Here is a 117,716-nt window from a genome sequence, read left to right on the forward strand (position 1 = left end):
GTAGAGACACCAAGTAAGATTATCATGAAAAAGGCTAGGAAAATGTATAAAAGCATAATTAAATTTGTTTCTTATTTATTTTTACTTTCTTTTGTTCAACAGGTTGTTGCATTGCTATATATTTACAGTAAAGAGTAAAAGCTAAGTTATAATTTTATTTTTATTTTAAAAATACTTTATATTTTGCTTTCAGTTTATTAAGAAGTATATTATAGGCAGAAATTTCTAAATATTCCATCTACCTGATATGTATTTTATTGCTATCAAATATTTGTCGTTCAAGAAAATCTGGTATATAAAGAAATTACTCAGCAGGCAGGAGAGAAAGGGCAATGAAACTTAATTGAGGAAACCTTGGCTATGCACAGAGAGTCAGTGTGCCTGTAGCAGAAGCCCTCTTCTATGGCAATGTTGTATGGTTTAGAGATTGCAATGTTCTAGACACACAACACTTACCCATGGTGTCTCATTTGCCTGCAAGCACTCTGATGTGATAGTGAAAGAATTCCAATATCTCTAGCTGATGAGATTTCAGGTATGTTGCTGCACCAGCTTATTGAATTTCTTAAGATTTTAATGTAACTCTACAACTTCTGTATGCCCCTGCCTGGTGTGATGTGACAGCATCTGCAAAGCATGGGAATAGATATTCAGTATTTAGCAGCTACTGTCAGTATCGCCTGTTGGCAGGGAAGACATTACTTTTGCAAACCATATGTGTCCCACAAGCTGCCCTTTCACCTTCATGGGGTTCTCACAGTTGTCCTGCTATGTTTTACTTGGGAAAGAGGCGGCAGAGGTAATTAATTTGGCAATGATTGATTTGCCAGAGGGGTTGTTCCAGGTGTTGAGGAATTGTTGCTCACACCCTTTGAGTGTCAATACTGATATACTTTAACAAGATTCTTGCACTTTGACTTTGCTTCTGAGGTTAAGAGCTTTTCCAAATTATCAAGACTCTGGTTTGACTGTGAGAGAGATGCATTCATGGCACCTCAGCATCTTAGGTTTATTGACTGTCACAATTGTTCACCACTGTTTTGCCACTCATACTATATAGTTATTACTACAGAGAGAGTTGAGTTGTAAGTACTCTGAAAAAGGCTGTTGCAGGAAATTTTACATTCTCACTCTACACAGTCAGATTTCCCTCTGTCAGATGGCTCCAGAGGGATACAGTCCTTCCTCCACCTGTGTTTGTGCCTGTCCTGTGCAGTTGCTCTTGTGCAGAGCACTACCACTCCACTCCTTCTGTACACAGATTAACCAGTCCTCTCTGCAGAAATAATCCTGCATCATCAAATTATCTTTGCTAAATTATCTATGCTTTTATATTTCTTATGGAGACTACTGAAAATCCCTAAGACTTATAAAGACAAAACAGGGATGGTGAAACCTAGCTTTATTCTGTGAATCACAACAGGTATGTCTTCCAAACACAGATGGAACCTCTCTGCTGCACAGAAGTACCTTTCTGGCCTTTAAACACAAAGCACTTACAGGGCTGGATGTTCTTCCCTGTTTTCCTGTACATCAGCATGTTGACATTTCATCGGTGACATGAATTTTCCGTGTGACTTCTGTTTAGTCCCTAAAACCTGCCTGCGCATAACTGTGTCAACGTTATCTACTCTCAGAATCATTATTGTGCTTTAAAAAGCTTGCAACTGTGAAAACCCATGGACAGATGTTTCCTAGTGAACTGTGTGTGCCATGGCTACTTGCATGTGAACAGCAGAAATACGAGCTTTTCAAAAACAATACACATTTTATGGTCGGGTTTCTCCAACCACAAATTTCTCTTTTAGTGTCCCCACCAAAAGCAGTTTCCTGGCAGAACATAAGGGTACATACAGCAGCTGTTTGAGCAAAAAATAAGCCATCCTGTTGCTGGGGTGGTTTTGTATATCCTCAATAGATTTTTTTTTTAAACTATACAAATTCATATCGCAAATTCACCAGCAGCATGCAGAAAAGGATCCTTCACATGCTCTGGGCATGGGATATCACTGCATTTTTGGTGTCATTATTTCTGAACACCAGGCTTCTTGTTTGGAAAGCTGAGTGAAAAGTTACCTGTCTATAAGTCAGATACATGAACTTTAAAATTAATTTCACCCACCATTAATTATGTTCTTTGTCCATGTGTTTGTCTTAGTGCCTGTGTTTATCTCACAAGATTAACAAAGTCAGTGTACTACATGGAACACTTCACTGACCACCAGCATTTTCCTATCATTAATTAATTTTCTTTTCTTATGGTAAACATGGGAAGACATACACCATGTTGGTACTATGATGTTCTAAGATGCTGGCAGAAGGCAACCCTTTGCATATATCAGAATTTTTTGTATTTATTTGGTTCTGCTTAGAATAGAGAGACTTTGGAATTTATGTTTTTCATGAGAAGTGAAAAATATGTATTTGTCTTCTGTATTCTAGGAGGCACATAATAAGGAAAAGAGGTTTTAAAAAATCATTGTGCTTCCAGGTATATTTAATATGTGTGCACTTGGATGCATGTTATTCAGTTTTATATTTTGTTTTATTACTTGCTTTCCAGAACAAAGAAAGTCAGAAAAATCCAAGCCAAAGAAATAGCGTGTGAGAGTGTGCATCTGCATACAATAATTTATATACTAACTACATTACGTAATAACACAGACCATCTAGCCAGCAATGCTCCCCTGCTTCATTACACTGTGCACAGAAAAATTGAGCTTTATGCTAGAGATCTTTTGTATTCACTGCCACCTGAATCTTATGGCTCTTTCATTGTTCTGCTCATCTCAATTTAAAATGGAGTTCCGATTTTGATCTCAGAGCGTTATAAATCCAAAATAAGTCTAACAGCTTCAAAGAAGTTTATTTCTGCTTTACATAGTTATAACTAAGATAAAAATCTGGCCCATAGGCACATTCATTTTATAGCAAGTTAAAACATGTGCCCTTACTCTTGGCAAATCCTCAAGATTAACAGACATACATGTGTTGCTAGAATAGCAGTTAGGGAGCTGCTTTTCTTTTTTTTCTTTGCATCCAGTGCTATTTTTGGTTCCTTCCCCTTTGACACACATTCCTGGTAACAATTAAAAGCAGCTTTTCTTAGTACAAAATTAAAGCTGATAGCTGAACACTTTATGCACCAAATACATTTTCTGTATTATGTATCAAATACATAAGATGCTGATTATCATCCGTGGCATAGAAATGGGAGGTAAGATTGTCCTATGTAAACCAGCATAGTGAAAGATGGATGGAAAAAATACTCTGGAGATCTATTGAAGTTTGGTGCTTGACTGTCAAAAGAAGCAAGTGATGCTGAAATAAGGATTGCTTGTGCTCTTGTGGGCTCTGAATGATCCTCATCTCTGCCTATGGAAAGTCTTCTTGGAATGAAAAGCAATGCTTAAGGCCATTCACATCTTCCCCCTCTTGAAGGAGCCAGAGCTGGCGCTGCAGGACATTACACTAGTGGGTATAATTGCTACTTGCCAGGGCACTGCTCCTGTTGTTACACTGAGGTTACAGGCCCTGTCTCCCCTTTGACACTGCTCTTGTCCTTGCAGGTCGAGATGGACTTGGTGTCTGCTCTGTCTGTGGACAGACTCTGCATCAGAGGTGTGAAGGATAAGTGGTTGACCTTGTCCATCACAAATTCCCACAGCCTTAATTCCCATGTACTCTTGCTGACATAAACTACTGACTGTCCCTGCATCTAACGGATTTCCTCCAGAAAAGTATTCCAATATTTTTAGAGTAGTCCTGGGGCCTCAGGGCTCTTCTCTTTTCATATGACTGGGACTGGCTCATGATATTTCCCGGCATGGTTTTAGGCTTACTCCCCAGATTTCAATTCCAGGTGCTGCAACAGAATGTTCTTAGTGGAAAGTCCCTGGGATACTAACTCATTTCCTCTTTTTTTACTGTTGAGGTTCAAATTTTCTGACTTCCAGAGTGCACAGCCAGAAACACTTACTTAATTTAGCATTCCTTATGCCAGCATTCCTGGAAAAATTCCAGGAATTTATTTATCTGGCGTGAGCAGATGGTGGCACAGGACAGGGTTTTTACCACTTTTCTTTACCTGTGCACTTTACCTACACTTGGCATTATGATAATAGGGGCAAATAGCTATGAATAGTGATGAAAGGGGTCAGTTTCTAAGAAGATCTCCGCTATGATTAAAGGGTGTTGAACTCACAGTCTGTGGTCACCTGCAGGGACTGCATGCAGCCTATTACCCCAGTGACCACTGCAAGTTGGGTAAAATATCAAACCCGTGCTCAGGAAAGCTTTCCCTTCCAGTGTAGTATGAAGGCTTTAAGTCAGTGAGATTTAAGCATATGCTTATTTCCTGAAGCAAGACTTTGCTAAGTTTATTCCTTCTAGCTAAACCACAGCATTGCTGTCTAGTCCTCAGAAAGAACAGGCAACCAGGTTACCTGAGACTTGCACCCAGAGCCACTGGGTTTCCAAGAAGACATTTGGAAATGGACAAAAGTATGGGGAAAGGGTCCTGTTTCCAAGACAGTTGCTGTGATAAATGCTGACAGTGTGATCACCAAAGAATGAAGAAGATTTGCTGTCAACTTGTGATGTTTTGCCAAACTTGTACATAAGAGCATAGATACTATATAGTAAAGAATATAAGAATTATTTATTTATTTATTTATTTATTTACATGGCTTTTTTCTCCTGAGTGTTGCAGGAGCTGTGACCATAATTCCTAAATACTCCAGCTCACAAACACTCAGTATGGTGTGTAAACAGCACTGTCTGGTGAAGCTGAACCTTGTGCTTGCCTCATGGTAGTTGGATTCATTCCTTCTATTTTGAAGACAAGCCATCTGGTTAAGTTGTATCTCTCATTACAGATGCTGTTTAAATGAATCCTGTGATGCCCCATATCATACAGTCAGGTGACGGCTGCATTGCATCACTGGAGATGTTGTAAAACCACAATGTCCAGTGTAGCCCTAAGACAGTGAAGTGCTTAGTCTAGAGCTCATAGGAGGCTATCTGCCATTGAAAAGAAAACCAATTTAGCTAACTCAGTTAAAATCAAACATCTCAAGTCAACAACAGAAATCCCTATTTTCCCCAGAAAATTGCATTTAAATATAATGCTTCTCTGGAAAACAAATGGCTTTATGGGAACTGCATTTTCTGTTGGAAAGCTATTGGAGTGAGAGATCCTTGATCAACTTCAATAATTTAAGCACTGTAGCTTTATGGGGTGTTATTATTGACTCTGGCAAATAAGAAAATATGTCCTTTGCTCCTTTTTTTTTTTACCTGCAGTGCCCTTTCTCTACTTCCATTGCAATTGGCCCCAAACCGCTGACTAGACAAACAGATCATCTGACCTCACCCATATAGTTATTTTTCAGGTAATTACTTTGTGCTCCCAACCCCCAAGCAATTTTCATGTAAACATATTTCAGGAAATATGTTTCATTGTGGGTAATTCCCTTGCCACCCTCAAGTTCAGGCAGGTGTTTTATTTGTTTTTCTACAGGTTCTTATTCTCTCTCATTAGACTTTGCAAGTGATTATTCTTGTTTTAACTGCTTTGATCTATTCTCTAATTTCAAACTAGTTTAAGTAAAAGTTGACTCCTGTATGTTTTCAATGATTGATTTTCATATTATAATAATGTTCCTAAACACCATTTAGCTCCATACAGCTTTTCATCTGTGCTGGAATAAATGAGAGTTCTGCCACAAATAGGACCTGCAGACCTTTCTTTCCCACAAGAAGAAATGAAGATAATCACATGGCATCAGCCCCTGGGTAAAACCCCAGCCTACATCTCACTGGGGATACATGAACTGTATGGAGAGCTCCTGTGGCTCTGCAGGATGTTCAGCTGCAGCAGGTCACACTGCAGGAGTCCAGATGTTTTAGAGGAACATCTAAGATGTCTAGAGTGGCAGCCCTACTCCCAATGGCAACCTTCAGCTTCCACAAAGGAGAGAAATGAGCTTAGGTGAAGCCTATTTATGTCCCGAAATCTTTCTTACCTCCAACTTCTACCGTTCATCTCTCATCTCCAGCCGTGATTAAGCTTGGCTTATCTTTAAAAGAGGTGATGTTACTTGATGATTATATTAATTCATATAATTATCTCTCAGTATTCTCCAGAAGATGCAGTAGGTCATGTTCCTGTTTTTTATGAGTACTTCCAAAAATGACACAATCCTAGAGAACAGGCAGGGCCTTTTTTATACATATTTTATGAAGACAAGAGGGTAAATACACCATCTAAATTGTGGATTAGCAGATATCAAATCAAATGACACAATAGACCACAGGGCACTAGTTTGTTGAGGTAGGCACCAGTGAACATCGAGTCTTCTCTTTCAACAAGCTGAAAGAGAGATGTGTCAAAACATTTATGAATTACAGTAATTTCAAGATTATAAGCCGCAACTGATTATAAGACTCACTTCCGGGTGTTGGTAACTGTCTGGGGTTACAATACAGGATGTGATAAAAGGTATCTATTCTATCACCATCTGTTGAGGGTGGGGGCAGTGATCCTTATCCCTGTGGGAGATATTCTGCTAATGGGCCATCCATTGAAACCAGGTGGGACATTGTTCTTTATCTTTTCACAACTCACCCTTCCTCCAGCGAGTCATTTTCTGCTAATGGCCCATTGAGTCCCACTGTGTGACTGATAAAATTACTGCATTCCATTGGAAGTTGGTCCAGCCAGGGGGAAGAGCCCAACATTTCTTACCAAGATAAAAACAGAGGTTTTGGGACACCAAGGGAGCCCCTTTCTCTACTGGACTCCAGAGGAAAACTGGATTTCTCCACATCACTACTGGACCTCCGGAGGGAAACTGCACCTTCTACAGGAGCACTGCTCCAACTGAATCACATCTGTCACTGCAGGAGGATGTAACCACCATTTAATGGGACTGCTGCCAACACCCTGCCTGACAGGGTGTCAGGTTGTACTCTGACTTTGTCAGGGTTTGGAGTTTGTTTCTTTGTAGTACTGTATTTCTATTTTAATTTCCCTAGTAAAGAACTGTTATTCCTAATTCCCATATCTTTGCCTGAAAGCCCCTTGATTTCAAAATTATAATAATTTGGAGGGAGCGAGTTTACATTCTTCATTTCAAAGAGAAGCCCCTGCCTTTCTCATCAGACACCTGTCCTCCAAACTAAAACAGCAACTTTTTGTTCTTTGTCCATATATAAGCCGCACCTGATTACAAGCCGCACTTTGGGTTCGGACCAAAATTTTAGTCAATATGGTGCGGCTTATAATCATGAAATTACTGTAATCGGATTTTTGTGTTTATTTACCCAAAGTCCCTTTAAAACCAGAAATAAAAAAATGTTAATTTCTCTAAAACTTCTCAAGAGAAGGTCTTCAGCTAAAATATTGCCAAATTTTATTGCATTTAGTGAGGAAGATGAAGAAAGGATATAAAAATCAGTGAGGGAAAGAATAGTATCTGTCTAAAGCCTCTCATATCTGCACCTGGCCTGGTCAGGTATACACGAGCCTGTATCAATGCCATTGTGCTTGTTCTTCCTGGAATGAGCTAGGTGGGGTTTTTCCTGTTTGTAAAACAAAGCATAAGAGAATGCTTAGGATGGGAATTCTCCATCATAACTAGTAGCATCTTCATGGACCTCTGGTGGGAAATCCCTTCAATCCTTTATAGAAATCCTGTTGGCTTCAGCTGGGCGAGCACCAGACACTGAAGGTTTCCAAAACTCAGCTGCCAAATACAGTTAGTAGAAAGCTATAATTTAGAATTTCCTCTCTAGGGTTTCCTGGTAAAGAATCTAAATGCAGAGTGTGTCTTAGGAAACCCACATTTTCCCCAGGGAAATAAAACAAACACACCCAACAGTCAGAAAAATAATCTGTTCTCATAGTATTTCTAGTTTGTTTTCCAGCCAGCTGGGATTTCCACACTGGGAAACACAGATCCATATGAAAATGATGGCACTCTGCTCTGACCCTAATTTTACTTTCAAATTTTAGAGCTTTGTCCACCTCAGGGAATAGTGCAAAATGGGATCAGGATGGACCTGGAGGAATAAACAAATTTGTGCAACACATTTGCCTTCACTGTTAGGCATTCTTGCTGCTAAACTCAGTCAGCAAGTCATTCATGGTTTTCATGGGAACTTATGCCTCTCAGTGAAAAGATAAATGAATGCAAATATTTCTTCCTTCCCAGAAAGAGAAGTTATGTGGGCATGATTTGGCTTGGCAGTAAAAATAGTGTTGACCTAGCTGTACAACCAGGGTCTAATGGGCTAAAATTTTAATTCATTAAGCCACCATGTCAGCTTGGCTTTCCTTTCCAGCTGTTGTGAAGACAGAACTACTCATCTAGTTTCTTATGCCAGCCTGGTCAATGTGCCCTTTGTATGAACATGGTAGACTCCAAAGTGGATCAGTATATTTTGTTATGATTTTGTAATTAACCTGCCTTCAGGTTAGTTCAAAAATGGAACTTTGATGTCTTCTGTTCGTTTGACTTGATTCTATATAGGTTGTTAGGGTAGGTTCTGACTTTATTTTTATAGGATGCAGGTGGATCTTCCACAGCATAATAACTGTCTTCTCAAAGCACCATATCATGTATTGCCAACTCTGTAAGCACAGGAATAGTAGCAGCAATAGATTTCTGTAGCTATGATAGTTGCAGATATGAGAGGGTACTTTTTTGAGTGCTTTGGGAATAGGTCTTTCACCTACAACACACAAACTGATCTTTTCATGCAATGCTTATTCCTGTTTGCTAGTAACCAGAGAAAAATGTCTACATAAATTCATCTCTATCTAGGATTATAGTTTACTCCCTTCCCTAGGTTTCTGAAACTAATTAGAACATAAATAATTGTTAGAAAAGGGGACCATTTACTTTCTCCTCAACTTGCCAGTCTGGCAACAGAGTGGAAACAGACTTGGCTCAATGTAATCTGTAATATTACTTTAATTATCTCTTTTTTCCCCTTGAAATCTAGCTCCCCAGGGCTTGCAAATCTGGAGCAAATTGTCTGGTGATATTTTTCAATTATTTGTTGATGGAAATGAGTACAAATGGTCCATGTAACTGAGTAAGTTTTAAAATTAGTCTTCTATGACATACAAAGCCCTGCTTTATCTTCACAGAATTAGCTTGTTCTTGTAAACAGGCAGTGCATAGGAGAACATGAAGATTTTTTAAAGTGTGTTTCATTAGGATTATATTGTAGGGTTGTAATGGCATATTATTAGAGAGTTGCTTCAATTTACTCCACATTACTATAAAAAAACCAAGAAAAAACAACTGAAAAGCTACTGATTTTTTTGGCAGATGGTTGAAAATGAAATATAGACTAAGAGAAATAAGTATGATTGAAAATGCAATTCTGTGTTATAAACTTCTTATCAAGGTGTGAAGTTATTTAGTACAGTATAGGAAAATTTGTGCCCCTATTGAGAGAAGTTTCTATAAATGAGCTCAGCTGTTATAAGAGCCACTAGAAAATGCCACATGGGAGACAGATGATGGAAATTCAAAAACATTCTGATCAGACACTACATTTGGTTACAAAGGAAATAAATCACATGTCAGTACAGAGACATAAGAAACTGACCTTCACAGCTCCCACTACCAGTTAGTCTCTTTGATTTACATGAACTCTGTGCATACATCACTGTTCAATATTATTTCGGTAAAAACAGAAAAAAACTGAATGCTTTACACCGAAGTTTAAAACAAGGTAATTGTATAGAATGCTAGATATCCAGAACACTGTCTAGCCTGCCTTTTACAGATTTTTTTAACAGTATGAAATCTATAGAATATCTCGTCAGGCACTTCTGGGACTCACACTATGACTAGTTTCCAGGTGTCCAATCTTCACTTGAGGCTCTGCCCAGTGCCTTGCACTGAATGAATCTGTTTCCCCTTCTGTGTCCCCCCACCAGCTGTCACTGTACCTTTCTGTTGGAGCTCATCTAATGTGCTTCTGAGCTGCTGTGTAGCCTCACTGCTTTAGCCTGGGCTGTCCCAGCATGCACTAATAAACAAGGCTTCAACTAGGGCTGAGGTGAATTTCAATGTCCTAATTTAAACCATTTCACCTACAGTCATCAGCAGATGGTGGCCACTCTCATTAAATCAGCTTTGGTCTTCTTTGGTCTCTTGTAGCCATGATTGTGTTTGGATGAGGCCAGAGACTGAGCTTTTTGTGTTTGCTTATTGAATGGGTGCAGAAGTTCATTGCAGTGCAAGGTTCACTAAGTCTCCTAGCAAACAAAGTTAGGTCATGATTCAGAAATGAGCTTAGGTATTTTCTCTACTTTGAGCACCTGAGTAGTGCTGAGGTGCTCAAAATGAACCTTCATGCTCAAGTCAGGCATAATCTCAGCATGCCCATGAATCAGTAGCATGACTGTTGCTGCAGTCAGAAAATGTGAGCTCTGGGCCTTTCTCTGCTAGTGATTTTTGAATTACTGTGCATAAATCAGTCAATGTTTAACACTTTCTGTATTCTCTGAGACTCACGTAGTCATTTGTGCACTTCCTTGAACTCCTTGGATGGAAGCCTATGCAAGGACAAACAAGTCAAAATACAGTATCATGACATAATTCAGTGAAAGGACATGGTCCTTCTACCATGCAGATATTTGTGAACCTCCTTGAACTCCTCAGATGAAAGTTTATGTGAGGACAAATCAAAATGTATCATCATGACGTAATTCAGTGAAAGGAACATATTCCTTCTGCTTATCTTTGTCTCATAATGACATCACTATATTTTTTCCTTTCCTTTACAAACCAGATCTTTGGTCTCACTGAGGTCCAAGTGCCTTTTGCAGTAATGTTTTTGCAATATAATTTAGCAATAAAAATTAAGTTGATGCTCTGCTAAAAGGCTTGGTTTCAGCAGATGATCCTCATGCATGTAATAGCATGATAAAACTAATGAATAAGAGTGCCCTTTTCACTTTATTAAAATACTTGTGACATTGAAACACATATGAATCTTCTTTCTTCTCTGCTAATATGCATGTGATGCAGATGTCCATCTCAACTTCTTGTATAAGAATTTTCTCACAGTTTCCACTAGCACAAGGAATTCCTTGTGTTTATTTGGCAGCACAGATTTTTGATCTATGTCAACACTGCTGAAACATTTTGAAGAAAAAAATGGATAAAAGCCATTATCTTTCTATTTAAACTTGGACTATGTTCTGTTTTACATTGACTGGCAAAGATAATTATATTTCCTGGGATTGCTGAGCCCAGGATGAGAAAATGACTTTTAAGAAAAAATGAATATAGACAAATGGCCAAAGATCATGAATAGCACCTAAATTCTACTATCTGCTTGGTCAAGAAGCAAATTGTCCCTTTGATTTCTCTGATCTCCTTTCTTTGTCTGTAGAAATACCTTTTTCACACATTTTCAGCATTATGGGTTGTAATCAAATGGCTGTGTTTCTCACTCCTCATATGCATTACTCACATACATGAGTGGGGTCTTTCTAGGGACTAACTTTTACATTACCTTTTTCCTCGGGATCTGGATGGCAACAGGTGGCTATTGAGAGACACAGAAGTTTAAGTTGCCAAAAAGACAACTTAAGTAGGCATTTCAGGCTGACTTGCCCAGTTGCCCTGCTAGGTATTACTAGTTTACTCTGCAATATTTCTGGTTTTCTTTATGTGCTTTGCTTTTTTATATTGGGCCTGGAAGCTCTTTTCCCTAGAGTTTCTCCATTCCTCCATGCTGGTGTCCTTGGCAGCCAGAATGCCCTCCTGCCATGATCAGTGACCCCTTGAGCCTTCACTTCCTTCTCCAAAACACATGAATGTTGCAAGGTCAGTACCAGCTCCAGTGTACTACTAACCTAAACTGAGCAATCCTGCCTTCTTTGTGCACCTCCACACCCAGGAAAACCTGACTTCTCCACTGCAATGCCAGGCAGGTTCTTGCAGTTTGGGGTTTTCTTGGTCTGGTTAGGAGACAAATTCCTCGAGGCACAGGTGAACCTTAGGCTATCATCTGTATCAGCCCGTGCACTACTGGCACACAGTTCCATGGTATAAACACAAGACCAGCCCACAAAAACCAGGAACTGCTGTGGTGTTAAAATCTTTTCAAGCTGTGAGTTTTGAAAGTAAAGTGCTAAAGGAATTGTGAGTTATATTGAAGGAAAAAGAATAAATCAAGTCTAATAGATTATTAACACCTATGGAGGAAATATGTTAAAAATTAATATAAATTCATTCAATTTCTCAGAGCTGGGTGCAAATTGAATATTTCCTGCTCTGATTGATTCATTGAAACACTTTGCTACTTCAAGCTCTTTCTTTTTCCTCCTCAGAAGTGTGCAAATAGCCAGATATTTAGGCAAATAAAAACAGATAAATCCTTTATAGTCATTTGAATAAGCTGAATCTACCAGGACTGCACAAGAACAGTCTGGATAGAGATGCTGTCACTTGTAAAGTCCTAAGAAGGATCTGCCACATCACTGCTGAAGCCACCAAGAAGAAGTGATTATTCAGCCTCCTGTTTTAAGCAAATTCTGTAGCACAGTTAAAACCACAAAAGCAATACATAACATGCAAAGTGAACCCAAAATCTCAATAGATTTGGAAGATCTTAATATCAGCTATTAGCCAATTTGCAGTAGACTGAGGACTTAAATGGGGAATCAACAGTTGCTAAAGATTCCCAAAATATTCCATTTAGTTAAATTTATAATTTGGTTATTTGGCCATAACTACCAATTGGAGCGCTGAAAGTGCTCAACCTGATTTTATTTATATTGAAATCAGTGAGAGATCCTTCACGATCTTTCCATACAAAACATTCTTTTGTGTCAACAGAGCCTACCATGAAATATCCTCACTTAAACATTTGAAAAACGGATGCATACATTGCCACAAGTTGTGACAGCAAGTGTCACAATCACTACTTACAACTTCGAGTTTCATGAAACTTTTGAGTTTCATCAGCTTTTGGCAAATAAGAAGACCAACATGGGATGTCTGAGATTAGCACCAAACATGGCTTAATTTGTTTAAAAATATTCAATGGATATTCTGACTTTAGAAATACTGGTTGCTTAGGATTTTAGCGAGGGTCTTTTGTTTGGTTTGGGTTTTTTGTCTGTTTGGTTGGTTTTTACGATTATTGTTGATGTTGTTCACTTGCACTTTTTGATCCTGCAGCTACAGTGTTTGAAAGAGCTGCCTGTTGTAAATGGCATTCATGGAAAAAGCATATGGACTGACAGACCTGAGAATGCCTTACTGTTTGTGTTTCTGAAATATTTTGTATAGAAAGCTAAATAATAAGAGAAAAATATCCACTTGAGCCTTATAAATTTTGTAAACATTCTTAAATGCAGTGTTAATGATTGCTCACACAAGTCATGCCAGCTGCTTAATCGTTAAAGACTTTACCTTCACATTGAAGCAGCAATGAAGACAACACATAGAGGAGGAACTTGCAGACAGGAGCAGCATAATAAATCATCTAAAGACAGACTGGAAAATTTGCTTGCTGATGGAGAAACTGCTCATGAAGGTTTCAGGATGTTTAGCACTTAACACCCAACACTACACTATGGTTACAGAAATCATGGACTTAAGGGTAAATTATCAGTCATCAGTACTTTCTGCTTGGGCTTCTTTTCATTTAAAGCCACAGACCTACATTTTCAGAATTGTTTGTTCACTTGAAGTTAGCTAAATTCATTAATCAACCATGTTTCACATTAAAGAGATTTTACATAAGAAGTTAATAAGTAAATAATCTCTCATTTACATTTCTATTTCTGCTTGTGAAGTTGCATCTCCTTACATCTCATATTAATGATATTACTGAAGTCTGAGCTTCTTGACTCACAATGGTAGAGTCAACTAGGAGAAACTCATCTCTGGAATTTTAACAAGAAGCTATTTTACAACTTACCAGGAAATGGCAGTATTTTTGCACATAATATGATATTTTCCCTTAAATGAATCATCTCAGTTTAACCCACAGAATCAAGGTTTGATTCCACAAAGCACTTAAACACAAGTGCAGTTTTAAACATATGACTAGTGGTACTGTTTCAAAAATAGCTCCATCTGTCATGCCCCCAAATTTGCAAATTCTGAAAGACCTTGTTGAATCAACAAATCCAGATTTGTGTCTGGATCACACTTAGTTTTCTTGGGGTTTTGTTTTTGTTGGTGTTTTTTTTAATAGCATAAGTCTTCAAAACAAGAAAAGCAGTGGGAAAACCCCATGATTTAACTGACAGCAAACAGAAAGTAAAGTCATAAACAGTCAAATATACAGCACTGTGAAACTGTCTATTAGTAGATGATTACACACAGAAGTAGAAAAACACTCAAGCCTCACCAGGCAAGTAGCCCATTTCTAAACCTCTTCTGTTCAAAAACAATCAGCAGCCTTAACCAAAGATTGAGATACCAAACATATAATTAAAACCAGAGCAAATGGTCACGATAAAGCTAGAATTTTGTCAAAAGATAGTAAAATATGGCTACATAAAAGAATTTTTCAGTGCAGTAAAATGGAATGAAAAGGGAGTCACGAAGCCTTTGGGACATGTATTTCATTTTTCCATCGAATTTGGCTCCTTTCAGAGCACAGACAAAGGATGCACAGGGCTGCCTAGCTCTTCCCTACTTTTTCAGGGAGAAAGGTTTCTTTTGATTGCTTTCATGTGCAGCATATGTGTTCGCCTTTTTGAGAAGAGGTTCAGGTTCTGACGCAAACAGTGCAGAGGAAATTGCCAAGGATCCAAAGAAGGCTGGCTTCATATAAACCTGCTCCAGGCAGTGAATTAAGAATCCATTCCTGTTAGTGTCAATTAGGCCTTTATAGGGCAAATCCTGACCACAAAAAGGGTCATTGAGGAGAGAAGCTGCTCCTGTGGCTTTCAGAGCTGAGATCTACCCCAGAAAGCTGATGGGAATCCTTCGTGGAAATGTGCCTTTTCCACTTCTGGTATTTAATTCTTGTAGCATCTTTTTTTGGTCATGGTTAAAGTTCCATCTGATTTGGTCCCATGGGACCTGAAGGTCTTCACCTTTGAGATTTCTGCCCACTTTTTCTGTTTTCAACCATGGAGGGCAAAATAAACAAATAAAAATAAACACAACAGCTTACAGATCACTCTTCTTGCACAAATTTTTATCAAAATCTCTTTAGTCCTCCTTTGAAATCATCAGACAATGTTCCAAATCAAGTCCTAAATTAAAAGACAAGTATTTCAAGAATACTGGATGGTCTTAAGTGAATAAATCTTGCTAATGGTAGACAAGAACTTCACATATAAACCAGTGGAAGAGGAATTCATTCCACTCCCTTCTCAACAGAGCACATTTGCATTCTGGTGACCTCTCCTCTTGACTTCAGAAAGGGAGGAAAACCATGAAGAAAGGCTGAGCATAAGTGAGACCTGTCCTCCTCTTGCACTTCTTTTGAATACTGATGTTCAGATGCTCACATGGAATTTAGTATTAAAACAAGCATCTCGCAGTGGTTGGGCCGATTCCCTTCTGTTTCTTGTAAAGGTACATCATTTGGGGAAAACAAAAGCAGAGGTCCTTACAAATAATTGTCTATACATAGCAGAACTGCTGTGCTTTGGCCAGGCTGTGTAGTGAAAACAGCTTTGACACAAACTTGCACCAAAGGCCACTGCTGCTAATGTGCTCAGCACACCACACCTTTCTGTGCTTTGCTCAGTTAGAGTTTTTGGTCTGCACATCTTCCCATGAAAAATAGACAGTTTCATAAAATAAACCGAAATCACAGTTAAAAAACAGTAGGCCCCAAACAAGTCTGTTGCAAGTGTATCTCTGTCTGTGTGGTAGGGATAGATAATCGAGAGCCAAATGAGGATTTTTAACTCCCACCAGATCCTTGTATTGCTGTTTCTCTCAAGGAACATGTGAGAGGTGCCAGCCTTCCAACAAAACACTAAATATTTAAAAACAACTCCACTCGTCTGGTGGTTGGATTTGAAGAACAAACATCAGCCCATTGTCTGGTTTCTGCCGTCATCTTGTACACACAGAAAGCCAAAGACTCCAAATAATTTTGTGGCCTCAGGCATCAACAACAAACTGTGTATATTTGATGTATTGGCCTAATTTCTGCCCACTGAGTATGCTGTTTTGGGGCTGTTTATGTGACTTTTTTTTTTTAAATTTATGTTCAAGTCTTTATATTCCCTGGTTTGTTTGTTTTTTTACCTTTCTCAAATTTTTATGCTTCACGTTTACAATGCTGTTACTGAAGAAGAGGTGACAAAAGTGCTATTTTACTAAAAGCATGGTTCTTGCAGAAACTTGCTGTTCCAGTCTGATAAACTTCTTGCCTGTTGCTACACTTTCTAATTAAATTATCAAAAATTGAGGAAACAATCCTGAAAGAAGGGGGAAAGAAAATATAATTATCCATGCAGTGGAGGCAAGGAATACTTACTGAATGCAGTTTCTAATGCTTTTTGCCAGACTTCTGCTATGAAAATTATTGTCCAGAAGGGAGGCTGTAAACCTGTTTTTGAAGATCAGTATGTTTCAAAAAGGACTATTGTACTTCAGATAATTGTTTTAACCTTTCTCATATGATTTACAAGGTCTTCCAGCACTTGTGGTACCAACATTTGTTTGCGATTTTTATTGCTCTCAGAGTAGTCATTGATTCAAAGGACAGACCTAGTCTTTGGTCTCTGCAAAACCATATTTTCAGGGGATTAAATGACCACTTTTTCCTCTCCATTCCTCAGAGTTTCTCTTCCCTGGGACTTCACTTTGCATCCCAGGCTCGACACAACCAATGAGTCAACTCTTTACAGAAACAAGAATAATATACAATCTAAGGAAGCATTATGCATACTGTAGTAACTTATAAAAGGAAAAAAGCTTGTGGTGAATGTACAGGAAATATTCCAATGCTGCTCATCGAAGAAAGGAATGACAGGTATACACTTCTCAGCAATGATGATAAAAATACTGTAATTTTCCAAGTAAAATGGTGAGTGTGATTTAAAATTTAATTTTCAAGCTGTGTTTTATAATAATGGTATTTTGCCAGTACCAGCAGCACTTGCTATTGGGGCGAGGGCCACAGAGATGTGTGCTTTCTCCTCGGATTGCACAGACAACATGTGAGGAAAGCTGGCCACATAAAGGGTATAAACCACAAAATCTAAAAGGCTTTGGAAGAACTAGCTGAGCCAGTCTGTTAAGAAATATTGCTAGGGCTGGACTAGGGAGTGAAACTTACACCTGTACACAGCCCCAGGAAGCAAATCGAAATCCTGTGGGGCAGAGAGGGGAGCTGAACTGAGGTGCCCCACAGCCTGCGGCTCACCCAGGTGGTGGATGAAGCCCCAATGTTTTCACCCAACTGGTTTGATCAGGCCTACTCTGAATATGCTTATTATTTCAGGATCCCCACGTGCCACAGAGAAGTGAACAAAGTTAGCACCTGAACCCAGAAGAGCCCTTGGTCCAAAAATTGTCATAGCTCTATAGCCGAGCCTGGACCAAGATGGGCAGATATGTGACAGGACAGCTGCAGCAGTAGTTAAAAAATTGTGTTTTATTATATCATTGCTTTTCCTCCTACCCCTGCTCTATTTCTTAGAGCAGACTCTCAGCCACAGATCCTCCCTTTTCAAGGGAGTATGTGGGATTATTTTTGGAATCTCCTCAGGTGCTCCAATGGACAGTCAGAGGTGAGGCTATTAGCAGCTGCAGGACAGCTGTTTGGACTTGGAACCCAAAGATATCCTTAAATGCCCTTAATATGAAAACATTTAGGCACATTCTTCTCACTAAATTTAACAGATTTATTCTCATCCCTAATCATAAAGCATTTCAGGATCAGTCTTAGTCTTATATGAGCTGGGCTGTGACAGAGCAAGGCTTTGAACATCTTCCTTTGAAACTGTGTTGGGCTGTTTTAACCACAAGACCACAGGTATTTTGAGAGACTGCTCATTAATGTTTGCAGCATGTTTGAAGATCCAAAGATTTGAGAATTCTATAGAAGATACTACAATAGCAGTTGGCTTTCTAGCTTTCTAGAGAAATTGCTGCATAAGTTACTGGGGATTTTCACTCCTGATTAGGTGGATTTCTAAAATAACCAGTTGTGATAGTGCTGCCAATTCTACTTAAAAGCTTTAAATATATGAAAATTAGTGGAAAAAAATTTTAAAAATCAAACCTTCTTCTCTGATTTTAGGTATTATTTTTAAAGCTAAACAGATATTCAAATGAATTGTTTGAATTTCTATTACTCTTTTTGCCTTCCAGAAAATAACTTCCATTTGCAATAAAAGCTTTAGCAGGTAGAGTTAATGTACTTTTCTTGCATTTCAGAGTCTGCAGATAAATTTAGGCTGTTAAGAAAAATGGGTGAATTAAAATACTTGTATATCTAACTGCCTTTAAAAAGGAGGAGCAAGAAGACTAAAAAAGTGAACAAAAAACTTTCTTGTCAAGATCACACAGCTTTTTAAAAGAAATGTTTCTAGCTCGTGGTTCAACTGTTACATGTGCACATTTAGGCAGCCTGGCCTTAAATCCCTTTGGCTGTTTGTTTCTGATGTCTGAAGGCTTAAGTAAAAGGGGGAGGAAGAGTTAGTATGATTTAGGCAGAACACAGGCTTCTTGAATCAAGGTCTTCAAATACAAATATGCAATATTCCTACATGCTCCATGAAGGAATAACTCTGGCTTTCCTTCCATCAATTCATCTTTCTTAGACCTTATTTTGAGCAAGTTTCCAGGCAAACATGGCCCAGGCTGCACAGACAGTACCACTGATATATGAGAGATGGTCTTCTCTACCCTGGCCCACAAGTATCCCTTTAGCAGGAGGAGGCAGGAGGAGGTTACCACCATGTGTGTGTGGCTTTGGGGGTGGTGGGGACATCCTGACTGCTCCAGCACCCCTTTCCTCCTGCACCAGCTGCCCATTGCACTCTCACTCTTCACATCACACTTCCTCAGCCCAGAGCAGCGTGGTGTTTGAAGGGAGCCACATGGTACCTCAGCCCTCTCCTCTGGTCCTGAGCCAGGAATGGGGCTGTGCCACATCTGCTTCACCTGCACTGAGCCACATCTCGCTCCCTCCAGCCCTCCAGGCACCAGCCAGGACTGGGTCCCACTCTGCTTCCATGTGCCTGTGATAAATGACTGCTGGACAAACATCCACAGCTGGTGGAGCAGACTCTGCTTCTGGTAATTTTGCAAAGTGGTTTCCCTGCTCTAGTGGCATAAATGTCTCCCTGCTAGTGCTAAACTCCCAGAAGTTGTTTGTTTTCCATTTGGGAACGTAAATCTGCAGCCGACCAAACTCACTGATAAAGTATGTTCAAGACAAATCTTTCCTTTTGCGTGCCTTTTGGGCAGGGAAATGAAGACCAGATAAAATAATTTTTCCATTTCTCGATACAAAAGTGCTGTCATTTGACTTTAAGTTTTACTTTATAGGTTGATATTGATGAATTTTGTAATTTTCCACACACCCCTTTTGTGCTTTGTTAAACTAAGAGTCAGATAGTTTCATAGCCAGGTAAAGGGACCTGAGAGTTTCTTAGTCAGGTAAAGGGACCTAAGATAGACCAAAATAAATTAATAAACTAATTTCTAATAATTATGAAATAAATTTTTAATACATTTATATTTTGCGCAACAGGTTTGTGATCCTCTTCTTAAAGCTGCTACCTTAGCACAAGGTGCAGTGGAGGAAATTATTTCTATGCAGGGATTTGAGATCTGCTTAGGAAAACCACTTAGGGAATTAAAAAGGGTAGTAAATGGCAATTCATATCTTATATCTGCATTCTTGAAGGAAAAAAATATACTTGTTAAAGTTTATAGGATTATGTGAGAAAAAACTTCAGGAGGAAATCTTTTTTCTTATGGGCTATGTCAGTTTTGTGCAGAGCCATCAGTGTACTTATACACATACATGTTTACATGCAGACATATACATATATATACATACACATATATACACACCTATAGCAGCAGGCAGTGGCAACTTTGTTTAGGTAGTTTTACTACTAGCAACTTTAAAAATAGGTAGTTTTAAAACTAGGAACTTTGTGTAGGTAGTTTTAAAGCTGAATGGAAGATTACAAGGACAATCCAAATACAGGACTCCTATCCTTAGAAAATAAGTAGTGCAGAAACTTTATTATGGGGAAAAAATAATAAATCTGATAGACCCATTAAAAATACAGCCATATATGTAGGTCTTCCTAACCTAACTTTGGTTACTGGCAAACCAGGTATAACCTTGTGTTCAAAACACCACTAAGCAGACTATTTCTCTCATCAGGCTACACCAATATCTCCCACATTGTCATGTACAGAAGAGCTCCATCATCAACAGTACTGGTATCAAAGTGAGAAATAGGATGTTGATTATTGTGCAACAACAGTTTCCCACTAGTATGAGTTTTTTAAATTGCATGCTCATAAAACCAAACCCAGTTCTGAACTTGACTCACTCTGACTCAGTTAAGTTACCTGTTGCAATTTCCAAAAGAACTTTAATACTCACTGACCTTACCAAGAAGTTCTCAGCTCCAGTTACATAGTGTAAAATTTTCTTGTGCAAAAAATCCTACTGACTTCTGTGGCCTGTGTGTGTGATTAACGTAAACTTGAAAAGGTAGATTCTAAATTTTTTCTTTTTTTTTTTGTAGTGACAGTAGTTGAGGTGGTCTCTGAAGCATTATGACTAACAAAAGGTCAGGGATGAGCACCTAATTGCTCATCTGTGGATTGTCAATAGAGGCAAGAGGGGAATTTTCTACCCATATACTGGCTTTTGTTCTGCATACTTTAATTTTGTCAGTTTTCACAGCTTTCAACTATGAATATGAAATAAATACATCTTGAGCCTTTCATGAATAATGTAATTAAAATGTAGTGTAATGTAAAACTTGCTTAGACAGTGCTTTGCCAAACATAAACATGCCTTCCACTCAAAAATACAAACTGCAATATGCTGATGGCCCTAAAAATTGATCCTGTAAGAAAATTAACTTTTTGTGGCACTGAACAAACCCACACTTTTTGAACTTGGTATGTGACTTCTGGCTAAGCAGTTGTTTATTCATCCCCCTAGAGATGAGTAGCAGTACTTACCTCTCTTAGAGAAAGGAATTGCTGTCTGTGCAAATCTGCACAACACCAAGGAACACGAGGCATAGCTCTGGTGGGTGGTAGTAAGTCTGGCAACAGACAGACTGTGATGTAGCAGTCAGGGGACAAAAGCAGCAGTGTGATGTGAAGAGGTAACCTAGTCCAAATTCATTTAACTCGCAAATGTTCAAGGAAGTTTGGTGTGTTCTCTGTGTATCAGCAGGTGCTTGTGCTAATCATCTATTGCCTCTCACCCTCGTGCTAGTAAAAAACTTGAATGTCATCCTTGTTGTCCACTCTGGTTACTTTGTGAAGAATGTGACCATCAATATGTTAAAAAAAAAATCGGGTCCGGGCAGGTAACCTGGTAGCTCACAGATTTGGTAGGGAAAACTAAGGCCTGAGAGGCAGGGTCAACCAGATTGTGTTTAGTGATAAAATGATAAATGCACTGTTAAGCCAGAGTACAGCCAATATAGCTGATGAAAAGATGCTAAGCTTTTTCAATTATCTAAATACACTTTTTTTTTTCCTTGAAAGGACAACTTATTCCCACAGATTTTCTGTTATAGAGGGTCATCTGCCCTCCTCTTGCTGATCAGCTGCCAGGAGAGAAACCTGAAAGTGACAAACACGGTGTGGCTTCTTCTGCCATCTTGGCAGGGTGTGGCTGTGGGTTTAGACAAAAGATTCTTTTGTCTTTCCTCTGGGGTGATGGGAGGGTGCATACTACTGTGCCTGACTGTGAAACCCAGGTCATGGTCCATACTGAGCTCTGTGTTGTCAGGCAAACTGGCCTGAGAGCCCTTTGAAAACCTGGCCTGCGAGAGGAAATAGAAAGGAAGAAATCAAACAAAACAGGGCAACAGCAAACAATTGGTCTGAATCATCTTCTCAAATCAAATCACTTTTACCACTGGAAATGGTAATAAAAGAAAAACCATGCTCTTCTGGAGAGGTGGTAACCAGGTCCTTGGCAGAGCAATGAATTCCATGCAAGGCTGCAAGGAGAAAAAAAGGAATGGACATTTTTCCTAATAATTGATACGGGCTAAACGCTCATAGACTAACCTAGAGAGCATCTGAAAACATTCAAAGGACAAGTGTCATTTTTTAAACTGCCATTGCTAGAAATCAGACAGAGGGTTTTTTTTAAGATTTAAAAAATTATTATTATTTCTTTTGGCATTGAGCATTTTTTGAAAAAAAATACCTTACTCTATAGACAGAACTTCAAATTGCATCATGCCAGTGGACCACTAGTTAATCTCATCTCAAATACAGATCAGATTAAGGTGATGCAATCATGAGAAAGATCAAATCAAAGGCAGCTGCAATCTGGCTTGAAAAGAGCAGCACAGGCAAGCAATGTGGCTAGGATCCTTTTGAGAAACAGGAGACACCCACCTTGTCCTGTCAGCCCCATTTCATTTGTCCAGAGCAGGCTGTAAAGGAGTTGATATTGGGGGACATCATGCAGTAAAAGAACAGAGTCACTGCAATGTTGTCCTGCTTGAAAAATAGATTAATAGATTTGTCACTTTGAAAATGACAAAAAATACTAAGTGTTAATAATGGATTTGTTGGATTGGCGATCGCCTAGCAAGTGACCATCTCTGCATGCCTTCCTCACAAAATATGCTGCTCATCTGGCCCAAATCAGGCAGAGGGACTGGCCCAAGACCTGTGACAGAGAAGGATGACAGCAGATGAGTGTTCCAAACACCAAGGGTGAGAGACATTTGCTATCCTGCCTGCAACCTAGGGAAGCATCTGTGTAGTTAAAACAAGCACTGTTACATTAACCCACGTGAAACCATTAGCAGGGTACATAGCGAGGTCCATCTGTTTACTCAGGCCTCTGCCAGGGGAGAGAGATGCTGTTTTGTTGTTTTTTAAGCATGAATGGCACATGATTCAATGGGGAATCAGGAAACTTTTGGCTGTTGCACCAATATTAAAACTGTGAGGAACTGCATTTTAACCTTTCAAATAGGCAGAAAGGTTAACTGGCAGCTGTTATATTTCACAAACCAGAAAACAAACAGAGAAATCAGAAAGAATGAGTTAACCTCATAATAAAGAACTAAAAATATACCTTCAACCACCATGTAACAACAACAACAAAAAAGAACAAATTATACTTTTTAGGTATAGATGCACACCATTTTTATTTTTTATTATTTTATTTTATTTTAACTACTGGTTCCCCAAACCGGAACTAAACCTCTTCCCAATTCCAATAGGGGTCTGCAGCAGTGCGTGCCAGAAGGCAGCTGTTTGTGCCGCGGTGGGAAAGCTGGGCACAAGCACAGCTGGGCGCTGCACAGCCCTGCACGGAACTGACAGCCCCTGTCCCGAAGAGCTTCCATTTCAGCTGTGTGACTGGGGATAACAGATGGGTCGAGATGGGAGACGATGAAAACAGTGGGATACCGGACAGTCTCAAATCCCAGCTGCCTAACCACTCTTTAATCCTGCCAAGTTAAAATTTCACACTCTTACTGTCGCAGCAGAGTTTACTCTGTTTCTTCCTCACTGAGGAAGAGGAGCAGTGGGACATTTGTGCTTGCTACAAAAGAGCTTCAGGCTGGAAGACAATACCAGATAGTATTGTGATAGACACGATAAAAACTCCTGTTTTCTTCATGTTTCCTTGCTGCATGGGAAAGAGTTTGCTAGGCCGAGTTTTGTGCTCAGTGCTACGGAATGGCAGAGGCCAGTGTGCTGGGCACGCAGTTCTGGAGATCGGCCCTTAAACCTCTGAGAAGAGACTGACACACTCAGTAGGGGTTTCGGGAGGCGGCCAGGACACCAGCGACACGTTTCCCGTGAGGAAAGCGAGTCTGAGATGCAGCTGGTGCCTTAATGCAGCTCCCAAGAGAAAGCAGCAAAAGAAAAGCAAACTCTTCTGGTGAAACAGCCTCCACGCCCAAGGACGCTTTTAAGCGAGCGATTCAGAAACAAAAACCCCAAAAGCCAATACGGGGACAAGCGTGGTTCAAGGCACTCTGCAGTGGCTGCTAAAATTGCCCCAAGGCTGTGACTCACGCTGAGCCACCGCCGGAGCGGGGCGCAGTGCCTGGCCGCCCTCCACCCCACTCCCGGGGAAGGATGCCGGCCGACTCCTGGATCGCTGTCTCTCCGGACCTGCCGGAGCGGGAACCCCAGGAACTTTTTTCTCGGCACTTTCCAAGCACGCGGCCGGCCCGGCCCGGGCGGGACACGGCACCTGGGGGCGGAGCGGCAGCGGGGCGGGCCCGCGGCCGGCGGGAGGAGCCGGGCCGGGGAGGGGGCGGCCCGGAGCGGCGCTGCCGGGATGGGAGCGTGAGAGGGGGCGAGTCCGCAGCCGGAGGAGCTGCGGTCTGTCGCGGGGGCTGGTGCCGACGGGTTCGGACCCGCCATGGAGCCGGTGACCAAGTGGAGCCCGAAGCAAGTGGTGGACTGGACTAAGGGTAAGAGGGGGCCGGCCGTGCCGTCTGGGCTCCAGGGGAACTTTCCGGCGGCGCGCTGCGGGTGCCCTGCTGCCGCCGCGGCTGCTCTGCCCGGCGGGGCGGCTGCGTGGGCGGCGCGGGGAGCGCGGCCTTGGCCAGCGCCGGCCCCGCCGAGCCCCGGGGCTCCCAGGCGTGCGGCTCGGCTGCTCCTGCCGGCGTCCTCCGCGCCTGCTTGTGCGGGGTTTTCGGTGTTTTGTGGTTTTCTTTTTCTGACACTGGGAAAGAGAAAGTTTTGCAGCGGGAGGGGCTGACTCGTGATCCGTGTATGTACACATACGTACGTATATATCTGCAGTGGGGTTTCTACCCATGGCTCGGTCCTCCTCTCCCTGTGTTCGTCCTGGCCAGCCTGCTCGCATGGAGAGGGGGGGTTACTGTGCTCCTCCAGGCAGGTGGGATCGTGGAATCACAGAGTCGTTCAGGTCGGAAAAGTCCCGCGAAAGTTAACTTTCAGCTTCTCAAGCGAAATCTGTTCACGGTTCGAAAAAACTTCGGGTTTGTAAGTTAAGCGAGAAGTTTTCAAACTAGCTCAACTGAGCCAGAACTCTCTGTGCTGTTGAGCGGTGATGGGACCGGAGCGCTGGGCTCCCGCTCGGAGAGGTGAATAGCGGCCCCTTCGTCCGCCAGTCTGTCCGTCCATCCCTCCCATCCCTCATCTCCCGGCGTGTGCTTGTGTCTCTCCCGCCAGTAAAAACATCCTCCTCTGCTTCGAGGTTTGCTCGCAGTGCTGACATAGCAGCGAACGCCTGTCCCGGGGGGCTCGGGGGGCGGGATGGCTGCGGGAGCGCCGCTCCTGCCGGGGCAGTTCGGTGTTACCGGGGCTTCCTCCGAGGGCAGCTTCAGCCTCGAGCGTCACGCTCCGCTGGGACCTGCGAGTGCTTTCCGAATGCCCACCCGGGTGCTGCTGCTGGTGTTCCCGCTCTACGGGGAATGAATCAAAAGGGAAGCGGAGCTATGAGTTAGGTGAGGGATTTATGACTTCTGGAGTGTACGTCTCTCTTCTTTTTTTTTTTTTCCTATCTTTTTTTTTTTTTTTTTTTTCTCGGAGCATTACGTTTTAGCGTGATCCTCTTTGGTTACATAAAGTATTTCCCCAGGCTTATCCGGAGTCTGGGCTGGTGGGAAGTTGGGAATGCTTTGGGAGGCGCGGGCTTTCCCGGGTGCGAGCGGCCTCGCTCGCAGCAGCCATGACTGGCGCGCTGCGCTCGCCCCGCGCTCAGCGCTCGGCAGCCGCGCCGCTCCAGCCGCGCACATTCGGAAAGCAGGCTCGTGTTTTCACACGGCGGGAGATGGATACTCCCAGCCCTCCTGAGCGTGAGCATGTGCCCGAAGGGGCCGGTGCCAGTGCGGGACTGTCCAAGCAGCCTTTGTGAGGAGAGGATTCCACACGAACGTGCTGTGAAGTTATGCGTTAACATATAGATCACTTCCCTCGGAAGATCTCTCTTTTTTTAATGCTTGGTGTTGGTTTAAACAGGAGTGCATTGTTCCCATGAAATAAGCCTTTTGCTTTGGCATGTGGAATATTTATAGAAAGCTTTTCCCTCATTGTGTTTTTTCTCCTGGGTGCTGAAAGTTTGCTGCCTTGCCAGACTAAAGAGTAAACCTGCTAATCATTTTAAAAGCCTTTATTATTCTTAAGCATGCTTGGCTTCCTTTCTTGCATAATTTATTTTACTTGCAGGTTCCTTGAAAAAGTAACTCTACAGCTGGACCCTCAATTAGTGTTATGCAGAATAATTTGAGGGCTGGCTGTAGTTGGGAGGTGGATCTTCCGACTAATGCAAACACGTGTACTTTGAAATGTAAGGGAATAAATTAAAGACTGCTGGTGACTTTTGTTTGTGCTGTTGTTTTTCAGTTTCTAGGTAAGCGTTTGACTTGTTCAGTATACAGAGTCATTTTATGTCACTCCCTGTATGACAAGACTGTAATAAAGAAATGACATGTGGAAAATTTTTCTTTATGGTTGTACTTTCATCTCTGCACATGAAAATAGACACTTTAATAGCTAGCTAACAGCCTTATTAGCACAATGTTTCATAGTTTATTTAGTCTGAAATAGTTATTTACTGTGTAGTTCACAACCACTGGGTTTCGTGTTTGACCAAGACCAATTTAATTTTACCTTATGAATATTACATTTAATTCTCAAAGTTAGTTTTATGAAAGAAGTGATTGGAGGGGAGCTTATGCTCTTTGTTTTCTTGCACGTGCCTTCTGTGTAAAGTGGTGCCATGATCTCAACTGAACTGGTTGAACTCTGGGAAAAATTATTTGGCTGGCAATATCTGCTGCCAGTAGTTAGTGCTGTGGTGCCATGGAATTGTATTTTAGGAGCATGATGTAAAAAACTGCTGTGAGATGCCAACTCTCAGTGGGGAGATTGGTTTTGCAGATAATGATTCTTACTTATCATACAATGATAAAAAATATCTTGGCAAAATGTAGAGAATGGTGAAAATTAGTGGTCTGACTCAGTCCATTTTAATGTTCAATGGGAAACTGAGAATACTTGTGCAGGAACATTTCCCCTTCTCCCTCCCTCCTTTGAATCAAACTTTGATAGATTAATTTTTTAAAAATAACTTTTCCAAACCAAAAGGAATAATGGAAACTTACCCTTTTCCATTAGACAAACCCCTAAAAGCAAATTCCTAAAGTGGGCTGTATGACCACTGCTGGGCAGCTTATTTGCTTTTGGCCAACTTTTTTTTTTTTAATTGTTTTAAAGTAACTTTTTTAACACGGTAACTCTTGTTCTGAAGAGTTTTGCTCTGAGTTTTTCATTTGTTCAGTCCTTGGTAAATACTGTAAGAATCCTTTATCTAGAATTTAAAATAGAACCTACCAAGAAGTTATAAGATGAACATAAATATTTTTAGATATTTTTAGTCAAGTTTTAAATAAAAAGTGCTCTGTTCATTGTTACCAACAACAGCTGATACAAAACACAGTTGCTTGTCTTCTCTTGCTAATTCAGACTAGAATGCTGCTATTTTTTGTGAACAAGGGTGTTTTTTCTGGCACAGGGTGCTGTACTGGCAATAGCAGGCTATGAAGTTAATAAGAGCTGGTCTAGTTAAACTGAAGCTGCAGAGGAAGACTTGTACTTTTATTGCTAGCAGTTTTCTGTGTACATGAAGCATTTCTCAAGCTTTGACCAAAGATGTAATAACTTTTTAGCTACAGCTTCAATGTTTGAAAATGATCTGATTTTTTTTTTTTTTTAATAGTATTTAGGGGCCATATTCAGCCATGAAAAGGTATGTATTTGCCTAGTATGCTGTGTTGATTTACTCGTGCCTGGGCTGGCATGGAGTTTATGCTCTTTGAACAATATTGTCCACACTGTTTCCTAACTCAGCTGACAAGATGTGTTTGGGGTTTGTTTCCCTGGGTTGTTTTGACTTGATCCTTCTTGTGGGACAGACTAACATCTGGACAGTGTTGTAGTTGACCTGTGATCTTGCTTTTGTGCAGTGTAAGAGGCTTGGGGGCTCAAAGTCCTCACCTGTATATCACAGCACTCTCTTGTGTGCCTGAATTTCTTGAAAGTTCCTCAAGATTTTCCTAGAGTTATTCAGTTTGTTGCACATCAGGTGGGTGGCCATAGAAGTTGCAGCACATTTGCAGTGCACTCTATAAAAGTCACTTAATTTTGCTGGCATAATGACAATTCGTGGTATGGCCCCTGGCTACTGGAAGCCCCTCAGCTAAGGTCATCCTTCAGAAGATGTGAGGAAGAGGAAAGCAGCATTTGGCATAGAGCTCCTGTGTGAGAAATGTCACTGTCATCTTAGAGAACATCGCTGTGCCTCCTCTTTGTTTGCTGTAGCCTGATCTGTCTCTTCCCCCCTTTCCCCAGGCTTCACATGCTTGTGTGAGTTGTGACTTCAAGCAAAATTTTACATGGTAAAGACAGCTTGACATACTTGTGGTTAGAAGCCTCTGCTGTTGTGAGGCTCCATTACAGTCTGGCCTTTGTCACTGGAGCTGTAGGCTCAGCTGGCTGGGGATCACACGTCTGCTTTGGGCTCATCATCGCACTCCAGGTTCAGTTATTCCCTTTCTCAGTAGTTCATGGACATTACTTATTCCTGCCTATGTCATGAAATACTCAGATTTCCATTCCTGGTAAAGCTGTTGGGCAGTTACATTTATAGGTATGTCTGGGAGAAGAGGGAGAAATATTCTAATTTATTAATAGTTAGCAATTAATCGTGAGGGCCTGGCGTTCTTTTTTTAGAGCTATCTTGCTTACCCAGAGAGATTTCAACAAGGTCAGTCCTGTTAACTCTGTATGCAGGGAGCTGCAAACCAGAGCGGGATTTTAGAACAAATTGAGTGTTGCTTAGAACTGGAGTTATTTTTTAGCTTTTCTTTTTGGGCAGTCTCAAGTGAACGCCGTTGTTTTAAAGTTTTTTGGGAAAATCTAACACTAAGAAACCCCTGGTTATTTTGTAAGACAGGAGTATTTTGCTTTTAGTGAAGAATAGCAGGGAGAGCTGCTCATGCCTGGGATACAGAACAATCTCTTTCCTTCCTAACCTTTTCTTGATTACCTAAAAAATACTCTGTATGAGTATTTGTTGATTAGATCAAGGAATGGTATTGAATAACTGCTCTTTGCACATCCAAGCTTGCCGATAATGTTTTACTAGCAAAAGGTGGAATTTACTAAATATATCTATTTATATTTATTTGTGGGCTGAAACAAAGTAAAAACTTGCACTACAAGTTTGTTCTACTGCAGTTCTAAAGCTATTCATGTGTTATAGCTGAGTGAATACATATGAAAACATAAATCAAAGTTGGACTTTGTGTTCATGTGTTTAGATCACGTTTTCATAGTTTTTGCTGTGTTGCACTTTCTTGAGCTGCTTGTGGGTTGTGATTTTTTCCCTCTTGATCTTTTCATATTCAGTCAGCTCTGTTGATTTGACATTAAATTGCTGTTCAAACTACTGTAACCAAACATCAGAAGGTCTAAAAGTTGAATGCTGTTAGCATAATGTGTGGAAAAGCAACATTTTAAAAGCTGAAATCACCATAGGTATTAGTAGGAAGTTGATTGTAACTTTATAGAATGTAGTGAAACTGCCTAATTAAAGGTGCAGAGATTGGCCACTGTGCAGGCTGCTTTTCTCTTTCTTTCTTTAAAACTTGAGGGTCAGGAAGTAATTTGTATCTGTTGTTGGAGACTTCTATAGGAAAAGCCTCATTTTTGATGAAATATTGCTTGGGCTCCAGGTTTTCAGAACTCTTATGTGTTCCTTCCTTGCACTTTTTCCTGTTTTCAGCATGCAAAACTTCTTGAACGAGAATCATGCCTCTCCTTGTTTTTACACTCATTAGCACATTGCAAGAGCTACAGGAAGACAAAGTACAGGGCACTGGATAAAATTGTATGTTGAAATTTGCCATGGTGATTTGTTTTCTTTATTAAAAGACCCCAACAAAAAGCTGTTGCTCAACATATGCCACAGGATGAATTGCAGTATGAGTGATGTGTGAATGCAGCATATTATCAAGTACTCAAAAGTATGTGGGGTTTTTGGGTGATGTTTGTTCTTTTTTGTCTCTTAAATAAAAATTTCTGAATTGCCTGGTTTAAGTAATGGAGCTCCTTCCAGGAATGTCTAACAGATGATGACTGGTCATGGTTAGGGAATTGCAGAAGAGATGGCAAGACTGCCCAGTTTTTGCTTTGCTTTGTCATATTAGGACAAGATTTCCACTGATGCTTCACACATAAGTCTAGACAGTGCCTCTGTGAATTAAGTGGAAGACATTGGTTTCCATTGTATATTTCCCATTGGTTTCCATTGTATATTTCCCATAGAAGCGATGATATTGTTCTGAATTTGCACCTTGCCTTTGCCTAATGGTATCACACAGTCAAGTCTTGCCTTCCTAGAGGAATGGTGTATCTGCAATATTTCTCCTTGCTCTGTCCTCCACACACCCCAAATAAGTCCTGTCAAAAGGAGGAGGTAGTGAGGTACTGATGATGGCAAGGCACATTCGAGTAGAGCAAAGAAAGGGTGGACAGAAGTTAATTGAACTGGGGTCACTATAGCAACCTTTCACACATTTATGGGAGTTCTTTGGGCCCCAGCTGCTTGTGGTGGTGGGGTGGCTCAAGATTTTAGTGTGTTCGTTCACAGTAAGAGATAGGAGATCCAAATAAAAATGCTGTTAGACCTGGTATAGACTCCTTGTGTCATTTGGGCTCATTACCAGAGTGGGATAGCTTTGGAGTCTGAGTCTATCATTCAAATCCCTGGGCCATGCTTCCTTTGCATGAGGAAATTGCTTGTGGCTTTTTATATGCCTGCCTCCATCTTTTCAGAGTACAAGCAATAACATTTCACAGCTTGGAGGATCTGCAGGAGGTACACTGAATCAGCCTGATCTGTTTTGCTGGCTCCCAACACTCATTACCTATTAAAATAGATATTTATGGTATTATGAAATGTAGCTAATTTTCATCAGACATCACATATGCTGGACAAAACCAAGCATCTGTGTTTGATTTGGTGAGATCAGATCACTGACCTCTGTAACTCTGGTCTACAGTCATGTGTTCAGCACCTGGCTGAATTCTGCTATAATACTGTATCAGTGCTGTGCTAAAGTAGTTTCTTATATGTGCTTTTCTGTACACACCTGTAATGAAGAATATTCTTTGTCACTGTAATGACAAAATACTTTTTTGGGCTGTTTCTTACACTAGTAGTTAGGTATAGGTAAGCAAAGTGTATGGTGTGCTGTTGCAATCAAAGCTTTATGGCATAAATGGGTTCTTATCTTGCTTCTTGATCAAAGGAAAGAACTTAATTGGTGCTCATCAAGGGCTAAGGCTTCTGCTAAGCAAGTGTTGGTACACGCTTCTGGGCTAATCATCCTGATGTCTCTGTCTTGGGTGTGCAAAGTGAATGTTGCTTAGGTTGCCTTGCTTTTATCATTGTGTTTATTTATCTCACAGTCTCGTTTTAGCAAAATGAAGTTGGTTGGGTGAGTGCTTTATTAAAAATAAAGCTGCAATAAGCCCATTTTGTCATTAAATCAAAGAGACCATCTCTGGTACAGGTGCCTTTCAAGCCAGAAGAGAAGGACTCAAAGTTTTGCAGGAGGCAGAGCACTGAGTTCTGGTACCTGAGCAGGTATCTTAGCACTGCACTGCTGAGGTGTGTGGTTGGCCATGCAGGTGGGGAGGGAGAAGGGAACAAAAAGGGGTGGATGCTTATTTCCCCTCCTCTCCCCACCCCTTAATAGGACTTGCCCTAAGTAGAGGCCTCTAAGGACAAGTTCAGACATGACTGAAGAATGTGGCCTGAAAAACATGCATAGTGGATGGAGATGTGCCCAGAGTATTGCAGAGAAAAAATGGAAACTTAGTGAAATACAGATACCTGCTCTGACATGAAACTCCTTTTTTCTTCCTTCCCTGACTGGTTCTGGTCAAGATATGTATTCCCTGCTTTACTTGCATCCTTTGCAAGGTGCTGGATTGTTTGTGTTCTGTCAATTTTACCAAATGGAATTATAAAAGTATTATGGCAAAAGTTACACTTAGTAATTGTTGGCATTCCTAAGGTGAGCTGCAATGGAAACTTTGGAAGAAATGAGACAAAACATAAATATGCTATGAATTCTGTCTGTCTGTAGTCTTTTTGGTCAAAATTTTTAGTATTTCTTGTGGTATTTGGACTTTGTTTTTACCAGAGGGTGTAACGTTATACTTCTTGTGAAATATAATCCCTGTGTCAACATAAAAGCATTGTAGTAGTTTCCTTGTATTTAAAAACAGGTCATCTTAGCTATACGTACTTCACACTATTTCAGACAATAACATTGGATAAATAAGTCTATATGTAGTTGAAACAAGGACTTGGAAATCAAACCTGCCAATAACATTTCTGTGTCTTGCTGGTTTTGGTTTTATCTCCTCAGAACACGTCTTTTTAGAGCATAACATGGTGTATAAGTTCCAAACTAATTAGCATCTTTGTATAAAATGGTCTCTTCAAACAAGACAATTGGACAATCACATTGGATGTGGCCATGGTACCAGCAGCAACAATATGTGCCGTTTTTTGCTGTAGTAAGATTATTACTGTCTTTGGAGAGGAATTCCAGCTCCCAGTAGAGTCAGTCATGACTCTAGGCATGTCTGGAGGCTTTTATTGAGCTGCCTTCCATGGAAATGGTAATTTCCAGGATTGTCAGGTAGTATGCATGCTTGCAGGTTTACTCAAATTAACATGGCTTGCTTGCTGCAGAGTACTGAAAGGACTGTGTGGTTTCTAACACATATATATAATTGAGCATAATGCATGTAAATTTTATTCTCCAATATCATCCTCAATTTTCCAGGGGTTAAGAGAGCATTGAAATGATAGTTGGAAACTTAATTATCTTTTGTGGCTTTACTGAATTATATTTTGCTCTTTATTATTCTGCCCTGTCATTGGGTGTTCTCAAAAATATGTTAGCTTTTGAAAACTAATTTTCTTTAAAGATTTAAACTGTTTTCATTCTGCCCATTATCCTCCAGCAGCAGCAGCTTTGTTAGCCATGTATGCATGGGCCTTCCTTTGAGATGCTTTTTGCACCTAGGAATTAAGCACTGTCTGGAACTTGCACCAAAAAAAATTGTATTCTGTAACAGACTTTAAAAAAAAAAAAAAAAGGCAAATAGCCATCAGTCAAATTGCCTGACTTCCTGACAAATATCTGATGATCTGATGATGCTTTGCTGTGGCTTAAAAGTCAAGAGAGACTTGTCTGGAGATTCAGCAGAGGTTCAGAAATATCTTGACACCACCCGAGTAGGAGGTAGAATACCTGCTCACACTCTTGCCTCTTCATCATCACTGAAAATGAGGATGTCAGATGGACTGGCTGAGGTACTTGCAGGACTCTTCCCTGCCCTCTCCTGTCCTGCTTTTCGTTTAGGAAGGTGGTGGGTCTCCTGGTCAGTTTAATGGTATTTTAGACTTGTCTATGATTCAGACAGAGCCCTCAGCTTTGCCATTGATGATCTTAAGATACCTTTGCCTTTGTTATGGTTGGGATGTTGCACTTGAACTCTGAGGTCTTTGCTATTTTAGGAAGTAGCATCATAACTAGGCCTGAAAGATATGAAATAATGAAAATGGGTTAGGCAGCTAATAGTTTCAAGCAATTGCTTTAGATGTTTAAAGTGATTATAAAATTATGGAGAAGCTCAAAGATTTGGTATTAGACTACTCTGTTGATATACCTTGTTTTTTGACCCAGTTGTGACATGCTTTAAAATGCCTGTTGTATTGAGTGCCTCAAGACAGTATGTCCTGGTTCATGGAAAGCACTTTGAGGGCTGGGTAAAATAATGCAAGAAGTAACTTTCAAGAAGATGGAATTCCTGATGGAAATGTTGTGAGGCTTTTTAAAATGAAGTAATTTATGCGTCCTAGTAATGACAGCAGCTCCTGGGAGACTGCAGTAGTGACTCCTGGGGATCAGTCCATGATGGAAAGGTATATGCACCATCAGCATCTTTCTGTTAATGTCGTGTCATTCAGCTTGCTACTGTCATTCAGCTTGCTATTGTCGTTCATCAGCAGGTGCTGATGGCTGGCGATTCTCATGTGGCTGCACTTATTCCTCCCTGGTGACTGTCAGAGTGTAAGGTGCTAGGCATCCGTGTTTCATAACCGAGTGGGAGGCTGTCATCCCAAAGCTGGCTATCTGGCACTGCATCAGCTGTTGCCTTGCAGCAGGCTGCTCCCTGACTTGCTCATGGGTGGAACAGTAATCACAGTGTTTGCAAGGGTGCACACACAAAGGAGAGGCAGATGTGAGTAATGAACCTTGCTGCAATCAGCCAAAACAGTTCCACATGGTGCTGCGAGAAGGCAGCCAAACCAGATTAAAGGAATCACCCCATTTCTTCTCGGGAGACAAGAGGCAAGCAGTTTTGCAATGCTTTTTTGTTTCCACTGTGGGAACAGGCAACAGAGTGTTAATTGCCTGAATTCAAGAAAAGGAGTTCTTGTGACTAATGAACTACTCCTTCAGCCACAAAAACCTTGTAACTTTTAAAAGGCAAGCTCTTAATTGTGTGGTGGCTGTAGGACGGGAAGGGTTGCTTGTATTAAGCACATAAAGCTATCATGCACACAAGGTTCATGTGCTCGACACACAAAGTTCATGTGCTCGACACACAAACAAGCTATGTAGAGTGCACTGTTACTGCTTTTGGAAAATGAAATAACTTTGTGCTTGACCCGTTGTATTTATTTCTAGGTTCAGCAAAGACCGAGAATGAGTATAAAATTTATTCTTGCTGCAAAGATGCCGACTTATTTTCTTCATGTCAGGGCCATAAGCTCTTACAGCTGACAAGGCATGGAAGAAGTCACCTTAGGAGGCATGCTTTGGAGGGGACACTGCTTTTGTTACCTGCAGTCATTGTGTAAATACTTGATTAACATTAATATTGCATGTGATTGAATTCTGTGTGTGTACTTTCATTTTTATTCCTTTGAAAGTGTACTTCTCTATGCTGCTGTGAAGTTCTTTGCAACAATAAACTAGATGACCAGAGGCTTGGTGATGAGATGTATGTGTGAGCTGATAGAAGCCAACTCCAGATAAAATGGACTCAAGGTTGATTTTTTGCCTGCAATCGCGATGGGTTGTTTGTTTTTCAGTTTGAGTTTTGCTTTGCCAGGAAGTTTTGCTGTGCAGTTATCTCTAAAGGCCCCCCTTACTAGGGGTTTTGGAAATGGAGGAGGGTGGGGGTCTGGCCTGTCCCCTGTATTCCTAAGCTCTCCAGGCCTGAGCAGTTTACCATGTAGGAACAGGGACTGAGGAGCTGCTGTTAGCTCAAATACATGCTTTTGGTTCCCATGGCTGTCATTGCAGCGTCTTTTCAGCAGGATTAGCATGTGTGCATGAGATGGGTAACAGTTGAAGTTAGTGTCTGCAGACCAGGAGGTTGATGACAATTTTAGGTCTCTTAGAATTGAAAACATTGGGCTAAAATAAATGTTTTTCATATTTCAAATGAGTGGGATGGGATATCTAGAGTAACTTTGGGCTAACTTTTATATTGCCCTGTTTATAATATGCTTGTAATGTTCTCCTGTGGATTGCTTGCTTTTGAGATACTGCTACTTTTGTCGGTTTGAAATAAACATTAAGAGGAAAATAATGCAAAGAAATCTTTTGTGCTTGCTGCAGTTGAAGTAGTGTGGGTGTCTAAAGGTCTGTTAAATGGTTACTTTGGGGTGAATGTCTACAATGAAAACTTTCTGTAGCAGTTTTTTATCAACTTTACTCTTCTGGGTGTTCTTCCCTTTATTCCTTGTATTTTCCCGTTAATGTGATCTTTCCTAGATTATATCCTGTCATGTTGGTCTTACTTGGGTAACTTGTCACTTACTTGACATAACTTACTTGTCTCCTGGCTGTTTTACAACAATTTTCAGAGGCGTTTGGATCTTTTTTCCCCCCTACTGTAAAGAAGATGCTTACAGATGTGACAAAAGGCAGCAAGCATATATATATGTGTGTATATATATGTGTGTCTATATGTATATATATATATGTGTATATATATATATAATATAATTGTTTTAGCCCTTATATGGAGAGCTCTCATTCTTTTCTAGTTAGTGGTAAGCAGAAGACAGGAGTGCTTGATGGCTTCTATGATGACAGCTAGCAAATGAGTTGTTCACAGTTTTCTGCTTACGGGTCACTATTGCTGGTGCAGAGGGCACTGCTGGAGTTGGTGGGTTTCCTGGAAGTTTTGGTAGAGAGAATGCGGGGAAGGTGTCACTCTCAGTAGCAGTCTCGGTTCAGGGATGTGGAGCCAAGTCTGCATAAACAGAGATTAATGTGTAAGACACTTTTTTTGCTGTTTCAATAACTTCTGAATATCACAAATGCCTTTAATTTAGAAAATAAACCCTCCTCCTTCCACCTCTGCCCCACCTTCCCCCACCATTCCCCACCTCGTGTAAGGACCTAATGATTAACTCGGGTGTAAAGAAGGTCACTACAGTGCCTGTAAGAGAAGAATAAAGAGTGATCAAACAAGTTTCCATAAATCACCATCTTAAAAGTCCATTTCCATAAAGTTAACAAATAGGGCCACTCTCAGGGGTTAAAGAACTTCAACCTGACTGCAGGTTCTAGCTTCCGCTGCAAAGTACTGCACTCAACTATTACTTCTGAATTTGTGTTTCCAAGTACTTTAGGCTCGGTGAGCAATTTATTGTGATTTGGAAGTTTGAATCACTGGCTGGAGTGTCAGTCACTGACTGGAGATTGCTACACAGTACTGACCACGTGGCAGATTGACTTGCAGAGGAGGTTATTTGATCTCTTTATGTAGCTTGGAAATGAGGCTCTGTATTATGTGAGATACAGCATGCATCCAGGAGAGAGGCTGCTCACACAACTAGAATTGGTCAAAACAAACAACCACATTTAAATAAAACTGTTGATATTTCTAAATTGGATGTAATATCTGTTTATTAGTGGGCAAACATCTGCTGCTAAATTTTTGCACCTTCCACTTTGAAACAACCCTTATACCCAACAGATGACATTTTTAAAAATCAATATAAATGTTAGAATAAGTGTCCTGGCTTTTTGCATGCAATCTTACACACACACACACACACACACACGTAGGGTGCTCCCAAATGACTAAATTGTGTCACACATTACAAATGCAAACCATTTATGGGATTTTCATCCTTTCATGCATCTGTTTTGCGAATACAGAACTCAAAGCTTTAAGGGGAGATTGTCCACTTAATGATCTCATGGAAGAGAGGCTGTTAAGTGGTTATGTACCACTTTCATAAATGTTACCTGATCCACCCAGCCTTATTTAAATCCAGTTTAGAAAATCCTTCCCCTTGGTTACTATGCAGCAGTAAAGTGGCTGATGTGAAGTTTGGCATAACTGAAATAGAAAATAGCTGTTTTCAGAATGCAGGAGAAACATGGTGCTTACAAGGTGGATCAGCCACTGGGGTAGCACATTTTCTCCATGAATGACTTGAGGGTTTTAGGAGGTATCTGCTACTTTGTGCCTCTTGTAAGGGTTTCCTTTATCTACCAGATCATGTTCTTTCAGCTATTGAGTTTGTGTTAACTGACACAGGCATGGGAATGAATTTTTTTTGAAACTTGATTAATTGGTTTGGTATGCAAGACTTCCCTAGTAAAGAAAGGTAACCTACAGAGAAAATGATATTTTGCTAAAACAAGCTCTAAATGTAACATTGTTCTTGAAATAAGAAAAACCAAACAAAAAACTCACACAAAATCATACAAAACAAACAAAAAACCCCTGCCCAACTGTATAATGGTACAGAAATATCTCAGTATGAGGAAAAATTGATTATTCATAAGAATTCAGTGATTCCATGTAGACAAAGAGAATAGTTAAATGCATGAAAATAATGAACTGAAGAAGCACTGCTTTGAAGTGTCAGTAGGTGAAAGATAATACAGGGGGAAATATAGGTGACTGTTCTACTGAGGTTATCTCTCTGTGAAGCAGAAACACTTCCTCTTTCAGACACCTTTGAATTTTTGACATCTTGAAGTTTCTCTTGTGATGGTGCTGGTGTAAACAGTGTGTTACTGTGAATGCATTACCATTGCAATTGAAATTCCAACACCCTATAAGGAAAAAGGCTCATTAATTTGTCCACGAGTGTTCCTATGTTTGCTCTTGTGAAAACTGTATAAATTAGATTGTCAATTACTTTATAGTAATAATGAAGTTAGGCAAACTGGAAAAGTGCAATGGTAGGGAGCTGCTTTTTGGTAAGAATAACTTCATATGTCTACTGCTTGGAAAACTGGATTAAGGAGATGTGAGGGTTGGAGTGAAACCTGCCAAAGGTCATACTCTTTTGTAAGGAGTGAAATGCTTTTTTTAAATTTTTCTTTTTGCAAGCAGTGCAACCTATACCACACCTCATTGTCTTCTCTTTTGTAGCATTCATTGTCTGTTGTCCAATGTCCTATCAATTATTAGAGCCTTGTATTTCTTAAATCCGTGGTGCCAAGTGCAGTCGTGCAATTGGTTCCCCTCTGTGGTGCTTATGGCACCTGTAATTTCCCAAAGCAGTGCCTAAACCTGGGCCTTGCATGGTGTCGTTTGCTGCCAGGTGGTTCTCTAGTGTGCCAGGGATGGGGAGTACTGGTCCAGCCCGCTTTTTGAAGCGTTTCTCTGGTGCCCTGGCATGCCTCCAGAATATTCTCAGATACAGCCAGAGCACATGGTGACACCTCCTCATTGTCTGTAGTTTTCCTTGCTTTTGCTGTGGACCTGGAAGGTTTTTTGGCAAGCGGCAGGTAGTACAGTGCAGGTGCAGGGAGGTTGGATCAGGAGACCTCACTGTGGTGCCTTCCATCTTTACCTGTTCTGTGATTCAGAGGTGAGAAAGAAGGGATCCAGGGGTGTTGGAGAGAGGAGTGAGATGGACAGTGGGAAGAATAAGACTAAAGAGGTGGTCTTCAGCCATATATATCATGAACTACAGACTGAGTCCAAATTCCATAATTTCCACAGCTTCTAGAGTTTTTGCCTCTGGAGGCTGAAACAATTTCCTATTCCTGCTATGGATTAAGCTACAGTATGTATTTCAATTGAACAATAAAACAAAATTAAATCGTTCCCCTTAAACAAAACAAAACAAAAAAAATCTGGTTCTTGTAGTTTTGCGGATGACTCCATAACTAACATTGTACTATTTTATGTTCAGTGCTATTATACTTCTGTAAGCAAAATGGTAGTGTTTTAAAGACTTGTTTTGAGTAAAAATTATGTAAAATATGTGTTAGAGTGTATTATAAAGAAACCACACAACAAATTCAGCATAGTTGTGTGAGCTGGAAAATTCCGGGAAATGTATTTCCTCTGCGGTTGCACTGATTTAGTGAAAACATCTGTATCTGTTAGTAGTGGCAGTAAGATTTCTTCTGGGCTTCTCTCTGGAGCTGTTAATGGGTGTGAGGAAATAGATGTCTCTAAGTGGGGTCTGCAGCCAGTCTGGTGGGGAGATGTGGGGGGTCTCACAGTGCACCAGTCAGGTCTCAGAAGAGCTCTCCTGGTCATAGCTGTGCCATTTTCTGCTGTCTGTCCCCCAACCCTGCATCTTTCTGCCCTCGTGTTTTGCAGTAACTCTGCAGCAGAGATGGCAGACTGGGTCGTGCCCTCCTATGTGTTTTTCAGATTTGCAGCCCATTATACTGGCTGAGGCTGCTGCTGAGCTTCTAAAGTCCTATTGCAGTGGTTGAGGCACAGGCATCCTCATGGCTTGCCTTCTACTTGCAAGATGTTGATGTTCCGTGTCTGGGACAAGTCTCTCAGGTGTGGGGTATGGGGGAGCTTTACCTCAGTTTTTGGTAAAAGTGAGTTGGCGATAACCAACTGTACATCTCTCTGTGCTATCTGGGATCCAGTGGATCTTTTGTGTCGTGTTGTCCTTCTACTAAGAGAGTGAGCCAGGGTGCTGGACCAACCTGAAGCTGAAATGGCAATTGTTCTCCCACCCCTGTTCCTGTTGCCACCTAGCTGCAGAAGGGGACAAATGCTGTGGTGTGCCCATGGGTGCTTTGTTTCTGCAGCACACCCTGTGCACTCTGTACAGGACGGAGGAACACATGGTGAAGGGGATTGATTCCCTATAAAGCCAAGCATTGTATGGAGGGAGGGACAAAGGCCTTGTTTGTAGATTTTTCTCAACTGCAGCTTTCAATGATCAGATACCACTGTGCTTTCATTCTTGCCAAAACCCTACTGAGCCTAGGCAAAGCTGTTATTTGCATCAAACAAAACAAGTTTTTGGTGAACAGATCAACCGTGACTATAGAAGTTGCAAACTTCTTTTTGAGTACAACTTACAATGTCTTGTCCAGCATGTCTTAAAGTATACTTAGTGTGAAAAAAAACCTTAGTGGGCTGAGAAAAATGAATACTGGAATCATCTGGTTTTCTCCACTTTTTGGTTTTGATTTTACCACTTGCTTTTTTTTTTTTTTTTTTTTTTTTTCTCCTGCTGGAGAAAGACTTAGTGGTTTTTTGAGTTGTTGGGAAATAACTTGTGGGTATCCAAGAGGAGTGTGGTTTTCAAACCCAGGGTGGAACAGATTTCCCACATTGAAACTTTCACCAAGGTTTCATTGTCAGAGTTTTGGCACAGTACATGAGGATGATATGTTGTGTCACTAACAGCCCATAGGACATATTAATATATTCTCGTGTATAATGAACATCAGTGTGTGAGTGAAATTAATGAAGCTGCTGTATGCTGATGTAATAAAGTAACTCACTTCTGGTGATACCCTGTTTAGGCAACATCTTTCATTTAGTCACCATATCAGTTGCAAACCACTAAAGAAGAGAATTCTTTGGGGTGTAGGAAGAAGCTGGAAGTATTTAAAGTCCTGTTGCATCTCTCTCAGCACAGATACTTGGTTCTCTTTTTTGCCTTATGTAATGTATGCAACTGTAAAATCACACCGAGTGATTGTCTTTCTACTGTGCTACAAGCTCTGTATTTGCTGACACAGTCTGTCACGTTTTCACCAGTAAATGATTTTGTTAGGTTGTGACAAACACTAGGTCTGATTCTCTGGGCATGATGGCTATCAAAAGTTTGCATTAATCAGTTCAAGAGCAATCCTTTTGGTTTAAAAACCCTTATTTTTTTATTAAAACGTGCATTGTTTCTGCCATTCCAGAATATGCTGTGCCAATCTCTATTGGTTTAAGATAATTTTTGGGGTGTATAAGTTGGTTGCTAGATGTAATGGTAGAGAATTAGGGTGAGAAAGAATAACAAGATCTGGGTCGTGCTGGCTGAAGTGCTTGTGTGTCAGTTGAGAGCCACTCTAAACCCATTTAACTACCACTGTTTAATGCAACCAAGACAAATAGGCACGCATTTACACGTATTAGTATATTGCGAAAAAAAGATGTGTTCTTGTTTGTTTGGAGTTTATAGTAGTTCTTAAGTGATATTGGAGCAACAAATGTTGCCTAAGTAAAAGGGCCTCATTACAGCTACGACATACTGCCATTATATTTGTTCATATTGCCTTGCTTGTGCTGCATCCAGCAGATGAATACAAGTTGCACCTTGCCACAAGCAGGATATTGTTTTTACTGTGAAGTGGAGGAGGATGTTGTCAGAAGTGTCCCTGAAGACATCCTGTGGCATTAGCTGGGAAGTTATTGGGGCTTGTCTGCCTAAAGCAGGTGTGTTCTCTGTTTTAATGATGTGTTTGCATGCATTTCTGAGTGTTGGCTTTCATTGCATGCTCTGTTGAAACTAAGAGTGCCAGGTCTGTCTGTACAGAACATATGGATATGCTCTGCTTCAATCTCATTCATGTAATGTGCCAAACAAAATCTGTTACAGCATGGCAAGATTGATTTTGCAAAACGTAGCTGGTCAGTGAGTGATGCAGTTGATTCTAAAAAGAGAAAACCAAAGCGTGAGTGTTGCTCTCTGTGAAGCTGCTGCATCCTATGGAACTCAATCCCTGCTGTGTTTGACCTACTGTCTTCATGCTTGTATCTCTTCTTAAAAAAGACTTTTTTGGTTAAACCTGTATGTTATTCTGTATTCCAGTTATGTTTTTCCTCTTCCTTTTTTCTTTTTAGATTCGTGACATACCATCACAACTCTCTTTTCTGTAACATTACATGTCAATTTTGCCTTTAATTTGAAGTCTTAAAGCTATGTCACAATAAGAACCCCCCTATGGAAAAGGTTAGAAATAAGTTTCTCTTTCCTCACCCCATCTTTTTTCATTAATTATCTGAAAAGGAGGTATTAAAATGGAAAGTCAACTGTATTTTGAATTTTAGTTGAAATTTGGGAATTAAATACCATTACCTTCTCAACTGTTACTGAATTTCCTTTATCATCATTTGTTGTACACTACCAATCTCTTTTTGGAGTTCTGATGCAAGTTGACTCATTGTCAACCAAAGGTACGATTTATGAATTAATTCACTCTAGCAATTTTCTGCTTGATGTCAACATCTCAAGCTGGATTACTAAACCCATGAGAGCAGCTGTGTGATTCACGTGATTCACTATGATCTATTTCCTAGAATTACAGGGTACTATTTTGCTGGTTTTTTTACCGGTTTGTGAAAGCTTTGGTTTTATCTTTGGCTTAAATTGATATCACAAGTCAATATTAGTGTATAGTTTTTTCATCTTCCCCTCTACCCCCCCAACTCTAATTGCTCTGTATATAGTTTTACTGTTTTGGGAAAATCTTGTGTCACTCTTAGAGAAAATATTAAAACCAGGAGTAGCTTTTATGAGTTAAGAGGGACAGTTTTTTTTAAGCCCTAGATTAGGAACTCATCCTTACTTTGAGAATGGTGAGGCACTGGAACAAAATGCCCAGAGAAACTGTGGGTACCCCATCCTTGGAAATGTTCACTGTCAGGCTGGATGTGACTTGGAGCCACTACTGTAAGATGTCCCTGCCATACCCGAGGGGTGGAGGAAGGGATGTGGAAATAGATGATCTTTAAGATCCCTTCCAACCCTAACTATTCTGTGATCCTAAAAGTAATTAAAGGGGAAGCTACCACCTATATTTGTGCTGTGTATGGCACAGCTGTGATAGTCCTGTGCTCTGTGCTGCCTAGCTAAGTGTCCTGTCCAGAATGTTTGCCAAAAAGGGGTAAATTAAGCAATGCAAGAGGAAAGAAGACACATTGTATTTCCTCTTGTAGGCTTCCTCAAGCCTTAAACCATCTCTGTTTGTTTGTCAGGGTCAGACTTGACTTCTGTGTCACTTTTTTTCATGAACCTGTTCACCTTTCCCTGAACCTGTGTATGGATGTTGAACATTCATTGCATACTGCTGTGTGAAGAATCACTCCTTTATTACTTGTTTGGACCTGTTACATGCTTGCTTCACTCTCTGACTCCTTCGTTGGACGAGATGGTGAGCAATCGCTACTCTTTCTGGTCAATTCTGGCTTTACAGGTGTTTATCATGTCCTCCCCAAAATATTTCTGTAAAACTTATTCCATGTCTGCTTAATTTCCTGAAAGTATTTTTGAGGGAAATTTGAGTAAATTTTTCTGGCTTTTGTAGAGAGAAGTCTTGCCTTATAAAACTTCTAGAGTATTGGAAGGGTTCACTTCTCAAGTATTTTCACTTTTTCTGAATGCACTTCATGATTGTGAAGTGCTAAAGCTTAGAGTTGTCCTCAGATTTGCTGTCTGGACCAAGGTAATAGGCTCTGCCAGAATGGTTTCAGTCAGTGGTGCTTTGCAGGGAGGACTGATAAAAGCGGTGGCATAACACAAGGGCTGTCAGTCTGAGATTGTATCTATACTGAGCAGCTAAAGGTTAAATGTAGTCTGTGTTTCCCTTCTGGTCAGGATAGCTTACAACCCAAATTTACCCACGAGTTCTTTTATTACAAGGCAAAGCTTTCAGTTTTGTGTTTAAAAAAAAAAAAAGCTGGGGGATTTATGGGTGGATTTGAATGGAATGAATGGATTTATTTTGAGGTAACGTGAATGCATGAGTATGGAGCCTGTTTTTCCAGGCTAAATATATTAGTTGAAAATACTGAAAATAGAAAGACATTGCAAAAGCCTTTCTGTGCCGCTGTCAGTCAGGAGGGATTACAGAGGGGACAGTAAAGCACTCATCGAGGTTGAAGTCTTCACCATTTCCCTCTGTCCTGCTGTGACCTTAATGAGAGAGCTGCCCTTTGCATCCCGGCTGGCAGGAGAGCCCAGCAATTTGTTGGGTACCATCCCTGTGTGATGGGGGAGACTGGCAAGAAACTTCTGTGCCCTTCTGGCTGCTCTTGGCAATGCCTGTCCTCAACAAACCTGTACCCATCAGGATGCAGGTGCTCAGACAAAACCATAGAAGCTTTGCTTACAATTGACTACATGAGAAGAGCTTATTTTACAAACAATCTGGTTAGGCAGGACACATTTTTCCATGGTGATAAGCAGCTCTTTCTCTTTGGCTCTGTGTTGTTTTGTTTTTCAAGTGATTGATACTTCAGATGGTAACAGTGTTATGACTAATTGTGAAATTGCATTACAGTAAAAAGTAGAATGAGGAAGTTTTTTCACATTTTTGCTAGACAATAATACAAATATCTTTTGAAAGTGTTTTCTTGGAAAACAAAGACCTTTCATCTCTTTCCTGGTCCCCAAAAGTGGCTTACACTAGTTGATAACTAAGATTTTGTTTCAGAAACTTTTGGAAAGATTAATGTGAAAACATTGATGATAGCTAGCAGTCAGACATGTGGATCCTAGGAAGTTAGTTCTTACCTAGGCTCAAATTATTAGTGAAATAAGTTTCTACTGACTGCTATAGATTTAATTTTTTTATCCTCCTTTTACAGAATCTTGAATTCCTCTGTTAAAGTAATCCCTGGTTCTGTTTGTAATACTGCAGGAGAATGGCATCTGTGATGTTACTGTGTAAAACCTTCCCACTGTGTTCTATATTAAAGAAAACAGCATATTATTGTTTTATTCTCCTTGAACTTTTCTCTTTTCTTTTCACCCTGTATTTGTCCTGCTGATCTGTTTCAGCTTTCGGCTGCCTTGCAGATCCCTTTTCTTTATTTTCATTTGCCTTCTCACGGGTTAGTTCATCTGCTTATGAAGTAGTTATTTTCTCTTTCTAGTGTTCATTTGCTGCCTCGATTCCCTCCTGCTTTGTCTTTGATTAATTTCTTCCAGTCCTGGAAATAGAGGAAACGATGGGAGGAAGCTATTACAGTAACTGTTATAAAATGATGTGGAATGTAAATGACAGTATTATGGCACATACTGTGGGGTGTGCCAAAGATTCTCACACAACTGATTATCTTTCAAGGCTTGGGAGGGATGAATTTGATGTGTGCAGGGAATCTTTGGGTACTAAAAATGTCAACTATATAGACCCTGAGGAGGAGACTGTATTAATAGTGACTTTTTTAGGTGGAAAGGTCAGTTTTAAGGTGATGAGGCCAAGATGACTTTGGCAGTTCTATCCTAACCAGCTATTCAAGGTCCCAGGGAGCCCTTAATGGGATGAGGGTTGGACCTTGGTTCTGCCTTGAGATGCCAGGTGCTGCCTGCTCCTTAGAGTCACCCAACAGAGAGAATATGATCGTAATAATGCTTGGTTTCCTTTTGGACAGTGAGCAATGCTTTCCTCAGCCACTTGCCTTATTTCTCTCCTCTTCCTTGCTCCCTGCCCTGCTAGGTTGGGGTATATGGACTCTGTGATCACTGTGGTATCCCAAGAAGATAGGGAGGGAGGAAAAAAGGGGTGGTGAGTCAACTGTGCCTGTAATAGGTTAGTTAATTGTTGCTTTTTGGTAGGTGAATTCTTTGGTAGTGTCCAAGGAAGAAGTTGAGCAAAAAGCGTGAAACTGCTTAACTCTTCTCACAAAACACACCTCTAGTTTTTGGGAAGTCAGGTATGCCACAGCTCGATGGCCCGACATCTCTCAACTATAGAAATGTTAATTCTCTCTGAATAGAAAGCCGATAGTTATGGCTTGCACCCAAGCCTCTCACCCTCAACTCCCTCAAAGTTGTTTCTTTCTTCCTCAATTCTCATACAAAATAACTTTCTTAATTGTGGAAACAGACTGAGATTGGTATCAGTGCAAATCCTTAAGTGTAAGCTCTGTCCTAATGTTTTTGCATGAATGCAAGGTATTGAATGTCTTCAGGGGTGCTTTGCGTGGTGGTTATTTTAGACAGAAAAGTCTAGACAGGTCTTAGGATCTATTGCACATCTCTACACCTGCCAAAATTTGGGAGGGAGTTTTGTTCAAATTACACTGCTGTTCTTCACAAAGGTTTTCACAACATGCATGACCCTAACTGAATTAGTCTCTCTCTCTCCCCCAAAAAATATCTGCTACTAGTGTTCTAAAACTTGAATAATATTCTGCAATTGCTTTTTTAATTTCTACCTTTTCTCATTCTCTGACAATTATGTAATTAGAAAGGACATTATTTTGTGCATGGCTATGTGGTATGTGCAAGAAATAATGTAAAGATTTCACACACATGATTTAGACAAATGCTTGTATTAAACACATTTTGAGCCTAAAATGAATAGATCAGCTAATGTCAGTCTTAACTGTATTTTTTCCAGAATTATAGAAAACTATTTTCTTGCTTGAACCTGCTAATATTGCACTATTGAAAATAACCTGACATGTAGAAAGTATCTTTCTAAGTAATGTAAGAAATTATCTAAGCAATGTTGACTTGCTTTTTACAGTTTTTAGTTCATCTGAGTTCTTCAGCAATATCCAGACATCGCAATGATCAATATCAAGTCTCTGTAAGGCTCTGAAGTTCATTGAGAAAATACATGGAAAGAATATAGATGTTTGGAAGAAGGGAAAAATGAGCAGGTCGTTTAGACTACTAGTGATATTTGCATGGTGATTTTAAAACTTTGCTTAAATATTATTGAACTTTATTAAATTGGGTTATGAGTCCTTTTTCCTTCCTTCTCCCTTCCCTGTTGGAAGTGTGATTTGCACACGATGTTTTTGATTTGCATATGATTAAACATTTCATTCATATTATGAAAAATTAAAACTTAGACTATAAAATGTGGTTGCAATGTCATTAAAATATTTACTATTCCCCCTAGGTTTCTTAGTAAAAATAATAACCATGTTCCTAATGTTGGTAAGCACATCTTAAACTATCAATACATTAGTTGCTGGGTCTGTCTTCACTTCCTGCTTTGCATAGTTTTGGTCACTTAAATACGTGTCCAACTGAGCAGTTGTGCCACTGTGTTGGCTATTTTGAATCAACATTTGGCAATTTTGTAATATTTTATAAAATATAGTCCTAGAGTGTGATTATAAAAGTAGTGTTTTTAAGGGCTCTTGATTGAACTTTTTTTTTTTAAAGTAGCCCTTCAAGTAGTTAGTAGAGCTACAAGAATGGGCAAGCATGAGTTAAAAAAAACACAGGCAAACTAAAAGCCACAGTTTGTATTTCTAGGGGAGGATATATACATTTGAGTCTCCATGTTTAGCGTTGAATTAAATTCAAGAAAGGATAGTAGGCGGAAACCAAACTGTGTAAAAAAAGCTTAAAACCTTCCCTGCATGCTGAATGTGTTTTATTTTAGGTGTTTGTGTAGTTTGTGTAGTTTGTAATGGAAACTCTGGGCTTACAAGAGCAAATGATGGGAAACAGTGGTCTGTGAGGCAGCAATAAAAATTGGGAATGCCAAATATGTGCACTGTATGTCAGCCTTGGTTGTGAATTTGTTTGAAAAAATAAATTGTTAAACAATGAAGGCCAGTTATTTCTTTTATTATTTTTCCTGGGAAAAGAGTTTGTATACCCTAAGGGGGAATTTGGTGCCTGTGGGAAAGAGAGTGGTGGGCTCAATTCTCAAAATTTCTGCAGTTTTGCCAAGACATATGGGAAGAAACAAGAGTGCACCCTGAACAAGTGTAGCCCTGGGAAACTCCGCTAGATTGTGTGCGGGTTTTCCCATCCATAATTCCACTTAAAAATGAAACTGTGTGCACTGGTAGCTCTGCACGGGGAGGAGCCGAGCTTGTTCAGCCAGGTGTTGATTTGCTGTAAGGATTAAGTGTGCCCAGCCATGTAGGGGCCAGTGGTGTGTTGGGGAGCCCATCCTCTGCACATCCACTGAGAGCAGGCACTGCAGAGAAACTGGCTGCTCCTGCCATGTTTACACGGGAGTGTTTGATGTGACTCCTCAAACCCCCCCGTGTGAGCTGTGTCAAGTGTTTTCTTGGTGGTAGAGTGTGCTGGCCGTGCTTGTTTTCCAGGCTGCTACTGCGGCTCCATGAGTGGAACAGAGTGCTGGTCTTTTGGCTCTTGTGTCTCTGTAGTTCAGGATGCTGTTCGTGTTTCTCATCTGCTGTGCTCGATATCCTGTCCATCTCAATGGTTTCCTTTTGAACCAGAATTGTGCATAAACATCCTCTATTCAAGTAAAAGTTCAACCATTTTTTTTTTTAAAAGGAATGGTAAAACAATGTAGCTGTTGTGGACTATACAAAGAAGATGTCAGATGGGTTACCTGAATTTTTGCTCGTGTCAAGTGTTTTCAATGACCGTGGTGTATTGCTGTGAAAAAGATCTAATTGGGTCTGTTCCTTTTGCTCTAGCCAAAATATTGAAGAGGAACAGAGTTATGAGAACACTGAAACATTTTTAAAATAACACATCCATCTGAGTTCCCCCCCCAGATTGTTGCTGCTCATGGGCTCTTAAACAACAGAGGAAGTAAGGATAATACACAAGGAAACAGGATTAGCACATGAAGCTTAGAGTAAAATAAGATGAAAACCAGAAACACTTTCTGTAATCACTTGGGTAAACCTGTTGTAGAGAACAGGATGATAGAATCACAGCTTAAAGTGAGGATTTGGGGGATATTGCTGTGACAAAGCAGTCTAAACTGTTTTAAAAATACTTCTAGATAGAAAAATGAATTAGATTTCTTACATGTATGTTGTTGATCCTCAGAAAGGGGAAGGCTACTTCAGGAAGCTGCAGACTCTTATAAATCAAAGTAATGATGAGACTTGAGCCAAACACCCTTTTGATTGCTTTGCCTTTGTTTTATTCTTTTGTTCATTTTCCTTATAATTTTATGCTTTTGTTTCTTTGCTTGTTTAACAGGCTTTGGGCAAGATCTTTGTTCTTGCCTTGTCTTGGACTTTTTATTTTTTTTTTGGACAGTTGTTACTTTTTTTGTTGTTGCTATGGATGCCCCTCAGGGTTTGGGTTACCCTGATGCATATGCCCCTTGGTCACTTTGCCTATGCAGACAACAAAGGCACATTTTTACTGGCTGAGCTTGATCCAGGTTGTGCGTTGACTTTGCTGACCCAAAGTTCCCATAACTTACATGCTCTATTTCTACGCTCCCATGGTACAACCCCAGTCACACTGCAAGTTTCCTTCATGATTTTGCATTGTGTATTATATGAATTTCTTCAAGGTCTTTTTTTCTCCCTTTTTTTGGGAAGGTTTGTTTGTTTGTTTCTAATGTCCCCTTGTCTCTCTCTTGTGTTTTGGTAGGCCTGGATGATTGCCTGCAGCAGTATGTCCCTAAATTTGAACGGGAGAAGATAAATGGCGAACAGCTGTTACAGATTTCTCATCAGGACCTTGAAGATTTAGGTATCTCACGGATTGGACACCAGGAACTGGTTCTAGAGGCTGTGGACCTGCTATGTGCACTGGTAAGTTAAGCTGTGAATAGTAATGCAAAGAATTTCATAAAGGGCTTTTTGGGTGAATAACCAAAGCAAGATTGATAAAATCAGAATACCTTTGTCTCTTGCTTTCTGTTACACATAACGATAAAAGAAAAAAGTAAGAATTTGTTTAATGCTTGTAAGTTTTGTATTAATAGCTCTCTTTTTCCTCATAAGAGGCAAATTCAATTCATTTGGTTGCATTTTTAAAGGAAGAAGTTGTCTGAGTGACATTGTTAGATCTTCTGGCTCCTGTTAATGAACAGTTTGTCTTAGAAGACAAAAGACGTATTCTTGAAATGATAAGTGCTAGAAGTTCCTCACATCAGTTGAAATGGGTTTAGGGTAATTCTGTAGCAAAACTAGGAAGTGAAGAAAAATTAATTCTTGAGTTGAGGGATGTTTAGCTGCCTCAGTTACAGTCTAGCTGAACTCTTCGTTGGATTGAAAACTTAAGCTGTTCCCTTGTCCTTCTCCTGATATATAACTGCAGATACTTTGAAAACAAACATACTCTGAAAAGTATAGCTATATTTTGGATTATTTTACTAGCGCAGGCTCTATTTAAAGACCATTATTTGGTCACAGTGTTGAAGGCCTGTTTGATGTAGTGCAGTGTAGTGAGCACCAGAGGTATATATAAGTACTTCAGGGAGGGGAGTGGGAAAGCCTACCTGATGATTCCTTGGCCAGGACTGGCCTGCCTTCCCTACATTAGGCAAGGCTTGCAGCACTGAGCCTGTGCTTCTTAAAATGGAGAGTCTTTATTGCCTGTGCGCTACGTGCTTTATTTGCTGCAGAGGTGTTCCTGCTCCACTACCTGGAGCAAATTGTACTGAAAGAAGCATGTTTAATGAAATCTCCAAGTGATCTAAAATGTTTTTTAAAGAGTTACTCTTATACTTGAAAGATACTTTATTTCCTTTAGGCATTTGATCTACCAAAAATTGTTAACATTAACTTGAAAACCTAATAGAAGAATGTAACTAGACTGAAAAGCAGTTCATGGTGTGGGAAGGAGCTTGTTGGGCAAGTGCAGGGGTCTGGTGAGTTAGTAAATGTGGTGTGGGCTGTATATGATCCTAATTGAAGTATTCTATGTGGCAATCTCCAAAGGCACTTTCTTATTCTCTTTAAAATATTAGGATAAAGTGAACAAAGCTGGACAACTGCCAGAACCTAAAGCTGTGTTTTATCTCCTACAATTTCCTTCTAATTTCCTTTGTAGACAAAAGTTTTGACCTCAGACCCATTTCTGGAAATCCTTTGTGAAATGCAGCTGAAGTTAATGCATTAGACAGATATTGCACATTACAGCTGAAATATGCTTGTTCCCTTTTTAAGAGGCGAAGGAAGAATTCCTGTGTTTTCAGTATGCCCTTTGCCACCTTCTTGATGTCTGCTCCCTTGAGTTTTTGGAACTGCATAGAATCACCACTGGTTTTGTTTCCAAGGGGATACTAAATGCTGGTGTCAATTTTTTTTGTTGTTGTTTCTTCTTTATGTGCAAGAAAATTTTCTGGATTCCACCTGCATTAGTTCTTCGAGAGTGGGATTGTTTATTGTTTAGTGGATGTTTTGTACATATGCTGACACTTTCCCAACTTTTGGGGTCTTGTAAGCAAAGGAACTATTTTTTAAAATTTCTTTTTTAATCTTTTTTTTTCCCCTTTTTTGCTCCTCCTTTGTTGACACCACTGCAACTCCCACTAAGCTGTCAGCTCACACTGGAAATGTGGCATTGGCTGGGCTGTCTGATGTCACTCTTTGAAAGGTTGTCATTTCTTGGCAGAGAAAGGCTGAGAGGGGATTTTGGTGATTTCCCAGTCCTGGAGTTCCCAAGAAGAATTGCCCTTGTTATCTAGTTTTGCCTTGGTGGTTTCCCAGCCGAGTTACCTTCGGGTCAGAGCTTTGGTTCCCTCGCACCACAACAACACATGTGGCTCTAAAGACAGTGAGGAAGCTCTCTTTGGAAGATCTTTCTCCTGCGGTATCTCTTTTCAAGCACTCACCATACAGACCTTTATTCCAACCTCAATTGATCAGTCACTAAATAGTGTGAACATAACCCTTGCCTTGAGAAAGGACACCAAATGCACCTGATTTTTTAATTTTAGTTTTTCTAGGGGTTGAGTAGTGTTTGGTAGCACAGTGATAAAAATATGTCTGGAAGTTTCAGGTGTGAAAAAGAAATTAATGCATCTTTCTCTACTGCTTTGGTGATGAAGCAGTGATCCCTCATGTCCTTGTATCAGTGGCTGCATATGCAGCATTTTGAAGAGTCAGCAGGAGAGTGTAGACTGGGATAAACACATTTCTGTTGCTCTTGAGCTGGTCTGATAGAATTTTCTGAACCAGTGTTAAAGACTTATTTGAGGAATTTAGAGAATATATCAAAGGACCTGAATTCCCCCTGAAGAGGGAAAAAAAAATCATCGACTTGAGTGTTTCAACTTTTTTGTTGACAGTACTGCTTGGCGTGTGGGGGGAAAGGGATGGAAGCAAGATCATGTTTCTTTGTTGATTGAAGGTTTTGGGGGAAGGGGGGAACAAACATACATAACTGTGCTTTTCAAACCACAAAAGCAGGGACAGAAAACAAGCTTTTGAGGGCTTAATGAATATAAATCAATGTAAGCAAGAAACTATGCAAATATTTTCACTTTTAATGTGTTGCTTGGATTTGGTTTCTGAATCTTTGCCTATACTGTATGATGGGAGAGTCTGGAAACAAAAAAGCAGTGGATTTTTCTTGAGTTTAGACTAAAGAGATAGTAATTGTATATGATTAAAAAAACATCCTGAACCCTGAAAAGAGCCCATAAACCAAAAAAGGACACAGTTGGGCCTTTGATAATTTTACTGGTGGTATTGTTCTGCCCGCATATTTGCAGCATAACAAAATATAACATCATAACATGAAAAATAATATGCATACATGAAGACTTACCCTTTAGGTCCTAATCATTGTCAAAGGATATTTATACATTACCATATAAAATTTTAGGGTTTTTAGAGGCTTCAAATTTTGTATTGTATATTTGGAAATTTGCTACTCCAGAGGATTCTTTGGAATGCATTTTTGTTAAAAGGAAAAAAGCAAGAATGGGTGACTGTGCCTTGTGTTAATTCAAATGTTTATATAGGCCTGCAGTGAGTTGGATGAGCATCTGAGCAAGCATTTGAACTGGTTTTATTAATTTTTTTTTCTCAGAGCATGTTTTCAGTTCCATCAGCTGGCATGTCCAACTCATCACATTGCAGCATGTGAACATGGCTGTGAAAGGAAAGAGGATGCTGTCCCTGGGCAGTAGCAGAGCTCCTCATCAGCACAATTCAGTTCTGACACAAATGCTCTGCTCTTTTGACTTCAGTTAGCCACGTTTTTTTGTTTTGTTTTTTAATTTTTGTAGTGTTGGCTGTCTGACCTTGAGTCATTATTTGGTCAGATTATTTTTTCTCATTAAATGTGATGGAGTTCAGGAGTGAGCTCATGTGCTCTCTCCTGCACGTGTGGGTGCTGCCTCTCTTCCAGCCCTGCATGTGGCTCCCCAGGTTAATGAGCAATAGCCTGGGAATGTTTGACATGGGGTGCTCTTGACCGCTGGCCTCAGCCTGTGTTTAGATTATAACAACTTTGATGTTTAAAATCGGGACCAATAGTAAAATGTAACCTTTTCTTTGGTTCATGAGCAACATCTAAAACCATTTGGTTGCTTAAATAGCAATTTGTTAACTCTTGAAGCCTTAGTCCTGTGGAAATATTTCAAGAAAAGCCTGCTAAGCTTTGCACTTCAGCTGTGCGTCACTGTGAAGGTTGTTTGGTGTGCTGCCACGATATCAACATTCCTATCTGTCAGGGATTGGGGCTACAGTTCTGTGACAAGTTAAATTAATCCAAGTCAGCTGCTGTCTCCACCCCCTCCTGTCCTCTGATTAGTGGTCCTTTGTGCTTGCACTCACCTGACCCCGAAGTGAGCTACTTCAGGGAGCTAAACCAAGGGATTGATTTCTTTCTATTGTTTAGATCCCCAAGCCAGCCCTCCCAACAGACTGGACATTGCAAGTGAAGGAAAAGGAATAGTTGGTGATGTGAGAGCTGCTCAGGAGAGTTTCAGCTTGGAGAGAAGCATTGCTATATCTGGTGCTATAGCTTTCTGTGTATTAGAGCAGACAGTGAGGGGACTGGTGGAGCAGAGGTGGGTTGGGATGACTCCTATTTCTGGAGTAGTTCATCCACTAGGGCTCATCCACAGTTGTCCAATTTGGTGTCCTGGTACTCAAGAGCCGTGAGTCGTGCTGGATAGGTGTGGTGCTCGTTCAGGACCTTTCCTGGAGCACAAACTGCTGGTTTAGCAGTGGAGGTGAACTCTGTAGAGCCTGTGGGGTAAGCTGTGGGAGAGCTTAGAGCAGTGACTTAGAGCTTGGCTGTGATGGACTCTTGAGAGTCTACTGGGGACCCCAGCTGCATTTATGAGCTAGAGCCCCTGCATCCCTGGATGCAGCACCTGTGTGCTGAAGTCACCTTCAAAACTGAGAACTACAGAATTGTTAAAAAACTATCTGAGCTGGAAGAGTCACACAAGACTCACCCATGGTAAAAATAAGGTGAAAGAGTTGTGATAAGGGGTATGTGAATGTTTTCAGCCAAGCCCAAAATCTTACCTGGTATATCAACATGTGTCCTAAATGCTGGTGCCACCTCTAATCTCAAGTACCCACAGGTGGTTGGCAGAGTTTCTGCATCTGAATGACAGAAAGAAAGATCTGGAGATACTTAATTACATGAAAACTCTCAAGTTCTGGCCAGAGTGATTAGGTGGTTATACCTCTGCACTGAAAAAGTATTTGCTGTTGTCTGTCCCTTTATGAAAGCAGGGGATCAGCATTGTCTAGTTCCCCTCTATGGGGGGAGGATTTATGATATATGGCTTGTTTCTTGTGGTTATAGGAACTTGCCTCACATCCAGACCTGTTTGTGAAAAAGTATTCCCTCAACAATAGACTAATATTCAATCTTCTAAAAGGAGGATAAAACTAACTCCAAGAAATGCATCCAAATAATGCTCCTGGGGTGCTGGATCTTTTTGGTGTTCTTTTGTTGTTTTTTGTTAAAATTAAAAGGTGGTAAGTTCACACATCACAGTATACAAATACTTTAAAGTTGTTTAGTAATCCAGATCTTTCCCGTTCTGTGATCCTGGAAAATTTAAGTATACCCTTTGCTGTTGCAACCGTGGCATTTTTTAAAATTGTACATATCCTTTCAACCCCTACTCCTGGCTGCATTTTAAGCATATCTCCTTGCCAGGGGCCCTGAGGTGGAGGATTATTTTAAAGGTAGATGTGTAGCTGAAACCTCTCCATACACTGGAGATGTGTATTTCTTTGTAAAAGACTTAATCTGAAGTATTCCAGCCTGTTTTGCATATGCTTCATCCTGGAGGGTATGGAGCTACAAGCTGGCACTGTGCCCCAGCAGCATCCTGGTCAGCAGTAATGGGAGAGGGAGGGAAGTGTTTATCACCCTTTAGTTGTACTCCTTATTCTAAATATGCTCCCTGCCCCTAAGTACAGCAAAGGCACAGGGAAACCAGAGCAAACTCAGTGAAGGGCTCTCAGCTTGGTCAGGGCTGGTGGGGAACAATTGTCAGGATGACAGAGTTGGCTGTGCATGGCAGAAGTTGAAACAAGATGTTCAGGCTGGATATAAGGAAACATTCTCTTGCTCTGAGGGCAGTCAGACCAGGCGGATCAGGCTGCCCAGGGTGGTTGTACACTCTGTCCTTGGAGGTTTTCAGGAGCCTATAAGATAAAATCCTGAATAAGCTGTTCTGAGCTTACAGCTGAACCTGTTCTGGGCAGGAGGTTGGTCTGAGACCTCCAAAGTTTCCCTTCAGCCTGGATGGTGATCCTGAGTGGAGGTATTAGGAACTCCTGGAAACTAGGAATTAAATGGAATTAAATTTGCAGTTGGTTTAGGTTTTTGAGTAGGAAAGTAGAAAGAGTAGAGAGTATATCTGACTGAACTATGGAACTTGGAGATTAGTTGCAAGAATATGCAGCAGCAAAAGAATCGTGGAGGGAAGGACTCTTGTATTTTTGTGTGTTTGTTTTGTTCTGGTGGGAGTGTTTTTTGTGTGTTTTTGGGTTTTTTTTTCCCTCAAGGAAAGTAGGAATTTGAATTTATAAAGTTGAAGTTATAGGCAAGAATATCAGATTTTTCATTCATTTACAAAAACTAAAAAAAAAATTTGATGTCTAAAAATGACTTTAATTACCATGTATGATGTTAACACTGTCCTCAAACTTGCAAATAATTGCACTATTGTAGTCAAGGAGCACAGTTACTGAAAACTGGTGATCCAAATATTTACTCAAGCTTTTGGTTGCAAAATTGCCTTTGCTTCCTGTTGATGTTTTCATCTCCTACCAGATTTAACTTATCTTTAGTTGTGAATGAAATGTTAATTCACTGTTTATTTATCATAGGATAGAAAATATTTTAAGAAAAACAGAATGCTTGCTCTTCTTTAACACAAAGAAAAACAACACAATCCAATTATTAACAAGTAAATGATATCTTTGAGGACATTGAGACTTCATTCTGATTGAAAAGTGTCCTTACATCTCATTAATGACAGAAACTGAGATTTAGCACCCACAAAAGTATTCTTTAGTGACTACAGTGTAGAACAAATCTTTGAAGGCATATTTCCCAAAAACCATGAGAAAGTTGTGCAAATTGTCCAGACTTTTCATCCCATGTGGGCTTTTAACTTGTTTTATAATAGGAGAACTCAACAAGGATATTTATCAGGCTTAATAATGTTCCTTGCAGAACTATGGCCTTGAAACAGACAATATGAAGAACCTGGTTCTCAAGCTGCGAGGGTCGTCCAACAATCTGCAAAACTACATCAGCAGCCGTAGGAAAAGTTCCAGCTATGATGGCAATACCTCTCGCAAGCCCCCCAATGAATTCCTTACTTCTGTTGTGGAGCTCATTGGTGCTGCTAAAGCCTTGCTTGCGTGGTTGGACAGGTAAGAATAAAATGGTTATATTTTCATTTGCTGCTGTAATTAATTGCTTCTCTTTGTAAGGCCTTTCCTAGATGCTTGGGTGTAAAGATCTTGATGTCACTAACACCTTTTTTTTGGTGTTGCCAGAAGACCTCTAGTGGATAAATTTAACCTAGGGTATCTATTCTTGCACTTCCACTCTTGCTAAAACTGAAAAAACTGTTAACATTACACTCAAACTAGTGTTTATAAAAGTATGAGTGTTCCCTTTTAGGACAATTTCTCACACATGGTTTTCCCAGTTTCTAAATTACTTGTCTTTGGCAGGTCCCTTCCTGAAAGATTTTTTTAATGTTCTGCTCAAATCATGGCCTTAGCTATGTGATTTGAAAACTAAGCACTGGGAAAGATTATCCTTCTGCTTTTTTTTTTTTTGTTTTGGCTTATTGAATTGATTTTTGCCTGGAAAGAGCCAGAGTTATTTTGTTACAGCTGCAGCAGGGGTGCAGTCCATGATAACAGGTGAAGATAAATTCTCAAAGCCCTTGCTGGCTTTCCTGAGAAGCAAAGTTAGGAGAATAACTACACAGGGACTGGCAGCAAGGAGCACTTTTATCCTTTATCCTGTTCTGAAGCAAGGAGTTGATCTGTGTCCAGACAGTGATGTTAACAGTTTGTGCCTCTTACCTGGTCCTCCCCTCTCACTCTGTTGCTGGCAGCTCACCCTAAATTTTTTTCTGTAACCCATGGTCATCAGAATTGCTGGCTTGTCCATTGGCAAACCTGCTATGGTTATTTCTCAACTCCTCTTCTAGGTTTTGCAGCTGTCTGAAAGGTCAGAGGTAGAACTCTACTGGCCCTAAAGCTAAAGATTATTCTTTAAGTCTCTCTGCACCTCTGTGTATATAATGTGAAAATCTATTTTTCTTTTAGAGAATAATTTGTTCCTTGTCCAGTCAGAAAGTTGGAGGTCTACTGGTAAACCCAAGGAGAGGGCTAGAAGATTCCCAGTTTTAGTGCAAGAGTGGAACAGGACTATACAATTAGGAATATTTACATTGTCAAACTATCCTCACACCTGTGCCAATGTTAGAGTTGCAGCACTTACTCTCATATGCTCTTCTCTGGTAAGGTAGGATGGGAGAAGGCTGGTCCCTCCAATCTAAGGGGAATTTTCTCTTGTAGGACCCCATTTACTGGTATTGCTGACTTTTCATCAATGAAGAACAGAATCATTCAGCTCTGCTTGGACCTCACTACTACTGTTCAAAAGGTCAGCTGATTTCTTTTCCTCTCTGCTTTCCAAAAGGGAAGGAAAGGGGGTGTTTGGGGAAGTAATGTGCTTGCTTTGTGCTGAGCACTGATGAAAGGCGGTTCTGGGAATGAGAGCTTACTTTGAGCTTTGGAGGTCAGTTTCAACTTGAAAAGGTCAGTTTTCAGTTTGTGTTTCTGAATCGTGGGGTGTTTTTGTTGTTCCCCCTGCCCTTCAATTCAGTTATCAATTTTGATATTGCTGGCTGTTTCTTAAGTGACTGCAGCTTAAAGGCTACTCTTATTTTCTTGAGCTTTACTGGAAAGAGAGTTAGTCTTTGAAACAGTTAATCTACATTTGAAGATTTTCGTATTCCAAGCAGCATGTTGAAAAACAGTTATCAGTGCTAACTCTAAACAAAAATATGACTCCGTTGGTTTTTTTGCCTATTTTTGCAGAGTCCATAGATCTTGTCCCATGCAGGATGTTTTAGCCATCAAAAGGGAAATGCTGCATGTATGGAAGGAGCTACCACCTTTAGGATGCAGATCCCATTAGCCAGACTGCTTCTGCCTCTACTGCAAGACCAGAATATTTTTCAAAACTCTAATTTACCAGCAGTATGATGAGTGCTTGTACAGATAATAGCTGAAAGGACACGTAGCAACTGTGGCAATCTTGACAGGTGTCATAATTCTGCTCTCTTGAGTAATGCTACCTGTTTTTGAGCCTGTTCTGAGAGCGTGGCACTGCTGCGGCTGTGAAGCACTGTGTGTACACTGTGCCAAACTTGCTCATAACCATTATTCTGTGCCCATATAATGTTTGAACACTGGAGCACTATGCCCTGTCACATACTGAAGGGATGATGTCAAAGGACAGAAACACCCTGAGCTGTCTAGCTTTGATGCCCCCCTATGATGTCAGATGTGTCACTGTGAAAGGATGGTGTCTGGGTGCCCCAAGGTGCACATGCCTGCTACTCAGTGCCCTTCTTGCTGGGGTGCTCCATGTGCAGTCACACAAACTCAGTGATTTACAACTACAGGTGTGCAGGTTGTGCAGTGGAACAGTACGTGTTTCTGGCAGCAGATGCTGTTCACTCAAGAGTGCTACAGGAACTGAGATAGGAGATTGCTGAATGTATTAATAAAACTGCTAAAAATGCAGTTCTGATCTTTCTGTTAGGTCAGCCTTTGATGGCAGGGGAATGGAAGTTGTGAATACAGCCCTGATCTTTTAAAACATGTCAGATTACTTCTCTGCCAATTTGATATGAGCTATAATAAAAGATGGGGTTGGTGAATAAGAGTAAAGCATTAATGGGGGAAGAACCAACCAACACAGTTTTGTTCTGGCACGGGGCACATATTCTAGAATAGTCTGAAGGAGTCTACTGATGTGAAAAAGAGATACAATGGAAAAAATCTTTGGGAGGGTTTTTAGAACTTCAAAAGTATTTCTTATTAAGGTATAGACTATAGAAATGGGTGGTCAGTTCTAATGGTGAAGAAGCTGCCAGAGTGGCTCTCGTGGAACCAATGCTGCTCTGCCTAATCATAAATGATATATAAGAGCATATTATCATAAAGAAGGCAGGAATGCAGGAATGTTCTATTTGCCTTTGATGATGGCTATATAGATTCAAGGACAGGATTTTACTCCACTTCAAGTGCCATGTCAAGCTTTAGGACTGAAATAATAAACAATATACACAGAAAGGAGTGGGAGAAGAAGGGCTTTGCAGTATTGAGCATTTTGGCTGCTTCATGATAGATGGTATTTGCTATTGATTTTTGCAGATGTATTTGGCAGAGAAAAGTGGAGCAAAGTTCTCTACAAACTTCTCCAACATGATTCCTTCTTAAGCTTATTAAAGTGTTTGGGGGGTTTCTCCTTGTAGATATTGTAAATCTTGTTTTATTATTTATGTGCTGTTTTAACGTTTTAATCTGAGAAGAATAGCATTCTCTAGTTCAGCACTTCTTGCAGAAAACAGTGATGACTTACGTAGATTTTTACATGAACTTGTTTCAGTTCAAAGACTTTTATACCTGGCCTGTGTAAATAATGCCTTGTGTGCAGACCTCTGCCCTTCAGGAATGTCATTGATAGCATATTTTTTTAAAAAATCAGTTTCCCTTCTATTTTTAACAGTATGCTTTAGATCCATTTTGATGCCTGGGGCAGAGGAGTACCTGAATTAGGGTTTATCAGTGTAAGGCAAACATATCTGCCTGGCCTTTTGAGAATCTGATTTAATTGTGCAGGGCTCTGCTTTTCTGGAAAAGTCAGCTGCTGTAATTGAATCCCACATTCTCTTAGTTTTCAAGGTTTATTATTGCTTTCTACCAGGGCCAGAAAATAGTTGCTTAACAGTCCTTTTGAGCCCTGCTGGGTGAAACTAATCTGATTAATCCCTGCAGCATGAATAACTCTATTTCTATTTGAGGTTAAAATGGAAGTTTTGCAGAGTTTTCAGAGATGATTTGTTTCCATGTTTATTGGTTAATGTAGGGGTTTTGTTCTGTTTTATTTTTAGGATTGCACTGTGGCTGACATGGAAGATAAAGTCCAGACTGTGGTAAGTTTATGTTTCTGTTGAAACTCAGCTGTCTGCATTCACATTCATTTTGGTTGCTTCTATGCTGGCTGTATTGACAACAGCTTTTCAGTCCCAAATGCACAAGCATGTCATACAAGTAAACAAGTAAACTATGGCTTGTTTTATGTATATTTTTGTATATGTATATTTATGTATATTATATATATTTATATATATTTATGTAGATTCTTTACTGTAGAGGAGATCACTGAAATTTCAGCAGATGGCTCGTGTGCAGTGATAGCATGGAGTCAAGTATTCCTTAAAGATTCATTACACAACTATGCAATTTCCAAGAGAGTTTAACCTCAAATTTTCAAGGGAGGACTAGTACTGTAAGGTGATCACAGGCTAGATAAACCAATTATGCCTGTGAAGTGCCTTATTTTGCTTCTTCATGTAAAAGAACTGCCCTGCCACAGAACTGAAGCTCTGGCTCTGTGCTTGATCTTGAGTTTCTAGGGCTGTTTAAAGCAGCCTTGTGACCAAATGCAGAGTGTAATGGAATGCTTTTTATATTTTGTAACAGTTAATCATCGCTTCCTGCCTTTGACATGAACCAGGCTGTGCTCTTTGATAAGGCCTTCCGGTAGCTCATAGATTCTTAGGAATTTAGTAGCACAATAACTAAAAATAATTTTGTTCATAAATAATGAGAGCATGTAAAAGGGAGTTTTCTGCATCTTTCTTTTTCCATTTGTGCACACCCACACTGGAAGTAGGTATTGTTGTTTGGAATTCCCTTGTTTGAGCAGTTCCTCACATTCACACTTAAACATTGTTTTGATTTATTTTATTGCTGCTCTATAAATCTGACGTAAAACGAAACAGAAAACGTTGGAGCTATTGTTTCCAGGGGCCATTGTAATCCAAACCAATGTCTTCCTATGACATAGCCCCCCCCCAATTCTGTAATTACACGTGTCTACTTTGACTGAAGGGTTCAAGCCCCTTGTGAAAGGTGACTTACCTTGCAGGTTCACAAACTTTATCCCTAACTACTGTACTGTGTACTGATCTTCTCTCCCCTCTCCTTTACGATTTTGTAACCTGCTTTGAGTGTCAGCCTTGCTTCAACTGATGTCAAGACAGAAAACACAGTGGGACATAATGAAATTTGTGAGGGTAGAGAGGGCACAGATTTTTTGACCTTTTTTTTCCTTTTTTTTCATGTTTAATTAGACATTCTGATGCTTACATGCCATTTTGCCTCCAACTCTACTGACAAACACACCAAGGTCAGAATTAGCCTTTAGTTATAATGTTGGCTTAGGATCAGTTTTGTGTTGGTCAAAAGGAAATATGAACCTTGCCTATGTAAGCATTCCAGAAGAGGTCAGCTCAGAGGCACAGTGAAGTATTGCAGAAGCACTTATGTGCTGGATGGTCCTACCTTATTCTGTAAGGCTTTGTGTAGACATCACTTTTTGTGACACATGACCACCTGTATTCTTATAGCAGAAATACAGAATAACATGAAAAGCTGTCAGTTGTTCCCACAAGGAATCATCAAAATGTTTCAATATTTTAATGAGTTCTATTGTGGTTAAAGCAAACAAACCCCAAACCCATTTTTTTTTTCTGTATTTTGTGTGTTTGTTTTCTCAGACAGAGGATGTGTCAGCATTTGCTAGTGATGGTAAGGTGGCACCAATGGAAACAAATTGTTTCTGTGTTACAGTAAGGGTGTAAACATGCTGTGGGATAGATCTGTACAAATGAATCTTCTGTTTCCGTAATTTTAGAACTCATTTCCTTTACGTCTTTTGAAAACTGAAAGAGGAAGAAGCCAGGAGAGAATTTTCCTAACTGTTTTTTTTGTATGTTCTCATTGCAGGCCAAGACTTTAAATGGCATTTGTGATAAAGCCATCCGATCAACTACAGACCCACTGATGAGCCAGTGTGCCTGTCTGGAGGAGGTCCATTTAACCAACATCAAACCTGGGGAAGGCCTGGTAAGAAGCAATTCTGGAGTGTCCTGATGTTCCCAGTATTTAATAGGTAGCCCTGTGAGCCAATGCAAGTGTGCATTTATATAAGATATTCCAAAACCAATAATGATCTGTGGAGAAGGAGTCCTAAATGTCAGTTCTCAGGTGGTGTGCTGGAGTGGCTACCAGGGGCAGATATGCACATTAATAGGCTTGATACCAACTATAATTTCTGATTCTAAATTGTTGAAGATTTGTGTGTTAACCATGATAGTGGAGAATTTACAAATTCTTGTGGAAACTAGTAGTTTTATTTTTCTTGGGGGCTGGGAGAGGAAGAAGGCAATGAGAAATGATCTTTGTGTTTTGAAAGATGCTTTTTTATGTGTGCTTATAGCAAGACTGACATGAACGGGAGAATTTTGGAAGTTTGCTGTTGGCAGGCAAATGAGAATTTTTTAACTGTTTGGTTGCCACGTCTTGTTACTGATTCTTGTTGTTCAATGGATTCTGCTTAGCTGAGTGCTGGTTATGAGAAACTTAATTTGAAAACTTGGTGGATTTTCTGTCTAGAGAACAAATGTGTTAGAATGAGTTGGAGGAAATTTAAATTGTTACATGCATTTGTGTTCACTCCTAACCCTGAAGGCAGGAGAAATGAACATTTTTAGAGAGAGCTGCACAGTGTTAGTGTGCTATATAGTTTTACCTAGACCAGTGGATTTGACTGAATCAGTCATGCATTCTTGCAGTTATGGGAACCTCTTTGTTAGTGCGCAAGCTACATTGAAGCAGAGTCAGTCTAGCTTGGCCAAAGTAAGAAACAAGGAGGTGGGCGCACCCAATTGGATACTGACAGGAAAACAGGCAGGGAACTGACTGGAGAGGAAGGGTCAAAAGATAATCTATTTTTCCACCTACTTTTAAAGCAAGTGTGGCAACTTCAGGCAGCTAAGCTGCTTTCAGCTCCTGAATAACACTGAGTTCTTCTCAGTGTGAGTGTTTCTATCAACAGATATAGAAAGGAAAATCAGTTATATATTCATAAATGATAAAATCAATGTGCTGGTCATCTCTTGTGGGAAATTTATGTAATTATTAGTTAATAACCTGTTTGTGATGTTTAATTTGGTGCTCTTATAGTCAACACCCATTTCATCAAGTTTGTCCTTGTGTTCACACTCATCATTAACATACAGAGCCACAAATACTCTGCTGGAAATTTTAGTGCTTGTGTAAACATTGTGGATACGAGGCTGTGTATTGACTTACCAAGAGAATGTGTAAAAGGACATGTCAGCAATACTTGTAGCCCACCTGAGTCTGCTGTTTGGAGAGAGCTGGTGGCCACCTAGTAAAACCTGTAATTCTCTAGAGCAGGCTGGGTAGTAAGAAAATAGTTCTGTTCAAGGTCAAACACTAACAAGGCAGCAAAACCAGCAGTGTTTGGTATTACCAACCAGAGAGCATTTCTAAGTCTCATTTCATATACTAGGTGTTTTAAGTAATTATTAATATTATAATAAATTACACCAGTATGTGAGGAAGTTTAGAGTATTGTAATATTAGACTATATGAATATATTAGAATATATGAAAATTTTTGAGAATATATTAATTGTTGACTGGTTTTAATAATGTTTAGAGTCTGTTGCCAACAGTTTTTAATCAGATAAGTTATGTGGTTTGTTTTGCCTTTAACTTGTTTTTCATTTTTTCCTTATATTTAGGGAATGTACATCAAATCAACTTATGATGGATTGCATGTAATTACTGGAACTACAGAAAATGTAAGTGGAGCAAATGTAGATGATCTCAGACACTGGCTTTGATTGAGTTAGTTGGACTTACTACTTTTTGTTGTCTTAGACATGACTTGCATGGCTTTACTGCTTTAAGCACCGCATGATCCATCATTTGTTTATCCAGTTTGTAAATATTTTGTGCCTACATGTTTCACTGTTAGTCCAATTAAACCAGTTTCTGCAAGTAAACAAATTAGTTCAAATGCTTGGCATTAAAGTAATTGCTTTAATAAGTTACTGTATCTGCTGTTGTGAACTCTTACGGTATCTTGCTTAACAAAGTTTTGGATGTATTTGCTCTCCACTGGCAAAGGCAATCTCCTCTAATGAGAGCATTTAGGTGGTAGTGGGCTAAATTCAGTAATGAGTAATGAAATCAATGAGCTGTCCTGTGACAAAATTACCTTGCAGGGTGAGAAGACTATGAGCAAGTAAGACTTTAAGAGTGGTCAGCTGAAAGAAGTATTTGGCATAAGAGGCAACTAGTTTTTACTGCAGGTGGTTCCTTGTTTTATTTGTACACTGAGTTCTTTGTAGCTGAGAGTTTATTGAAGGCTTCTGGGCAGCCCTTGAAGGAGTGGACCTCTAGCCAGCAGCTGAGGCTGGCAGGTGATGCTGTGGTGTTTTCAAACAGGCTACTACTGTCCAGGAACAGTGACTGAAAGAAAAAGAGTGAGAAACTTGGCTTTTGCAGCAATGCTTTTTTTTTTTTTTTTGTGACTAGGAAAGAACCAGTGATTCTAATTATTCCCCTGCCAGGTTCAGGGACTAGGCAGGAGAGGGTGGAAATCTCTGCTTGCAGTTCAGAGTGCAAGCTTCTATAGCTTTGATACTCTTGTCCTGGCATAACTCTGTATAGGATCTGCCAGAGACCACTTCCACTTTTGCAACAATTTTAAATCTGATAAATACAAAGGAATGTAGTGTTGACTGCTGACAAGCTGCTTCTGCATGTGGGTCTTATTTTGGGTCTGTATTCCTTCTGTAACCTTGAGTGTTGACCTAAGTGTCTGCTTTTTGTTGTCAACACTGGTTCTTCCTTTGGGGAAGCTCCATCCTTTGGAGCAGCAGAACTTGGCAAGTGACTGAGAGATCTACGAACAACTGATGACTTTATGGTGGTGTGGTATCGTTTAGATGGCCCAGGCTCAATCTTCTTGTAGATTTGGAATGGTATTTTAGTAGCTATCCCTAGGAGCTGGTGTGTGGGAATGCAATGGAATTGCATCTCTGAGTTGACAGTACTGAACAATGGAAGAACTGGGGAGGTCCATTTGGTATGAGTCAGCCAAGAGGATTCCTGAGTTATGCCATGCTACGTGTGCCTTTGCATTTCTAACTCGTCTAGAGCTAAACTTGGCTCTTTTCTCTGTTCTCACGATGTGATCCCAGTGCTGTGACCTGTCACTTGCAGCTGGAGTTCTCTGTGCAAGTGTCCCCCACCCTCTCTCAGATGAGCTGTTGGTCCCCCAAAGGACAGCTTGAATTGAGCTTTGTTTTTCACAAACTTGACTCTGGCCCAGCATTTTTTCATGATCCTGGTTGACTTCTATATATGCAACTTTCCACAGAGGCATTTCCTCTCAGAGGAAGTGAGAAGACAATGAAGAAACAGGGTTACTTATGATAGCTGGAACCTCCCACAAATTCCCCATGTTTTCTTCCTTTGTTGCACTGTTTGTTCTTATAGTTCTTTCTCATAACAAAGTTACTTGAGGTCTAAAGGTGTGATGAGGTGGAGAAGGGCATCCTTAATCCCAGTGCTTAGTTCTGGAGTCACTAGGAAGGGCTGGCCTGCTGTCTGGTTACTCATGGGGTGGGGGGAACGGGAGGAGTTGCTGTCCTGTGACCAGGGTGCAGCATGTACCAGTGTATCATGTCTGTGTGCTCTGGGTGTTGGCAAGGCTGGTAGGAGTTGGTGTGTTATAGCAGTGAGTGTTGTTAATAACTGCAGCAAAGGCTGGTGCATTGCACCAGCTGTTGATAAATCTAAATGTTGACGTATTTATCAGTTTCTTGCTAATGGCTCCCCAGAGCTTAGGCTTTGTTCCAAGAAGATTGTATTTTAAAGTGTACTGTTATTAGATAGGTATTTGAAAAATACCTGTCTATGTAAATATTTTTATCTGCTGACTTTGGTGATTCAGGCAGGCAGTTTCACATTAAAGTCAGAAGCTTTTATTTGCATTGGAAAACAAGAAGGGAAAGTGCAAAGGATCTATCTGATGGATTGGAGGGGTTTTAGTTCTTTGTTCTGTACATTCAAGGTCTTAATGTTTTGTTAAAATAAATACACATTTATTTAAAAGCTGTTTGAGATGGTTGTTGTGTTAGGGCAGAAACCCTTGTCAATCCTCTTCCATTACTGTCTAAAACTATAGCACAACCTGGAGGGAAAAGGAGAGTGGAGACTGCCCCATGACTTATGTGCAATTTGGCCTGTAACAGGTGGAGGCTATGCCTTCTCTCTTCCCGTTTAGCTCCCCCAGTATAAAAATAAATAATTTGGCTTATTCATTTACATTTCTCAAGTCCTCAGCAGATGTGAAAATTATGTATAGTGAAGAGCATTGCTGATGCAACCTTTGACTTAAAGTGGTGGGAGTTGTTCTGGGAGGGAGGGAGACCTGCTGCAACACATGAGTCTTGTTTTCCTCTTTGCAGTCCCCTGCTGATCGCTCCCAGAAGATTCACGCTGGTGATGAAGTGATCCAGGTTAATCGGCAAACTGTGGTGAGTAACTTGCAGCATTACAGACCTTCCCTTATTCTTACTTTGCACTACAGGGGCTGAATGGATGGGGTCAGGAGGCTGTTCTGGTGTTTTCCTGGTTAAATGTCTGAGGAACATTTTAGCATCTCATTTTCAGGACAAATCTTATTCTTTGCAATATTTTGATAAAATAAATATACAATATTTATATGCAATATTTTGCACATCATTAAAATATTTCATGTTGCATTTAAGACATATTTTAAAATGCTTTGTAGCAATCCACTGAAATGCAGATAAAGAGCTTTAAAAAGCACCCCCCCAATAATTTGCAAATGGTTGTCCAGTCAATTGCATCTGGGATCCTGGATGCAATGATTATATTTTTGCTTAGCACACTAAGCAATGCCTTTCAATATATGACAGAAACATGACAAAAGTAGCTCACTTTGAATCCCTGTGTTGGTCAATTTGAGCATATCCATGCAAGGACTGGAACTGAGGTATAAAGAGCACTACTTGATAGCTCAGTATTTAGTTGACAGCTTAAGTAGAGAACTTGGGAAGAAAAATAAGAATCTTGCCAAAAAAGAGTTTTCCAATTTTTAAAAAAATTCTTAAGATGGCTTTTTTGGATCCCTTATCTCTTCTAGGTTTGTGTCAAAACACACAGTCTGACTCGGGGGATTTGAGTTTTTCTTGTTTGTTTGCTTTCAGAAAAGAAATGCTAAATAAAAGATGTCTTTATTCTCTTCCAGGTTGGATGGCAACTAAAAAATCTGGTGGCAAAGTTGCGAGAGAATCCTGCTGGAGTTAGGCTGCTGCTTAAGAAACGTCCTACTGGCTCTTTTCATTTCACTCCTGCCCCACTGAAGAACCTGCGCTGGAAACCACCCTTGGTGCAGGTGAGAGCCTGTCAGCCCCACTCTCATCTCAGGATGGGAATGCCTTGGTGGCAGCTATTAAAAAGAGAAATCACAGAAATGCCCCCAAATAGTCATGTTTTAGTATAGGTCAAAGCAGGTTAGGTGAAATGGCTGTCTTCCTATGGCTCCTTTTTATTTTTTTTTTTCTTGCAACCAGATAATGCCCTCTTGGTACACTAAGGGACTCGGTGTGCTGAATATTTTTGTCAGTCTGTGTGTCACTGGGAGAATTTAACTGTGACAACACTACTGATATGTATGAAATTCATCAGCATGGAGCAATAAATAAATGCTTTCTCTATTTATCATGGTAATATGTTTTTTGCTGAAATAACCTAAGATTATTCCAAATATTTGTCCTCTTTTTAGTCTAGGGAAGGGTGAGACAGTGTTTTTTTTCCCCAAGAAATTATTTAAACTATGTGTTTAAATAAGATTTAGTTGTTGGGCAGTTCACAGATTGGGTACTAAGCAGACAGAGAAAACAATGTTAGTAATTCTAAAATAACTATGTTGAGGAATGGCTCATTTTATTAGGAAACTTAGGGCTTAATGCTTGCAGGAGCAAATAATCTAACTGAATTTAAACTAATTATCTGAAATTAATAAAATCAGGGAGAGTTCCCCCTCCTCCTCCTGTTCTGATACAGTTTTCCCTACAGCCACAGGGATAATTTAAAACTCTGAAATGCTGGTGGCTATCACAAGTCTCCATGAAGGCAAATTTCTCTCAAAATGGGTGAAGATGTGTGCTTGATTACTTGCTCATCCTTCCTTTCACCAATGCATGTGTCCTGTTTTTGTGGCATCATGCCTGACATGTTCTACCGGTGTGAAGAGTTGAGGCTTATAGGCTATGCCCAGCAGTGTTTCCTTGAGGGAGGGAGTGATTGGAGAGGAAAGGTCTTTGAAACCTTTTCTCTCCTGTAGGCAGACAGGAACCTGGAAGAATACTGAGAATATATAGAAATGAGCCACAAAGATGAGCAATGCCAAATCTATTTTTAATTTGCTTCCCTGGCCCTAGCTGTATCCATTGATCCAATCTATGGTGAACTACGATATTCTTGTCTGTGCCTCAAGCACTGGAGTGTGTGGAATAAAGGTAGCATATGCCAGCTTCACAAGGCTTGTTAATCATATTTGTATTTAAAAAATTCCATTCTTTTAATACATCTAAAAATAGAAGAGGGGGTTTTGTCTCAGTTGCTTTTTTTGTCTGTGGAATTTACAGGAAAAATAGAACTGGAAAGAGCAAAATATTCTTGAGCAATGCATTACCCATGATAGGACTTCTGTGGGAGAACCTGTACAGCTAGCCAAGACTGTGGGTGGAGGAAAATGTGGATTCTAAGAGTTTTTGAAGTGCTCATACATCACAGAGATAGTGATTCACTAGGGGATGAAAATGGTACTATTGATTATTAAATTCTCTTTTTGTGAATGTTGAATGAATCTTCAGATGTTTGACAGCTTTTTAACATTTCAGACCAGTCCTCCACCAGCTACAACTCAGTCACCAGAAAACACTGTGGATACCTCCCTGAAGAAAGAGAAGCCAGCCATTTTGGACCTGTACATACCCCCTCCACCAGCTGTTCCATATTCTCCTCGGTATGCAAACAAACACTGAACAGAAACCTTCACTGCACTTGTTTCTGAGCTGGCTTGCTGTTAGAGCTCTGTGCAGATCAGCTTGAGGAAGCTGGAAATCTCAAACTTTCTTCTAGCTGCCTAAATGAGTTGGATTGATTAAACTTATGCTTAAATGCATATACTACCAGGATTGTGACAGATTTTATTACTGGAAGATTATGTGCCACAGAGTTGTTCCCAGAACATGAACCGATGTCATCTCTGCTTTTGTGGAGTTATGTTTCTGACGCTGTTTAAATCCAGTTGCACACAGCTAGAAGTAATTTTTGTCCCTAACATTTTTCACTGTTGGATTTTCTCTTTTTCAGCAAGTTGAGTAACTGTTGTGGGAGTTAGAATAGAAAAGAATGTCATGTTAAATGACACCTATCACATTAAATTTTTAAACTTGCAAGTTGTTTAAAACAAATATGTTCCCCCTGAAGGGAAGGGAGAGGCAATACATCAACTTTTATTTTTTTATCCTGCAGTGTAAGCTATAAAAATGCAGACCTGTGTGCACAGTGGGAGGGGGAGTTATGTATATGGTAAGGCTGGCTGTTGTTTGTTCTCAAGTCCATGTTGACTCATGCCAGAACCCTGCCAGCTGATCTGGGAATGTGATGGAAAAACGGGTTTTCAGACAAGATGTGGAAGGCAGGCATGCTCCCTGGCCTTCCTTCATATTTTAGGGTACGTGTAGATAGCCCAGCACAGAAACTGTGACATTTTACTGCGGGCATTGTGGGAGGGCACGTGCCTCCTGTCATGTAAGGGCTGATACAGAGACAGAGGTCATATTGCTGCAGTTTTCGGGGCAGGACTGGGAGGGGGGGCTCGCTTAGGTAGGGTCTCTTTACTGAAGTTGGGCCCACCTTGACATGCTGTTGCCTTGCTTTTATGGTTACAAATGCTCAGTTTTTATTAAAAAAAACCCCAGATCTTTAAATATTTTGGCACAATAACAAGCATATAGATTTAGCAGATGAATGTGTTAGTTGTTTCTTTAAATCATTACATTTCAAGCATATTTCTGAATTATGTCCATGTGCTCAATTTGTTTGTCTTTAAAGAGACACAAAATTATTTTGAGCTTCAAATGCCTTTAGACCTCAATCCCTGTTGAAAAAGACAGAAATTGCAATATGAACTCTAAAACTGGAGAGGGAAAGGCATCCTGACTTTGACTTTTAAAGAAAGCAAATGTAAGAAGCTATGGCAGGCAGGAAGAGGAGAAAGGACAATTCTTTTGCCTTCTATTTGACCATTTATTTTGATCTCTGCGTGTTTTGCTTTTCTCTTGAAATTGTAGTGTAGTGTGATGCTTGCTTTTTTTTTCTTCCCTCTTCATCATCCTGTTCTCTTCCCTTCCTGTCATGGATCTCCTCTGTTCCACACTGAGAGTCAGAGAGCAGTGTTTGGGTTCCCTCCCCATGGTGCAGTCTCCACATGGTGGTGGTGTAGGAAAGCTCTCCGTGTACATACATTTCTGGTGTAACACTTGAGTGCAATTTTTGGTCTCTGCATGTCCATAAATAGCTCCTTCCTATTCACTGGGTTGTTAGCATTGTTCTTGCTGGAGAGTTGGACAAGTGGGATGTGCTGTCCAGGGCCTGCTATGAATACTGGGGTATATGAGTGCTTAGACATTCAGCTATGTGTTTTTGTGCCTGACTTGGCTAATGGTTGCTTCAAGCAATAAGATTGTAACATGTAGGAAGGGGGAAAAAAACTGCAGGCAAATCTTAACTTGAAGGGTAACTTCTCTTCCAAAAGTACTTGCAGAATTTAAGCAAAATCATATATATATAGATATATACACACACACTATGAATCTCTTACTGAAACTCACAAGGAGGGAGTGGGAAATATTCAGTGACAGTTATTGGACTCCTACAATGACTGAAAGGCAGAGTCCCTCAGATGGAGGTAATAGGTGTTACCATTACACATACAGAGATGGATAAATTTATGTAGCACTCCTGAGTCACAACTGTGTTCTGAGCAGGCAGCGCATCAGGGGCTTTGATGCCCTCATGACAGAAAGGCTTCATTTATCAAAATCTTTTGCAGGAGTGGAACCTCTAAATTTCTCAGTGTGTTAAATTACTGGTTTGTTAAGAGTGAATTAGCACAAGCGGGATAGCTTTCTTCTCTCCTTGTTAAATATAATGAAGTCTTCTATCACCTGACTTATTTGGGGTTTTTTCCCAGCTTGTTTGCAGCACAATGCCAGTTGTCACGAGCATGACTTGCTGCTAGAAGCATCTTTCAAACTACTCATGTCTGTAGCTTTAAACTCTTTCAAGGCACTAACTGAAGTGACATGTCCTTTCAGAGATGAGAAGGGGAGCTTTGTGTACGGAGGAGGCAACAAACGTGGTCAACCCCTACCTGGGTCCAAGGGCGCCGAGTCTCCCAATTCTTTTCTGGATCAGGAGAGCCGCAGGCGGAGGTTTACTATCGCTGACTCGGATCAGCTGCCAGGGTATCCCATGGAAGTAAATATTCTACCAGCCAAGATGAGAGAAAAAACACAGTCCTATGGTGAGTTCATTCCTCTCTTGTTATCACTGTTGTGATAAGGGCTTTGATCAGTCTGAAATGATTTGTTGTAGAAAACTGCTCGTCAGACTTCATTGATATTAAGGCCATTTGTGCAAATTTGGAATGTGAAATTCTACATGTGAAATAATTTCTCTTAAACGCTGTTATTTCTGTAATGAATATCATTCAGCTGGGGTCTGCTGCTACAGAATGTCATTTCCACATGTATTTTGGTTATAACATTATACTCCTGCTCTAAATGAGCAAGAGGGCAACTGTTAAATCTCAGCACACTGATTTCTTATGTCACCAGTGGAAGTCTCTTCAAATATTATTTTTTGCTGCAATTTGAACCCCTTATTGCTTATCTCTCCCTTTATTTAGCTGGGAAAAGCAAAAAAACCTATTGGTTTCCTCAACTTTATGTAACTCCTCATAACCTTCTATATTGTCTCTAGGAAAACCTCGTCCATTGTCAATGCCTGCTGATGGAAGCTGGATAGGAGCTGCAGAGCCCTTCTCTAGGCCACGAGGATCAGGGAGAAAAGGTAAGGTTTTAGGTTTTGTCCCTCATTCTCTTCCTCTCCAAAATTTCCTTGGGGTGAACTACGTGGAAATGTTTAAATTAGGAATGGTTTATGGTTTACAAATTGCTGAGCTGATGCAAGGTGACCATTGTGGAGTTTAGCAGGAATGCCAGATGATAACTGTGAAATTTCTGATGCTATTCAGTGATGGGACTCAAATCTTCTGCCTTAGACTTGTAGTGAGCATTAAAAGTTAGCTAGAATGATCTGCTAGGGCAGATCTGTAGTTTATGGCACAGGTTTACCATTTTGCTCTTGCCCACTACCTCTCCCTTTCTACTGTGTTTAATATTGATCATGAAACTACTTTTTTTACTCTTTTTTTGTTTAGCTCACCATGGAGGCTGTTGAAGCAGTAAACTTGTTCACAGAATGTAAAATATAGGGTCTTTTAGGAGCTACTTTTTACTGCTACTGCTGTTAGGAACATATTCTGCAGGCAATACTGTATGGGAGAGAGACAGAAGCTCATAACATTTTGTGTTTGGTTGGATGGCTTTTTTTACTTCCCACACTGTCTTCTTCCCACCCTCTTTTGCATCTGAAAGACTATTTGAGTTCTGTTAGAGTGGGAAATAAGGATGACTAGTTTATTCTTGGAATCAGTTATGAAACGTAATGTCTAATTCTAGGTAAAATCAAAGCTGGACTCTATTATTTTCATGTAAGAGTAGAAGTTGATAAGGAAAAGCATCCCTCCAGGTTGATGCTAACAGAGTGATCACCAGGTGGCAGGGCTGGTTTTTGTGTGTATGGTTTTTTGTTTGATTTTTACCTTTGGTTTTGTGTTGTCTTTTATGCTTGAAATGTAACTACAAGCTTCAGGCTTGTATTTAAACTGTGTTGGGTCAGAACCAAAGGCCTGCCTAGTCCGGTAGGGTGCCTTTAGCAGCAGCTGCCTGGGTGAGGTGTCTTGGGAACAGTAAAAACAGAGAAAGCATCACAAATCACTGGTCAAAACCAGGGATGGAAGTGCTTACATCTTCACCTCGAAAATTAATTTCTCTTGTCCAGCGTATTTTTAGTAGCTTTTAATTACTCATGAGTTATATTGAGAAGTTTGTGGATTTAACTCTGGTCTCTTCAGAATTTTGAATGCTGTATTAGAGGAAGGTTTGTTACATCTCACCTATGATAGTGGTTTGCATGAAGGTAGTCTGTATCAGCATTTTTGATGTGTGTGAATGTGGAATATAAGTCAATTGGTATCTCCTCTGTGTGTGGATGTATTTCATTATTTGTGTTACTTAAAAAACATTAAATATACAAAAAACTGTGATTCTCTTGATAGTTGCTGATGTCCAGGTGTTTTATGAGCAAAATCCCAGATCTAGGTATTTGAAGTGTAACCAGAGTACTCCTATAAAAATACAAAATGTTAATGGAGGGTTTTGAAGTCAGCAGTAATTGGTTTTCTTCCTGTTTGTACAGGTGAAGATGTCCTCTGCAGGTACTTCAGCAATGAAAGGATACCTCCAATCATTGAGGAAAGCCCCTCCACGCAGCACCCGCTCTCCAGGCCAGTGTCTGACAAGCAGTTAGCGAGGGGAACAGATTATATTCGAGGCAGCAGGTGTTGCATGAATACAGACCTCCACAACAGTGCAACAATTCCTTTTCAAGAGGAAGGGGCTAAAAAGTCGTCGGTTACATCGTCCACAAAATCCTCCTCGACAGAGCCCTCGCTGCTGGTCAACTTGATCACGAGACTGAAATTGTTGACTCATTGACTTGTCCCCAGTGCTGTTGCCAAGTGCCTTTGCTCGTTGGTCAGACTTCTCTGCTTTGCAGCTTAGCTGACACACAGTGACTAATGTGGTTGTCTTTTCCTGGAGAATCTTACACTTTTGCCTTTTTGTTTGTCATTTTTGATGGATCAGAGGGTTTCACAGTGCAAGGAGGGGAGAAAGATAAAGATCAAGTTCCTCTTCCTGGCCAAAAACCGAAGGCATTTATTCCTGTGGAAATGAGTAAAATTTCAGTGAGGTAGAGGCCACACATGACCTGGAAAATGCGTAGTGACTCAGAGGAAAACATTGCATTGCTGTGAAGTCCAGTGGTACTTTAGTTGTCTGAATGCTCAGAGGCTGGTGCAACTGGCAGGGTGTCAGAGTTTGCAGAGCTCACAGAAGTTGTCACTCTCCTGACTGGGAAAATGAGCAGGGAAGCAGCAGTTTCATGCAACTTGGTGATGCTGCTTCAAGTACTGCATGAGATCAACCTTGTGAAGAAGTAGTAGTAGGGTTACTGTTCTTTCTCTGTTATCCAGAGTTCCTATGAAGTCTTAGGAAGAGAGTTCTCTTATTCAGAGATTTTGAGGATGTTGGACTAATTTAATGATAAATCAATCCAGCCTTATATATATAATCTATTTTATTAAAATCACAGTACAGATAAGGAGCACCGAACAACTGCAGTGCTCATCTGTGAAGGTATATGGATTGCTACAACATGCCAAGGAAATGCATCTGTAGAGGTGGTGAAAGAATATATATTTTTTTCCTTAATTGTTTAAGAATGACTTGCTGTTAACCAAAGTAACCTTTTAAAGACAGTCCTGTTGGACTTATGAGAACTTTTACAGTGGTTCAGTTTTTGAATTATGTGTTGTTTTTATGAAAAATATGTGCTATTATACACTACAATTGTAAAACATCTTGCTATTTTCTATATAGCTCTAATTTTTACCCCTCCAGAATTTTAAAGCAGCATTGGGTATTTTGGGAGGAAAATAAAACTTCTTTAACAAAAGAGGAGGATATTGAAGAGGTATTGCTTAAGAAGGAATGTACATAAGATTGTTAGTATGCAAACAGTTGTGTCTAAAGTTATTTAAATGTTAAATATAGTTGTATATATTTTTACATTTAAACAGATAGAGTTTGTACCTTCCTGTATTGAAGTATTGGGCACAGCTTAGTCAAATGGAAAGAAAATAAGATTTCGTATTACTTTCTAATTATAAGACTAACTATTTTTGTAGGTGATACATTGCCAACAGCCTCTATTCCTTTGGTCTTGCTGAAAAGAAGGATTTATATTTAATAATTGGTAGAGGAAGAGGGACGTTAAATGCTAGTTTGCACTTAGGATGGGGACAAGAATCACATGTTTTTAACAGGATGTTAAAAACACACTGTAATTCTGTCTGTGAAGATGTCACCATTTGCTGCAATGAGCTGATGAAGTTGTGCTACAGCCCGACAGAGAGAGAGGGTGTTTCAATCACTTCTCAATTAATTGTGTTTGATTGTGACTCAATAATGACTGGGGAGGCTGGTCTGCACCTTTCTGATCAAAGCAGATATGTCTGTCTTCTGCCATGCTCCTCCATTCCCTGAGATGGCAGTCTGTACTAGAGACGTGCACTGCTGCTGTGTTTGCAGCTGAACCCTACAACAGTTTGGCCCTGCCTCCAAGAAAAGGGCTGAAATTGCCGTGTTGTAGGTTCTGTGGTGTAGTATAGTCCAGCCTCAAAAAGGCTGAACTGTTCTAAAGGTGTTGTCAAAACGAGACTTTTAAAGTGGAAATTCTGCTCATCTTCAATGTAATTTTCTGTACATTAAAAATGAATGGGGGCCATCTTGCTTAACCTCTTATTGTGTATAGTGAATATAGAGGATGCTCTACAGTTTAGGGGTAAAAAAAAATACCACAGCTCTAGGAATAATTCAGAACTGATATCCTTCTAGCTTATCCTGCAAAAAAATTTGTTAGTAAAGAAAAACTTGGTTCATTTGTTGATGTTGAAGGTATGTGTATCTATCAGATAAAAAACTGTATCTAGACTGACTTCTCTAACAAGTACCACCTGTATTTCCAGATATCCTGCTATGGTACAGTATTCCACAATACTCTGAATACATTGTTATGGTGACAAAACAATGCAATTAGTTGGAAAAGATCATAAACCCCACAAAAATGGAAAATAATATTTAATACTCATGCATACATGTATAGGTGAGGATCATGCACTTTTGAAATATTGAGCAGGCTTCTGTGGTAGTCTGTAGAATATGTAAAAGCCAATACCTTTGCTTTCTCTTATCATTGCAAAAAAAAAAATACCTGATTTCGGATGGTAATGTGTGAAATAAGACAAAAATGAACACTTAACGGCTTGTAGAGACAGCGTGCAGGCCAATTCTCCAAGCCATGTGTTTCCTCTAGTATTATGGACAAGTAAATTAATCAGTGTTTGAATTCTGGATGATGAACAGAGGTGGACACAACACTGAGAGTATTATACTAATTTTGTGCGAATCAATGAGCCGGTAACTCTTCCTTCCTCATAAACAGGGCTTGTTTTAGAAACAACATGCTCCATACTCTTGGTGCTGATTGAACAGAAAGGAGAGAAAGTAAAAATCCAAAACTTAACCAAACCAGGAAACAGATGGTGAAGACTAGCTTTATAGTTGGGAGAGGATAAAGAATTTTCTTCTTGCATAAATGTTTCTTTAGTCCAAATCTTGTGCCCTGTTTTATTACACTGCCACCAGGTAGTCTTCACAAACTGCTCTGTACCTGCAATCACATCCTGCATAGACCAAGTTAAACCCCTCTAGCATCTTGATGAATCCCGTTCAAACCTTATTTAGCAGGTTTTACTTCCCTAGGAACTTTCCTGCATTCCTCATTCAATTTTTGGAATATCTTGCACATGATCCGGGCAGGAAGGCTTTCGTGCACATGCATTCTCAGAAATGCCTTTGCCAGCAGGATTGCTGTCTTGGGGGAGTGTGAATATTGGCTTCTGCTTGTGTTTTCTGCACTAAAATATTCATCCCACAATTTCTACCATGCATCCTAGTGCACCATCTCAAAGTGTGAGATTTAAATGCTCACGGGCAATTGGAAAGTAGTGTTGTGTCCTTTGGAGGAACCTTTCTGCTGTACAGCTGTGTCTTCTTTCTTCTCTGTAGCTTGAGCTTTACTTTGCACATGCTGTGGTTATGGAGCACGCACTCTTTGTGGCCATCACATGGGAATGCTTTTGTCTCCTTGCAGGCTGTAAGGTTTTTATAATGGACAAGAACTCTTGAGGAAGCCACTGACTTAACTTGGCGTATTCTGTGATTCACTTAAAATGCAGAAAGAGCACTCCAAAAACACTCAGTTTGGAGAATGAAAAAAAGAGGGCGCAGGCTAAGCTAAATGCATAGGTCTGTGTTGTGTCAAAAGCTGGTTCAGATGTGTGACAGTAACTCTGTAAAGAAAGCACCCCACACAATTGCAGCACGCACATTTGTTTCTACTGCTACATTTGTATGAAGCTAGAACATGAAACAAAGGCAGTCTTTCAAAGCAGTTATATATAGTTCTACACACCACACTTGAGCTGTAAGATGTATGACAAAAGCAATCAAGAGTTGCTGTCAGTGTGTAATTTCACTAAATTCTGCTGTGTATGCTGCTACTGCATCAGTTTAAAATAGTAACCTCTCTTTATCCTGTTGCCTGCACAATGCAAGTCCTTAACCATCAGTTTTGTCTTTCTTTGTGATAGTTAACAACTGCTGGTAAGGTTTTGTCATTCCCACGGGGCCTTGTGCAGTGGTCCAAAAGCTTAGTTAGTTTGGGTTATTCTGGACTTTGTTCAAAAGTGGCAAGTCAAATTTAAAAATGATATTACTGCTCCAACATCACTTAGAGTTGGGATTTTTTATATGTATACTAAACATGAAACAGACAGGAGTTGTCCGCTGCACATACTTTGCCAGTATGGAAGAAAAAATGAGGATTACATACTCAGTGGAGGAAAAACCCCAGACCTTTGGGTGTCCTCCAGTTCCTGCCAGTGGGAGAAATGTGTTTGTTTTAGCATGACATAGAATAGATGTAAACATTTCTTTTTAAACCTCCCTGTGTGGTCACCTCAGTTTTATAGAATGATGTAAGCCACTGACTTTCTCCCTTTAGTGGTCATGACGTTACCCAATATATTTTTTTGGGAGAGGGCAGATATCTCGGACAATGTGATTGATCAACAGGATATGGAGACGGAGTAATTAAACATAAAATAAGTGCCAGAGAGTGCTGAGTTATAGGGAGAATCCTTGGGGTTGGTTTATGATTGTGGTTTCTCTTTGCTCTCTGGTGAGGGTAAGTAAATGTTCTCTGTGCCAGACAGCAGCCAAGGAATCAGAGGACGAGAAGTTCCAGTTTACTGTGCCATCTTCAGCTGAGAGGGGTAGTTGCTTGGGCTTTTACGGTTGTTTCTGATACCCCACAACCTCCTTGGTAAGTAGCCCTATTTCAGTGCAAGTAGCCAGAGTAGGAGCTGTTGAAATGTACCTCTGGAGCAAAGCTGACAAGATCCTGATGGATCACTAGGCTGTGCTGACTGATGGTGCTCAGCCACCATGCATTTAGATGTGCTCTGGGAGTACCTTTACAGGTGAGGAACCTCAGACCTTTGTGACCTTTGCTTATAAGCTTTTTTGTTTGGGCAATATTTACTGAGAAACATAAAATATGCCACAGTCTAAACTGATATTTAATGTTTTGACTGTGTATTTAATGTTTTGAGGGTTTTTTTCCCCAAGTAATTGCATACTTCTCAGTGATGCTTATTAATGTGTTTTCCTCTTTCATCCCCAATTAGCTGTTTCAGTACCAATGTTTCTAATGAAATCCGCCCATATTTCCAGTGAAAGTGTTCATAATGCCAAGTAGTTACAAATGAGCCTTAAAATTTTAGTCTGTAAACTGTGGAAGAACCCCAACTGAACAAAACTCCATTAGCAAAACACAAGCAAAAACCACCTTTTTCTGCCTTGTGAATAACAACTTCATGAATGGTAATGAATAATAATGAAACTAAGGATTTTCATCCAGGTAAAATATCAACCAAACCTTAGTGGATACATCTTGAGTGGTTAGTTTGGTTATATTACATGTAAGTAGAAAGTGGGGGCTGTAGTTCAGATATTGTAGATTTTTGCAGAGCAACTGTGGTGTTTAAATGAGTCTCCACAGAGCATGACCAAAGGCTTTCTTAGGTGTAACACAGTTTTAGCTGGAGCTCTCTTTCCCATGTCACTGAATGTTCCATTGAATGTGCAGAAGTTTTAATGCTGTCTGGCATAATTCTCGACTACTGGTTTCTAGGGGGGCAAGTTGGTATAAGTTCCTATAAGTGAGTAGGATGAGAGCAAAATAAATGATGTCCTAAATTAATTATTTTCCTTTTCCTAATCCTTCTTCCTCTCTGACCTTTTCCTCCCCACATTAAGGCTAAGGGACTTCCCAAGAATTTATTTCACAAACAACTATAAAGTCTTTAATATTTATGGCATAATCAGTTTGTTTTGATGTCTGAGATAGTTTTGACCAGAGCCTTCCAGCAAAAATAGTGCTGCCCAGAAGACAACATTTCCAACTTCTTGATTGGTATAAGAATTCCTCTCTGCTTAGTAAGCTGTTGGCTTAGACTCCACTTTGAAGTTACTGAGACCACCCCAAGCAGTCCTGGGAACTTTAGGTCCAGACACATCAGTTTCTTGTCACTAGATAAGAAGAAAGGTCTCTTCTCTGTCAGAGTTTTGTAATGCTGAAATCATAGGTCACATTGGAGAGATGGATGTGGAGCTCCTGCCCTCTCCTGCTGTCTGTGCAGTGGCTATGAGGGGTGGAGGGACAAAAAGGCAAGGGGAAAAACCCATCAGCAGCCCCTCTCTTCCCTCTCATGCTCAGGATATGAATGATAGGCCTCTGAGTAAAAGGCTAATGGGACAAGATATGTGATTTGCCAAGTTTGTTTTCCTGTGGAAGTGTGGGAACATTGTGGAGGGGTGACATGTCGCACAGAGATAGTATGAGGGAGCCATTATCTAAAAAACCAGAAAGGTTTGGCAGCATGTGAGCTCCTGCTGTGGCACAGGTGTGTTTCACCTAGTGCTGCACAGAGAGACCTTTGTTAAAGCTAAGGGGACAAGTGAGCTGGGGCTGTCTGGGAGAGGCAGTGGGGCACAAACCCCGGGGTGGTCACACATGGGGGAATCTGGCCACAAGAAATGCATTTGACCTGCTACTGACCATGGTGGCTGCTGTGCTTGGAATGGATGTGGTCTGTGTGGGAAATGAGGCTTTTAGAAGGATGTAGAAGGGGCTCAGGTTTTGGCATTGTGACTCATTTTCCCAGCGGTTGACCAAAGTGGGGGAGGTGTGATGAGAAGAACTCCTGCTATCTTTCTCCCTATCAAGAAATGCCAGGGAGGGAAAACAAACATCACCAGAAGTCTGAAGTTCAGAAAACCTGAATCATGCATGGTAACTAAAGCGCATGACTTCTCCAACAGATCACTCCGCAAATGTGGATTTTTTCAACTAGTTTGCAATGAAATATTTGGTGTGCTTTCAAAATGCAGAGTATTTTGCACACCCTGTGGCCTCATGCAGTGTTTGCTGTTCATGTAGCTGGCTGTGAAGAGAGACATCTTGGCTAGTGAGGCTGACTCTGGCAGTGTTGTCTCAGGGCAGGAGCTATAAGTTGAGAATTGCATCACCCTGACTAGTTTGATACAAGCTTTTTGGGCTGGATGTGCGTAACATGCCTACATTTTAAAATGAAGTGGAAGCCAGTTATAAAATCACAAAAAAAATACAAAAGCCACTAGTGGGAGAAGAGATGCTGCGAAAACATTGTTCTCTGGTTGTTTTCCAGTACTCTTGCCTAGTTTACACCCCTAAGATAAAACCCTGGGTGCTGCCCTAGTTGAAGGTGGCACACTACATGACCCCAAAGGATTATTTCCATTGCTCAAAGCACAGGTCAAGCAACATTTTTGTTGTTTTTCTCTAGGTCTTGAGTGATTTCCGGTGATGACTAGTCTATTCAGTCTTGCCACCTTCTTCCTTTGCTCAAGGTGCCCTTGCTGAGCACCTCAGGCAGTTTTGGCATTGTCACACTTGGGTGCCTGCAGAAGGCAGCATTGTGTTCAACATGCTTGTGCTGCTTTTGTACCTGAGCATAAATAAGAAATTCTCCTGCTGAGTAAACAGGGTTTGTCAGGCAAGAGGTTCTGTCCTCAGCACTAGGCCTGATTGTTCCTTCTACTTTTTGTGCCAAATCTGATTAATTCGAGCTGTTTCTGATTTATGATTGAAAGGGTGAAATGAAAATAAGATCATCTTGGAGAAGAAGATTCAAACGAACATTTGAACAAATTAATAAAGGCCAAAGGAACTAGAGAAGTAAAACCAGGCACTAATTCTTTATCTGAGCAGCACTGAACAAAAAATACACGAAGTAAATGTGTATGTGTTTTGCATTTGTGTGGGATTTCATAGCTGAGTCTACTGTCTGGAAACTTTCAATATTATTGTCCTACAAGTTTCTTTGCAATGAGCTGCAGGTAACTGTGGGATGCTTATGATCAAGGTGCTTCTGTATTATTGTGCTGTTGTATTTTGGGAGAGCAGACTGCTTGCTACCCCTGAGTTTTCTGTTCCTTCCCAGCCCTCCCACTCTAAAACCAATGCACATCACATCAGACGACTTTCAAAATTATAAGCTCATCACTAGATCCTCTTTTCACTGTCCTACTCAGTTCAACTTTTGAGAACGATATGAAATGTATTTTAAAGGCTGAAGACACTGCAATACATAAGCACAGGTAGATGTAATTATTGATGGGTTTGAGAAATTGAGCCATTTTAAGGTAACAGATATGCTACTGTATTTAAGATGAAAAGTTGTTCTTCAAGTAGAAATTGTGTTATGTACTTGGACTATTAAATACACGCCTGATTCAGAAATGCACAGAGCACCATTTGTGCCACTTAAAGTTCACATGGAAAAGCTGAATCATCCAAGCCATCTGAATGATGCACACTATTTGGTAGTTGTTTTCTTCAGCAGGCAGCTGGTGATCTCTCTTCCTGTGTTCAGGGCTTGGGTGGGGGAGGAAAAGGAAGACAGAAAGGAGTCTCCGGGGTGGGGGGAGAAGCTGTTGCTTCATGTGTGCAAACTTTATGGTTTTCCTGAGATCTCTCTAAATTTGTGGTAAGTTAAAGCTCTCTTAAGAGGATTGAAGGGGCAATATATATTGCAACTAGGTCATAAAGTGCTTTTATTTTAAAGTAATAGTGCTTTATGAACATTTTAGGCATGATTTGTTTATTATATTTCAAGCAGTTCTTCATGGGGGAAGACATGGGATATGTGCTAGGGCTGGGGATCCTTCAAACTTGGTAGCTTCTGTGTCTCCTGCTCCCCTCTTGAAATAAGGAGGTGAACTGTGAGATTGATTGCCTCAGTCACTGGCTAAAAAATGATAACTCAATTTCTCTTGTGCTGCTCATGTAAACTTAACACCCAATTTACATGTTTGCCTACTGAAACTCAGTGGTAGTGAAGGGCAGTTTAGTGCTGAAAAAACTGCCAGGTCTGGAGTGGGACAGGCACGTGACAGGGTTGGGGGGAGCAGTAGTTTTGCAGAAAACCCCTCATGTACTCCCTGCAGCTACATCCTTAGTTTTCTACATTTATTTTTCTGTGGATATTTTGTTTGTATTGACATTGGTGAATAAGTTTTTTTCTTCCTTTATAATGATCTATCCCTTTATTACAGTCTGTCTTACCTATTTAGATGGTAAGACTTTCTTTTAGTGAGCCTTGTCTTGTAGTTTTACCTTCCTGAGTGTGCTGGGTTGGGGATTTAATTGTTCTCTATTGTACTTACTAGTACAGTTTAAAGGGCCTAAAGAGCAACAGAATGGAAAAAACAGTGCAGACAGGCTTTGCTCAGATCTTGTTTGTCTGACTTTTCTTTGGTTTTTCTTTTTTCCCAAAGCTGAAGAGGGACTCAACCAGCAGGCATTCAAATCTCCTTTTGAGTCTAAACCAAACTGTGTGACTGTCAGTGTGAATAGTGAACTGCCTGGTAATTGATGGCAAATTACCTGTATTTCTAACCAACACAGAACAGGAAAGAACAGCTGGGGCTCTGGTTCTCACCACATTCTTCAAGAGCCTTTCATTAACTGTGCAAGGGGGACACTTCCATTCCTTTTGGGTACTGTCATTTTAGGGCTGGCAGTGCCTGCCATAACCTGAAGTACTTACCACAGCAGGTAGTTTCAGCGAGGGGGCAACAGCCCCTCTTGCTTAGAAAACATTGGCCTTTGAGAAAATATTAAACTGTGTTGCATAGTCTTAAGAGAAGATGACTGCATTGTTGTCATAAGAATGAACATTAAAGAGTTATGTAAGAAGTTTGTGGAACAAGAAACAATAAACCTAAATTACAGCACACAGCTTGAATTTGGTTGAAAAACCTGATGTCAAGGAGAGTTAAGCACTGGTTTAAGATGCTGAAGGAAGCTGTGGAACCTCCATTATTTGATGTCTTAAAGAACGGGCTAGGTGACCTCTGTCAGAAATAGCCTGAGTATAATTGATCCTGCTGGGAGGGACAGACTTAATAATCTCTTGATGTCTCTGCAGCCTTATGAATTTACAGAGATGTGGGTAGGCTGTATGTGGTTGCATTCTGGTAGAGGTCATAAAGTGCTTTCAGGCCCTTCTGGATAAAAGCCGCCATGCACACTTTCCCATAACCCCAGTGAAATTTGGAGGTTTAAAGGACCCTGAAGCAATTGAATGAATGCATGGGAAGATGCAGTTCAGGGGCACCACACAGGAAGGAGGGACAGGGAACAGTAACATTCAGAATCAGTATTTTTGCAGTTTTGTGCTTATCTACAGTAAAATCATCACTGATGTTCCTTCAGTTGAGGCACGTGCAGAATATTACAAAAACACCACTTTTTGTTTGGAAGAACTAAGGGGGTTTTCTTTTCAGTAGAAGAAAAGTATTAGTAATGGTCCTAAATTTCTGACAAGGGAAAGCATATTGATAGCTCTAAAATATAGTTTGGCCTTTTAAAATCAAGCCAATAGACCTACAAAATCAACTCTTTTATGCTGCTTCCTGATAGAGTTGAAAGATACATCCACACATCCCTGCCATTTCTAATTTAATTTTTAATTTTTAAAAAGACAAATAACTTTCAGACAGGTAGGGCAGCTCTGTGCTTACGGAAGTAGCTTGTTTCTGTATATAAAATCCTTGTTAAAACAAGTTGTGAAGCAAAATAGTACCCACCTTCATCTCCTTTCAACCAATGAGTGGCCCAGGGGTATGAACTTTATAGGGAGACACACGGGTGGCATGATACCAAGAAATTAATTTCTCATGCAGTGCAAATCGTCAGTGGCCAGAGTCTCCAGAAAGCAGCACCAGATGTCCAGAATATTTTGACATTCAAGTCTGTAGAAAGCTCCAAAGAGGAGGAAGTGAAAGAATGGTGGCAAGTCTCTTGCAAGCAATTTTAGGGATGTGGGACTTAATTTGCACATGAGTGTGACAGCTCTTTTCAGCAAAAAGCATGGTGGGAAGTGGGATAGACTTGTCTTTGCTACCGCTCAAAGAACTGAGCCATCTGCTTTTCCATGTCATCAAGGAACACTGTCTGGTCTACTGCCTTTATCTCTTCTGTGGAATATTTACTCTTTCCGTAAGTAACACGTGTGCTTCTGCAGACCTGTCAATATTATCCTCACTACAATTCAGAGTGCACGCAAAGCCAGTAGTTATTTTGGGAAGCAATAGCTGAGACTCTGCATTAGATTTCAAGATACATTTTTGGGCAAGTTTTCAGATAATCCATTTATATGCAGTTGAAGTGCTTTGAAGATACGAAGTGCCATGTTACAGAAAAGTACTGATTAGTCATGCAAATAAATGGAGATATTTTAATTAGGACAATTTTAACATGACTCGTACTGTGGAAAAGAGCCTATGTAAACATATTAAATAGGTAATTTATTAGTGGGAACAACCTGTGATTAAGGATGTTATGTTTTAATTTTGGGGGGGATAATATACTTTGCAAAGTAATAATGCAAGTATGTACTGCCTGAAATGTGGCAGTCTTGCCAGCTGCTCAGTCTGAGACCACTTACATATCCTGAGGTGCTATAGTAGCTTTGTTCTGGGATTTGCCATCACTTTTCTGGCAGGACCCTTTCTTGCAGTAACTTTTTTTTGTGTGTGTGTGATCTGCCTGCATCCTGACTGGGAGTGACAGCAAGTGTCTGGGGTGTTTGCCTCAAGGCCTTCTGGTGTTATATAGGAGGTGTATGAAGCATTTCTGGGTTTACATCTACTATATCTACTTCGGAGTCACTTTAGTGTGTGCAATTACATGTAAGGTGAATAGAAAGTGGGGACAGGATCAGGGTGCTGTTTTGCTATACTTGCTCAGGAAGGTTTCTGAGAGTTAGAGCCAGACCTTTCATGTTCTTGGATATGGTTACATTCTGCGCTGTTGCTTTTCTTGGAATCAGGACTGGGTACACCTGTGATGAGGAATGGAGCAGAATATCAGACTATTGTTAGTGATATGAGTGTGTTTATCACCTTTGACAATGTATCTGGGCAAAGTAAATGATGAATATTTGATGAACTACAGGAATACATCGATGAAATGATTTCTTGTCTCTTTGTTTTTAGTGCCAGGACTTGTTTATAGTGGAGCGTGCCAAAGTTAACCTCCAATTAAAAATCAGGAGAGGCAACAGTTTAACCCACCACGTAGTGGCTGAATTTACTGTCAGTCGGTCACAACACCCACTGTCTTTTTAACTTATGACTAAAATGCAAAGGTGTAATGTAAGCAGATTTTCCAGTCTGGTTTCCTAGTTTCAGTGGAATTTGCCTGAGCTTTATACAAGTATAAAAGTATTTACATGTGTGTATGCCTCTGGGTGAATGTATGTACCCATGCACTGAATTCTGTTTAAACTCTCAGATTCACTCTTTTACCTTTGCTAAAAACCTTCCAAAGAGCTTAGTCTTACAAACTGTAGTCAAGGAACATGAGTCTGCTATTGCCATATTTCCCTCTCTACACAACCCTTTTACCTAGACAGAGGGTAAAACCAGGCTTGGTGAAAGTTTAGTGAAAAAGCTTATGTGTAATTTCTCACTTTATGCCTATATGAGAGGTATGGCTTTTTTTTTTTTCTTTAAACTGAGAATATATAAGAATAAATTTTCACGATCATTGAGGTTGTGATTCCTACTCAGTAAATATCTGAAGTGCCTACAAAAGTTCAGTGCAAAACCTACTTTTTCTAGTGTGAGAGTTACACTCCAACTGTGTCAATGTGTGCAGCTGTGTCTATCTCTGCCATTTTAAAAAGAAGTCAAATTTCATTTGGTGTTGTGCTTTGAAAAAAACCCAAACAACTCCTGTGACTTCATGACCTTTCTAATTGTGTTTTCTGCCTTTTAAATAGGGACTTTCACTTGAGGGAATTTACAACAGATTTTCCTCTCAGTCCTTCACACTTAGATCTTGGCTTCATTCCAGAGTGTAGAAACTAGATTTGTAATTACCTTACTTACAAGGTAGGGTTTTCCTTCTCCTTGTTTGATTAACTTCTCAGGTTATAGACTATCAGGCACCATTTAACCTTCTTTAAAAAGTGATTTATTTCTATTCCTTTTCTGATAAATATCTATTTATTCTCCTGAAAAGCCATCATTAGAAAAAGTGGATTATTCTGAATTTAATTTGTAATATAAGAGACTAGGTTTAACAGAATGGAATAAACTAAATAAGGCGGTCCTTAATTCGATTAGAAGATAATTTGACTTAAAATTCCTTTGGTTTTTCCCCTGAAAATCATGGATTTAGATAAAATTTGGGTAAAACAGTGGTCTGAAATTCTAGTCCAGGCTTTAAACAACATTCAAGCACTGTAAATGTTTTGGGGAACAAAACCATTATTCCCAATGGCTTTTGGCTTGAGATTGTGGGTTAATTATTTATTTTAACCATCAGTTTCTGCCTCTTGGATACGTGGCTGGCTCTAGAATACACCAGTGCAGGGACACTTGCTGGCAACCCTTGTGCTTTAAGGACATGCTCGAGCCTTTCTCTCTCAAGCATGCCATCGTGTGCCCTTCAGCTTCCTCGCTATCCAAAACACCTCCTTGTCAGTGCTTTACTCTTCCCAGTGATCCCATCAGCAGGTCCAGCATTCTCTTTAGGAAGAGAAAGTTAATGGCTGAGAGGTAATATAGTCCAGAGTGTGTTTTGAGACCAACAGGCTGTAAGGGAGATCCAGAGTGAGCTGTTTGTTTTCCCATTGTCTGTCTTCTCCTCCCACTGCAGGAAAGGGCAGCAGCAGCTCCAGGTTTTGCTCACAGGAGTGGAGGAGGAGGATAAATGATGCCTCCTCCTTCCCAGGGTAAGGCTGGATCCATGGATCCATGCAGAAGGCTAGCCGTCATCTGAAATTTCTGGACAAGGTTTTGCTGCTGTATTATTTGACCTTTATTTCAAATATTGTTGTGTGAGCAGCTGGCACTTGCTGTCTGACTGGTGGTGCTATTAGGCTTTTATGTGTGTGACTCTGCTGTAAGAGAGCACCTCATGAATTACTCAGCTGGTTGGGCTGCTGAGGGTTTGTCTGTGGTGACTAACCCTGGTTGGATTTTCTAGTCCTCCCAGCCCTCTCTTTCTTCTTATCTCAAATAGATTGTGAAAATATTCTGAATGGTAAAAATTGACTTGTCCATAACAGTGCCACCAGCAGATTATGTATCACAGCCTGGTGTACGAGACCTTGGAAATTGTTTGCTTACATGTTTTCCTGTGGGGATTTTTTGGTGGTGTTTGTCTGCTTGGCTGAATTGTGTGGGTCTCTGCTCCCGGACAAACTTTTGCAGTGGGAGAAAGACATTTTATTGTTCTCTGTGGATGAATGCTGGTATTCACATGAAACAGAGCCTGTCTAGTCATGCACATAAATAAAAATCCATTAAAGATAATGATGACAAAAAGGGAACATACATATGTCAGATAGATTGTATTCTGTAAATACAGACAATAATGAGGTTTGTAAAATCTACTTAACTTAGGACTTGGTCCTGCAGGCAGTTATCAGTGTGTGAATACATTTATGTAGCACTGTTGACTTTTAGGATTGCTTGAGTTTATAAGATTAGTCCAAAGGCTGTGGAACACACATAGTCATTTTGTTAAACTCGTCTAGTTTAAAGTGTTACTGTCTTCAGGCTGTGGTAGTATGTGTTTTGTATTTCCTCACTGGGGGACAGCCACCCCAGAGGTGGCTGCAGCTGTTAACTGGGAATTGTTGTGAGTGCAGGTCCCAGGGCTGCTGCAGCCTGCCTGCCTTCCCTTCTTGCATCTCAACCTTAGGAAAGGGAAGGTGATGGTGGAGAAAGTACTGTTTAATGCTCATACTGTAAAGTCTTAGAGTGAATACTTTCAGAAGTACGGGGTAATCAGGAACTAGTCATGGCTCTTTGTGTTTCCTATTTGGGGCCAATAGGGTGACTGACTTTTTATACTGCATGTAGCTTATTTCAAGATTCAGGTGTGAAAGTATAAATGCCTCATAAATCTTATAAATGCCTTCAAGTCTGACATGCGGAAGGAAACTTAGAATGGCTGGGCCTCATCTGCAAGCTAAACTAACTAAATTTAAAAAAAAGTACTTTGGAGTTAAATCACTCTTTAAAACCATTCTGTTTAAAACCATTATAAACAAGACTGAACTTACTAGATTTACTTTTTTTTTTTTTTTAAGAAAAGAGATTTAAAGGACATATATGTTCAATATGTTCATATATGTGACAATGAGTGACACTGTTAGTATTTTGTAACTATACTTCTCGATACCTTGAAGGTTTATGAGGTGTGGTCTCTCGGCAGACATTGAGCTGATGCTCATTCCCACACCATCACTGTTGTTGAATTGACTGAAATGTGAAAGTCCAGATATCTCCTTAGGGGATAGTCTCATGCTTTATCATGTGCATGTGTGTTATCAGAATTCAGGTTTGATTGATTTCATGCCGGTGAAAAATAATGCACAGCTGAGTGGTAATGGAAACCTGGATACAATGAATCGCAAGAGAAGAACTTAAAGGGAAAGAATGAGAGCAGGAAGCCTAATCTTCAGCTTTTCTATATATAGAAAACACCTCAAGGGTAAGCACATACTGTGTTGTATAAATACATTTAAAATGTGTTTTGTAGGCACATATTTTCAATGTGTTGTCATGATCAGAAACACATGTAGACTCTGAAAAGTTATGTGAAGCATGCAGAACTCTTACTCATGCACGTAAGTAAAAGCTATGCATAGGGTATATGTGTGTAAACATTCAGCTGGAGGAACAGCCACATAAGAACGACTTCAGAACCATCCCCAAGTCAGGAAGCCACAAATTATAGGTCTGAAATTTACCACACTGGCATGTCTACATAAATAAAACCAACTGGAAAGATAGGAGAGAGGAAAAACACATTTACAAATAGTATTAGGTTAGAGAAGAGGAAAAATACTAAACCCTTTTCTTGGCTCCAGTCAGAAGGGAGGAGGATTATTACAGGCAGGAGCTTGCAGACTTTAGCTAAACAACTTCCCGGTGCTGAGTATGAGTCTTGCTTTTTATTTACGTATATGCATACAATCAGGGCTTTACACATAATCATTATTTTGATAGATGCCAAGAGGGGACATGGTTGGATTTGTTTTTTCCCTTTCCAGGTACTTGGTCATCATCTTACTCCCTCTTTATCTCTGCCAAGGCTTTGGGATGGGATGATGTAATCTTCTTTATCTACCTAGTATCTACCATGATGAGCCCTTGATCCTGACCAAGGGTGTTGGCTGTTTCATGAATGTTGAATTGAGAAGCAGCCATAAGAAAGCTGAATTTCTCTTGCAGACAGCAACACTTGAGCTAGCGTAAATACAACTGATACTTGTAAAACCACTGAGACAACTGCTGGTGTCACAAAGCCTTATATAGGTCTCGTTACGTCAGTCCTCTTCCAGTCCTCCCAGCCTTAACCTGTGCCAGAGCAAACTCCCAGAGCTTCTCTCCCCACTTGGTTGTCACACTTGCAACTTGGATTCTGCTGCAGCTGGGCTGATGGAGGCTTGGGAAAAGTAGCTGCTCTGAATGATTGGCTGCTTCTCAGCCCAGATGTTCCTGGAACTGAAGTAAGCTCTGCAGGTAAAACACAGTTCTTGGAGCTGAAGAATAAGGAAAGGGGGTGTTGGTAGATCTGAAGAAAGAAAGCAAAGTCACCATTTGTGTTTGTTTGGAGCTGTCTTTTCTTTCTGACTCTCTGGAGAGATTCACTGAGCAGAAGTGTAATTGGCTCTGATGTGGAACATCCCCACATGGTAGAGAAAGTCTGGTGCTCTCTTCATCTTCTGTTTATGTCTGGGAGGTCTGTAGCACAACTGGTGAGAAGGTAGCAAGAATCACTGCTCTTCCTACTGCAGTCTTCTTGGAGCTCTGTTCATGTCCTCTGCTTCATCAACTTGGAGGATGTAAGGGAAGAGGAAGAGAAGGGAAAGCATTATGTAAGTTGAGGAAACTTCCTTACTATGTAGCAATGTCTGAAATTTTCAAATGGTGGGGTAAAAGGAAGTTTTCTTGAGACTGGATGTTATGAAACTAGAATTGAACACACAGCTTCAGCTCCATCATCTGGCTTCCCTTAAAAAAAAAAGAAAAAGAGGAAGCTCCTCCGTAAGTGCCTGGAAGCTGGAGATTTTCTATAGGAGAAGGATGGGTAGGTTTAAAAAGTTTAGGTTTTTTTTCCTTAAGCTCTGCTGTCAGACATTATAAGCAGATGTTGCATCTAACCTTAAGGAAAAGGACTGTCAAGAATGCATTGGCACTATGAGGACTGGAGCACTGGTAGAGTGGCAGAGTACCTCCTGCTCTTGTTCTGAGAGCTGACTTCTGTGTCATTGTAGCTACAGCATTGCCATCAGCTTCATTAACTTAAAATCATGAGTTTGGTCAGCAATTTGGAGTCTTTGCATATTTTATTTCCTGTGTTGAAAGGCTAATCCTGCTGTTAATGAGGTGGATAGATCTCAGCTGGCATTTAATAGCAAGTACTTGCTTTGGGCACTGACTGGGGACTGCAATCCCCACATCTGGGGAGCAAAGTTCCCTAGTGTTTTGTGGATTTACATCTGCCCTTCACAACACTTCCATCTGCAGGAGAGAGCAGCCATTGCTTTCCTTGGATGATTTGAGGAACTGAGACAGAGGTAAACCAAGCTTGCTCAGCACTGCAAAGCAAATGGGGGAATGGAAATCCCTTTAACTGTAAACCAGTGCTTCTCTGCAGCTGGATTATCTTCCCTGCTGTGAATCTCCTCACTGTTCCGTTGCTGTGGATGGTTCAGCAGGGCATGGAAGTGGTCAAAACCCATTATTCAGGCATTGAAATGACTTGTGTTTGTTGGGATTTCTGTCCCGGCAGAGGATTCAGCTGAACTGTATTTAGTGAAGAACTTGAAAAAATTAAGTCTGCAAATTAACCCTGAGAAAAAAATATAGTTGGATATTTCTATGTTCAGGATGAGTTTAAATTTTCTTTCAAGGGTTTTAGAGCCTACTCTGATCTGTTTGGAGTGATTTCACTCTTTTTTTTTGGTAGGGTAACAAAGTCTGTATCTTATTTGTTGAATTCTTGTGGATTAGAATGCACAGTTTTCCTCACTGGAGAAGGGGGAAGGAAATAGTTTGAGCTGTGGTATGGAAAAGTTGTGTAAAGAGAGGCTTAGGCTTTGTGTATTGCAGTGTTTCCATCACCCTTTCCATTGTGTATGTACAGAGCACCGTGTCTTTGGGGACAGGGTTGCCCATACTTGCTGTCACCTTCTGCAGCAGAAGGTTGAGCAGACAGCTGTGGGAGAGGGAGCCTCTGATAGGTATAATCATTAAATGAACCTGTTATCTCTTACAGATTTTGGTACAGTCACATTTATATGTGGCATTGCTTCTAAAATATCTTCATACCTAGTTCCTAAAAACTTTTTAGTTATGTTAGTAGTGTCCCCTTTGAGTTTCTAAAAAAAAAAAGAGAAATATGTGGTAAGGCAGTATTGGAAAAGGACATTTAAATATTTGACTACCATTTTTGGGATTAAAAATTGGTTATAACTAGTGATTTCTTTAATACCTTGTATATCTGTAGTCTCTAACATTTTACACAAATGAATGCAGTTCCACATTATCAACTTCTATCATGCCTTGGTTAGGTGGAGTTCCTGGAGTCATGCACAGGAACTAGATATCTTTTTAGACTCTCCTTATCTCCTCTCATAGGCCAAGAAGTCCCAAGGAGCATCCCACTGAGTCCTGCAGGCAAGCCTAGATCACTGCTTAGCGCTGCTGGAGCAGGACACTCCACCAGCTGTCACATTCTGCTCTTTAGACCAGTGCTCCATCCAACCTCAATGCAGTGGCTGGGCCAGGAAAAGTGCTGCTGATAGAAATCTGCTGTGGTCCAGCAAGTAGTTAATGTTTAAACACTCCATGGCCTGAGAAGGCTGAATCAGAAATCTACAGCTTAATGTTTCTGGCAGACAGCCTAAGGGGTGGGAAAGAAAGGCTTTTGTAGATGCACTGCTGTACAAATGTATGCTTAACATGTGCATGCAACCTAGTAGTTATTAAACAGGTAGGTTTTCCTAGCAGGAGAGATGAGCAGATGTTCTGCATATGCTGGGGCATGGTGCTGCTTCCCAGCAGAGCCTGACCCCTGTCCTCTCTGCCAGGTGTCACCAGCCCCAGAGTGTGGGGCAGCAGTGTCCTGCTGCCTCCTGTAACCTCCCTGACCCCTGCCTTGGCTTTGGGGCGAAACTGTTATTGTTGCTTTTATCATTACCCTTAATCTTCCAGTTCAGGATTTCTGAGAAAACGAACAACAGTGCTTAATATGTAGGGATCTTTTTGTTGATGATGAGCAAAAACTTTTCTGTTATCAAGACTGTTTAGTTGGAAGTGCTACATCCTGGATAAAATTTATATTCCATATGGCAGAGGTTAAGGGGAATGCCAAAGAAAGCATGATATGTCTCATCTTTATTAAAGTTAAACAAATGTAGGGACCACAGTGAGTTCAAATTCATCATCAATCTGGTAGTTAAGAAATCAAGTAAAGTAACTTTAAAAAGTGGACCTAAATGATGTGACTCTGTTGAGAGAAAAATAAGAGAAACAACTAAAAGGACAAGCTGTTTGAAATGGCATCAAGGTTCTTTAATTGTGCTATTAGTAGAAACTAAGAGTAAACACGTATCCATGTCAAGGAAGATTTAAAAAAAATACTAATAACAACATGACAAAGATGGTATGTGCAAACAGCAAATTAAAACAGTCTGTTAGAAATAAAAGAATGTGGGTTTTTTTCAAAAATTGGGAGTCATATCCAGTAGAATAAGAATAGAAAAGACCATGGTAAATATTTAGTCTTTTTGGTTTGATTGCTAAGTCATAAAAATGGACTGGGGAGAAAGTAACAGCAAAATCCTATCAGATCATTAAAAACAGAAACCAGAGTAAGATTTTGATACTGTTTGAATTGTAGAAGAAGCAGGAAAGATGATAAGACTAAGAAACAGTATCATGTGACCTTGTACTAGATGTTTCTAGAGAAAAGTTGTTGTTGTTGTTTTTTTTTTTTTTTTTTTTTTTTTGGTGGAGAAAATCTAAGGAGCTGTCCCAAAATGAACTACTACAAGAATGAATTTTAAAACAAATAAGCAAAAAAAAGTCTTGTGGATCATAAGCACCCATCAGTGCTCACAGAGGATTCTAGAGCAACTAGGAAAAAGAGATTCTAAAGTAGACACTGTGGTATGTAGTTTATTAACTGAATTAGAGAAATAAAAAGAGGCAAATTAATAAACAGGTGGATTCATATTCATCAAGGGAGACATACTGATTTTGGGGTTTTTTGGGGTAAAGATGATGCTTTCTTTGGCTTTATGAGCCAGCATGAATTGAAGGTGCACCCAGTTGATAGGGGATGTTTTGATGCAGGTGTGTTATTTCAGATAAGGAGCACATTTCTGAAGCAAATCTCCAGATTATCCCCACTTACCCTGCTGTAGTTCCCACGGCAGACAGATCTGGCATTGTACAAAATGAGCATCCTTTGAATAAAATGAACCAGATGTGCTCCAGGAGTGCACTGCTAATCAGTCCACAAGACTGGGCTACTGATACTAATTTATTTGTGTGCATGGCAGATCTTTGGCACTGCACATTTCGCTCTATAGATCCATTGTTGGTAGCCTACTGCACTGCTTGCCTATGCATGTGTCACTGCAGCAGACTTGGATTTCCAGACACCTTTTGGCAGGGCTATAGCCAAAGGCTTGTGACTGCTAGGGCAGCTACAGCTCTTTTGTAGCATAACAGCTGATTAAACAATGGGAAGCGAAGGCTGGAAACAAGGTGTGGAAAAGTGGAACTGGGGTTTCAGTGCTTTGGAGCTCTTCAGCTTGAAAAAGAGGATTGAGAGGTCTGTCACTTATGACCACCACTGAAGTGGTTACAATGTGGCAGTGAATACCCTAGTTTTTCCACATGAAAACTTAGAACAAAAGAAACAATAGAAACAAAAAGCCACAGCCAATACCTCAAGAAAACTCAAACAAAAAACCCTAACAAAACTGGCAGTAAATTTAAAGAAAAAAGAAGTACTTTTCACACACTGCCAAATTAAATTGTGGGAGTGTAGATTTCATTTTGCTGAATGTATAAATGGGTTCAAAAAGCAAAGAGAAAAGTTCATGGAAGGACAAGCAGTTGAGAAATGACTCTTTATACAATGAAGCTCTGTAAATCTTCCTTCAGGATGTGCCCAGACTGTGGAATGGCAGAATTCCTCATGGAGACCTTACTTGACATTGTCTCTGTTCTTGACTCTTCCTGTTCTCTGTTGATTTCCACTTTACATTTGTTCTGACACAGTTTCAGTACTAAATAAAAACACCACTTTTATTTCCTCTCAAAGTCTGGTATATAATTAAGTAAATAAGAAAAAGTAATAATCCACAAGATCAAATTTCTTCAGCTTGTTATTGAAGATACAAATACTTCCTCTCTGCATCCCTTTGGGACAGATTATCCATACTTCTTTTTATGGAACAGTCTTGGGTTGAACTCTTTAGAAGTAGTTGAGGATGGAATCGGCACATGTACCTTATTCTTTAACAGTCTTGCATTGTCTTGCAATGCCAAAGGGAGCTTGCTTTAATTCTGGAGGTGCTGCTGGTACTGTGAGGGCTTGCACAGGGCCTCTCAGCCTTGTGCACCACCTGTGACCTCACTTGCAGAGTCCTGTTGTAGTTTCCAGCTTTGGGAAGTGGCTTGCATGTACTGGTTCTATGTCAGCCTCAGGAACAATGTTGATGTGGGTGTTTGGGACAAAGCTCAGTAGTGGCAGGGAGGTGGCACAGGGTAGGTTGAGGTGTGCTGTGCCATGGACTAAGACAAGTGAGAACAACCAAAGGGCATTCAGTAGTTTCTGACTCTGAGAAGCACCAGGGAAGTTACAGGTGTGGTTACAGATGTTGTAGCAGACTGTGGTACAGCAAGGGAACTTCCTTTAAGTGGTGGTAGTGGAGAAAATGTGTAGTGCTTTTTAGAGAGCTGCAACTGTAAGACAGGTGGATGGGTGTCCTGGTAAGCAGAGACTGCCTGGGAATCAATGGAGAGCTCCTCAAAAGATATGGTGCTCTCCTAAGTTTCAAAGGTCCTTTGAACTTTGCTACCCAGAACTGGTGCAGGCTCTTTGAAGAAATGTGTAGCAAAGTGGGAATCTGTACCACTGGCTTGTCTAATCACGTCCTCTTTCTTGCTTTCTCACTTTCTCACTTGTTATTTTTCACTCTTTCTGTAACCATTCACCTTTGTTCCCCTCCATTTTTTTTTTTTTTTTTTTTGAGCTGACATAGAATTTCTCTGTAACACGAACTGTTGGAACTTTTAATACATAAGTGTGAAAAGATTGTTTTAGACTGTTAAGGGCAAAACCTCATGTAACAAGTTTTTTGGGATTCAGAAGATGTTTATAGTGGTGGAACAAAAGTGTAGGAGTAGCAGTGGGGCTGGGGAGTTCCAAGCCCTTCTTGGAGTGTCAAAGGACATGTGTGGTAACGTCGTTGAGTCATGTTGACCACATGGGTGCAGGACAGTAGAAGGGCTCTTTGTCTGCTTCATTGCCAGGAACTTGAACCTTGGTGCTTTCATCAAATAAAATCATTAAGGCTGGAAAAGACCTCCAAGATAGCTGAAATAATCTTTGACCAAACAATACCTTGTCAACTCAACCACAGCACTAAGTGTCATGTCCAGTCATTTCTTAAACATCTCCAGGATTAGTGACTCCACCACCTCCCAGGGAAGCCCATTCCAATGCTTAACCAACCTTTCAGTGAAGGAATTATTTCTAATGTCCAACCTGAACATCCCCAGTGCAGCTTGAGGGTTTTCCTCTTGTTCTGTTGCTGGTTCCCTGGGAGAAGAGACCAATCCTCACCTGGCTACACCCTCCCTTCAGGGAGTTGTAGAGGTCTACTCTGAGCCTCCTTTTCTCCAGTCTATACAGCCCCAGCTCTCTCAGCTGCTCTTCATAAGATTTGTGCTCCAGACCCTTCACCAGCTCTGTTGCCCTCCTCTGGACTCACCCCAGCCCCTCAGTGTCCTTCCTGTAGTGAGAGGCCCAGAACTGGACACAGGATTTGCACTCATCAGTGCCCAGGACAGGGGCACAATCACTGCCCTGCTCCTGCTGGCCACACTATTGCTGATCCAGGCCAGGATGCCATTGGCTTTGTTGGCCACCTCAGCACAGCTGGCTCATGTTCAGCTGCTGCTGACCAGCACCCACAGGTCCTTTTCTGCTGGGCAGCTTTCTAGTCACTCTTTCCCATGGCTGCAGCATTGCCTAAGGTTGTCATGACCCAAGTGCAGACCTTAGAACTTGGCCTTGTTGAACCTTATACCACTGGCCTCCGTCCATTGATCCAGCCCGTCCAGATCCCTCTGCAGAGCCTTCCTGCCCTCCAGCAGATGAACACTCCTGCTTAAGTGTGACCCATGAACTGACTGAGGGTACACTCGATCCCCTCATCCAGATCGTCAGTACTGAACAGGACTGACCCCAGCCCTGAGCCCAGAGTTACACCGCCCATGACTGGCCTACAGCTGGATGAGCTCCATTCACCAGCACTCTCTGGGCCCAGCCATCCAGACAGTTCTTAACCCAACTTGTCCAAGCCTTGGACTGGCAGTTCCTCCAGGAGAATTCCATGGGAGACAGTGCCAAAGGCTTAAGTCAGGTGGGCTGTACCTGGAGCCTTTTCCTCATCCAGCAGTTGGGTCACTTAATCATAAAAGGTTGTTCAAGCAGGACATGCCTTTCCTAAACCCCTTCTGACTGGGCCTGATCCCCTGGTTGTGTTGTATTTACTATGTTTTTTCACTCAAGTTTATCTGCCCCATGACCTGCCTGTGCACCAAGGTCAGGTGGACAAGCCTGTAGCTCCCTGGATCCTCCTTCAAACGCTACTTGTAGATGAGCATCACATTTGCTGATATCCAGTCATCTGGGACCTCCCCGGTTAACGAGGACTGAGGATGAATGTTGGAGTGGCTGGGCAAGTCCTTCCACCAGTCAGTCTCCTCGGGTGAATCCTCTCCAGCCCTGTAGACTTGTGTCTAAGTGGCTCAGCTGGTCATTAACTACTTCCTCCTGGATTGCAGGCTTTTTCTCTGCTCCCTGTGTCTGTCAACCAGCTCGGGGGCCTGGTTGGCCTGAGGATAACTGGACTTTCTGTTAAAGGCTGAGGCAAAGAGGCATTAAGTGCCTCAGGCTTTTTGTTATCCTTGGTGACAATGTTCCCCTCTGCATACAATAAGGGATGGGTATTTTCCTTGGCCCTCCTTTTGTTGTTCATGTTTTTCTAAAATCCCTTTTTATTATCTTTCACTGCAGTGGCCAGACTGAGTTCTAGCTGAGCTTCCTCCTTTCCCTCTACATGACCTAACAACATCCTTGTATTCTTCCCGAGTTGCCTACCCCTTCTTCCAAAGGTCAATAACTCTTTTTTTTTTCCCTGAGTTCCTCCAGGAGCTCCCTATTTAGCCAAGGTACTTTCAGGGGTGCCAAACACTGGTCAGTTCTAGTATGAGGGGAAAATAAATTGTTGCTTGTGGTGATGAGTTTGAAAATTAGAGTTGAAAATACCATAGATAATATTGTCTTTTTAATCAAGGATTGCTTGGAAGCCTTTCTAGAGCTGGTTAAGCAATCACTCTTACTGCAAAGGTGGAATATCCTCAGCTGTGCCTGCATGGGAGGCTTCATCACCTTTGTATAGAACCGCTGTCATTAGCAATGCAGAAGTGTTGGTAGATGTGTCACGAGTTCTCAGGCTTTTATGGTTTTGTTTAGTCAGGGTGCAATCTAGTCCTAACCTTTTCACATTCCTTATGTATACTGTGGGCTTAACACTGAGCTGTTTTCCTTATTCTATTTGGAGCTTTCCAAGCTTGATTTTTTACCAAGGTGAAATTCCCTGTTAAGGAACATGTGAACTTAGAAGAAAAAACAATTGAAAAAGGCTTGGTAAAAAAGGAAAAGTGAGTCCCAAACATACTTCTGTTAGCCTTGTGCTTAGGTGTCAACATAGAAGCCTATTCAAAATAAAAGGAGATTTCAACCACCAGACCACAGTGACTCAAATGTTTACTAAGATGTATTGCAAAATGCTTTTATTCCCTTCTCTTGCCTTATTATTATGACTACTGAGTATGAAAAATGCAAATAACCTGGGGGAGTGGAGTAAGGGCAAAAATGAAGCTGGGCAGAAACGATGACTGGAGAGCAGCCTTCAGTGTGCTCACCTGCTAAATTAGTTGCTGGGCCTGAGACAAATGCTGTGGGGGAGGAAGAGAGAGAAAGAGGAAGCAGCAATTGCGAATGCCTTGCAACCTCAGCAGAAAATACCGATGAGAAATGGCAAACATGCATCTGAGGTTGTTGCTCTTCCTGGAGAATTTGTTGGCATTGCTGTGTGACCTCCTTTGTCCCTCAGAGGTGTGAGACCTCAGCAGCCAGCTTAGCCCAGAGGGAAAGCCCACAGGGAAAATGAGGGAGAGAACTTGGGCAAATTCAGTTAATCCAAATGAATTTAGATGATGTGCATATACCTAATGGTAGTATAATTTTGACAAACCATTATTTGATAAATAGATGTGCAAACAGCAAAAAAACCCCAAACAAATAAAACACAGTATGACAAGCTTTTCTTACCAATGTCTCAAAATTTGACCTTTTGCATGTTGTGAAATTTGATTTTGAAGACTCTGAATTTCAGATGCCTATATCATGGCAGTATTTGAATTTAGGTGTAACTCATGTGACTCTATAGTACAAATGAATTTAATGCACTCACAATGACATATATAAAGTAATGAAAGTTTATTGATGAATTGATGGTCAATGGCTACATTGGCTTTTTATCTATTTATCTTGCAACTGGAATGGGATATCCTTCTTTTGGGTTCTTTACAAGAAAGTAGCTGGGCTAGCCTTAGTAATCTTAGAGTACAAACCTAGAACTATTTGAAAAAATAGATTTAAGATATGTGAAAATAATATGGGGTGTTCCTAGAAGACTTTCAAGCACTTTAAGATATTTTCATTTTCAAGAAATAAAATTGTTTTTTCCCTTTTAATTTTTGCTTTTGTTTAATGACCTTGCAATTGGAACAGAAATGGTTGCGTGATAATGCAAAAACCATGTATGTTATTCATAAGTCTTCCTTTTGATTTTTTTCTTCTCAAGTAAATTGTTGCATCCAACAACTCTCCTCTTTTCCTGAATAATTTTTAAAATACCAGATAGTTTGATAAAAGCCTTATCCCTTTGTGTGTGAAAAAATATACTTGAAAAACTTTGGATGACTTGACAGAACAACTGAAATACATGAATGAAGGAGAAGGATGTTTACTATGGTAAGAAAAGATAACTTCTAAAGGAGCATATTTTTTTAAATTGCATAGTCCTAGTTCATTATCATACCTCTAACAGTGATATTTTATGTCTGGATTTTAACAGAGAATTTTACACATGTATACAAGTCACAGATTGTCCTAAACTTGTGTTCATACACATCCTGCTTTTCAGAACCATGCGTCTATCTTCTGGGAAGACATTTTAATATTTTCCCTACAGATTTTTGGGTGATTTGCTGGAGATGGAGGTTTGGAACTGACAAAGAATGACAGGCTCATTGCACCACCCAGGCAGGCGGTCTCAGTCCAGCCTCCAGCTCCCAGCAGGCTCAGGTATCAGCTCAAACCATCTCCCTCAGGGCTTTATCCTATCGCAGCTTGAACACTTCCAAGGACAGAGCCTGCACAACTTCCCTGAGTGACCAGTCCCACTGTCTTCATAGGGAAGGAGGTTTTCATTTTATTCTGTCTGTAGCTCTCCTGTTTCAACTTCAGCTGCTGTACACCACAGGTAAGAGCCCATCTCCATAGTCTTGCTGATTGCCTCATAGGTGGTGGAGGGCTGCTCTTAGAGGGGCCCTGAAACTGTCCCTGCCCCATGCTGGAAGTGTCATAGTCCCTCAATTTCACACTGAACCAATCATCCAGCTCCAACCATCTCGGTGTCTCCTGCTGAGCTTGTTTCAGTTTGTCACCATCTCCCCTGTATTGAGGTGTGTGCCCCAAACTGGATACAGGGTTTAGATGTGGTTCAGACCAAGCAGAGGGCTGTAATCATGTCCCTCAATCTCCTGGCTGTGCTTCCATCTCTGTAGCCTGCTGCCCATCTTGCAAGCCCACCACATTCCCAGTGCATCTGGAACACCCAGTTTCTGTCACTGGGTTAGTGATAAAAGTGTCCATGTCAACATTTACAATGGGAAGCTGTTGCAGACTCTCTGGCAGGCATTTTACACACATACAGCCACAACAAGCAGCAGTAGTGCTAACCTGACTAGAACTGCTGAGGGCTTTTTATCAAAGATGAAAGGAAAGCAGTGGCATAAGGTTGTGCAAGAAACTACTCTGAAGCCAAGAGTGGGATTTAGGATTCTGAACAGATGCTAAAGTCCTTGTTTAATATAGTGCTGCAATAAAACCAGTGTCTAATGCTTAACTTTGGCGACTGCTTGTTTTCAAAGTGTTTAAGCAATTTTCTGGTCACTTATAGGTGTTTTTCTTTTCTGATAATGCTGTCCTTACAAAACCAGCTCATATGTTTCCTGCCTCTGAAGCAGTTTATCTGGGGAGCTTCAAACACTTTGGAGGAATTAATTACTAAATTGTTACAATATTCCTCCAGTGTAGGTAATTATCATGTACCTCTTTTAAAAGTGTGGAAGTAAAGCTGTGGAAGAAGTGGGGTGAAAGTCAAGTGGTAAGTTAGTGCCAGAATCAGGCTGGAGCCTCTCATTACTGATTCCCTGCTCAAAGGCTTTCAGTTTCATGTTGTCCATCAGCACTTTATTTTCAAAATCTCATACTGCAATTTAGCCAAGTGGTAAAGACAAATATATAGCTGATTTCCTTTCGTTTGATTTTGCCAATAATGGTCCCACAAGGGTGATTTGATCTGGGGTACAGAGAAATGCAAACCTGAAGTGATGTGTATAAACCCCACCATCCTCTCAACACTGGAACATTCGAAGACTGGTTAATGCTCTCTGTTCCAAGTTCACTTCATTAACTGTTATGAAACAAGTTAAAATAGAAAAGAAAGCTCACAGAGGAAGCTGGAACATCTTTACTGCTTAGAAGGAAAATTTTATGGTTGTGCCATAAATATGGTTGTGTCAGTAGCTTGCAATCGTAAGTGTTGAGTGTCCATAACACCTGGTTTGCCTGTAGCAGGTGTGCTTGGCAAATATGAATCATATTGGTTGACAGAGTCTCATCTCATCCCACTTGTGGTCTCTACAGCCTGTGATGGGAGTCGTGCAACCAATAGGTTTGTTGGTAAGTGATAGGTTTCTGCAGCTTTCCCACACCTTTTGGTACATTCATTGGTTACTTAGCTGTTTGAGTAGGCAAAGGAAAGTTCAGATGACACCTTGCTTTCCTGTCTGGTAAGAAACAAACACTTACAGAGCATTTTGAGTTAAAAATACGGTGTCTAATGGGATTTTCTTGCAAATAAACTGCAAATCGGGGTACTTTTCCCCCCCTTCCTTTTTCTGTGACAACAGCTGTTCAGCTCAAGGAAAAACTACAGATGCTATGTCTTGAATTTTTAACCAGACAGATATGTTTTCTACTGTGCAATGCTCAAATCCAATGAAATCTGCTGTAAGAGTACAATGGAAAAGTAGTTTGACCTCCCTGCTTTCACCAAGTGTCCCTCATCTCTGTGAGCTGCCCTCATGTTCATATGTGCCCTTGTACATATGATTCTGATTTTTCTGTTTACAACAATCCTTTATTTCCTCACAGGCAGCTTGCCAGAGAAACAGGAATTAGAAATTCCTAAATATTTTTGGTTCCCCCTGCAAGTTTTCCTCTGTCCCTGTAGCCATGTTGGCAGGAAGTCCCTTCAGAAATTGTTTTTCTGCTCCAGCCTTCCATAACTACCTTTGTGGAAACTTAGTGATTTCTACAGCCTGTATTTGCACAACTGTATAAATAATTTCTTTTAACTCTCTGCATCATTTACCCTACTGCAATTTTTATTCTTGTCTTGTGCATCTATCTCAAAAGTTAGTGACAATCTCTGACTCTTTCCACTGTTGTGGCCATAAGAAGCTAGTAAAACGAAGAGAATAATGTTTTTATGCTGTGGAATTTGCCTTGAATGTTTTGACCTGGAAACTACTTAATTTACTGCTCGCTACACGTATTGAATCTCTTTTTGCCCTGTTTCACAGAGTAATATTTTCAATTCTGTACTAAAGTTCCAAACACTGTGCTTGAATCCTCTTCCTTCTCATTTTATCACCTTTCATTGTTTGTTCCTTCCTTTTTTGTTTTACATGACTCAGAAAGAGATGTGTTTTCCCTATATAAATCATAATCTAAACTATTTATGTTGAATCCCTTATCAGTCAAGCCACACTACAAAGCATTGTTTATATTAAAATCCATTTTCCTACAAGAGCTTTTTATTCCCCTGGCAGTTCTTGACCGTTCTTTTCAATTTTTTTCTCTTTAGTCTTACAGATTCTTTCTATTATTTGTTGGTGATGGCTATGTTATGTAATATTCCATACAAAACTGCCATCAATCCAAACAAAAGCATTCCTAAATCCATTATATTATTCACTGTTCCCTTCCTCATCTGTTGAACTATTTTGTTCTGTTTCTGGCCACAGCTGAACATCAAGATAAACTGCCCTTGAACATGTTGTATACCTCCTCTTTTTAAGTTCCTTTGCAGCAACAGAGCTATTAAGTAAATCAGTTGAGTATTTTCCATTTCAAATGTTATTAATGGAAATTTAGCTACAAAGATGTATCTACCTACTCTTGTCTTACCTTATGTCTTGAAATAATACATTGGAGAGAAGACTTTATTAATATTGACTTAACTATGGGTTAGAAAAGTGGAACATTACTCTCTTGATAAAGAAGAAAAGGGAAAGCAACATAAAATAAGTTTATTGGTATATTTTGAAGTGCTTTCCAATGCTGCAAAGTAACATGTGAATGCAATGCAAATACTGGCCAATGAAATGTGATGCACTGGGTTAACGTGGTCCATAGTTAAAAACTAAATTGAGAGTGGAAAAGTTAAAAACAGGCAAACAAAAAGTGTGCAGCCACAATGGAAGCTTTCCTTAGAGTCAAGGGTGATGACTCTCTTGGCTGGAAGTGGTTGAGGATGTGGCAGATCTCTCCTGCATACACTGTCACAAGCTCTGAAATGGATGGATTATGAATGCATTGCGCTGGCATATCCTCCTTCCACAAAAGATTCATTTTTGTAGCAAAATATCCTCTTCTGGATGTGCTGAAGCATGTTGCTCTATGTGAACAAAGCTTTCAAGTAACTCCCTGTAGACTGACATGAGTCATCTGTTTTCTATGTTCCTACACTTCTGCCAAGACTACTAGAAAGCCCTATAATTATAACTGGCGTTCATGGCACCAGCAAGGCCCAAATTAATTTTTCTTATGGATATCCTACAGGTGGCACTGTAATTTCAGTGTCGTGAATAGTAAAGCATGGAGATCTCTGTATAACTCCTTTACCTGACTCTGGACCCTGGAATTTTGCTGTGACAGGGCAACAGATCTGAGAAAATGCAGGATTATCCCTAAGCAGCAGTATCCCTCCATCCTGATTTAAGGAAACTGGTCTGTAATATTCCAGTGAGTCAAAAAGGAAAAAATCATTTAAAAGTATGTGATGGCCTGCCTTATTTTTAGCAATGCCTATCACTTTGAAGAAGGATGAAATTTAAGAGTGCATGCTCTGTCTTTATAGACTTAATGTGATACATGAGATAAGTAAAGAGCTGTGTAGATAGAGCAATGAAAGTTACTTGGATATTTGTGCTAGATTTTTATTCATTCTTGTAGTCTACATACCTTTGGCTCAAACTGTTAAATACATAAGCCAGAAAAGTACCCAAAAATACAAGGTCCTGAATTGTCTTCCCCCCTCCCCCCCACACAAGCCCAGTGAATATGTAACTTACAGAGGCATCTGTCCCATAATTTTAACAGAGTTATTAATTTTGGCTTATCACTGTGTTGGTTAGCTGAAAAGGAAATGTGGTAACCAAAGATTTAAAGCTATTAGATCCAGGTACTTGTGTGCAGATCTTGCTGTCGTCCCTGCTTGGATGGGGTTTCCTGGGATACACCTTGCAGATGACCCAGAAAAACCAAACCAACAGCAAGCACTTCATGTCCTGTCTTTCCATTTGTCCCAAGGGCTTCCTGGCCTTGATGTGTCTGCGTTCAGACTGTACTACACCTTGGGGTTCAGGATTGAACGCTGGGGCCCCCAGGAGACTGGGACTGGAGAGGTGCTCTGAGGAATGTGTTAGCAGGAGAGGCTGTGCTGAGGCTTGGAGAGTTTGTCATGGGGACTGTTGTATACTTTCTTCTGTTTTCCACAAGCCTCTGCTTAGGAATGTATGAGAGTACATTTTAAAACTAATTTCCATATGGGAAACAAACAAAAAATACTAAAAATTAGCTATCTGGGAATATTTTTAATACTTTATTTGCATCTCCTACCCCATTTCCACATGCCTGGCTTCTGGCATTAACACTTCTGACAGGCAAGGCTTTTAGCGCTTGCTTTGATGCCTGACTTGTGGTTTTTGTAGTCATTGCTTGTAAAAGAGACATGAGTTTCCTCTTGGGCAATTTCAGTATTGCAACTGATTCCTGTAAGAGTTTCCTCTCTGCTTTGCAAGGTGTATGGAGCTGACAGGACAAGTGTGGCTGTTCTTCAGAATTCCTTGCTGGTAAGGTTGTGGCTTATTTCTTTTTGCTTAAGTGAAAAAATGTTAGTTATTTCTGTCTAGTCACATCTATTTTCTTTTTCTTTTTAAAAGACAGGATAGTTTTAGCTGATAAGAAACAATGTTCACTTGGCATAATAAAGGAAGTTCACAAGGGCAAGTAGCTGCCTGTTTTTAAAGACCTGTGTAAAAGATCTCGTGTTCTCCCCTCCCCCTGTCTACTTTGGTTAAAAATGCAAATGAATCACTAAAAAATAATGAAATAATTAGAAAAAAATTTTGTTCAGTGAGGACAAGGGACGTGTATATCAATTATTCTCTTTTGGACAAGTTTAATTCAGTTATGTTTTAAGATCCATCAAGGGACATGGTGAATCTATTCATGACTGTTTCATATAAATATGATATTTGTGAAGACAAACGTGTAATATGGAAATTGAAACAATTCCCTTATTGATTTTGGGTTCCTAGAGAAAAATGTGCAAATATACTGTTGTGTGAAGAGAATTTAGGGTGCAATATGGGAGTAGATTTCATTGTGCTGTGGTGACAGCACTGAGCAGAATTATTTCTGTTTTCAATGTGAAAAGAATTTTAGAGTCCATTAGTTTTAATGTTTCTCTCATACACATTAAATTGAAAGAGTAAAGACACGGCAAAAGTACTGTGTGAATGGGCTTACCCATACAAAAGGACAGCTGGAATTAGAATCTCCTGTCCTTTGTGCTGAAACAGAAAACCCAAAACTCTGTCTTTATCTCTGGATTCGAGTTTTCCTTAACAAAATGTGCCTTTGGAAAAAGTGGAGATTAGCATCTAGTTTAATTATTCACTTACCTATTTTCTTTCAACCAGTTCATTTTGAAGTGTAGGTCTCAGTAGCATCAATTGGGTTTCTTGGAAGGTATATTATCCCTGTGCAGGAACAGAAGTTCAGTTTGGCAGGATATTCCCATCTACCACTTCTGCCAATGTTCAATGGTTTGCGACAATCCAAAAAGGAGAAAGAAATTGTTTTGTGACTTCTTACAGAATGGCCTTTCTGTGGCCTCCCCTGTGGTGAAACTTTCTAGATGCAAAACCTCCCTGTGTGGAGATACCCACAGTGCCTCTCTCTTGGTGTTGGCTTTGGAGGCAGAGATGCACACAATGTGACCAGGTCTAAGTCCTGTGGCATGTGGAGGCTGTGTGCCTCAGGTCACATGCTGAAGCTGTCTGCTTTCAAATGCTGCATCACCTTCACTTTGCCCAGCATGCTGCCTCACTGCTGCCCCTTTTCCATCACAGGGTGGTTGGAAGCCTCTGTTTCACTTTATAGATGGCAAGAGCTGTTAGTGCCAGGCTGCTAATGTTCATGTGTGAACTTTGGGTTCTAGCTGTTTGCTGCTTATCCCCATGCATACTGGGAGACCTGATTTCTTGCAGGGCTGTCTAGTTGCCAGAACACATTTGCTTTTCACCTCTTTGAGTGTATTTCCTTGTAGGTGAAGCAGCTGGGTGCTGCCTGCTCAGCATGGCAGGCTCTCCACCAGCCCTGTGAAGTCCCTGCAAAGTGATGGGAGACAGCATCAAGCCAATACAGGCTGAAGGGATTCCATATTTTTAAAGATGCTGTTTTGTTCTTGTTGATTCCCCTTGTCCCACAAATCTATCCCTTACACACTCCTCTGTGGCTCTTGAAAGTAATTTTGACTTGGTTGTGGGTTAGTGGGACAAGGTCTGCTGTGGATAAAGACACAGCTTCAGGGTACTCTACGGACAAGAGTTTTGTGCACTGGCTTGATTAAATGGTATGGATTTGCATCCTGCTGCTCACCAGCTTGTCATGGAGAGATAGATCCTAGGAGATTCTCAGTTGGTGTTGGATCCTGTGGTAGGAGCAGTAACCAAGGAAAGAGTTGTTGCTGAATGACACACTGAATAGTTTCACTGTTTTGTGCACAGGACTCTCTTCAAGGAGTCACTCAATCCCCTGTCAACTCACGAGTGCTGTTTACAGACCAGTGTAGCTAGTACTGATTTCATGTGTGGAGAAAATGTCCTTCCTGATGCGTCCCTTAATGCTGATAAAATCGTGCTGAGTGTTGCACAATTACTAGACAGGGAGATGGGCACAGAGGTAATGTTGCGTGTGAAACTATAGCTACTACCCCTTTCTGCATCTCAGTTCCTTCTTGCCTGAAGGAGAGCCACATTTTTTCTCTTAATAATTTCTCTGGAAAGCAGTATGTGCAGTTAAAGACAGAGCTCATCAAAGTGCGTGCACTGTGTTTATGCCTTAGCGACATGATTTTCTAAAAATATTTCCCTTTTGCAGCCTCCTCTACTCTTTAATTGCTCTCTTCTCTTTCCTATCATCAAGCTACAGTCTGGCTGTCCTCCAGTGTCTGTTTCTTTTGCTTTTGCTATGGGGCATCTCTGGCATAAATCTTGTGAATAGGCTGTGTCTGTCCTCCTCCAACTCTATCCCCTGCCTCTGGATTAGCTGAGTCATGCTTTCTCTGTGCTCATGCTTTCAGTTGTCCCCATATTCTTGTGTCCTTTCTCTCCAAACAGCTCTTGTGGGTTGCTTCTAGGGCGGAAGAAAAAACCATCAACATAATGGCATGGCCTTGAGTCACCTACTACTTCTTTGACTGCTTCTTCTGAAGATATGGCTTCCTCATCAGGTGCAGATATGGCTTCCTCATCAGGGCTCATCTTCCTCTGACTTCTGTACCTTGCTTTTCTCCAGAACCTCCCCTAGTCTTCCTCTCTTTCTCAGCTAGCATGTTCTTATTTCTTCTATTGACTACAACCAACAAACAAAATCCTGTCTGCCTTCATTTTATCCTGGCATTTACCTTCAATTTTATCTGAAAATCTCTTCTTAAAAGCTTCCATCTGTGATTCTATCTGCCAAAGGTTCTCCGTCTGTTTTCTGAAAACATATGCAAAATGTCTTTCAGAATGTTCTGATATACCTCAACATGCTGTTTATGATTTAACAAACATTACTGTACTCTGATTTATTTCTTTTATCAAATGTAGCGTTTGGCCTACATCTCTCTGATATGTCATGGTGCAGCGTCTAGTTGAATCCAGCCAGCATGATCAACTTCTAACTTTCCTAAGCCATGCTTGCTCATTATTGACAATGATATCATACTGATAAGGCTGTCATAGCCTAAGGGATTTCTTTAGTTCTTTGTCCTTGTTTCCAAGCTATTAGTTAAATTTCACATAAACTTTCAAATGCCTTCACTCTCCATACACAGAAATATACTGTTGTCCAAGTGTCATTATCTAATGTCACTTATTATCTGGCCTTGACAAAAGTAATTTCATCAGCTCAGAGACTCACTGCAAGGATAGTTTTCTTACTCTGGTTCATTGATGAATCTCCTATCTTATTTATTTATACTTCTGAGCAGCATTGAACATATTGAGCCTGAACTCTCATTTTGAACTCCCTGGGATCCTTCACTCCCTGGGATCCCTCTTTTAGTTTTACAAGTACTTGAGTGTATACGATCTCATTATTTTTCAAAGTCCTTGCTCTGGTGCTAACAGAAACCTTTGACAATGCCTGTCCTCAGGCTTACTGAGACCCAAAATGATCCTGGTGGTTGTTGTCCTGCTATTATCTTGAAGTCTGTCTGATTCCTGCCTACATCCTCCTGCTGTATCTCGACTTGAACCTGCCAAGAGCAGCTGTCTTTTCTTCTGTGTTCCTACAGTACACATGGTCCATTGTAATGGAAGCGAGCATACTGCAACCCCTCTTACTAATACTTTAAAGAAGTTTCTTAAAAATTATTTTGTGTAGTGATGCTGTGAATCACTTTACATATTTCCCTGCTTTGTTATGTTGTGTAGCTGTTTCATTATCCTTGTTCCTTCTTGCAAGGTCTCAAGAGAGCTCATGCTCTTATTCCATGGTACATCCAAGTCTACCAGGTTCTTCTGGGAGCAGCTTCTGGGTACAAGCATTATCCAAATCCTGTACCAGCTGAGTCATATTAATTGTGCTTATTTTCTCTTAATCTAAAGCAAAAACAACTGCTAGGCAATGCAGTTTGCCTTGAAGCTCTTTCATAGTTAATGTGTCTCAGCTAATACACAGTAATTTGCTTATTGTCTGAGCTTTCTGCAGCTCCCTCATAGAGTCTTTAAATGATTTGTGTGGATCTTAAGAAGTGCAGGGAGAAAGGGGATGATGTCAAATTGTCAAATTTTCTCAGAAAACAACAGTGTGAAGATGTTTGTATTAAGTAAGATGCAGCGTTTCCCAAATAGGTTGTTTAACATCTCTACAGGTAAGAGCAAAATAGGGAATTTTGGGAGGGAAGGGAAGAGAGCTGAAATGGAGAGCCAGAAATTATCACTATTTATTTATTTATCTACTAGGAATTTAGTGCACTGGATTTTTTTTTCGGTTGTGGTTTTTGCATTGTGTCTCTGCCTGGGGTCTTGTAGGTTTTGCCCAATTGCTACCAGCACACTTAAAGCAATGCTGAGATGAAGCTTGAATCTGTATTCTAAATTGCCATGTAGTACACACCATTGCAGGGGTAAGCAAGACCCTCTAGCAGTTTTCTGTGTTCTGGTTGTGCTGTCTGTGCCTGGTATACACTTCATTTCCAAATGAAGTGCAAATGAAATGCAAAGATGCTCTGTGAAAATAGAATCCTAGAAACACAGTGAATCAGAGCAATTTAACTCTGGTCTTGGGTTTGTAAACCCACAGAAAAGACTTGGTCTTATACTGGTTAATTGCTCAGTCCATAGGGCTTTTTTCAGTTCCTCCATTTCAGTGATTTCTGATCAGATAGACTTTCAGGTGGTGGTTGTGTTCTGGCTTGTTTGTCTCCTGATGGAAACAAAATTGGTACAGCTTCAGAGACAGCTGCTCAGGGTGTGGAGATATGTTCCTCCTACTTTTGAGCCATAATACAACTTCATACTGTCAGATGATATTGTATTTGGGTTCTATACTGCTGCCTGTGGATGTGCAAGGACAGTGGGTGCTCAGTTGGAGTCCATAACTTTGCTCTGCTGCTGCTTCCTCTTCTTTTGCTTTTAAGGACGTGGTAGGAACATATTTGTTGCACAGGCAATACATTATGAAATGTGCTGAAAACTTGACTGGCATCCAGTTTTAACAGCTGTTCAGCCTTCTGACCTGACTCTGGAGTTTTAGTCTTGGCTACCTTGAATTCAACATTTTCAGCATTCTTTCATCCTATCCCTATGGCCAGGTGTTCTTTTCCTGCTGAGAACTGGGGCTTAAATTCTGAAGTGGCAGACATTTAATAAAAAAACAGCACAAGTATATTGAAAGTGAGTCCTCTGAAATATTTTGGAATAGCTTGCATTTTTTTATCCTCACTGATCTCAATAAATCACAGACCAATGGTCAAATGTCTGTTCAATTTATGAGAAGTAGGTTTCTTGTGCCAACCTTCTCATGAATTTGAATGAATTTTATATTATTACTTAATTGTATATGTTATTAAATTGAAATTTAAGGACTGTAATATAATTTGAAAAATAAATATTTTCAGTCAGAACATTCTTAACTTTAGAAATTTTATTGTTATTGGTATAAATTAGAGTTCTGCTGCAGCAGGAAATACCAAATGTGGGGTTGCTTTTCTTCAAGCATTTACCTCTCTTTTATTATTTTTACTACCATGGAGGTTCTGTTGCCAATGAGAGGAAAAACTGATCTAATAAGTTACAATAATTTATTAAAAGAGGATCACTGAAATAAGAGTAACTATTGAGGCTGCAGTTTCTGTGAGATATACAAATAGGTGATAATACTAATTTTGTCTTTATTATTTTTTATGACTGAGAAGTCAAGAACTTACTTTGACTGTTTGCTTTTCCTCTATAAAGCTTCAAAATTTGTGCATAAGAATTATGAAAAAAGGGAGGTGCTCTATATTGAAATACACTCTTTTAAATATAGAAGGACATAAAGAACTGGGAACATTTTAGAAGAAAAGCAGAGAAGAAAGGAAGTCTCTCCTTAGAAGAAAAGTAAGACACACAGATTAACTTTGTGTAGACTGTTGTGAGAACCATGGGATGGTGGAATATAAGTAAAAAAGTTTGCTGAAATACAGCTTATGACATAACAGAAAATCCAGATCATCTGTGAAAAGCTTGAAATTGCTCCTGTGAAAGAAAAAGTTCACTTTTTAGTTCTATGTAAGTAATTTTAACATATGGGTTTTTCCTTTAGAGAAACACTCACTGCTTTCATTTCAGATTTTATTACAGTGAGGGCAACACTACAGAAAAGAAGTACAGAAAAGTGTTCATTTCTGTAAGATTCAAGAAGCAACTATCTGATGTAGTCAGATCTGCATTTGCAGGAGAGTAAATAGTTATCTCTAATGATTTATTTGTTTGTCCAGATGTTCTGGCAAAGGCTATGTTGTTTAAGAAACAACAATCAGTAAATCCTGAATGCCTACAGGAGCTGAAGGCTGAAGAAAAGTACTGCAGCAATCATTTGCATGTAACCATCATTTGCAACCAGTCATAGGGTTTTTTTTAAGTTTTATTGCAGCTGTCATGGCTAAACAGCTTGTTATGCTACCCACCTTAGACAAGACTCCCTTTTCACATTGGTGAGGGTCTGTATTCTAGCAGATGTTACTGTGCTGTTTCAGTGTGGTGAAGAGGCTTTTTTCTCTTTCTTACTGCAAATATAAGTCAAAGTAAATATGGGTGGTAGTAACTGAAGATGAGAATTAATCTGTTTAAAAGAAACCCAAATCTACTGCTGAAACAGTCAGAAACAGGCAAGCTACTTGATAATTAAACTGGATTTCAGGGTAAAATGTTTCTAAGAGCACCTTCTCATCATATCTTTGAGCTTTCATTCTAGAGATGATTTTTCTGCCTCTCAGCAGTCCATATCTGGTCTAACTCAGACATACTGAGAACAGCATTTGGCTCCCAGTTGGCTGCCCAGCTCACTGGCCTGGCTGTCCTAGACCTTGGAGAAATTCTATGCTCTATATTAGCACATGGATGTTGAATGGAGGAATGGGTTGTGAATGGGAGAAGCTGTGATGTCAGCAGCCCAGTTTTCTCCATTCTCTTGCTCCTGGGGAAATGCCTTTCAGCCACGGGAAAAAGGAGGCCACTTGCAAATCTGTATGGCTCAGCAGATGACATTTTGAGCAGAAGCAGTTCCACCCTTGTCTGGTGAAACTTGCCAGGGCAGTTTATCCTTGCTATGCCTCTCCCCACTGGATTGCCCTATTGCAGAGGTGATCTTCGAGTGCTGCACATGTATTTGCTGTGCTCTGATGTGTGGGAGGAAGATAAACTCTTCATTGCTCCTGACCTTTTAATGAAGAACCAGACAGGAGTCTGGAAACTTCAGTTTCTTGAGAACTTCATGAATGTGGAGTGGAATTCTTTGATGGATGAAGCAGTAAGTCCCCCAGATATTTCTTACCTACTTCATCTTCATAATCATCAATGTAATGATTTTGCTTTATTTTAAAAAATCTGTTCTCTTGAGATTTCCTTGGAAGTATGAATGCTGGCCTTTTGTATAGTGATGTTGATACAACACATGTTTCCCTAGCGGAAGAAAGAAGACTTACGTCTAAGCTTCAGATAGTGCAAAAACTAACAATTTTTGCTGGCCTCTTGCTCTCAAATGCAGGAGTTGAAAGCATGCTCCTGCAATTTTTACCTTCCATTGGATGCATAAAATTCCTGCAATGCCATGACAGCAAAGGTTATTCAGAACCACCTTCCAGTGAGGATGTCTCAGGTTTTTGTCAGTGCAATAATCCAAATTTGCAAGTAGAGCAGCAGTTCTGTACCTCTGTGCTAGGGTGAATCATGCCCTTGTTCTCTCTTTAGGTACTGGACCCTGCAGTTCTGGACCTCAAAACTGTCCTTGCTGAACAACTGATGGGAAAAAATAGAGGAGGGAATGATGGTCCCTCTCTCCTCACCTGTATCTTTTCACAAGGGACTTGCTTCAAGATAAACCGCTTAGATTGTTGTCTCAGGAGGCTTTTATAGGCTTTTTACTTTTTTTTTTTCCTTCCTCCCTTCTGTGTTTCATCTTCTGGACTAGAAAAAACCTGTGTATCTTTGGAAGGAGCAGAACATCAGGAAAGTACTTCTTTTTCCCTGGAGTGTTTCCTTACCCTTCAGTGCACTAACTTTTCATCTATTTTTGCAGCCAGCTTTTCATTGCCTGCCACAACAAAAACAAAAAGCGGGCTAGGAAGCAGTAGGAATTGAAGCACTGCACTCCATGTTTCTGCAAACTCTTCCTTGGCTTTCAAGCATAGCAGCACTAAGAGTCACTTGACACCAGAAGGAATTTGGGACAGATGCACTTCATTAAGCATGCCATTTTGTTTTCTCGTTTTAGTCTGTGAGGCCATAGAGGCAGCTGGACCATGTCTTCCTTTTGTTGAACCTCCTCTTTCTTTCCAGCCCCTCTCCTCCTGAAGGCAGAGAGCACTGACTCCTGAAACTGCTTGCTCAGAGCTGTCAGCACATATAACCTGCTGCCCTTGGGCTTCCCAGCTGGGCTGACAGAACCTGGCCATGATCCAAGCAGGGCGATGTCTCCAGACCCTTTCTGTCTCCAACACAGGAGCAGTGAACTTTGTTCCAGTTTTCCCTGGCCTTCTCCCAAACAGAGTCAGAAGTCATCTTTTTGAATTGCTTTCACATGAGGGGATTGAGTAATTCCAAATGCATTTGAAAACAATGTTATAACCAATGGTATTATAAAATACAAATGTATTAGATATGAAAAATGCAGTTTCTTGCTGCTAAGCCTGTGAAAAGAGCCCTTTGCAAAGTGTAATGCTTGTTCAAAAGGTTAAAGTTATCCATTGAGGCCCAAGCTGAAGGTATACTCTGATAATTATGCCTTATGACTATATTTTCATAGACTTGCTCTTTCTGATGCCAATGGTGAATCTGTAGCTTCATCTGCAGTTGGAAACATGAAGTCCTGGAGACCAAGGTCGGTGAGGCAACCTTATCCAAGATGGGACAGGTCCATGAACTTTGGTGAAAATTACCTCAGTGTCTATTTGTTATTGCCCAGAGGCAAGGTACCACCTTAATATCCATCTTCCCTGGTGAGCCTGTATGTGAGAGAAAATCTGCAGGCCAAGAAACTCCTTGTACAAGTTAGGCAGTCAATTTAGATAGCTGATTAACCAGTCAAGTACCTGACTAGAGCTGACTAATTAGTGGTTAATGGTAAGGTTCTGTCAGATTAAATTGACCTCTAGTAAGCCTAAGGACAAGTAAGAGTTTGCAATCACTGTGATCATTTCCCCCCTGCATTGTTGCAAGAACCTCAGTTAGAGGTAATGTGATAATTTAGGACTATTATGTAAGGCTGTCTCCTTGCCATAGGACAGTGCTTCAAGCACTGCTGTAAATTGGGGCAATGTCTGGTGAAATATGTGATTAAGTAATCATTGATTTTTGTGGGGGAAACTTTGGTAGCACTCTCACTAGTTTCATACCACCTGTCAATTCATTGCCCACTGAAGTGCAGATTATTTCAGGCTGCCAAATGAACAGAAAACAAGAGCAGGGTTAAAGCTGGTGACCAGCGTGAGAAATGTAAACAGAAGGCTCAGAGCTTATTTTTCAGGTTGTCTACAGTCCTGGCTTGGTGCTTGGTAAAACAGAAGTTTTCTTTTGGAGTAGTCTGTGTTGATGCCACCTGAACAGGATCTTAGCTATGCACATTTTGGGTGCTTCTGTGACACAAATAGTCTGAGTCATGTTGCATATATCAAATATTTTGCTCAGAAGCAGGAAGGCATATGTCCACTCTGGATGTCATCTGAGAGATGCCTGGAAGGCATGTCTGGCAGGCTTATGCCATGATCATTGCAGATTGACATACTCACTGTAGCTTGTAATTGGCAAGAGACAGCATAAGGCCTTGTGGATTTTGATTTTCCCAAGAGGAATATTACTAATGAATTAAAATTGATTTTTGCAATTAGAGTCATTGGAACCTCAGTGTTCTCTTTTTCTTTTTCTTTTTTTTTCTTTTTTCCACCCTTTCAAATTACATTTGATCTTTATAGAGATATTTCTATACATTTTAGCAGAGATGATGAGTCAGATAGACTACCTCTATCTATTAATGCAAGATATTTCTGATAAGACACTTGTCACATTTTCACATTTGTTGCATCAGCTTATTGCTCACATACCTACTTATTACTCTTCTTGAAAAAGCAAGGGTGAAGTGAGACTAATAAAACTATGCACACTGATACTTAAAGTTCAGTTGTTAAATCAAAATTTTAAAAACCCTCAAGAACTAGATTTAGAAATCTTTTAACTGAAACCACATCTGACTTTGTATTTAATTCAGACTGGAATGAAATCAGGTGGTTCAGATAAATCCTAGAAAAGCCAAAGAATTATAGATATGGTTTACAAAATGATTATATAAATCCATCCCCTTTGCTTTTATTGAGTACATCCATTACAGTTTAGCCTGCAGAAAAGGAGAGATGCAAGTTTGTTTTACTGTTTCTGAAGCCATCTGAAGTGGGAGAGGGTTTACCGTGTTTAATTTTCTCTCTTTGGTTTATTCCACATTTCATTTTAGCAAATTGAGCATCTGTTATATCAGAGTGCTATCCTGTTGCACATCTTCCATGTGGGTACCTTAATCTGTAGGCTGGAGGGTTTTCCTCTCCTTCTGTTCCTAGAATTCAGCTTGTTGCAAGTGGAAAGTTTTAGGAAGAGGGCTAGAATGCCACACCCACCTTTTGGGGTGATATCCCTCTTCAAATTCAGGACAAGGATGCACAAAGGCCTTCAGGATGTAACAGAGCACTGTGAGTGCTGTGAAATGGACTGAGTCTTCTCGTGCTGCAGCTATTCCAGCTAGGAGTCAGGATGCCTTCCTGATGATATGACCTGAAGGGTTGTCTCTTACTAACCTCTTACTGACCTGCAAAGCTCCTGAGCTCAGGTGCAGCTTTTGCGGGCTGGGAAGCCCTTCTCTTTGGCCAAGCTGCCAGCCCTGAGCACGGCCCTGGGCTGCCATGTGTGACCACTGACACAACACAGAGGGAAAACGGAGGGCACTGCCCACCATGGGATGCCAGCTGCAGTCTGTGTAAGGGGCTCAACAGGGGGCTGTGGTTCCCAGAGACAGCACCTGCAGAGTTGTGCTGGGCCATCCAGTAAGGTGGATGTTGGTTGGCTCTGTTTGAATGGCCACATTTATCCAGCTCCTTCTTCCAATTCAACTGACGGTTTAGAAAGGAGAGATAGTTTTCCCCCAGTGCACCTGCGCAAAATTGACAAGGCTCACTTATTTC

General features: G+C 40.4%; 1 protein-coding gene across 3 annotated transcripts; it reads left to right on the plus strand.

Annotated features, from left to right (window-relative positions):
• The first annotated feature begins 24,474 nt into the window (after positions 1-24,474).
• On the plus strand, positions 24,475-80,197 carry CNKSR3 (CNKSR family member 3). Of its 3 annotated transcripts, none has more exons than XM_033054887.1 (13): positions 24,475-24,637; positions 49,813-49,976; positions 56,833-57,035; positions 58,200-58,287; positions 60,809-60,850; positions 62,709-62,828; positions 64,534-64,593; positions 67,273-67,341; positions 68,079-68,225; positions 69,736-69,860; positions 72,220-72,428; positions 72,887-72,976; positions 74,447-80,197. In XM_033054887.1, exons 1-13 carry the CDS (start codon positions 24,586-24,588, stop codon positions 74,743-74,745), a joined length of 1,668 nt encoding a protein of 555 aa, XP_032910778.1. In that variant the 5' UTR covers positions 24,475-24,585; the 3' UTR covers positions 74,746-80,197. The 3 variants fall into 3 exon arrangements, with proteins under 3 accessions (XP_032910778.1, XP_032910779.1, XP_042635045.1); XM_033054888.1 differs by lacking the exon at positions 24,475-24,637 and adding an exon at positions 25,619-25,639; XM_042779111.1 differs by lacking the exon at positions 24,475-24,637 and adding an exon at positions 43,627-43,681.
• Positions 80,198-117,716: the final 37,519 nt, after the last annotated feature.

The sequence above is a fragment of the Catharus ustulatus genome, chromosome 3, assembly GCF_009819885.2.
Source record: "Catharus ustulatus isolate bCatUst1 chromosome 3, bCatUst1.pri.v2, whole genome shotgun sequence".
Lineage (NCBI taxonomy): Eukaryota > Metazoa > Chordata > Aves > Passeriformes > Turdidae > Catharus > Catharus ustulatus.

Coding starts and splice junctions, on each gene's coding strand:
- CNKSR3 (XM_033054887.1), top strand. CDS start 24,586: ATGGAGCCGGTGACCAAGTGGAGCCCGAAGCAAGTGGTGGACTGGACT. Junction 64,594..67,272: donor TTACTGGAACTACAGAAAAT/GTAAGTGGAGCA, acceptor TCCTCTTTGCAG/TCCCCTGCTGATCGCTCCCA. Junction 72,429..72,886: donor AGAAAAAACACAGTCCTATG/GTGAGTTCATTC, acceptor TATTGTCTCTAG/GAAAACCTCGTCCATTGTCA.